Source organism: Haliotis rufescens, unplaced genomic scaffold (genome assembly GCF_023055435.1).
Source record: "Haliotis rufescens isolate VD_foot unplaced genomic scaffold, xgHalRufe1.0.p SCAF_11, whole genome shotgun sequence".
NCBI classification, from domain to species: Eukaryota; Metazoa; Mollusca; class Gastropoda; order Lepetellida; family Haliotidae; genus Haliotis; species Haliotis rufescens.
In genome coordinates this window covers 5,179,956-5,311,252 of record NW_025963791.1, presented here as the reverse complement: position 1 = coordinate 5,311,252, position 131,297 = coordinate 5,179,956, and the positions used below count along the sequence as shown (strand labels likewise).

The 131,297-nt window shown below is 40.3% G+C and overlaps 3 protein-coding genes across 8 annotated transcripts; 2 read left to right on the top strand and 1 right to left on the bottom strand.

Moving 5' to 3' along the window:
* Nucleotides 1-35,599: 35,599 nt before the first annotated feature.
* On the top strand, nt 35,600-82,920 carry LOC124134303 (filamin-A-like). Of its 5 annotated transcripts, none has more exons than XM_046499046.2 (17): nt 35,600-35,893; nt 42,569-42,701; nt 56,787-56,915; nt 59,953-60,126; nt 61,869-62,027; nt 67,309-67,512; nt 67,832-67,987; nt 69,103-69,231; nt 70,372-70,536; nt 70,756-70,857; nt 71,837-71,974; nt 73,228-73,358; nt 73,820-74,108; nt 75,014-75,229; nt 77,659-77,703; nt 80,576-80,767; nt 82,090-82,920. In XM_046499046.2, exons 2-17 carry the CDS (start codon nt 42,575-42,577, stop codon nt 82,275-82,277), a joined length of 2,544 nt encoding a protein of 847 aa, XP_046355002.1. In that variant the 5' UTR covers nt 35,600-35,893; nt 42,569-42,574; the 3' UTR covers nt 82,278-82,920. The 5 variants fall into 5 exon arrangements, with proteins under 5 accessions (XP_046355002.1, XP_046355001.1, XP_046355004.1 ...); XM_046499045.2 differs by having other exon boundaries at nt 35,600-35,897; XM_046499048.2 differs by having other exon boundaries at nt 35,601-35,897; nt 77,659-77,676.
* Nucleotides 82,921-89,786: 6,866 nt separating this feature from the next.
* LOC124134305 (voltage-dependent anion-selective channel protein 2-like) lies at nt 89,787-98,830 on the bottom strand. The gene is made up of 9 exons (XM_046499052.2): nt 98,697-98,830; nt 94,812-94,884; nt 94,429-94,563; nt 94,148-94,268; nt 92,817-92,927; nt 92,074-92,190; nt 91,544-91,694; nt 90,935-90,992; nt 89,787-90,288 (listed from the first exon to the last, which is right to left on the bottom strand). The coding sequence occupies exons 2-9, from the start codon at nt 94,873-94,875 to the stop codon at nt 90,197-90,199; spliced, it is 849 nt and encodes a 282-aa protein (XP_046355008.1). The 5' UTR covers nt 94,876-94,884; nt 98,697-98,830; the 3' UTR covers nt 89,787-90,196.
* A 99-nt stretch (nt 98,831-98,929) lies between these two features.
* On the top strand, nt 98,930-123,521 carry LOC124134306 (sphingomyelin synthase-related protein 1-like). Of its 2 annotated transcripts, none has more exons than XM_046499054.2 (5): nt 98,930-99,026; nt 111,697-112,326; nt 112,907-113,024; nt 114,200-114,350; nt 120,567-123,521. In XM_046499054.2, the coding sequence occupies exons 2-5, from the start codon at nt 111,701-111,703 to the stop codon at nt 120,896-120,898; spliced, it is 1,227 nt and encodes a 408-aa protein (XP_046355010.2). In that variant the 5' UTR covers nt 98,930-99,026; nt 111,697-111,700; the 3' UTR covers nt 120,899-123,521. The 2 variants fall into 2 exon arrangements, with proteins under 2 accessions (XP_046355010.2, XP_046355009.2); XM_046499053.2 differs by having other exon boundaries at nt 98,936-99,014.
* The last annotated feature ends 7,776 nt before the right edge of the window (nt 123,522-131,297 follow it).

The window sequence follows — 131,297 nt, the reverse complement described above, 5'->3', positions numbered from 1 at the left end:
AAACACATGTCTCCAACTAGGCGTTTAAACCGTGTCGCGGAAATATTTATGTTGCGGAACTATGCAATCTGAACGATACTGTATATTTTTATTCAATATCGGTGATATATAATTTAAAGGGAAATACTTTGAAACACTGTTAATCCGGACGGTTAAGTTATCAGTGAAATCACCCGTATAAACAGAATATAACATGGTCGGCCCTCAAACGAAAAGACACAAAACACATTTGATTGAGAACAAGGTACTGTCATATTTTGATTTAAATCGATACTTTAAGGGCACAAGGGACCGGTCATTTGACCCCAACCCCACTGATTATCAAATGGTCGGTCCCTTAGCATCCGGATACCTACTGTTAACAAGCAATTCCGTCGTCTGATGTTCTCGGAAAGTGAAACTCAAATAGTAACACTATAAGTTTAAGTTTCACTTGGTGATGAGCGTGGCGTATCTTATCGAGGCCTTTGCTCTCGTGCGCAGATACCTTCGAGATTAAACATATCACATTGTTGGCCGAGGTGTTACGTATTCTTTCCAAAGAAACATAACATCTATATCACAGCGACCTGTAAGTAATGTATTCTGGATCAGTCAAGCAAGCGGATTATGACACAAGCAATACTTCGGGTACATTGACGCACACTCAGCCAGGGCGGACATCTTAGTCCCTGCATGTGATAGGCACTGGGTGCTTGCAACGTACCTGTAACTGGAGTCCTTGGAGGTCCAATTACTTAAACAAAACAAAACCTTCTGTGTAGAACATGAGCATGACATGTTTTGGTCGCGTGGGCACCAATATGCATAACTTGGACTCTGTGCCGGTTCAATTTGTCATCTTATTTTAACATAAACATTGTGCCTTTGTTTCGTTGACACATTCCTTTTCGATACGGGGGTGGTGTGGTAGCCTAGTGGTCTATTCGCTACATGGGTACAATGTGTGAAGCCCACTTCTGGTGGCCCCGCCGTGATATTGCTGGTATATTGCTAAAAGCGGTGTAAAACCATACTCACTCATTTTTTCAATAAGACATCACGCACGTTGAGACGCCCAACGCTAACATCGTATTCGTGCGTGCGTGATTCCCGCGCCCCCTTTCGAGTTGAGTTGATTGGCTCAACTGTGTCATATGGCCCTGTGACGCAGGGATAGGTAGCATTATGCAGATGGCTGTTTCAATGAATGCTCGTTCCACCCGTGACGAACAGGTCTGGTTGTTGATGAAATATAGTGATAGCTAAATAGACAGATTTTTTTATTCATGCACCGATTGTCTTTAAATGTAATATCCAGTTATGTATGACTGTTTAATAATCTCATACCAACTTTGTCTGGAGTAGGTCCGATAGTTTTTCAGATACTGTAATCAACGTCGGTACCTTAAATAAACTTCCAGACTATAGTCACCTGGCCACTGACTAACCATATGCTCCAAGGTATTCGTCGCTGATGACGTCACTGCCAGGAATCTATTCCACAGATACAGAGTAAGCAAGTACCAGTCCTTTTAGTGGGTTGGTTGGTTGGTTTGTTGTTTTACGCCGCACTCAGCAATATTCCAGCTATATGACGGCGGTCTGTAAATAATCGAGCCTGGACCAGACAATCCAGTGATTAATATCATGAGCATCAATCCACGCAATTGGGATTGATAACATGCATCAACCAAGTCAGCGAGCCTGACCACCCGATCCCGTTAGTCGCCTTTTAGGACAAGCATAGTCACGTTTTACGGCAAGCATGGGTTGCTGAAGACCTATTCTACCCCGGATCACGTCCTTTTAGAATAATTCTATACTGTTCACAAATATAAACATGATCGACGTACATATCTCTACTTGGCATCGATGTCAAGAAAAATCCCTCCTGTAGATTCTTTCTCAGATGAAAGACCGCATGAAAAATATTATTTTCTCTCTTCAGATGATTCCTAGAATCATCCAAGCGTGTGGCTCTCACATTGTGGTTCATTACATAATGATGCAGTCATCTTTCTTTCCAACAGGACAGTCCCATGGTAGGGCTCTTTGGCGACTTGTGGAGCGGCCTCTGAAACTCTCCAGCTTCATCATCACTTTCGTCATCCATTAATGAACCAGCTCCCCTGTATGAGTGTGGGTCCCTGTGGTACACATGGCGTTGGTTGTTCGTGGAACCGTCTGTCCGGATGTACGGTAGTCAACTACTGATGCAATCCAATCGGCTTTTGATTTTTTGGCTGTTTGCAGAACTGTCATCTATGTTTGCTGTTGTTCTCCAATGGAAGGGTTAGCAGAATGAATAAAGACGGCAAACGCTGAAACAAAGATATCCTGAAAGGGATTTTGGAATGTTCCTCTTCTTTGATGATCAGAAGACAGTCCACACATGGGTCTGTGGTGAGTAGGATAGTTTCTTGGGGCAATCCTCCAGGGAGGGCAACAATCATGGTTACTCAGAGAGGTGATCCTACTGTAGTATCCTGAACCTTGGTGGGCAATACATTACTTGCTTTGACAACAACCTTTGTGTTTGCATAAGGCGAGGCAGTAGTTTGGGGCTGCTGAAGGAATTTGACTGGTTGCCTGATCTGGTGTCACCTGGGGAACTAATCTGATTGTGCTTCCCACTGACACAACCAAGTAAATTTTGACAGGTCGCTTTCACGTTCGTTCACTGCTCATATATTTCAACCCTTTCGTGTCATCCAAGTTCACACTAACATTAAAAGTTGACGAAATGCAACAATAAGCCATTCTAAGTTTATTCAATTACTCGGGATGGGGTTACGATGCTGCAGTGCGATGCCAGTGTACAGACACGGGAAAGTGATGCTACAATTGATGAAGCCATAGCAGATAAATTGACTGATGCAAGTGTAGATTTAACCCGTGAAGTAAATTCGTCAGAGGAACCCCCTAATTTTATTGATGTTGAGGATGGAGTGCACGTTTTAGATTGTGATCTGAATGTCAGTATCGACGATCGTTTCCAGGAAATTCAGGAATGTGCATTTTGTTTTTGCCGCCCGTGTGTGACAACATTCCCTCAAAGATGGCTTGGACGAGGCTCCGCCCTTCACGACAGAAATAGTGGAGTTCGCAGAACAATTTACAAGAATTATTGGTCGATGTATGACAGATGAAATGTAAGGAGGAATCTTAGGTATCTTTCCAAGAAGACAAGACCGTTTGGACGAAACTGTTGTTAGTATGCGCCAGGAAATTATGCCCGATTGCGTTTTGAACCATGATCGTGGATTATTTCCAAAAAGTTCTAATCGAGATTATATGGGACATAAGTGGTGGTAGTTCAAAAACTATATACAAGACCTATTGGACGATGTTAAACAGAAGGAAAGCTTTAAAGAATACTCTAAGTATCTTTCCAGGACTGTTGACTCGTGACTGTTTGGACGAAACTGTTATTTGTGTGCGCTGTGACATTATGTCCGATTGTGTTTCAATCTCATTAAAATCAGACCTTAGTTCTCGCTACCGCTAAACAAAGATCTGAAGACATCCCATTAGGGGTCACGTCAGAACGACCTTTCATCCGACTTATCAGAGCTTCGCTTACCAGATTATGAAAGTGACAGTCGGAATGTGATTTCTAATCATGCAACCTCGAAAACTTTAACACGGGGTATTCTGAACGATAGTTACGGGTTAAACGACAGAATCCATACAGTCTAGACTATCTATTAGCCATTCCAGAAAGTTCTTTTGTTCAGGTTTCAAATTTGTAATCGATAATTTGTCAAAATATGTTTCGAAGCGTAGTCGCCAATTTGCAATTAGTGTCGTAAATCACGAGAAAGCTCCCTTCTGATTGGTCAATCCACTGGCCGGTCAAAGTTCGCGCAAGGCCGGTCACAGTTCGCGCAAGGTCGGTCTGACGTGACCCGTAATGGGATGTCCTCCGATCTTTGTTTAGCGGAAGCGAGAACTAAGATTTGATTTTAATGAGATTGATTGTGTTTTGGACCATGCATGTGTTCGTAGATTCAAACGTTCCGGACATGGATTATATTGAACATACGAGGTGATCAATATGCTTAATAAGTTAAAAGGTAAGACTCCTCCTCAAGTGTACATCCATTATTCATAACATGCATGTTTCTATAAACAATTACTGTCTATATATTTCAAATTGATAAGTTTATATGTAGAAATCGAACATAGAATTGATTTATTTTTGGCAGAGATTTCTTTTGAATATGGAAAGGGTTTTGTCGCTTTTACTAACACTGCAGTTATCATGACCTGAGACACAATGATTAGGCATCATACACTTACATTGTACACGTGGGAAATAAACTGACGGCCAAAAGAAACGTTACCAACGATATTTCTAGGATAAAATATGACCAACACAATTTGAAGCAGCAATAACAATTGTATTGTAGAAATTCATCATTCAGAACAGTAAAATGCGAATTTACTAATTCAACAACAAAGTCCTTGACCTCCAACAGGGACATTTCTTGACAAGGGGTCATTCGTCCAGTATTCGATCAACAACATTGGTTACAACTTTAAGGTGACGACGGCCCAGACCGTTCAATACGGGATATGACCTCCATGAGCGGCAATGCATCTTCGAATGCGGCGTCGAACTGAGTAGACAAGCGTCCTCACATCGACTGCAGGTATCCGATTCCATTCCTCACGGAGGGCAACGATCAACGCTTGTCTCGTGAAGGGAGGATGTTGACGTTTCCGAAGACAACGCCCCAGCTGGTCCCAGAGATCTATGGGTGACATATGTTCTATGGTGATCGAGCTGGCCACGACAGGACAGTCACGTTGTCGGCGTGGAGGAAGTCTCTAGTAATACGGGCTTTTGGGGTGTGGCGTTATGTTGTTGGAACACCGTCCGTTGTTGACGCTGGATGAAAGGAAAAACCACTGGCCGTAAGATATTGTCAATGTAGCGTTGTGCTGTCAGATTGCCTTCGATGATGACAAGTTCCATCTTCTCGTCCCCGCAAATGCCGCCCCAGACCATCACACTTCCGCCCCCGTAAGGTTCCACTTCCTGGACACAACAAGGAGCCGTACGTTCACCACGTCGTCCATAAACTTGAGTTTGCCTGCACCACGTCAATCTGGCACGTCGATGGTGACGGGTCATGGTCATGCCCTTGAAAGGGCGATAAGCCCGGAGACCATAATGCCGTAGTCGTCTGGTCACTGTTTGTCTGTTGACCGGATGTCTTAAGCTGTTGGCAGCTGATGACGTCACAGTACGAATCCTTTTCCTCAGATAAAGTACCCGTAAAAAGCGGTCATCCTGCGGGGTCGTGACCTGGTCTGCCACCTTGTAGTCTGTCTGCGGTTCTGCCAGTCTGTCGGAGACGTGCGACCAGTCTGGTAATGGTCATCATGGAGCAGTTCATGTTAATGGCAACCGCTCTCTGTGTCGCTCCCACCTGCAGCATACCCATGGCTCTCTCCCTCTGGACAGCGGTCAGTCTTGGCATGTTCGTTGCTGTTAATCATCGCAACCAATGATAGGGAACAGATCCGTGCGTAATTTATACCCGGAAATTGCACGATAATTTGAGAAAGAATGTTTTAAAAAATTGCTGACAAACACCAATATCTCCCAAAATCCGCAAAGCACGTGCAAAGAAAGACAGAGAACATGAAGGCTGTATTTGTGAGATGTGTTCTTTACTGTTTTTGAACAGGTTGGCATCTTTGTTTCAAAGTGGCAAATCAGTTAATGTTGGTAACGTTTCTTTTGGCCCTCAGTTTAGGACACGGTTCTTCCACGTTATGAAAGAATACTCTTTAATAACACGGCTAGACATGACATATCGATGCAGTAGCGTCATATTAATTACAGGCCGCCTTGATATGGTCACTGACCTGCTGTCTTCACTCATATGTGAATTATACCAGGAGCCACTTCATAACTAAGGGCTATTCGCGACAAGAGAATAAAGACGTAAAATAGCCGCCTGGGCGTCAGGAAAAGGCTTCTTTCAGGAATAGGCTTCAGTCAGGAATAGGATTCAGTCAGGAATAGGATTCTTTCAGGAATAGTCTTCAGTCAGAAACAGGCTTCAGTCAGGAATAGGATTCAGACAGGAATAGGATTCAGTTAGGAAACCTCTTCATTCAGGAATAGGTTTCATTCGGGAATAGGATTCTTTCAGGAATAGTCTTCAGTCAGAAACAGGCTTCAGTCAGGAATAGGATTCAGACAGGAATAGGATTCAGACAGGAACAGGATTCAGTTAGGAAACCTCTTCATTCAGGAATAGGTTTCATTCGGGAATAGGATTCAGTGATCAGGAACAGGATTCAGTCAGAAATAATCTTCATTCAGGAATAGGCTTTATTTAGGAATAAGGTTCATTCAGGAATAGGCTGATGTTTCTGAGTGACGTTGTAGAATATATTTTCAAAACATCACTTTGATTAAAAGTCGTACAGATCGTCGTGGGGGATTCGGTATCACTTCGGACTTTCCGATTCGTCGTAAAAGGCGACTTACGGGATCGGGTGGTCAGACTCGCAGACTTGGTTGATGCATGTCATCGATCCCAATTTCGTGGATCGTAGCTCATGATATTAATCACTGGATTGTCGTGTCCAGACTCGATTATTTACTGACCGCCGTCAAATAGCTGGAATATTGCTGAGTGCGGCGTTAAACAACAAACCATCCAACGATTCGTCAAGCATATTGTCTGATCGACAGCCGAGAGCTTATAATTTCCGATACGATACCTCTTATTTATACATTTGAAACCGCGCGCTAAAGCGCTCGAATCCAAATCAAAGTAAGAGGTATTAACAGTGGGACTACATCAAATTTCAAAACACAGTAGGTTTATCTCCTAAAAATCCTCCAATAAGGCCAGCGACCGTTCTTCATGGAGAAGGTGTTGCATGTAACATGTATGATTATTAACATGACAATATCCATGTATCAAACCATGTATCAATGTTTAGACTCACATGAATCACTTACCCTTCTCGTGAAACGCCCTTGATTACGCAACGAAAGAAGGTTCAGCGAAAAGAACATCACGTGATCTGCTATCTACCCCCCCCCCCCCCCCCCCCCCCTTTTTATTTCGAAAAAAAACTTTATTTCTGTATGAATTACCACCAAAGACAATAAAAAGATCTTGATTGTGCACCCACCCACCCCTTTTCAAAAAAGCTGTATCCGCCCATGAGATCGATACCATGTGAAAAAGGGCATTATCAAAAATTGGCATTATAACTTGTAGCAGGATCACTCGGGATACCTTGGGTTTTATGCGTCCTGCGTAAGGTGTTATACCACGAGCCCGAGTGGTATAAAACCTAACGAGGGACGCATAAAACCCCACATGTTTTACCGACATGTTTTAATGTGACATTGTAAAATAATCTTTAAAAAATCCAAGTTGATAGAAAACAGTTGTTCGATTGAGCTAGACACCATATACCGATACATACATGGTGTATACGGTGTATGGTCTCTGATTGAGCTGAGGTGAGGTTAGCTTGCGCTATGTCACGTGACATCAATTGGCTCGGAAAAAGCGTGCGGCTTTTTGCTTTAAAGCAGGGTATAAGGGATTTATTCTGTCCCTGAGAAATGCACGAGCAGCCTGTATTGCTCGTGACGGTGTATAAAAGATTTATTCCCCCGCAGTATTTTATCAAGATCACGTGTACCAATCAGATCTCATCATTCTGACATGGAGGTATGATAATGTCTGTTGTGTACACTGCAGAATGAAAAAGAAAGTCAATAAACAGTATTACGTACAGTTATATCACGGCGTACCAGCTTAATGTGGGAGGAAAGCCCGAAATGATGCAGGTCTCAGACGTTGACCACTTCGGTGAAACCCACGAGCACGGGTATGGTGCTGAAGAATCTAGAAACTTTATCACTGCCAACCGATATTGGAACCCGCGATCACAGTTTCCTGTACGCCTAAGGGACGCAACTCTGCACAGCAAGACGGTCCCAAGTCGACAGGGCGTATGGTGTCTATTGCTTTAAAACACTGGTTGGTCCGGTTCTGATTCGAATGCTTATAGGCGGCAGCGATTAAGCTGATTTATATTGCAAACTGCGGCATCAAACAACATTTACTCTTTGTTTGCGCAACACAGTCGTGTTTTCAGCCGTGGTGGGTTGTAACAGTTCTAAAAGCGTCATAAAATCCTCTCATGTTATTCCTCAAACGATCAACACAATTTAAATAACCCAAGACTGTGGGTTTCGCGACGACACATCAATGTAGTAGTGTCATATTAATTACACGACGTCGAAATATGTTCGCTGACCTGTTGTCACACATATGTGAATAACACGAGAAGTCTCGTCGCAAGTGAGCGGTGGGCGGACGTAAAATGGCCGCTTCGGTGTAAGACCGTCTTGATGGATCAAATCGTGTCAGAGCACTTTTCTTTGGGTGAAATAATTAAGGTTCCCTTGTGACATGGATTTGTAGTGTTTTACATTGTTATGCAGTGCCTGACAAGAATGTGATGTGGATTTGTCGTGCGTGAAATTAACATGTATTTGCAAATGTTTGAAAGAAGTGTGCAGTGTTTAAGATAAATATCTTGTATGAATGTGTTTGATATGGATGTTTGCATTATTATTATCCCCCGCCAAACGAAGTTGGCGGGGGATATAAAAACGGGCTCCGTCCGTCCGTCCGTCCGTCCGTCCGTCCGTCCGTCACGTTTCGTTTCCGGAGCATAACTCATAAACCGTTCAATATTTTTTCATCAAACTTTACAGGTCTGTCAGGTACATGCTGAACTGGTGCCTTTTGCTATTGAGAAATTTTAGAAAAAATTTTTTTTACGTATCCATGGCAACAAGTTGGACTTAGGTTCTGTGAGGGTAGGGTTCGTTTCCGGAGCATAACTCATAAACCGTTCAATATTTTTTCATCAAACTTTGCAGGTCTGTCAGGTACATGCTGAACTGGTGCCTTTTGCTATTGAGATATTTTAGAAATTTTTATTTTTTACGTTTCCATGGCAACAAGATGGACTTAGGTTCCAAACTCATCTTTTTTTACAATTTCCATGACAAGTTCAACCTCGGTTAAAAAATGTTAGGGTTTGTTTAGATTTAATAATGTCATAAATTCTGCAACAGGGCCGGGGGATATAGCCACGTTAGTGGCAAACTCTTGTTATTATAATTATGAAGAAATGCATGCCATACAAATTAAACATCACCAAGTTGGATGAATCTACATCTACATATACGACAGAGTGCTCGGACCACCAAGAGATGATTTATTATATGCTTCTCCTTCGCGGATCTCCAGACGAGCGCGTAGGTGTTGCTGGCGTGCTGACATCTTTATGGACATGAAGACTTCATTGTGCGAAGAGTCCCTGAAAATAGCTTCTACACGCCGTAACAGCAATAAAAGCAGTTACTACTTCTCGTAAGTAAGTGAGTATGGTTTTACGCCGCTTTTAGTTCTATTCTAGAAATATCACGGCGGGGGACGCCGGAAAATGGGCTTCACACATTGTGTCCATGTGGGGAATCGAACCCGGGTCTTCGGTAACAAGCCAACGCTTTACCCACTAGGCTACCCCATCGCCCCAAATAATACTAGTAGTGAGGATATGATCAGTTGTTGTGGTAGGCTTAGTAACAGATGTAGTAGCCGTAGTAGTAGTAAAAGTTGCAGTAGCAACTGTATCCGTTACTGTAGGGGTAGGGGTAGAGTTGCTGGTAGTGTGGTGGTGGTAGATGCAGCTGCAGCCGTAGTGGGCGGACTAGCAGCTGTAATAACCAATGTCGTTCCTGAATATGCAATAGCGTCTACACGCAGTTCCTTGCAGTTACCAACAGCAGTTACTAGTAGTGGTGGATCGTGTAGCAGATGAAGTTGCCGCAGTCGCGGAAGTAGTATTTGTTTGTTTGTATATTTGTTGTTTAACGCCGCACACAGCAATATTCCAGCTATGTGACGGCGGTCTGTAAATACTAGAGTCTGGACCAGACAATCCAGTGATTGACACCATGCGCATCGATCCACGCAATTGGGATACGAAGACATGCATCAACCAAGTCAGCGAGCCTGACCACCCGCGCTGTAGTAGTAATTATTATATAGTATAGCCACATCTCAATTTGTAGTAACAGTTCCTGAAAATGCAATAGTCTCAACACGTAGTAATTAGCAGTCATTAACAGCAGTTACCAGTTTGATGGTGGTACCAGGTCAGGTGAATGGAGTTTTACCTCTCGTCCAAGATTATTGTGTGTGTGTGTGTGTGTGTGTGTGTGTGTGTGTGTGTGTGTGTGTGTGTGTGTGTGTGTGTGTGTGTGTGTGTGTGTGTGCGTGCTTGTACTAGTCCGTACTAATGCCGATTACATAATACGAGTCCACTGAGATACCATGCCGCAATTTAACATGAATACCCCACTCAGACGCAGTATACTGACTCCGAGCCGACCAGTCCTTGTTTAGCTCCTTAATGCCGAGCGCCGGACAGGGTAGCAACAAGTACATCTTTTAACGTCTTTTGGTATGACGCGGCCGGGGATCGAACCCCGGACCTTCCGTTCTCCGGGCTGACGCTCTACTCCTACCACGGAGGCGGTATTAGCAGCTGGAACAGCAGTAGATGGCGTAGGCGTAGTAGCAGATGTTATAACCGTTGTTGCAGTAACAGCAACAGCAAGTGGAAACATAAGTTGTAGTCGTAGCACCGGTAGTATGTGTAGCCTAAGTAGAAATAATAGTCAACCTTATCAGGATGGGTGGACGCAAGAACAGGCCTCCACACATTGTACCCATGTTGGGAATCGAACTCATAAATGCATCATGACACGCTGACGCTTTAACTACGAAGCTACCATAACGTCCCTTGAGTTAGGAACTTAAACCCGCTCAAGCGTAGAAAATAGAAACACAGTCAGTACTCCCATCCGTACTGTCTAGCTCAACATTTGCCGAGGTTTGTCTAACATCGTTTCGCTCATATTGCCCTTGATAACAAATACTGATGGCAAACCATCATAGAGGAAAAACAGACATGTTTTGCCAAAAGTGAAAATACATGTTAACAATTGCTTTAAAAAACGAAAGTGTAACGTGGTAGATGATTTCAACAAGCGTCAATCTTACCTCGAAGAACACTTGCTAAGATAAGGTTTTTTATCTGGCTGTGCATGCTTATGAGAGAAAAGTGCTTCGTGAATTTTAAAAGGTATACCAAGGGGAACAAGATGGCAGGTGTGAATCCCTCAGCTGTTGTTACCGTGGCTCGTCGCTGGGATCCGTATACGCGTTCTGCTCATAAACAGGTGCTTGAATCATCAGTCGTCCATCAATCTGATATAGAGAACGTTGTAGGTATAGAGCATCAGACTGAGAATCCGGGGTCTACGCCGTGACCTTGCCATTCGTTGAAGTAGTAATGTTTGAGTATTGAAATGGGGCTTTAGTGTCATTTTATACCAGAAATGTTAGTATATTTAGATATAATGGACTGGTGTGTTTATTCTGAAACCGTTCGCCAACTTAGACAGATTGGAATTGGTAGATGGTATATAGTATACATGCCTATACTGTCATCGGCAGTGTGGTACTGACGGACATGTACCTTCAGGTATATCGATTGACGTGTACCCTAACAGTCCATTCCTGTGACACTGATGAGTATATTGATAGGCATAGTAGGGCCCAAGGGTAGGGGTAGTGAAGCACTATAAGAAGGGTAGGGGAGCACAAACATAGGAATAGTAGGGCACAAGGATAGGGGTAGTGAATCATGATCAGAGAGGTAGTGGAGCATAAATATAGGAATAGTAGGGCACAAGAATAGGGGTCGTGAAGCATGATCAGGGGGACAGTAGAGCATAAATGTAGGAATAGTAGGGCACAAGGATAGGGGTAGTGAAGCATGATCAGAAGGGTAGTGAAGCATAAACATAGGAATAATAGGGCACATAGATAGGGGTAGTGAATCATGATCAGAGAGGTAGTGGAGCATAAATATAGGAATAGTAGGGCACAAGAATAGGGGTCGTGAAGCATGATCAGGGGGACAGTAGAGCATAAATATAGGAATAGTAGGGCACAAGGATAGGGGTCGTGAAGCATGATCAGAAGGGTAGTGAAGCATAAACATAGGAATAATAGGGCACATAGATAGGGGTAGTGAATCATGATCAGAGGGGTAGTGGAGCATAAATATAGGAATAGTAGGGCACAAGGATAGGGGTCGTGAAGCATGATCAGGGGGACAGTAGAGCATAAATATAGGAATAGTAGGGCACAAGGAAAGGGGTCGTGAAGCATGATTAGAGGGACAGTAGAGCATGATCAGAGGGGTAGTGGAGCATAAATATAGGAATAGTAGGGCACAAGGATAGGGGTCGTGAAGCATGATCAGAAGGGTAGTGGAGCATACATATAGGAATAGTAGGGCACAAGGATAGGGGTCGTGAAGCATGATTAGAGGGACAGTAGAGCATGATCAGAGGGGTAGTGGAGCATAAATGTAGGAATAGTAGGGCACAGGGATAGGGGTCGTGAAGCATGATTAGAGGGACAGTAGAGCATGATCAGAGGGGTAGTGGAGCATAAATATAGGAATAGTAGGGCACAAGGATAGGGGTCGTGAAGCATGATCAGAAGGGTAGTGGAGCATACATATAGGAATAGTAGGGCACAAGGATAGGGGTCGTGAAGCATGATTAGAGGGACAGTAGAGCATGATCAGAGGGGTAGTGGAGCATAAATGTAGGAATAGTAGGGCACAAGGATAGGAGTCGTGAAGTATGATCAGGGGGACAGTAGAGCATAAATATAGGAATAGTAGGGCACAATGATAGGGGTAGTGAAGCATGATCAGAAGGGTAGTGGAGCATGATGAGAGGGGTAGTGGATCAAGAGGATAAGAGGATAGGAGTAGTGGTGCTTGAAGATGAAACACACATGTGATGGATCAACATCAAAACTTTCATTTCCCCCTTAAACTCTGTTGTCCGTCTCTTAAAAGTGACAAACGAAAGCCCAACACCCACAAATGTTGACACCATGTCCTTTTAGATGGTTGTTGCAGCAGCAATTTCAGTTGGAGATACTGGATGACAGCGTAGTAGCTATTTTTGTCCTTTTCATTAACAGAAAATATCTACTAGTAGTCACATTGGTGCCTGCAGCAATATGCCTGGTTGTGCATTTGGTTCCAATGCTGTCTGAGCGCGTGGAAAGTATTGTGTTGTTAAGGGTGTGGTATACAAACCTCGTAGGGTCAGAATATTTCAGCCACCCCTCGTAAGGGACGGGGAGAATGAGTTGTGTACAATTTTGAAAACGGTAGTTGGGTTATGACGATAGGGGTAAGCATCCCTGCGGAAACGGGATGTAGGGCATAACGATAGGACTTGGGGCACTTCGGGAAGGGAGTTGAAGGGGAATGAGTATAAAAGACACACTGGAGCTATGTATATCCTTGAAACCGGATCAAGATGGCAACGATACGCGAGGAACCATTGCTGGCATGACGATTCCTTCATCAGATCCCTGTACAAGACATCTCTCTGAAAACACATTCTCGGCAAAGACAACTGCTGTTGCCAAATGGAAAGGCTATATGGCTGACGTGTCCATACTAATCTCATCGCCAGCGGAGAACGTTCAGCGTCCCGAAACATGCGTATGGCATAACAACTTGTGTAGGCAGTTGCTGATCCATGACATGAGGAAACCTTTGATCAGATATCATGTTCTGGTAGTTGACATGGTTATCAGATTTACTTCGAGCCTGGTGTTTCTTTTTCTTTCACGTTGCAAGAACATAAAGAATGGGAAACTGTAATCATCTGTAAAGAATTCATGGCGCACGTGACGAATGTACCCATGCCTTAAGTGACGTGTCTCACGTTTCTGGCCCACAGCAAGTCGCTATGCATTAGCCGAGTTTTGCCTATTGATGAATACGTGTGGAATAAACAGCAGCTTCGGTTATATAACGGCGTACTTGCAGCTTACGTCTAAATCAAAACTCATCGTGATGCAGAATGTTCATTTTTTACCACTTTGGTGAAACCAACGAGTGCTGGTAAGGTGCTGAGGGATCAGGTACCAAGGATAGATTTTAGAACCCAACATCAACGGATCCGGATCCTGTCACAGCTAAGGGTGGCAAATCTGCACTTCGAATTGCGGCGCCTAAGACTGTTTGGCTAATTATGCTATATCTTCGCGTTATTAACAAACATTTTTCGATCTAAATTTTTACTTTATTGGCGCTGATACAATTATTTGTTTCGTATCTTAAATGTGTTTACGGTCAATGCTTTTCCGTAAGTAGGACCATATGTGTCAGACCTGCTTGCTGTGCCTCTTCCTCAGACTTGATAATTTACAGGTCATCGTTATATAATTGCAATAAATTTGTCTTTCCACACAATTTTTATTTTTTTACATGAACTTTTAACATGAAAGCAGTAAGGAAATGGTATAATTTCGAGACAACCGGTTAGTCCAGACAACGCGATAGAAACGATTTGAATGTTAGTTTTATTTCGACAACCGCAGTTTCGACATAATAGGAGTCATGTGCAAATATAGAAGAAAAGGAACCTCCGAGTTCACTTCGAGACAAGGGTACTCTCGCGACTCAGGGAGGCGTATAGACGGATATATAGTCCCCGAAATACGGTTATGTGTAAGGTCACGTAAACATCATTCTATCCATGAACCCACGAGTATTAAAGGAACGCCACAGTCTCGAATTAGAATTAAATAGGGATGAGCATAAACTGTCGGGTTAACGGAAACAAACACCCATGTTTGGTGGTGACTAAAAAGTTAAACAAACAAGAAATGTTTATTTGATGGTGATGTATTTAATACGGGTATCACAGTTGTGTTTTGGACCTCAAGTTTCCAGTGGCTGTTTCCAGCCCAATGTTTGGTCAAATCCAATTTTCAAGTGCCTGCTTTCTTTTGCTCGGCAGTTCAGACTGACAAATGAACGGATGTGGTTGTTTTTAACAGTATTCCGTGATATCACGGTGTGTCAGCTTAATGTGGGAGGAAAGCCCGAAGTGATGCAGGTCTCTGACGTTTACCACTTCGGTGAAACCCACGAGCACGGGTATGGTGCTGACAAATCTAGAAACATAATCGGGGCGAACCGGGATTCGAACCCACAATCATAGTTTCTGGCGTGCTCAAGGGACGCAACTCTGCACAGCGAATCGCGGCGTCTTAGACGACTGGGCCACCCCCGACCCATATTTTGTGAAATACGTGTAACAAGACGTCGGGGTCACCTTTAGATCAATGGAGTAGCATCGTCATGGGTGAGGTTGGGTTCTCATCGATAAAGCCGGGTACGTGAGTCGAGTATTAATAAACTTAACTCCACCAGATAATACGGTGATCAGTAGCCTTGCTTGTCCGTGTTCAAATGGGTCTGTGTAACTACAGTCTCGTTCAATTATTGTTCCGTGTGTTATGTTCCTGCATATGTAAAGAATACGACGTTTCCTGGACATATGTTATACAGCTTTGTGCATATTATTACTGGCATCTTCTGACAGTACAATACGTAAGCCGTCAGAACTACCCGTATGTTTAGGAGAACATCGTGTCATGCTGGATGCAAACAATACCTCTTTAACGAGGTGTTTAACCCTCGCCTAACTCACACAGCGTGTGGCTACACACCGGCACTGCCCCATCAGGGACACGTAGATCCTAGCGACGGAATTCTCAACACTAACAGCACCAATAACAACAATCACAGAAATAACAAAAACAATTATAGTTTATTTCTTTTCTGGTAGAGCTTTTACGGATAAACACATTGTTTATTTGACAAACGGAAAGTTTTGATGTAGGCTGTACAACATAAAGTAAAACCTCTCTATCTCGAACTCTATTATCTCGAAATGTTTCGGTGAGTGTCTTAGTGTGGTTTTACGTCACATTTAGTGCTATGCTTAGGGTAATTATTTTTTTTAATATATATCATAAAAACTGCAACTAAAACAACAAGATATTGGAATATTTAAAACCTGGTATAATAATAATTTCAGTACAACCATTTCATCAACATTCGTTCACGTTATAATTTTGGGAAATTTTAAATGAATCACCGGTAGATCTTGGAGAATTTGTATGTACAGCTGATTGCCATTTCCAGCTTTGTTAACGAGAAAATTTACACGGTACTCTTAATCTCTGCGTATAAAACAATGCCTAGCATAACAAGAAATACAATTTGGTAAATCGTAATGTCTATTGATGTTTTGTCGCAAATTTCACATTTGTTTTAAACAAATCTGTTATCACGTGTTCGTTCTTCTTCTCCAGTGTTTAAGATTATAAGAAACGATCTACGCCGCCGGGGTGCAATGACATACAATCAACCAAGTCAACAAGCCTGACTGCCCGATTCTCCTCCGACCAGCATGAGTTGCTGGGGATCGATTCTAATCCGGAGTCCCCACAGGGTGCAAAAATCTTAAGCATTTCGATGCTAAATAACAATTGTTTTGAAACAAACTCGAAAACTTTTGGTGCCTGTTTCGTAGTGTTAATCGGTACACTAGGTTGGAATGTCTATGTTTTGATCATATTTACCCCTGTTATCAGCGAGGCATTCCTTTTGCTACCCTCCGACGGCGCCTGACGCAACTCCTGCCTATGGTGAAACTGGCCGCTCTCTCCACGCACAGTTTGAAGATGCTCGATGCTCTCCTAGTGTTCCTCAACTTTGTCATAATCATGTTTAGGAAGTACACAAGTCAACAGTAACAGTATACTGATTGATAACTGATAGAACATGATGATCAAGATGGTGTATGTTTGTTGTATAACGCTGCACTCAGCAATAGTCCAGCTACACGACGGCGGCCTGTAAATAATCAAGTCTCGACCATAATCCAATGACTGACATCATGAGCATGGATCTAAGCATTTAGGTTACGATGATATGCATCAACCAATTCAGTGAGCCTGGCCATCCGATCCCGTTAGTCGCCTCTTACTATACAAATAAGTTGCTGTAGGACGAGTTCGAACCCGGAGGATGATATGGACGAAAAGAATTCATAAAATAATCAATCTTCCAAATTTCCACTCAACAAACCAGTCGTTCAAGGCAGCTAGAAGCCGCTTTATGATAGTCGTCCCTCGCGTTTCTCCCTCTATCAATCGTATAATCGGAGAAGGGAAGTAATTTCCTTTTCGCTTGTACCATATCTCTGAATACCGGTGCAGGAAGTTTAGCATTATGGACATAGCACAATACGGATGTCGTGAATGTATTATCACGAGATTAAGAATCAAAATGATAAACCATACTTGGACATGTCTAAATATGTAACAGACAACCAAAGGCTGCAGTCATTTTTTTTAATGTTTGTTATTAAGAGGCCTGCTCCCCCTGGAGCAGAGAATTGAGGTGAGAGGTCAGGTGTGTGAAATGTGAAGAGGCGACTAACGGGATCGGGTTGTCAGTCATGATACATCGTATCCCAATTGCGTGGATCGATGCTCATGATATCAATCACTGGATGGTCTGCTCCAGACTCAATTATGTACAGACCGTCGTCATATAGCTAGAATATTGCTTAGTGTGGCGTTAAACAACAAACAAACCAAAAAACATTAATGTCTGATCTTCGTTCTCGCTAACTCTAAACAAAGATCTGAGGATCATTACGGGTCACGTTAGAACGACCAATCAAAATGTCGCTTACCAGATCGTGGAGTGACTGTCGGAATGAGTGTTCTAATCATGCAACCTCGAAACTGTTAAAGCGGGGTATTCCAAACGACAGTTACGGGCCGTACGAAGTGACGCAGGTTTCAGATGTATAACACATGGGTGAAATCCACGAACACAGGTATGGTGCTGATAAACCCAGAAACATAATTAGGGCGAACCGGAACTTGAACCAACACTCATACTTTAGGTTTCTGGCACAAGGGACGTAACTCTACACAGCTAATTGCGGCGCCTTAGACGACTTGGCCACCTGCGTCTTCAACAAATATAAATTAAATCGACAAAAACCTTTCCATAGTCTAAAAAAATCCATTGTTCGATTCCGACATCTCGCGTTGTCACGATCTCGCATTCTCGTGTTTTGGGCATATTTACCTCGTTTCCAAAGGTCGAGATCGCGAGAATGCGAGATCGCGAGAATGTCCCTTACTGTATTCCATACATAAGAGACTACATATATTTCCTATTTAAAGTCTTACAAAGGAAGTGGACCACCGTGTTCAATCTTATAAACATTCGAATGTACTCATTACCTTAAACACTGATCAGTAAATCAGTAATTGCGGATCAAATTATTCGCTTCGAAACTAGAGTAAAATAATTAAGGAAACCAAAGGCTTCAGGCGGGTTGAGATTTTTTCAGTGAAGATCGGGCACTAGTGCTGCTTATTGCAGCAAATAATAAAAATACTATTACAGACATGGGTGAGGGACTTGATTTTAACGACCCTTTCATTCCAGTTTTATCACGGCGTGTCAGCTTCATGTGGGAGGAAAGCCCGAAGTAATGCAGGTCACAGACGTATACGTTTGTTTATTGAAACCCACGAGCATGGGTATGGTGCTGACAAACCTTGAAACATAATCAGCGCGAACCGTGCAGATTCGACAGAACAGGACACAACGGAACACCAAATTCTTCGATCTTATATGAATTGCTGTTGCTTCATAAAGCGAGGCTTTGTTCACTTTACTATTGATGGAATGTAACTGTTCATTCAACTACCGCACACCCGCGCCGGGCCATCAGAGACCATGGTGGTATTGGATCGGTTTTGGGTGCTGAAGCCGCTTGAGATTCCCATCCACTGTGACCGGAATATGGTCACATCCTTTGCCATCATTTCATGGCCTTTTACAGATGAAACGACGCATGTGTATTTTATTGCCTTGTTTGACCAAACTATTTATTGGACTTCCGGTAGTGGTGAACGGGACCACAACGAGGCTATGACCTGTTTTAGCTTTGGTGAAGCTCCAGCATCGGACCTGTTGCCAAGACGTTTTATTTTGTTTGTAAACATTACCTTTCCGTGATAGCAATGTAAATTGATCAAACATTTGAATTACCTTTATTTTAGCAGATTGAGCCAATGAAATGAAGCTGAGCTTACCTATTTGACTTTACGATAGTTTTATTGTCTGACAGTTGCGGAGTTGTTCAAGATGGGATTATTTAGTGCTATTTGGTTGGTGAGAAGGCTTTCGTTTGTGAGTTGGTGATACATTTGCGTTATCACATACAGAACAAACCACATGTAGTGATTATCACGATCTACCATGAACATGTCGCGCGTGTGACAGGCAGATAAATAGGAATTAATTGAGTCAGGATACAGCGTCATATCAACATTGCCAGACAGCTTGAAGTAAACATTAAGTGCACGTTATACGTCAAACCGATTACTGGCATATTTGTATTGACCGCAATCTGAAGGTGAAGGAAATAATACTGAATATGTTAAGTCAATGTGTAAGATGTTATTCACTTATTCAATTTTCAAACGCTTAAATATTTCAGCCATTTTATAAATTTAACTGAAAAATCTGTCCATTCATTTGACAGATTGACTAAACATTATGGAGAAGATCAAAGGGACTTAAAGGGATTATTATGCTAGGATTGGAAGCGAAAGAATATATAAAATAAACATCGAATATTGTATTCTGTTAATCTTATCACTTTACTAGGTGATGAAATTACACATAAACATGTTTTGGAATTCGTCAGCATAAAAAAATAAATGGGCAGGATTTTCAGTCAATTTGTAACATTACTGAAATATATAAGCGTTATGAAAATTGCCTTAGTGCAAATATCAATCATTTTACACATTGACTGTAACATAAATAAGCTGAACACAATCGAGGGGGGGGGGGCCGCGGGGGGGGGGGGGGGGGGGGGGGGGAGATGTGAGGGATGGCTGATGTGGCGGGTGGAGGGGATGTGTGTCACGATAGTCGGATTCTGTTATGTCATGTCACATGACGAGCTCATTCAGTTTGTGTCGTGCTCATGTTTCGGTCAAACAGTAATCAGAAGTAGGAATCAGACAGTGGTCCTGGTCCTCAGGGAGAAGAATTGGGTATGCGAGTCGAGGTATACATATAGTCTATGAAATAAAGGGATGTATAAGGTAATGTAAAAACCATTCCACAAAGGAACCCATGAGTATAAACGGGTCCCTCACGACTCATCATTTCAGTGGATGAGTATAGGATGCTGGAGCTAATAAAGGGGTGGGTGTGGAATGGGGTTGATGTTTTATTGAATACATGCTCTGGAGCTGTAAGAGAGACGAGGTATGGGAGGTAACAGGGGCAACCAAGAGCTCGTGGAGGGGGCTCAGCTTGTATTAAAGTAAATATAATATTGTGAATTCATATCGACACCGCCAGTCTGGTGAATACCGCACGTGCCTCTACTTCCAACACGGCCATTAAACAGTAGATTGGAAATTGCGACCGATAAAGAAATATGCGTACCATGGAGTATGAATACAGGATCGTTAGATGAGCATAAAAAATACATCTGGCACAATGTACAGATTTTACAGATTCCTAAATACTTGTATGCTCACTTTTAATCTTAAACCGTGCCAAGGTGTTATAGTGGATATACAGAAGGTGAGATGTAGATGTACAGAAGGTAAGATGTAGATGTACAGATCGTGAGATGGTATATATACAGAAGGTGAGATGTAGATGTACAGAAGGCGAGATGTAGATGTACAAAAGGTGATATGGTACATATACAGAAGGTGAGATGTAGATGTACAGAAGGTGAGGTGTAGATGTACGGAAGGTGAGATGTAGATGTACGGAAGGTGAGGTGTAGATGTACGGAAGGTGAGATGTAGATGTACAGAAGGTGAGATGTAGATGTACAGAAGGTGAGATGGTACATATACAGAAGGTGAGATGTAGATGTAGAGAAGTTGAGATGTAGATGTACAGAAGGTGAGATGTAGATGTACAGAAGGCGAGATGTAGATGTACAAAAGGTGATATGGTACATATACAGAAGGTGAGATGTAGATGTACAGAAGGTGAGGTGTAGATGTACGGAAGGTGAGATGTAGATGTACGGAAGGTGAGGTGTAGATGTACGGAAGGTGAGATGTAGATGTACAGAAGGTGAGATGTAGATGTACAGAAGGTGAGATGGTACATATACAGAAGGTGAGATGTAGATGTAGAGAAGTTGAGATGTAGATGTACAGAAGGTGAGATGTAGATGTACAGAAGGTGAGGTGTAGATGTACGGAAGGTGAGATGTAGATGTACAGAAGGTGAGATGTAGATGTATAGAAGGTGATATGGTACACATACAGAAGGTGAGATGTAGATGTACGGAAGGTGAGATGTAGATGTACAAAAGGTGAGATGTAGATGTATAGAAGGTGATATGGTACACATACAGAAGGTGAGATGTAGATGTACGGAAGGTGAGATGTAGATGTACAAAAGGTGAGATGGTACATATACAGAAGGTGAGATGTAGATGTACAGAAGGTGAGATGTAGATGTACAGATCGTGAGATGGTACATATACAGAAGGTGAGATGTAGATGTACAGAAGGTAAGATGTAGATGTACAGATCGTGAGATGGTATATATACAGAAGGTGAGATGTAGATGTACAGAAGGCGAGATGTAGATGTACAAAAGGTGATATGGTACATATACAGAAGGTGAGATGTAGATGTACAGAAGGTGAGGTGTAGATGTACGGAAGGTGAGATGTAGATGTACGGAAGGTGAGGTGTAGATGTACGGAAGGTGAGATGTAGATGTACAGAAGGTGAGATGTAGATGTACAGAAGGTGAGATGGTACATATACAGAAGGTGAGATGTAGATGTACAGAAGTTGAGATGTAGATGTACAGAAGGTGAGATGTAGATGTACAGAAGGTGAGGTGTAGATGTACGGAAGGTGAGATGTAGATGTACAGAAGGTGAGATGTAGATGTATAGAAGGTGAGATGTAGATTTACAGAAGGTGAGGTGTAGATGTACGGAAGGTGAGATGTAGATGTACAGAAGGTGAGATGTAGATGTATAGAAGGTGATATGGTACACATACAGAAGGTGAGATGTAGATGTACGGAAGGTGAGATGTAGATGTACGGAAGGTGAGATGTAGATGTACAGAAGGTGAGATGTAGATGTATAGAAGGTGATATGGTACACATACAGAATGTGAGATTGTTCATATACAGAAGGTGAGATGTAGATGTACAGAAGGTGAGATGTAGATGTACAAAAAGGTGAGATGGTACATATACAGAAGGTGAGATGTAGATGTACAGAAGGTGAGACGTAGATGTACAGAAGGTGAGATGTAGATGTACAGAATGTGAGATTGTTCATATACAGAAGGTGAGATGTAGATGTACAGAAGGTGAGATGTAGATGTACAAAAAGGTGAGATGGTACATATACAGAAGGTGAGATGTAGATGTACAGAAGGCGAGATGTAGATGTGCAGAAGGTGAGATGTAGATGTACAGAAGGTGAGATGTAGATGTACAAAAGGTGAGATGGTACATATACAGAAGGTGAGATGTAGATGTACAGAAGGTGAGATGTAGATGTACAGAAGGTGAGATTGTTCATATACAGAAGGTGAGATGTAGATGTACAAAAGGTGAGATGTAGATGTACAAAAGGTGAGATGTAGATGTACAGAAGGTGAGATGTAGATGTACAAAAAGGTGAGATGGTACATATACAGAAGGTGAGATGTAGATGTACAGAAGGTGAGATGTAGATGTACAGAATGTGAGATTGTTCATATACAGAAGGTGAGATGTAGATGTACAGAAGGTGAGATGTAGATGTACAGAAGGTGAGATGTAGATGTACATATCGTGAGATGGTACATATACAGAAGGTGAGATGTAGATGTACAGAATGTGAGATGATTCATATACAGAAGGTGAGATGTAGATGTACAGAATGTGAGATTGTTCATATACAGAAGGTGAGATTTAGGTGTACAAAAGGTGAGATGGTACATATACAGAAGGTGAGATGTAGATGTACAGAAGGTGAGATGTAGATGTACAGAATGTGAGATTGTTCATATACAGAAGGTGAGATGTAGGTGTACAAAAGGTGAGATGGTACATATACAGAAGGTGAGATGGTACATATACAGAAGGTGAGATGTAGATGTACAGAAGGTGAGATGTAGATGTACAGAATGTGAGATGATTCATATACAGAAGGTGAGATGTAGATGTACAGAATGTGAGATGATTCATATACAGAAGGTGAGATGTAGATGTACAGAATGTGAGATGATTCATATACAGAAGGTGAGATGTAGGTGTACAGAAGTTGAGATGTAGATGTACAGAAGGTGAGATGTAGGTGTACAGAAGGTGAGATGGTACACATACAGAAGGTGACATGTAGATGTATAGAAGGTGACATGTAGATGTCTAGAAGGTGACATGGTAGATGTACAAAAGGTGAAATGGTACACATACAGAAGGTGAGATGTAGATGTACAGAAGGTGAGATGTAGATGTACAAAAGGTGAGATGGTAAATGTACCAAAGGTGAGATGGTACATATACAGAAGGTGAGATGTAGATGTACAGAAGGTGAGATGTAGATGTACAGAAGGTGAGATGTAGATGTATAGAAGGTGAGATGCAGGTGTACAAAAAGGTGAGATGTAGATGTACAGAAGGTGAGATGTAGATGTACAAAAGGTGAGATGGTAGATGTACCAAAGGTGAGATGGTACATATACAGAATGTGAGATGTAGATGTACTGAAGGCGAGATGTAGATGTACAGAAGCTGAGATGTAGATGTACAGAAGTACAGAAGGTGAGATGTGGATGTACAGAAGGTGAGATAGTAGCAATGTACATGTACACACACACCTCTTGAGCTCGAGCACAAGGATGAGGGAGAGACATCAGCATGTAAGATGAGACAACAGTTTCTACCATTGTTGTAAGTGAGGTCATTATGACATGGTGGAGCTCACTGAACTATGTTTTGTCAATGATGAACTGTTTTGCAGGTTATGGGCGCCTTTTACAGCTGCACCCTTCACAGCTGCAGGCTTGGAATGCACACTATTCGCGTTCATTGTACCTTTCTATTGTTATTGGCGACTACATGGAACAGCTGATCCCAGATAGATGTATAATGGTTACACAATACAGGGGAATACAGAAATATATAGGGTTGTCTTGAAAGTTAAATGCAGCAGTACGATGAGTAAAATGTACCTATGATTTCATGCCACTATATATACACTTCTCCGTGGGCTAAAACCCGCTCCCAACACAAACATTCTTTGTCTCAGCAACAGCAGATACAATCGCTTGTTAAAAACTTATATTTACAGGAAACAAAGCTGTTGTTGTCGAGATGTGCTTAAACTGAACTCGGGTTTGTGTCGTGTAGTGTGCTTCGAGGGCGCGTGGGATGCTGAGGGGTGTGCTATGCCAGTGTACACAAGAGCATCGTTACCTGTCTCCTTCATCATACAAAAGTGCATTGTGCAGTAGTGCAATGTCTACATGAGTCAGAGAGGGTTGGTGTAAGTGCATTCCTCCAGATGGGCTGTCAGATGGTACTCTGCTTTAGTGAGTAAGTGAGTTGGGTTTAACGCCGCTTTTAACACTATTCCAGTTATATAACGGCATGTCAGCTTAATGTTGGAGGAAAGCCCGAAGTGATGCGGGTCTCAGACGTTTACCACTTCGGTGAAACCCACGAGCACGGGTATGGTGCTGACAAACCTAGGGACGCAGCTCTGCACAGCGAATCGCGGCGCCTTAGACGACTGGGCCACCCGTGCCCCCACTCTGCTTAAGTACAAGGATGACAACTGTTCTTATTATCGGTAATTCTAGTCCGTCTTTTATAATGTTAGGGAGGGTGGGAGGGTGTTCATGAGGTCCGTCTATACTGTAGGGCAATACTGATGAGGTGAACACGCAACCCATCTTCCACCGAAGGTTAAAATTCAAAATGCGACAACCCACCATCACTACCTACACAAACACCAACATCAGCAGCACCGCCACACACACTGAAGGTTAAAACCAGATGTGAAACAGCGTCACCCAACTCTCCCAAAGTCAAAATTCAAAATTTGCCCCCACTCGCCTCATTCTTTCACGTGGCACACCCACACCTTTACACCATAACAACATTGGCACCAACGAATACTATCGTATGATAATCTTCCATTTTCTTTATGCTTAGGCGTTGCGTTGACATCAATATCAGCGACTGAGGGATGGTTTTGTTAATGTTGGTATTTGGCAATCGCAGTGACTTTCTATGGAATTTTGTCACGAGAGAACAACTGCATAAACAAATAGCCCTGTATGCTTAGTAATTCAAATAATATGTTTGCGTGTTCACTATTACTGGACAGAACCCCAAGGTCACGCCAGAAACATATGACTGTGGCTTCAAATCCCGGTTCGCTTCGATTTGTGATAGGTTTGTCAGCACCAGACCTGTGCGCATAGGTTTTACCAATTGTTACAAACACTATCGGATTTGAGAGCGGTCTGTGGCGGAATACGTGCACAGCCGCAATGGTAAACTCGGTCAATGCTGCGGAATAACTTCGGCTGTATCCGTCATAAGCCGATCTTAGTTAATTGACAACACCTTACAGTGTTTTATTCGGAAAAACAGTGTGTGAGAAATGGCGGCGATGAAGAAATAAGCGACAAACATGACAAGTGATTTCTTTTGGGTAGTTTGACTCGAAGTCTTGACTGTATAAAGCATAACATCTATATTCATATGCATCAGAATTTGTTAAATGGGAGATGTGTTTTCTAGTATCAGTTATCGCAGAAGCATGGGCTAGTTGTGGTCTCCGAGCACGCTGAAGATGTTTGACATGCCGCCAAACAGATCCCAGCAATCTTTGCAACTGTGTGGTAGCCAAAACACACGCACCTTGATCTGGTAATTAAATACATAAAATAAATATTATAGCTTTTTTATTAGCACTGTTTACATTAACAGTTATTGGGCAGGTACTAAATCTAACTCTAAGACGTAAAGAGTGAATGAAATTGTGGGTGAAGTCATGTATTTGGCTCTCTGACTGATAAGCTTTTCATTCGACTCCCATCAAAATACATCGATAATGCACACAAAAAACATTGTTGCTGAAAATGAATAATCTGTATCAAGGGGAACTATAATTTACGTCCAATGGGCAGAATTACATTTTCTGGAAACAAGTTTTGATTGAAACTGAGACAAAATCTATTTCATGGCGTCTGATTAAAACACTTCCACGGCTCTCTTCTCCGCTACTTTCAGCCATGTTTCGCGCACTGTAAAGACAGCAAGTGTTGTTTTTCGGCGAAATGCGGAATTTAACGGATGTGACCTAATGTGTTCGGTTGCCGATGCTTTCGGTTCCGATAGCGGCTGTGTGGTGATTCCAATGCGAACCGTTGTTACGACGATAGTTATTGCATTCATGTCACATTTGAAACTGTTCCTTTGCACTTAGTAGCTGTACACACTGCTTACATAAATTCCGATAATTCTTATTTTTATTCAAATAGATATGAGGGCATGAAGTGGTAAACGCCTGAGGCCAGCGGGGGCACGGATGGCCCAGTCGTCTAAGGCGCCGCGATTCGCTGTGCAGAGTTGCGTCCCTTGAACACGCCAGAAACCTATGATTGTGGGTTCGAATCCTGGTTCGCCCGATTATGTTTCTAGGTTTGTCAGCACCATACCCGTGCTCGTGGGTTTCACCGAAGTGGTATACGTCTGAGACCTGCATCACTTCGGGCTTTCCTCCCACATTAAGCTGACACGCAGCGATATAACTGGAATAATGTTAAAAGCGGCGTTAAACCCAACTCACTCACTCACTCACTCTGAGGCCAGCATCACTTCGGGCTTTCCTCGCACATTAAGCTCAGAAGCCCTGATCCTGATATAACTGGAATACTGTCAAAAACTCACTCACTGGACCAATTATGTCTCCGTGTACAACATGATATGTCATCTCCATTCACCATGTCTACCATGTCCAGTCCGAGAGGACCGTATCAAATTGAGCAGGAAAATATGTTTAAATTGATCAATTTCAACCTTATCTGTTGGAGAATGCCTTCTATAAATAATAGACTGCAATCAACACGTGTATCGACCTTCACCTTGACCTGTGTACCACGTGCCACCTTATCCCTTTCATGTAGCCCCAGTAAGAGGCACGTTAAGTCCCAATTCTTCGTACTAATAAACATACTGAAACGGCTGACGTGGGGGACAAATCAAGGAACATGCTAATTAATCCATGACAGTGAAAGCTGCCTACTTACACGGGGCTCCTTCTGAGTTTCAGAGGAGTATTAACCCTTTATGTGCCATTACCAATATTTGAAAGTTCAGAATGCTAATAAATTCAACGGTTGTGCCACAGAACTATGCCGATTGTCAGGACTACGAGACAGTACAGAGTCCAACAGGAAGAAAAGTTACAAGTAAATTGCCACACTAATGGTACAGATGTTCACTAAGTATTGCTGTCAAGGACGACATTAGTGAGCAATTGTTCACTACTTTATTGAGATCAGAACACACGTGTCAGCTCTCCGTGCATGTCACTAAGACAGTTATGGATGACAAATCATTTTGTGCTTCTGCACATGCTGTACGGAACAGTCTCTCTAGCCATAGTGAACTCAAATCAGTAGCCTGAGGTATCCGAAAGAAATTTAAAAAAAAAAAATTCTGGAGATTTTATTTAATTAAAAGTAGTAGTAGTTGTTGTTGTTGTATTATTATTATCATCATCATCATCATCATCATCATCATCATCATCATCATCATCAGACCATATACCGATATATGTGTACATGGTCCCTGTCATCATTATCATCATCATCAATGTTATAATTAACGTTATCTTAAGTACATAGCCTATTGCCCAAGCAGTACTGTTTAGTCTAGGCGTTACATAAGATAGCATCTTGCAAGGATGCAGGGCATTCTTCGTTATTCATGGACAAAGCGATGAAGTCAGCAATTAATCATTGGCCAGACATTAGCCAAAGCTCCATGTGGTGGATCCAACCGAACAGATTCCGTAATCCAATTCCAGGGATTTGCTATTCTCATGCTGGCATCTCAGTAACAGTGCTGGCACTCGTATCACACACACACAGCGAACTGCTGATATGAGCACAAGAAGATGAGAGCAAGAATGTCCATCATGCATATCTGTTATGGCTGATCATCAATCACATACAATGAGACCCATCGGTCAAGGCCGGGGTGGATACCATATGTAACTTTCCTTACAGTCCGATGTTTCATGTGTCTTTGGTCTCTGATTTCAGCAGTAGTTTTCATATAATTAGGGCGGTCGGGTAGCCTAGTGGTTAAAGCGTTCGCTCGTCACGCCGAAGACCCGGGTTCGATTCCCGACACGGGTACAATGTGTGAAGCCCATTTCTGGTGTCCCCCGCCGTGATATTGCTGGAATGTTGCTAAAAGCGGTGTAAAACCATACCTACTCCACTCACTCATATAATTACAGACGGGGTTTTGTCGCTTTCATTCATCACGTGGAATATGTATGCATCCCAATTTCACAGCGATTACTGCTAACATTCTTACAGATATGAATGCATTATGTGAGAGTATGTGTGCCAAAATGCATCTTTTTGTGTTGGTATGTCAAGTTTTTGTTTCGGTGCTCTGTTTCAATGCATAGATGATGCCGTGACAACGAAGTGCAAGGCTTCAGAGTCAGTTCTGCTGACGGAATCATTTATCGGTTCCTCTTCTCAGTTACTGGTAAAGCACGACCTGCTTACCCATTTCGCAAACAACTGTTATCAGTGATTTCAGTGATTCGGTCATCTTCATAACTATTTTGACTTTTACTCCCAATGGAATCTGTTTCGGCCTATAATTGAGACTGGTTATTATCTGGCATTGTCGTTGATTTTTCATGGTAATGTTATAGATGTCAGGTTAATGATATATGTTATAGGGTCTGTATGTACAAGAAACGTTGTAATGCTCATTCCCTTAAAAGGCTGTTACAAGCCTGTATTTTTTTAATCGCGTCCTAAAATACTTGTTGGATTACTTTATTATTCAAACTGTATCATATTCATTTCTATCATTTGCTTTTGTAAAGCAAGACATATATAAGATATGTCTGTCACAATCTGCAAATGTTATAACAAGGGATGTCGCATTTCGACAATGCAATACGTTAAACCAAAGTACGTGCCCCGTTGCTTGTGAGGTGAGGTGAGGTGAGGTGAAATTGGGTTTAACGTCGCGTCCAAGATTATTGCACTTATGTAGCGACGTGCATGCACGTGTGTGTGTGTGTGTGGCTACATGTACTAGTCCGGACTGATGCCGATTTATAGTGCTAGCACACTTAGATACCATGCCGCAGTTTAACATGAATATCCCACTCAGACACAGTATACTGACTCCGAGCCGACCAAACCTTGTTTTAGCCCCTTAATGCCGAGCGCCAGGCAGGGTAACAACAAGTACCATCTTTTAACGTCTTTTGGTATGACGCGGCCGGGGATCTAACCCCGGACCCTCCGCTCTCCGGGCGGACGCTCTACCACTAGACCACGGAGGCGGTACCCCGTTGCTTGTGTCAGCATTACACAGGATTCGCTTCAGGCCTTATTACCACAAGTACCATTTTGCCGTGTGCACATTGTTTTCTGAAATTACTTGAAGGATGATTTATAGAAAGGCAAATGTAATCTAATTACATTCTTCTAGTTTGTTGTTGTTGTTGCAAAGAAAATAATTAGTTTGAGGTAAACATGCATCTTGTGCAATCCCCAAAAACAATAATCTCATTTGGGTATATATTTTACAATATCACGAAATAAACGTCTTCTATACTTTTGGAAAAAATGTACATGCAATGCATACAGACCCTGGAATATAAATATCCGAAATCAACAAAATAGGTCTTCAATGCTTTGGCAAGTCGAGATTTAAGATTGTATGAGATTCTCTCGGACAATTTTTATCATTTATGAACAGTCATTTGAACGAAAATAAAATCTTTAATTATTTTCAAATCAAAGTTATACAGCGAGTTCATGAACTTGTGGTGCCTCCATGGTGACGAACGCCAACGATCTGTGTCACTGAAGACTTTCTCCAACAGTATGGGGACCGAGGTATAGCCTAGAGGTTAAAGCGTTGGCTCGTCACGCCAAAGACCCGGGTTCGATTCCTGACACGGGTACAATGTGTGAAGCCCATTTCTGGTGTCCGCCAGTGTGATATTGCTGGAATACTAATAGAAACGGCGTAAAACTATACTCACTCACTCACTCACCAACATTAGGCTGTCAAGCCAGTTAACCCTGTCACGCGTGGTATAAGTGGAATAATCATGAATGTTAAAAGCGGCGTTGAAACCAATTCACTTACTCACAGTGTTACTGTGGCATATCAAATCGTTGAAATTCAACGTATTTTACCAACTTTTATCCGGTAATGTCAAACTGATGCTATCATTGTCTGTACGGTTATTTGAATACATTCTTTCTTACGTTTTTGTTGAAATATTAATAAACAAGGCAAGTCGCACATACAAATTCAAATATCGTGACAACGATTTATATTATATCGATAAGATATATGGCATTCGTGCACACTCGCAATCATTGAAACATCGACATACACAGGCAATAAGGAGACACTGGTGAAACTAATAATCGTGGGTTCAATTCAAAGATTCTACCTGAGTATGGTGCCAGCACTGTCAGCACCATTCCCGTGCTGGTGGGTTCCGATTAAGTTGGTAAAGGTCTAAGACCTGCATCACTTGGTGCTCTCCTCCTACATCAAGCTGATACGCCGTGATACAACTGAAATACGGTTCAAACTAGGGATAAACCATGCTCACTCACTCACTCACTCTATTTTTATTATTATTTTTTTGTAATAAACAATACCTGTGCCCGATTGCACAATAATCTTCACTGTAGCAATCTCATCCCACCTGAAGCCGTTGGTTTCATAAAACAAATTCACTCACGAACTCACTCACGTACTCACGACACGAAAATCTTCAGGAGCACATGCGCGTACGTAGTCACACATATACACATCGTGCATTGCGCATACTGTTGTAAGTTTGCAGGTGACAAAATATTAAGATATTAAAATTAAATTTTACTGACATATGTTATGGGTCTGCATTTACTGTATGCCTTTTTACTTAGATACATCCCGTGAAGATTCCGGGTTAGAATTGGTCTTCAGCAAACCTTATTATCGCAAGAGGCGACTAACGGGATCGGGTGATCAGGCTCGCGGAACTGGTTGATGCAAGTCATCGTTTCCCAATTGTGTAGATCGATGCGCGTGATGTCAATCACTAGATTGTCCGGTCCAGACTCGATTTTTTACAGATCGCCGTCATATAGCTGGCATATTTCCGAGTGCAAACAAACACACTTAGATACTTAGCTATGTTTCATATATTGTAAGTTTGCAGGCGACAAAATATTTTGATTTCATCGAGGCAAGGTAAGATAGAGCCGGAATACAGAGATTCACCTTCCTTGTCTCCCACACCTGTTACAAATAGCACTTTTTAACTCGGAAATCTCATGGGATCTTCCAGCAACTGCATCCATCAAACAACACATCAGCCCACTTCCTGCTTTTACCGTTACTCTTTCTCCGTATTGGACATTCCTATCACATTCACGCCTAAAGCGTGCAGCCCGCCCACTCCATTAAGTATGAGGGACCGATCCGGCGTGGCTGATCGTTCATAATGTTTATTTAGATGTATGAACAATTTCGAAAATGTTGATAGTATAAGCATAACATCATGCATGATGTTGAAGGACACTGTGACTGATGCAACACTGTGTGTTGGTTGCAATATATGTTCCCATGAAACCCCTCTGGTATACTGTGGTATCAGTAGTACCAGCTTGTCGTTACGCTTCATCTGTGCTGGGTCGTTAACATTATAAGCTGTTACTCATAGAATAGAACTGATAAATGAACGTTTATGTCAATTGGGTTGCGTTGCGTTGCGTTGCGTCGCGTCGCGTCGCGTTGTTTTGCGTTGCGTTGTGTTGCACTGTTTAATAAACATCGGGTATTCACTCAAATAGATTATAGATATGTATGTTCACTGAGAGGATGTCATGATTCCTGATTCATAATCCTACACTTTGAAAATATGTTTATATCCAAAACACAAACCTTAACGCGTTCCTCCATCACCGCTACCCAGCACGCCACGAACACCATATCAACTCTGGTCTTCATGCACACGGGGGCGGTCGGGTGGCCTAGTGGTTAAAGCGTTCGCTCGTCACGCCGAAAACCCGGGTTCGATTCCCGAAATGTGTACAGTGTGTGAAGCCCATTTCTGGTGTTCCCCGCCGTGATGTTGCTGGAATATTGCTAAATGCGGCGTAAAACCACACTCACTCACCAACTAACTTCATGCACACGAGATGCCAGGATGTAACTGTAGGGTAGAGTTTACATTATGATTAATCTTAGTTTTCGCAAAAGATATATTATAATGAGATCAGACTATTTGAACCAAATTGCTTGAAGTCCAATGCTGTGTCCCCTGTCATGATATTGCTGGAATAGTGTTAAAAGCGGCGTAAAACCATACTCATTCACCTACTCATTGCCAACAAAATGGCCACAGTTGAAGCAGAGACCATACATCAATATCGGTACACAAAATACAAGATTTTTATTGCGCAAATGTTCATTGTAGAAACAGGGACAATATTCTATTAACTATATAAATAGATACAAAGTTAAGTTAGTCAGGTTAACAATACAATGTACCAATACAACATATTGTATGACCTAAGATTATCTATGATAAATATTCAGATTTATTTGAAGCTGTATACATGATAGCAGATCAATTCTATGTTATCTCGTTCATTATTTGAAGAAAGTAAACCAAATATTTCTGTATTAGTGAGTGAGTTGGGTTTAACGCCGCTTTTAACAGTATTCCAGTTATATCACGGCGTATCAGCTTAATGTGGGAGGAAAGCCCGAAGTGATGCAGGTCTTAGACGTTATTTCTGTATTATTAAGGCTTTCAAAATAATTACTTTTGAAGAAAAGATTATCAAACGGGGATTGCCTTACATCTAAATATTTTCTACAAAACACCAGATAGTGTTCTTCATTTTCAAGAACTGAGCAGTGATCACAGAAACGTTCTGGTCTTAATTACCATTCCTGACGTTTCTCTTGAAATGTCTCGATTCTTAAGAAAGCATGTTTACACACAGACAATCTGGGTGGTAAATCATACTCTACTGCCAACAAAATTGGCCACATTATCTGCCGTGCTCACGTGCAATTTGGAATAAGTGGGAGAATGAGGACACTAACTGGATCCATCAAGTAGCTTGCATCAGTCAATCAGGAGCCACTCTGTTGGAAGCGCGATGGTGGGGGTTGAAGTCAGGGGTGGGGGTTGGATGCCTTTCAGAACCAGAACAGCCCCCTACCGTCACAGGCAACACTAGGCCGCTTCTTTTGCGTCATGAGGGGTCAGGAGCCACTCATTGGAAGAGCGATGGTGGGGGTGGAAGTCAGGGGTGGGGGTTGGGTGCTTATTCATCCGTGGCGGCCTTGCAGAACCAGATCAGCCCCCTACCGTCATAGGCAACACCAGGCCGCTTCTAGTGCGTCATGAGGGGTGCCATAGCGTGCCCATGGGGCCGCAGAATCAACCACGGGTGGAGGCTCCAGCCGCCCCGATGGCGTCTTGGGATTGCCAGAGCCCTTTAAGTAAATAGCCTAGACATCGGCTGGGTGGCTGCAAGAACACACGATCAGACAGTCTGAAATTGGAGATCCGTCGATTACGACAATCGGACCTGACAATGCAGTACTCAAGTTTCATACCCAAAGTTCCAAATCTTCTCAAACATAGGTTCAAGACAACAATGTATGACATCCAGTACAGTGGGGAATTATCAATTTCGGTTCATAGAATTCTTCACAGTCTCTCATCTTTGAGATCAAACGACGTTAGGAAGAAATCGGTGTCTTTTTATAATGATTGAAAGACATAGAGGAATATAGAGAAATACGACCGACTCACGCCTTTAAAGCCGATTTCAATAAAATCCTAGAGGTAATGAGTGAAACATTAGTGTTTACTATTGTCCAAAACTCACAGGTTAACGTAGGTTCACAAAACATTACCCTAAACACATGGATTCTTTAAGATCCGTTCCCTAATATCTTTTCATCAGAAGAAACCTGGAGTTGATATAGTATTCCTTTGCCATTATCTGGCGAGAGTTTTGGTGTCAAATAAATGCCAGCCATACATTTATAACGCTGTAACGTTTATAACACAGATTTTTATAATCGAATAAACGCCAGTGGTGAAGCTGGTTTTCAGAACCTTAAGCTAAGTTACCTGAAGTACAATCTTTTAACACATACTATCAAACGATTAACCCAAGGTGTTTTCAACCTCCATTTACAGTAAAACACATGCACAGATATAATAGCCATTTAACTGAAACGCGAGTTATTATTCTCATTTGAATGGCATTAAAAGCTACGATAACGTAATGACCCACCACATGAATGAAATATACTCTTTCATAACTCACACTCTATCTATCATATAGTATATATCATTTTCTGTTTGTGTATATTTAAACCGAAATCTTTATAACGCAGCTATATATAAATCTTATTTTTAATGTATATAACAATAACGAAAATATGTTTCACTGGTCAACTGCAATATTTCTCATGTATTTCTAAACCAGAAATGAATAAACGAAAATGTTAATTATGTCTAAACTTATTTCATGTCTTAATATTAAACCGTTGTTTGTATTGGGTTAGGCAATAGTTTTCAAACACATGTTGTATATAACTGTACATATTGGTCTAATGCTGGTCCGTACATAAAGGTCTTATTGAAACATATTTTATTGACAAAATATAAAGGACTTACCAAAAGAGAATCGTTTACTGGATCCGTTTCAACCATATACAAGTAAACAAGTAGTTCCATGGTAATGTTATAGATGTCATATATGTTACATATGGGTCTGTATGTAAAATAAAATTGAAATGAAACAACCCCTTCTTCTTTTAATCGTGTTCTATAGGACTTATTAGCGTTACGTTATTATCCAAATTTTATCATAATCATTGCTATCTCTTTTTTTTATATTGTAAAGCATGAAATCGTGTAGATATTATGTCGCAATCATCAGTTGTTATTACATTACATGTGGCATTTTCTATTTACAATACATTAAACCAAAGCACGTGCACGGCGCTCGTGTCAGCATCACGTGGGAATCGTATCTTGCCTTATTTGTAAAGGGCAGTTACTCAATAGTTGACCCATCGCCCCCCGCGGTGCTCAATATCGCGTGCATTATCAACCAGACCCATCTTCACTATAAATACCAAGTGTCTAGCTTGACTAGTCCGCAAATGCTTCATCATCAGTTCAGTGATAACAAACTTGTTTCCATGGAAACAGATTTCGTTTAAAGACATTAAACTTTCAAAAACGAAGAGTCGTGCCGTTCTCGTCGCGTACGCCTAACGGTCACCAGGAAGGTTATTGTATTGCATCAGATGAGATAGTAGTAATTGTTTTCATTACTTTCTGCTTCGTGTTGAGGGAGACTTGCGGTGTTGCACATCCACAGAAACACCGGCCCTATTTATAAACCCGCTGGAATACGGCGCGTCTGTGTGCTGTGTCGACAAGACAGAAGATACTCCTTCTCAAAGCATCGTGCAGGACACACGCTCAGTAGGATTCTATACAATACCCTACCTTGTAGGTAAGACCTCCGACTTTCTTAATCCATTAATGCCTAACGAATTTAATACGCGTAACGTACTTAGAGATTTCAATATTTGAAATGATTTTAATTTATCTATTTTATTTTATTTAATTAGATAGTCGCGTCCAATGCCTTTGAAAACATGAAATGTTAATCGACATGGCGAATCTTGTTGATGGAGACTTTGATGTGCTTTTCTTCATAATGTGCTTAATGAAAAACAAAAGTGCATGTGGATGTTTTGTAGCCTACTTTTAAGGTATATGCAGGTGCTTAAGTCTCACCCTCCCTATCGTAACGTTTCTTTGCTTTTAATATGATGTTTTCCTTGGTTGGGAATATTCTACACATCATACAATCTCTTACTTGCTGCTTTACTACACATACAAGGTAGGTTTGTGACGCGATATTTAACCTTGAACTTAGCACCTCGTGTGGCCTTCTAGGGGTGACCTTGTCTCAAGGTTGCGTCACGAGAACGACAGTTGACACATCTGGACACTTTTGTTTAAATTTGGACGAATTCTCCGCTCTGTATCCAAGGGTACTCGAAATGTAGGTTTGGCCTGTTTAAAAACTGCCTCACTATAACCAATCTCTATGGTTTCGTTTCTCACAAAAATATCTACTAAAATGAGGAACTGACTCGTAAATTATGTTTATTAGATATGTTTATAGTGCAGACTAGACAGTAATAAACCAACCTATAACATGGGATGAGGAATTCTGTTAGTTTACATCGACGTTTTACGCTTTAAGTATGTGTTGATGAATGTTTTCAAAGAAATGGTTATCATGTATTTAGCCATAAGGTTATATTGACCAAGTGTTGGTGGTTGGAACTCGTGTTTAGATGTAATGAAGCAATTAGTATCGTATTCCCTTCAGGTTGTCGTCTTAACTTATTTCCTGGTATCCCTCCGCCAAACGTGAAAAACTAATAACTGGCGTATTCTCACATCTCTCCGCGACTGCATATAGTTCGTTTCCATTCGATGCAGGTTACTCAGTTACAAATGCCACCCAAATGAGCTTGGAAAATAATAAGTTTATACATGATATGCTCTATGATGCTGTCTTGTATCAAGAACTTTCTTCCGCGGAAGTTGATAAGAGTGAGAGATGGATGACCATATATGGATCCAGGCTGCTCGACACTGTCTCCCGAATGCATTAATACCCATGTGTGCTCCCACTCCCCTGCTCATAAAGCAACAAGCTAAATCCTGTCAACATATAGCATATCCACTCATAACTCGTTTCAGGGACGAGAAATAGCCACCGCATATGGTCTGGTGATTAGTGGTTGATAATTCATCAACGTTTTGTTTTCGAGTTGTGTCTGGTATACCGTTTAAATGGAACCCGACCCGAGCATGGCGTCATTTGGGCAACCTGCATCGCAACACGCGAACAGTTTAGGTTCATCAGAGACACGTGTGTCGCTCCCCTTTTTTATTAAAGATGAAGCTTAGCAAGGTGTTCATTATCAACATGATAAACTTAAACATTTGGCGTTTTCCCAGATCTCGATGGAATTATGAATCAAAATATGTGTATGATTAACAGTTGCATACAGTTTATATAAACGAGTTTGGAACATGGCCCACCGCATCCCATCTGTGATATCAGAGACCATATAATATGGTCTCTGGTGATATCAATAATTTCTGGGGCATGATTAACACTTATATTCGTGATACCTGGGAGATGGTCTGCATAGTTAGGTTAACCAATACCAATTCCTTAAAGGTGGATAATTGTATTGTGCCAATGAGAATGCTAGTACGAGAAAACTGTGTATTGATATGTCACAGAAGACCAAAAGTGGGGGAAATAAATGAATAAATAATAATAAATAAATACATAAATAATAAATAAATATATAATAAAACGTCGTTGTGTCATATTGTAAACTATGACCTAATCTCTATTTTATTATCGTTCAACATCACATTTGAGTTAGCAGATAAAGTAGATTTTTAATGACTTGAATCGAACTTGTTGGAAATGCCACCAATTGAGATAGGCCTTCCATTAACCAAAATTAATATATAAACGATAAATGCTTCAAACATGTCATACACTGAAGCCTAATTAGTCCGAACCCCGTTAATCCGGAAACCTGTCCTTCCAGACCACAAACGATCCAAATGTTACAAAGACGGTTACCGTCCGGATTAACCTGTGTACATCGAATCTATGTACATGTGTTCTTGACGACGTAAACATGACGGCATTTTATATTTGTTGACGGTAAAAACACATGACATAATAATTGTGAATCATTGAGGAATTTATATGTCCTGGAAAATAGATATACATTAATTCCACCTAAACTGCCTTGCAAAGAAAGTACACATTCATGTTATCGTCTAGCAATGTCATATCTCATATTTTACTTCGTCCTTAATCAGTGCACTTGGAAGGTCAGGGTCGTGTATATACTTGTGGTGTGGGCAAACGTGACTTGCTATATGAATTTGCAGCTTGACGTGGCACATATGGAGCCACAAACCACAGCAGTAACAGACAAGCGTGCTCGTTAGGTGCACACCACGATGCAGACACGTCTTAGGGTTAATTACTCACTATCTGATTACACTGGCAACTGGTGCCGCTACTCTTGTGCATTGCGTCACTTCCCTGTGTGGAGCCAATCGGGTCGGACATTCGGAGTTTATCGAGCGTCTCCGGTAAAAGTTGATGAAAGGTGTTATTGTATAACATAAAGGCAATCGGAATGTTATCAGCTGGCAAAGAGTTTATCTCCTGCTGTGGGGTATATAATTACGTTGAATACTCCGAGTAACATGAGAGATTTTTATCTCTCAGCCGCGATATTGGTCGACTGATTCTACGGTAATGTCAGAGATTTACTTTATAATGTGAAGGGATTTATTTCCGCCTCACAGTTTTTCCAGTGGCAAATCCTTCTAAAGAGACAAATTCCAATCATCAAAAATTATCGCTGGTAACACAGCATGTAAAATAGAGGAAATTTCATTAATTTAGTTTTATAAAATCATTAAAGCTCAAACTGATAAGACGTTCATGACGACTTGTGCGTTGAAATATCTTATATGAATGACGGTGATATGAACGCTAGTCCTCCTGTCTCTCATTTTCCCGAAGCAAGGGCGTTAACTGACTATAAAAGTCCAGTTTCCACCCTTGCCGAAATAGACTGGACTTCCGGAGTTACATTTTGGCTGAACTAACGAGTCTATGCATAGTCCAATAAAAATCGCATCACGAGGTATTGACATCCAGTTCGTAAACAACATGGATTTCAACGTGCAGATTTCGGTAGACTACAGGATTTGCAAAGCATATGTACCGTCAACTGAGCGTCGACAAATATTTTGCAAAGTTTACATGTTTTAATCAAGGTGCCCAAGTGATTTGATGCACTTCGCTTGGACATTGTAATATAGATCTTGATTATTGATCAGATCGTTTTGACAGGGCGCCGCCATTTTGTTTGAAGCAAATGCAAGTGATAAGAGAATCTGATTGGTCAATAGGAGGGACATAGAAGGGACATAACTCGTAATAGACACTTGTGGCACAACGATCGAGCCTGGAAATTCCAGTCTGGTTCGGCAAGGGTGGAAACTGGACTTTTATAATCAGTTAACGTCCTTGCCTAGGGAAGATGTCCTACCACTGTGGAATGTTATATGCATGTTTATCAAATCTTTTCCTTCACCCTCTCTAACTTCAAACCAAAACACCATATACCATTAAATCGTATGACAACACATCGTCCCTTCACACACCACACCGCTTCACAACCCATTCAGCACAGACATCAGAACAACCCACCAGCTATACATAATCTAGCCACGCCACAATCACCCAGGAAACTATCTGACAGCATCTCACAACCATACCCGTGAATCAACAACCATCTCAGTGAACAGCCTACCAACAACCTTTCAGTTATCCAGCAAACTACTCCACACCCAACTCACAACCAACCAACAGAAAACCTCACATCCAATCATCTCACAACCGCCCCATAAATCATCTGACACAGTCTCACAACCATACCCGTTAATCCATCCACAAGCATCCCAGTGAACAGCCTACGAACTAGCTCATACCTATCCAGGAAATTACCCCAACACCACGTCACAACCAACTAACAGACTACCTCACATCCAATCATCTCACAACCACCCCATGATCATCTGACACAATCTCCCAACTATGCACGTAAATCTACAAGCATCCCAGTGAACAGCCTACCAACCAGCTCATACCTATCCCGTAAATTACCCAAACACCACGTCACACCCACCAGTAGACTACATCACATCCAATCATGCTACAACCGCCTTACAATCATCCCTCAGCACATCACATTTCCCTTCACAACCACCCCTTGATCCATCTCAGAACTATCCTACCACACGCCGAAGACCCGGGTTCAATTCCCCAATTCGCCGCGATATTGATGGAATATTGTTAAAAGCGGCGTAAAACTGTACCCACTCAGTCATTAATCCCTCTCATATCACAGCGCCACGTAACCTCTCAGTTGACCCCATAATCAGTTGAAACACGATTGAGCTATGTCGAAACATAACATCACAACATCAAAACCCCTCACAACAACCAACATCTCCCAACACCACATCTTCCATAACACATCTCACGTCATCAAACCCTCTACAACATCCATATAATCGAACAACACCTCAACGTCGCCCAACACAACGACTTCCATAACACATCTCACGTCATCAAACCCTCTACAACATCCATATGATCGAACCACACCTCAACGTCACCCAACACCACGACTTCCATATCACAACATGCCACCATCACCCTCTCTCACAACAACACAGTGCACCATCAAACGCCTCACCATTAAGCACAGCCATATCACAGCACATTACATAACACAATATCATCAAATCAGTCCACACCGTCAAACCACTTCGCAACATGACGCCTCACCATTAAACAAACTCACATCACAGAACATCACATAACACAACATCATCAACTCAGTTCACACCATCAAACCACTTCACAACAACACGCCTTTACCAACACAACCACATCACAACGTCATTTCCCTCAATTCCCTGAAACCATTCCCATTCCTCATCCATATTCACCCAATCCTATTCCTTGCCACCAAACATTCCAGTGGTTATTATTGACGTCCAGCCAACTACCAGCTGTGCAAGACTGACCATCTATCAGCCGAGACCATGCATCTTTCCTTGACAGACATATTCAAACAACTGCTCCAGCCACCGGCACGCCAAAGTGCAGCTGATATCTGACACCCTGTTTGCCTACAAATCTGAGCATCCACAAAATGTGATAACATTCAAAACCCGTACATTAAAAAACATAGCAAGTTTAGTGCGTGCGCTTGTGTAAACTTATACTTACTCCAGAAATAGACTTGATATTTTCGTGTTGCACCTCCTCGCCAGACTAATTTCTCTGACACATTATTGATAGTTACGTTATGCCCACAACCTGCTTTTTAATGGCTTAACCTTATTGGCCAACCTAAAAGTCCACTTATGGATGATCTAAATGCATGGAATCTTCCCTGTCATCCATACCAGAAACTATTTTTCACGAAGCCATGGTAACATGTTCATGACGAATGAAATGGTTATTTTACCTTTCACATTTTGAAAGCTTGAGCACACACTGATATATGTCACTGTAACATTTTCAGCTTTGACAAGGTCATTGAGCAGATAGTAGGTGAGTGAGTTGGGTTTAACGCCGCTTTTAACAGTATTCCAATTATATCATGGCGTGTCAGCTTAATGTTGGAGGAAAGCCCGAAGTGATGCAGGTCTCAGACGTCTGTCACTTCGGTGGAACCCACGAGCACAGGTATGGTGCTGACAAACCTAGAAACATAATAGGGGCGAACCGAGATTCGAACCAATCATAGGTTTCTGGCTTGCCCAAGGGACGCAACTCTGCACAGCATATCGCGGCGCCTTAGACGACTGGGCGACCAGTGCCCCCCATTGAGCAGTTGTCATACAGTTTATTGTCCTTGACATTAGGTTTGATTTTTAATCTATTTTATAGAAGAAAAATTCTGTTTATGGGAGAGCGATTTCATTTACGTGTTTAATAGTGCATTTGAAACCAGTCCGATTCTGCGGACCAATGTCTCCTTTCTTTCCTTCTCATTTGACCGCCTCATTTGAGGCGAATGCGTTTGGTTCTATGCCCAGTGCGGACCTACAAAAGACGTTAACAGATTGTACTTGTTGTTATCCTGCCTGGCGCTCAGCGTTAAGGTGATAAAACAAGGACTGGTCGGATCGGAGTCAGTATACTGTGTCTGAGTGGGGTATCCATGTTAAACAGTGGGGTAGCACTTTAAAATCGGAATTGGTCCTGACTAGTACAAGCACACTCAGACAAACACTCGCGCGCACACACACACACACACACACACACACACACACACACACACACACACACACACACACACACACACACACACACACACACACACACACACACACACACACACACACACACACACACCTTGCCCCCTCTACACGCAGCCCAGAACCCACCGATGTCTTCTTCTTATTATTATTATTATTAATTTTTTTTATATTATTATTGTTGTTGTTATTATTATTAACGCTGGGTTTCAGCTAGCCATGCCGGAGCAGACACAAGGACCCGTTGTCCAGGACAACAATGATGGGACCATCTGTGTACAGTACAAACCCCAGGCCGAGGGCAAACACGAGGTCCAGATGACCTGCAATGGCGACACCGTGAAAGGTAAGTACTGTTTCAGCTAAAGTGTACAACCTTTCAACTTGGATTCCAGTGATTCTTGATGTGAAATGTGCTGACACGTGCGCTATTGGGTTCCGTTAATTGCTACTGAGACATGTGGTCATTGCTGCCAACAGAGACCACAGCTCTGTATATGGACCCTGCTGTTAATATCCAATTCCAGAACACACTATACGTGAAGGCACGAACAGAATGTCTTAACCATGTATCAATATCAGAATTGTTAACAACGTGTCAGGTCAGGTTGAAGGGTACTCGCTGGACCAATATGGCTCTATAAAGACTTAAATCTGCATCGGTGTAGGTATAAGTGTCATTATGGTTAGCATGTGTAAATTCTTGTCAAAGACATGGGAGGAATATATCTCTTGGCGACGCACGCACTCTCTGAGCGAACCTTACAATAAATAAAAAGGCCGATTTTGTACAGAAAAGGACTATGGTAGCATGATTTGTGAAGAATTTTCAGTTCGTCACATGAAATTGATTTTGAAGCATGGTTCCTGTTAATGGTCCGTGAGATTCCCAGATAGAATTATATGTCCCAGTAGCCGATATTTGTCACAAGACCCGACAAATAAGGATCGAGTGATTACAATTAGTCTGTCGCACATTCCCTGAACCATGTTATTTTCCTTTCCACTCAGATCTTACTGTAATGCTATAACCCTAAATGAATCTCCTATCTCACTGGGGCTCCTTTCAGTATAAATTTTGCTTCTTGTTTCTATCAAAATTATAGATTTTCAGAGCCTAAGCATCAGTCTAGGTTATAATGTGTGCCTTGCTTGATCGTTTGAACAAGAGGAACATTGTGGAGAGGGTAAAACTGATATTACTCTGTGAAATATGAATTACCAGAACACGCTGCTTGTTATCATGGAAAATAGAGCCGAAGCCGGGTGCTAGATAGAACTACAAACAAGTTATTTGAACTACAAGATATATAATCTCATCAAATGGCACGATGTGAGAAACTATAAATGTTATCGTTAATGCTTGTTGTTCCAACCAGAGGCACGTTTGCTTTGTACATTGTATCCATCAACGATACAATCACCAAATGCGCACTTCGTGTATGGCAATTGGCACCACAGAGGATGCCAAACATCGTTCAGTACACTATGACATAACACAAATATTTACTTTAAGCATACATCGTGGGTACATAAGAAACAGAGGTATTGTAAATGCAGATTCCTTTTACTGCGAGGCTTATGGTGCGTTTCTCGGTAATTATGTAATAACCCTTCACCCAACCTGTGAAGCGTTTTGGAAAATAATGAACGAACCATATTGTGTCTTCTGGAAAAAAACAGGATAGAAGGTCCACCTTTGAACTTGATACATCTGGAGGATGGCGAATTGTGGTATAATTGAGGGGACGGTTTTCCATCTGTGTATAGCAATAGACGAGAGCAACAAGAAGGTGATAGGTGTGTCCCTCCTGTATATTGGCCTTGGCTTTGGAATCTTCAGAGAAATCTTGACTGGAGCGATGCCAACAATGAAATGTATCTGCCAGTCTGTTGCAGAGATAACGTGAAGTGTTGGTGCTTGGTGCTGCCTAAGATACACCTCATCCCGTATATGAGTATTGCAACAGTTGCACATTTGTGTTCACGTTACCTATGTCACTCAATGGGTCTCATAAACCAGCATCATTGCTCGTTATTGTGCACTGTATGGTAATATTGAGATTGAGATACACATAATTTGGAAAGAACAATCGTTGGAAGCATGAGCACTATTATAAAAGAAAACCATTTTGATCTGTATGGTTAATTCAGCCACCTTCTCTGACGTAGTTGGTGATAGAAATAATGTGGTATAATATTTATTAAAGCTAAGCTTGTTTGTGTCAACATCATTGACAACTGCCTTCCGCAGCAGCTCCTGATGCTGTAAGTTTAGAAAAATACATAAATACAGGCTTCCTGACTGCTTGACATTCTTGAAAACATCTTTGGTAAGTGCCTAACTGTTGCTCCATCACCAGACAGTTTCTGTGTTGTCTCTGAACACAGCTCGATAGGTCGCTCTGCAAACAGACGCCCAACGTTACTGGGGATCTATCGACACACCATACTCTAGGTATAGGATAACTCCTTCTCAAGTAGTCTTATCACCTCCACAGATTCCACAGACGTAGCTACTGGAACCGGGAACCGTCAGGTGGCCAAAGTGGAACACGTGCCATGTGCTTTAGCACAATGAATCCCGAACGCCATCAGTTCCATATATATCGTTTAAGATTATGTTAATATGTGAATCAATTAATTTTAATGCATATTGGCTCGTTGTTCGAATATCAGCACTCCGTTTTATCTCGAACCACTGATAACACGACACGTGTTCGAAATTCGAGTTAAAAAGGTTTCACTGAACAGATTTGCGTATTGCGTTTCGTTGCAACGATCCAATTTATGCTGACTGTAGCGTTAAACAATAGTCAGTCGCTCACACGCTCACTTGTATGGCTTACGTCAAAGAGTGAAAAGCTCCGTGGGGCAACCTTTGACATATTGTTTGATGCTGTCATATCAGTCATCAGTGTCACGGGTTATACCATCCGCTTCAGCATTGCGTGAAGAGTAATAATAATAAGTATATTAATAATGTGCTAGGTCCACACACTAGTATGCTCAGAACTCAATGCCAATGGATCAGTGTTGTCTCCAATGTCATACAACCCAAGTTGTCTATGAGGCGCTAGTCACTTGTAGACTTACATCTAGTCTCTGAAATGAAAATATTGACAGAAAAGTTATTAATTTATAGTTATAAAATATTATGAAAAGGAGCCAAGAGATATACTTCAATTCAGAGCCTGATACTGCAGTAATCTAGACTTGCCAAATATGATTATGACTGGATGGGCTGTATTGGATATATTTGCTTCAGGGTCTGTATGACAAACTAGTCACTTGTCTAAAGAGACACAGCATGTAACATGCGGCTCAGTGTGGCGCGGGGGCACGGGTGGCCCAGTCATCTAGGGCGCCGCAATCCGCCGTTCAGAGTTGCGTCCCTTGGGCACGCCAGAAACCTATAATTGTGGGTTCGAATCCCGGTTCGCCCCGATTATGTTTCTAGGTTTGTCAGCACCATACCCGTGCTCGTGGGTTTCACTCAAGTGGTAAACGTCTGCGACCTCACACATTAAGCTGACACGACGCGATATAACTGGAATACTGTTAAAAGCGGCGTTAAGCCCAACTCACAACTCTCACTCAGTGTGGCGCAGGACCGAATCCTTATTAACTCTCCAAAGTCAAACTTGCGCCCTACTCCCCGCAACCAACGTTACTTTAAATCATCTGATTAATGATGAGCTGTACACAGGACCACGTCACATCACGCAGTATGAGGCGGTGCTCCTCCCTAGTGACATGCTACTTAGCTCTGTGGGCATAGCCCGATCCCGAGTGAGTGAGTAGGGTTTTACGCCACTTTTAGCGAAGTGACACTTGTATAAACGACGACTGTGTCTTGAAGGATGAACCGACAAAAGTAATTGTAATAGGGCTTTCACAAACTGTTGAACCTCTATCCTTACCTTTGAACGCAGCCTTGATGATAATGTAAACCATACCAAACCCCCTCGCTTACTCGCCGTGGATCTCTTTTATGGCAAGTTTATTTTGTGAACAACGTCTGCTTCAGTCCGAAACTAAATATTTGAACTGGCTTAATTAATACTCATTAATCTCTATTGAGATTAACTTGCAAGACCCTTGACAAACCTCAAGTATAAATAACATTCATCCCATAAAGTAGTGTGTCTCAAAGATGAGAGAGAGTTTTACCACACGTGGAGCCAGCAACCAGATGTTCCTTGGAGAAGCTGATTGTTTACGTGAGGAACTTTCACAGATAAAGTAATGAAAGTACAGAAGTAGTAAGTTAGGTTGCCCGGTATAGAGACAGGTTACAGAGATCTCCGATTAAGTAAGTGGACGGTTGTGTTTGAAGAAACGGAATTCAATGTAGAACTAATAGGTGGTTGCCATCACACAACGGGATACACTCTTCAGCTTGTAAGAGAATCGGTGAACGTTCTGTTACGTCTGAGCCAGCAAAACCATTCGTTAATATCATATATACCAAATGCCTGGGGGGCACAGTGATGTTACACACTGTAAACACGAAATGCTTGTTTTAGTAAAGGTATTTATTCTGCCTTGGAATTAACGGGGTTAAAGTTCTGCAAGCAGGAGGTGGACAATGGTTCCTATGGTACAGAACGAAAAGACCATTTTGATGTTCCCCGCCTGATATTGCTTTCATTTTGGTTAACGCGGCGTAAAACCATATACATTCGCTCACTCTATCCATTCGGATACATCTACAGCGCTGTGTAGGGTAGCCTAGACCAATGAATATTGCTTAGTGCGGCGTAAGTAAGAATGTGGGGAGATCTATCCTGCTTTACAGACTGCATGCTTGAGTTACTGTGTGAGAGCACAGCCCGGTGTCAATGGAAATGCCTATACACAATTGAGATGATATGGAATCTTGGCGTTACATCGCTGTTGGTTCAAAAGAAAGAAAGGCTTCGTCAGGTATCAGAATGACACCAGCTTTGTGATTGTCTAAGCTATTTGTTGTTTATTGTCCATGTTTTGGCATGTTTACGTAATACTATAAATATTTATAACTCGACCCCAATGTAATATTGTGATGTACCTGCATCACTCATATGTATATATATATATTGATATTCGCGGCCAGGTCTGTTACCATTCAGTATAGAATAAAGCTTTTGATTACTCTCCTATAATCCAACCACTAGCGCCAGGCACATATAAAAAACACGCAGTGTTGAAGGTGTTTCCATAGCTGTAAGCAAATCACGACGTATTGAAACACTCACTATCTATACCTTCTCGGTTTGCAAATGATGGGGAATAGAACTTGAAGATTTATTACAGTTTGATCAATGTATGGGCAGAGCTAGAGGACACATGTGTGCACTTTACTGCATGCTCAAGGCGAACATATCCGCCGAAGACGATAGTACCTTGACACAAAGCACCTGTTGCATTGCATCGCGTTCTTTCTCGCGAGATCTTTGCGAGATAGGGTTGAACGTTGTATTGCTCCGCAGCGTCATGTTCTAAGACTCTATCGTCACGGCATTTCCCAGTGCGCAATGATACACAGGCTTCTGCTTCTTTGTCAACATCTTTTGGCTTACGGGTTTTAGTGTTTGGTGTACCAATGCAAATATAGAGACAGTGAAATTCGAACTTAGTGTGTTTTGTTTTCGCGGAAACACGAATGGCGCTAATCATGTGCCAGGACTACTAGGCTTACATTGAAAACACCTTTCAAAGGTGACTATGATCTCAACCACCCTTGAGGTGTGTGTTTATTGATGAGACGAAGTCCAGCCGAGTTAGAAACCTTTAGGTTTACACAAATAACTCAAACTTAATTACTCCAAGGTACAACAGCTGAACATATACGCAAGAACCCGACAGGTCTCCCCGCGTATATAGATAAGTAAAATGTTATTAGTTATTCGTCTGGAACTTTGGTACAACAACGTCTGTTTTCACTACCAAACGAGTTTATTCATCTTGGTGGTCTCAACGGGGACCTGAATCACGGCATATTATCAGGTTCTGTTTCTCGTTAAAAGCATGGATTTTGTTCGCTCTGTGATGTGCAGCTTCCCTATCATCCCACTGTACCAATTTAACCTATAGTGTTGTTTTTGGATACTGAAGGCAGTTTTATCATGTTTACGTTTCCATGACTCGTAGTAGGAAACGTGATATCGAGCAAATTACCACGTTTCCGGGATAGCTCAACCCCGTACTCCAGCTGGGCGCCACATGAAAAGTCCAGTGCCCTTATGCTTGGCTTGTGTACATTCGGTTCACGTTCAGCAACAACTTGTAGGGAGAAAAATGTACACGTATAGACACAGGCGGGTTCAATTACGAAAACGGCTGCTTATGCTTATACTCACTGAAATTTTATACACACTTTCAAGCTGTCTTCTTCGTAACACTCGAGTAGTAATTACGGGTAAACGAAGGTAAGGTGCAATCAATCTTGGTTTTCCATATCGAACGATTTAATAATTAAAACAAACTGACGAAATTAATTTTGAATATTTGTTGTGTATGTTTTACCAACCTTTTGTTAATAAATATTATGTATTCTCACAGAACAATCTCCTATTTCGTTTCATTTAATAAAACAGCGACTTGATAACGAAAGTGCGATGTATAGTCTGTCTCTCAGACCCTAGAGAATAAATTAAAATAGGAGTCCAACTCAAGTCTAGAATGATTTTTCAAGTCTTGATTACTTCGTATGGTCTGGAAATTAATATAAAATATTAGTAATGATAGAACTAACATTTCGGGTCTCCAGTGCACAGCTATGTCACATCTGGCCTTAGGTCGCACAGGGAGAATGTTCGAGTCTCCTGACTCTACAACGAAGCATCCAGTTGCATCAGAAACCAACGGAGCAGTTATTTACAAGAATTCCCGGCTCTGAAGCGCATCAACATGTTTACGTGGAACATGAAGATTATGCAATCCACGAACGTTAGATTGTGTACCATGTGTGCAAACTGACGCTGGGCTACGTGATGATCCCGGCCTGAGTCGTGGGTGGCAGGGTAAGGTTGGGTAGGGGTTTGGGGAGGGGGTTGGGGGGTAATTATCTGTGACCTATCACGTATACATCATGTGTAGACTATAACGCTTGGTCTCTGAAAATATAATCTGGAGAGCAACAAGCAGAGCTTAAATTGCAAAAGGAGCCCCAGTGAAATCTCGACTTCATTTGGGGATATAGCAATACAGCAAAAGCTTGGCAGAAGGGAAAATGATAGTCTGTCTTACAGACCCTGATACAAATATATATCAAATACAGCCCATGCAAGTCTATAATGTTTGGCAAGTCTAGATTACTGCAGTATCAGGCTGAAAATGAAGAGAGTCACTGGGCTCCATTTTATTATATTTTTATAAAGATAACTGAACAACTGTTTTTTTCTGTACGATATGTTCATTTCAGAGACTAGATGTTAGTCTAGGAAAATGATATCGTCCATGGATGTGAGACAGGCTACAGCTACAGTAAGGACTGGGCGGAAGGGCAAATGGTTAAGGGACAGACAGACTAGTCCACGTGTTGCTTCGATGGATTATAGCAGTAAATATTGAAGGAGTTAACAGAGTATTGCTTTGTGAAGGTAGATTTCTTCAGTTGCCGAAACATTAAAAGATTTTCTGATCTCCTTTCTCTCTCCTTGTCAATTTATCAAACAAAATCTCAAAATAGATTAATTTCAGACACTATATGTCAGTTAGTTCGCGGAGTTTCAACTTGCTGTCAAAGACCGATGTAGTCCTGGTCTTAGATTTTTTACCACTTTTTGAAACCAATGGGCACAGGTGAAATCATAGGAGCCCGGTGCGATTAAGGGACGCAACTCTGCATAGAGTGGACACGCCGTAGACACTGTTATACGACCAGACCACCCATGCCCACGCTACTTGTATATGTATATAAATATTATTTCTGTACATATGTTCCGAGTGCTACTTCAATATAATGGTATAATAATCAGCACATAGATATTATATTTTAACGGCATATGTGCATACATGCGTATACATACATATGCGTAGAAAGCATACATATTATATCATGGTATTTGTATACACATTAATATGATATGAATTACCTTATAGTAAGGTTAGATTAATCTTTTAAACATCAGTCCTGTACTGCCACAGCTGAACGCCTATGTCCGCTCCCGATTACAGTGATATGATTACTTATCACAGGTTATAGGCAATGGGTTCTTCCAAGGTTGCTGCGGATTGGTTCGGACCGTGGCATACGGCATATCCATTCAAACAAAGTACCATTGCATAATTATGATTGTCTTGTTACATAATCAGCAGTCTGTAATTCGCCATGTCTTCAACACATCAACGGGAGAGAGTATTTCCAGCTTTTGCGATGTCGGAAAATGTACAGAATAGCTTTTTAATATAGAAAAAAAATCAAACATTCCTTGACACGTGGATACACATGTGTTTCTTGATATGCCAGTGACGTTAGTTGGATGTTGGTAGTGACAGTTGGCAGTACAGATATTCCTTCGTTCAGGCGAGTCTCTCTTACAGAATCTAGTGCACATGTTTTATAAAAACAATATCTCTTTCTCACTAAATCCTATTCCCACTCCCTTCCCATCTCTAGCTGAGCGGTGGGATAGCACAGTGGTTAAAGCGTTCGCTCGTCACGCCGAAGCCCCGGGGTCGATTCCCCCACAATGTGTTAATTAAGCCCATTTCTGGTGTCTCCGGACCGCCTCCGGGGTCTTATGGTAGAGCGTCCGCCCGGAGAGCGGAAGGTCCGGGGTTCGATCCCCGGCCGCGTCATACCGAAAGACGTTAAAAGATGGTACTTGTTGTTTCCCTGTATGGCGCTCGGCATTAAGGGGCTAAAACAAGGACTATTTGGCTACACTGTGTCTGAGTGGGTTATTCACGTTAAACTGCGGCATGGTATTTCAGTGGGCTAGCACTATAAATCGGCATCGGTCCGGACTATTACAAGCAGCCGCACCCACACACGTGTATGCGCATCGCTATATAAGTGCACTAATCTTGGACGCGACGTTAAACCCCATTTCACCTCACCTCCTGCCTGATATTGCTGGGATATTGCTAAAAGCTGCATAAAACCATACTCACTCTCTCTCAGCTCAAGCGTCCCACTCATATTCCGTTTTCGCCTCCTCTAAGAGACATGTTCCTTAGCGTAATTATTTTATTAAAATCTTTATTTCGGGGACAGTTTTTAAAGTTTGAATATAAATCACTCCGATTTACCACTGACACCGACTTGTTCATATCCAATGTTTAGATATAAGCGAAAGCCCGTATAATCAGCCCGGTGATTCCCAGAATGATTAAGAAGGATTTATGTCATTTGTATACGCGTCGACGTTCATGACAGCTGGTGTTGTAAGATGCGACTAACGGGATCGGGTGGTCAGACTTGCCGACTTGGTTGAGACGATGATGTTAGTGTTTTGTGTCCAGATTTAAACCTTGTCCAATGTGATAAAGCTGGTTTCTGAAAGGTGTCTATGCTTGACGTAAGAGGTGACTAACGGGATCGGGTGGTCAGACTTGCCGACTTGGTTGATGCATGTCATCAGATCCCATTTGCGAAGATCGATGTTCATTGTGTCAATCACTGGATTGTCTGGTCCAGACTCGATTATTTACAGACCGCCGTCATACAACTGGAATATTACTGAGTGCGGCTTTAAACAAAACTAAAAAACATGACAGTGACGTGAGTAAGGGTGTTGCAGTTTACAAGAACGACTTTAGCCACAGCAGATCGGGATGTTTCTTGTGTTGCTACGTGCAAGCAGTCCATGTGTTATTTCTAATATCCTCTGCACCTACAATCTGGAGTCTGACATTAAACAAGCAAAGCATCATCACGAATGAATATACCTCCTTGGTACATGTTAGTAAACGCCATTATGTAGTTACAGTAAGTTACAGAAACCCCTTGGCATTAATCAATCAGCCATAAGTGTATCCGAGGTCAGGTCAGAGGTCAGCTCGTGCCATTTCCCGACGATATACGGCATATGTCGAAACGTCCTCGTTTGACATAGACCATAGGTATGGTGTAACGGAGAAAGGATCGCTTTACTTTGATGTGCACACGGCGGTCGGAGATGGGGTATTGTAACGTGGATATTATCTTTGGATACGTGGGTTGGTCTTGGCGATTTGTTGGCAGTAGCTATATAATAAAGTGAAGCTGATAATGGGAGATGGGAGGTAGACTTCCGCCGGGTTATTGCCAGCAGGGTGTGTTGATGTCCAGCTGCGAGTCTGCTCTTTGTCAGTGAAGAGTTCAACTTGGAAGACACACAAAGCCACCAACCCCACTACATCAGAGGCTATGTTCAATCATTGATAACGAAAAACATTACTTACTTCACTGTATTAAACACACTCGAGAAAGAAATATACTATTTGAAAAACTATCCAGACAAAATGTAAATGTAAATGTCCACAGTCATGAAGACAAATTATTTCAATACATCCTGTCAAATAATGAAGCAGTCAATATCAACTGCATTTGTTTCCACATCTATAATTTCAAACAATAAATACCCCCTCATAATCAACCGTTGACATTTTATGTATAAAAATATGTAATATTGATTATTTTGTTTTTGTATGTGTCTACAGGAATGTAAATTATGTTTGTCTGTATATATGTATATATAAATCATAATGTCTTGTCTTTTAAAATTGCATCTGTCCCGTAATGGAACGTTTCTGCAATAAATATTATCTTATCTTATCTTATCTATGGGGGATTGCGGAGTGAAAGCAAATCCCAGATACGATAAGGTGTAGGGTGCTTTAAAGAATGTGAACCATACATGATATACCCATTGTAGACTAACATCTAGTCTCTGAAATGAGCATAATTTACAGAAAAAAACAGTTGTTAAATTATAGTTATAAAATATAATAAATAGGAGCCAAGAGACTTTCTTCATTCTCAGATACTGATACCTGATACTGCAGTAATCTAGACTTGCCAATCATTATAGACTTGCATGGGCTGTACTGGATATATTTGTTTCATGGTCTGTATAACAGACTATACCCATTGATATGTGAATCCCTATCCTATGATGTAGTAAATAACACAAATAAGCCAGATAACCGTTTACTTAATTAAGTTGACATTAATAAAGACTCATTCTATGCCACCTCAAATACCACCTGTACCTTAATTTTTTACATCTTTTAATTTCGAATGAAATCAATACCTCTTTTCCAAAAGCGAAATATTTGCAAATTTAAATGATAAAATAACTATTATATAGAAGGATCTTGTTTAAATGTTTATGGAAAAGGCGTTGTAAGTTGGACAACGTTTGACTAATCCATTTAACATTTTAATGTCAATAAAATATGTGTAAAAACAAAACAAAAAACAACTTATGAACAATAGTGTGGAGTGGGTGAATGGGGGGATTTCGTTTTACGCCGTTTTCGGCAGAATTCCAGTAATGTAACGTGTGAGGACACAAATTGTACCCAAGTGGGGAAACGAGACCGGACCTCTAGTGTTACACTCTGAGTGGGCGTTGCGACCATTAGGCTGCGCTACCTCTCCTAAACACGTCTGGAGACGGAGGTTTGAAGACGTGCAAACCTACATACTTGGGTGAGAGTTTGTCTGAGAGTAATCCCGCAGACAGCACATGTGTTCTCATCATTAATATAGCGTTCGTTCTTCCTTCGGGACTCTGCCATATGTTCGCAAACTTTGGAGAAGTCACAACAATTCTAGTGCACGGCTATAGCGAATAAATCGTTGTTCACCTGGAATGTCACAGCCTGACATGTTGATGTTATATATTAGTGTAAAAAAAACATGACATCGCATCCGTAAACTTTAACTAGAAACTCCTATGTTGAACTGATTACAGAAAACCACTCGAGTTATAAGACATATCTGAGGTGTTAAGGAGCTATCTCGTTTACGCATTCTTGACCTTTGGTGACTTAAGAGTTGTCTACCGTTTGTTGAAGGATTGCTGATAAGGGTTCAAGGCCATCTGTGCGTCGTCGACTAACTGGCTGATGGTTTGCTTTTGCTATGCTTGTGATCCTGGAAAGGATAAGATGGAAAATTGTTACCTGACGTGCATCGTTCAGATTGGATTGCGATAAAGTATTATTTATTTACCTCCATTGGGTAAATACATTTACTTAAAGCTAAGGGGTAGGCAATGAGGTGTTTGATGTTGACTGTTCCATTTATAAACCACCAAAGCTTAAACGAATCAGTTTTTAAGCAATACCTTCTGGTCTGGATTAGTGTTCCATTGCCACTAAAAGTCCCACTGGCATATGGTTGTGTTTTGTTTGTTTTTTGTTTAACGCCGCACTCAGCTAACGGTTTGTCAGGTGCGTCACGGTATGTCAGGTGCGTCTAGGTATGTCAGGTGTGTCACGGTGTGTCACGGTGCGTCACGGTGTCAGGTGTGTCACGGTGTGTCAGTTGCGACACGGTATGTCACGTGTGTCACGGTGTGTCAGGTGCGTCACGGTATGTCAGGTGCGTCCCGGTGTGTCAGGTGAGTCACGGTGTGTCACGGTGTGTAAGTTGAGTCAGGGTGTGTCAGGTGCGTCACGTTTTTTTAGGTGTGTCACGTTTTTTTAGGTGTGTCACGGTGTGTCATGTGCGTCACGGTGTGTCAGTTGCGTCACGGTATGTCAGGTGTGGCACGGTGTGCCAGGTGCGTCACGGTGTGTCAGGTGAGTCACGGTGTGTCTCACACGAGCATCGATCCAAGCCATCGGGATAAGATGTGACTGATGACTCGAGTCACGGACTAGTCTGTCGACTCTAGTGACAATTTACTCTAAAATGGAGTGAGTGAGTTTGGTTTAACGCCGCGTTTAACAATATCCCAGTTATATCACGGTGTGTCAGCTTAATGTGGGAGGAAATCCCTAAGTCTTAGACCTTTACCACCTTGGTGAAACCCACGAGCACGGGTATGGTGCTGACAAACCTAGAAACATAATCGGGGCGAATCGAAATTCGAACCCACGATCAAAGGTTTCTTGCGTGTCCAAGGGACGCAATAATATACAGCGAATCGCGGCGCCACAGACGACTGGGCCACCCTGAATCACTGGGCCACCTGACTGGGCCACACGGAATCACTGGGCCACCCGACTGGGCCACCCTGAATAACTGGGCCAGCCGACTGGGCCACACAGAATCCCAACGCGGTACCAAACCAGTCCATACCGAATATGGAGACATCTTATCTGCTTTCCTGTTTGTAAAAGATGTTACAGTGATGTTACTTTCATAAAAATGCAAGAGCTGATTAAAGCGAAATAAATGGTGGTTGGTACTTACACTGGTGTATTCACTTAGAGTTGAACCAATTGCAATAACGTCTTAATACGTCAGTATAGTTTTACGCCGCAATCATCAACATTCAAAAAATGCCACAGCGGCCTAAATAAATCGAGTCTACGCCAGGCAAACCAATGGTTGACAGCATGAGCAACAACCCAGACGATGGCACACCAATAGCCAGGTCATACATTACCTATTTACCTGATGTTAACTTTAAGTTGGCGATTACCACATGCATTGAGTGCTTGGAATCTAATCAGTCCCGGAGTCCTCCCGAGATTCTGACATTACTCAGCACGCCATCTTAGTGATTGGTATGCGTCTTTGTCGTATTTCTCTTTACAAATTCTCGGCTCTTGGTACGCGGCACTCAATCTTGTCTAAAAGAGGCATACACACAGTCGGGGTGTCAGTTACGTTCACTTCAGTGGCACGTCACTTCTTTGCCAAACGGGTTGTTTTGCAACAGTTGTTTAAAGTTTGGGTACATTGGACCAGGTATAACTTAGCCATTAGTTATCTAATAAGGTTTGATAAAAATAATGATTGTTTAATTCGGGTGATGTATCTACTTCCGATCGTTTAAGCTTCAGAGTGGAACAGTAGTAGACATTGGTAGATTCCTGTGGTGAGAGATCAAACATATTGTTAACAGTGATTTAAAACATCCTGTAGATTTTCAGCTTAACGTCCCTTATCTGACTTATTTTATTTTATTTATGGTTTATGTGCATTTTAAGCTCACCATCGTCGTGATATTTTTGAATAAACATTGTTTCAAAGAAAGAACATTATGGCCGCATTGGTCTGTGTAACTAACACCTATACTACACAATGCGGTCATAAAATAACAAGTCGAAGGGTGCGGGTTGTCCAGTTGTCTGTGGCGTAAAACAAAACTCACTCACTCACTCACTCTCTCAATCATTCAAATCAGGCGAGGAGAGATGGTTCACAGAGAGGCATATGCGGAAGTGAAGCAAATGACATTGTTGTTGTTATTTGATTAAAAAATAAAGATCCAGCACATTTTTTCTGATATTTTTTGCTAACCCAATAATCACTCACTCACTCATTCATTCATTCCAGGAAGTCCATTCTCCTGCATCGTTGACAGCATTGGAGGCGGCTTCGTGACAGCGTTCGGCGTCGGACTCGTCGGTGGAAACTGTGGCACGAATGAGGAATTCACAGTCGTTGCAGCGAAAGGCACAGCAAGTACGTATTATACGTCGTATACATCTTCCCAACACAGATTCCGACTCACCAATGTAAAAGACATACTAGCCGTGCGTTACATATGATCGCCATTAATAGGTACATTATAGGTACATTAATAGGTTCATTAATAGGTACATAAATAGGTACAAGAGAAATGCTGCCTGACATCAATAGTGTAATTTACAGCACCTTCCTGAAACTGTGCAACAATAGATCACTTCGCGGCCATGCTTCAAAGGGAGGTAACCATATTCTCCGGGAAAACAAATCATTTCTGTGGTCACGTTACTATTTCAAGTGACTGATATGCATATCAAGCGAGCAAGCTATTTCAGCTAACCACATTTATAGGCAGGGCATTTATGACTCATGGAATAGACAACATACGCACGTCCTACAGATTGTTGCGTTTAGCTATCTTTTTTACATCCTGTTTACTTAAAGTTAGTCATCGAGCTCCCATTCCAAGCGCTGCTTTATTCTTAATGAGGTTTCCTTTCCCTGCTGCTTTTGGCTCACATTTAGTTTCTACACATAACAATGGTTCAATGGCAGAAAGGGAATTTCATTGTGACGTATATATGTCACGTGTTACTTTAGGCCTTCCAGTCTTTTCGTATTGGTCGATGGCTTCCTTTAACTGCTGAGGCAGAATAGAGGGGTGGGTTATCGAGCATCCATATATTCTACAAGAATATGGAGAAGTGACTATACTGGATATATGTTACATATTTTAACGTACCCCTACTAAAGAGAGGCTTCACTAACTCAGAATTCCTTTAAGGTAACCGCCGAACTCCCCTTTCACGAACGACTTTGATTTAGTCTGGTGTAGCATAACTACAAAATATTATAATAGTATACAAATTAGGGAGCTACCATTTCATTTTCGGTTGGAGGTGGGGTGGGGGAGGGATTTGGTTTGTTTAGGAACCCAAATATTGTTTTTTACATTAATAGGTTCTCAATTTGCATGAAAAGATTAAAGTAACGAACTGCATGCTTTTTATACGTTTGTACAGTCTGCAAGAAATAAACACATTACAATGTGGAAAATGTCCTAAACTTTGTCCCATTAGTTCGGATCTAAACATGTTAAGGATATTGTGCTCAGTAGGTAAACGTGCTTGGGGTCTAGATGTGGGACAGACCCGTACCATTATTATGTTAATATTGTACCAAGTACCTTGTTATTCCTGGTGGTATATGTGTCATGAAATTGCCTGTGGATCTTATTTGCACATTAATTTACTTAGTATATATATCTTATCCATATTTGACTTAATACCCAATGATGTGCACTTTATTTAAACATGTTTAATTGTATACGTGTTCAGATTATTTGGATAATACACACTAATATGCATTTTTCGTAAAATATCTAAATATTACATGTCTAGATATTACGTGGATGTTGTATTGACATGTAGGTGGTGTTTAGGCTGTGAGACGATAGCTCATTTCATGTGTTTAGACCCTAAACCTGTTTAGATAGAACTCACCAAATGTGTTTTTCGTTTAGCGTTTAAACACATTCCTAAACATGTCTTGTGTGTATTTACATTTTAAACACATGAAAATAAAATGGTTGCTATTGGTTTGTTTTGCGAGATAAGTTCAATCATGAAGCTGTACTGCTGACGTGTGCTGGAAGGGAATTCAGTTGTGACATATTTGACCACGTGTTACTTTGTGTCTTCCAGTTTCTTGCAATGACTTGATGTTTCTCTTGACTAAATTTGGACGAAATCCTTTAACTGTGCACCATTATCTACGGAATAGCGAAACACCCTTTAACTACGCGAGTTTCGCGATAACTCCATTTTAACTTGCTTTTAATAAGTGAATACTTCACGAACACTCGGAACTATTTACCTTTAACTACGCTATTAACGAGGCCTCCTTTGTCTAGGGCTTTACGAACTCCTTTGACTGAGAATTAACGAGAGTTGCTTTAGCATTAAATGATGCTCCTGTAACTCCCGAGACAGCTCTAACTACGAGTTAACTAACAAGCGTTGCTCATACAGCACGTTCTTACGAAACATGTATGAGAGCTGCCCTAACTTTAAGTGATGCTCTTGTAAATACATTCTACTGAAATATCTTTAACTAAGAGTTTCAGAGATATTTTAACTATGTTAATGAGAGCTGCCCTAACTTTAAGAGATGCTCTTGTAAATACATTATACTGAAATATCTTTAACTAAGAGTTTCAGAGATATTTTAACTATGTTAATGAGAGGTACCGTTACAGGAAGAGATGCTCCTGTAACTACACTATACTGCCAGATCTTTAACTAAGAGTTTCAGAGATATTTTAACTATGTTAATGAGAGGTACCGTTACAGGAAGAGATGCTCCTGTAACTACACTATACTGCCAGATCTTTAACTAAGAGTTTCAGAGATATTTTAACTATGTTAATGAGAGGTGCCGTAACAGTAAGAGATGCTCCTGTAACTACACTATACTGCCAGCTCTTTAACTAAGAGTTTTAGAGATTTTTAACTATGTTAATGAGAGGTACCGTTACAGTAAGAGATGCTCCTGTAACTACACTATACTGCCAGATCTTTAACTAAGAGTTTCAGAGGGTATTTAACTATGTTAATGAGAGGTACCGTTACAGTAAGAGATGCTCCTGTAACTACACTTTACTGCCAGATCTTTAACTAAGAGTTTCAGAGATATTTTAACTATGTTAATGAGAGCCGTCGAACAAGTAAGAGACGCTCCTGTAACTAAACTATACTGCCAGATCTTTAACTAAAAATTTTAGAGATTTGTATCTAAGACTTATAGAGATATTTTAACTGTGTGAGAGACAATAACTAAGGATTAACGAGAGCTGCTTAAACAACAAGTAATGCTCCAGTAACTACGCCATACCGAAGTCCTAAAACAAGGAAATAAACGAATGCTGGCTGTGCAGTAGAAGACATATCTATGTTTACTTTCTCAACAGCGCCTGTAAGCAAGTTCAGATATCCTGCGGTAAATCTCTCTAAATAACAATGTTTTCTTCTCACAGAGGACATCGACATCAAGATCGATGGTCCCAGCAAAGTCGACATGAAACGTAAAGATAACCCTGACGGCTCGACCAACGTGAGTTACATGCCCATGACACCCGGTGCCTACGCCATCGCCATCAAATACAAGGGAAAGCACATCAAGGGATCCCCCTTCAACTCTAAAGTCTCAGGTAAACGCATTTCCAGATACAACAAAAACGCTCACGCCCACTCACGCGTTGAGTGAGCTGAAGGCTTATGGTCTCAACTCCAAATTAAGATTTCGCTGGCAAGAAATCCCTTCTTTGCAAAACTGCGAATAGGTCAACTTCCTACAGCATCGTTTAGGTATGCATTTGTGGCGGTTTTCTCATAAATAATTTTTTTTCTATCCTTGCCTGCGACATGTTTTTGGCTGACTGAGTTGGATATTTAGATACAGCTTCTCTGTGACGGAGCCACCGGTGAGGCAGGATACTCTTGCCTATTCGCGAACACCTGGTATCATCACTATTTCATAGTGATTCACAAACATATGTTCATGACAAGTTCGGAATCAACAATGGACTCTGCATTAAGCAGAGATATCTTAGGATTATGAAATGTTTTTTTGTCGCTTGTATTTTGTAATATCAGATCTGAATAATGCCAGTGTAAGAAGCTTACCAAACATGGAGTGTCCCTTTCCATGAACTAAGCACCACAGTTTGGTTATGTCACGATTAAATTTAATTTGATTCAAACATCAACAACACATCATGAACTCGTGTATATAGTTCAGTGGAGGGTTGTTGGGTAGCCCAGTGGGTAAAGCGTTCGCTAGTCACGCTGAAGAGCCGGGTTCGATTCCCATTATGGATACAAAACGTTAAGGTCATTGTTGCTACGTACACGTTAAAGTCAACTCACCCATACTGAGAGAATGGTGTCACCAAGCGATGGTCATTTTCAGAAAAGTCAATACAGATCAGCAAAGTTTATAACGAGGACCGTCATGCGCCCCTTGTACTCCATGCTCGTTGCCCCAGGCGACGTAAAACCTCCCTCGTCCTGTCGGCCACTGGTTTGGTTCATTCAGACTCAATTATCAGCAAGGAACATTGCTTACTGCGGCCCCTAAAGGATCCCAGGTCTTGGGATCGACAAGCAAACGCTTTAACCACTAGGCTACTCGTTTCATGCTTACCTACACGCACGTAAACAATATACAGTATGTTGATACCTTTGAAGCCTTCTGTTATAGTTTAGGTATTTTCATGACCAAGTGCCTTGTTCACTGAAGTAGGTAAATGGCTGTGGGACCGTTAATGACCCGAAAAACATGGCTAATATATAACATATTTTCCACATGCTACACACGTCTGCATATATTATTACAATTTATGTTGTTGACGTTGAGGTTTTTGGGTTCTTTAATGCGCAAGAATTGTTAAAAGAAAATGAATTTTTAAATATATTAACGATTTTTCTTGCTTTATAAAAGAAAATTCATAATTCTGATTGGTTTAGCTCTAATAAAAGCCGGTAGGGTAGACCCGGATCGATTCCCTAATTAGGTGCAATGTGTGAACCCATTTCTGGTGATCCGTCGTGATTTTACTGCTGGAATATTGCCAAAAGCGGCGAATACACGATACTCTGCAGATAGTTCAATAACATACGTATACTGACACCGGTAGCTTTTTTTAAGAACTTGGACATGAATGATATTTTGAAATACTTCTAAAGAAGTGCAGTCGGCACTAAAAAGGGAAAGCCTTTATATTTGTATATCTCGAAGGTGTGTATATCTCGAATACGACCCTCGGTCTAATGCTCCTGTGTATATTTATATAGATCCATCTAAACACTCCTCTCAATACTGCCATCAATTGGAATATGTGTAAAATAAATGCAAGTTGAACAGACAAGGTATTGTCTCCCTTTTGTACAGGTGAAGGCCGCAAAAGGTCACAGTTGTCGCTTGGCAACAGCAGCGTCTACTCCCTCAAGGTCATCGAGCCCGACATCGTCAATCTCACCGGCACCATCAAGACTCCCTCAGGCAACGTCGAACCCTGCATCCTTAAGAGGCTCGGCGATGGAGAATTGGGTAGGTAGCATCTGTGTTAACCCTATCTGTCGTGGATGACAGGGTTCATGGAGTAATAAAGAGGTTAGCTATACGTACACCACTTAAACACTTGTAATCTAGCTTGCATAAGCGGACACAAAGTCTATTCCCAAAGGAGATAGCACTTATGTTACATGTCAATGCAACCTTGACCCGTTTACCAATTACTTATTTTGTGTCAGAAACTTATTACATAATTGTCAAAAAAGTAACTACCTCGCACTAAACCTTTTATCGCGTGCACGCGTGGGATATCGTCTTAAGTGATTTGGTTGGTTAGATGAAAAGTCCCCGAAAATGCAAGGTGGTGCTGTTCAGGGCGTGAATTGTGTACTTTTCCTCCTGACTGCTTCCATCAGAGCCAGAAGGATCGGGTTTTCGTTATGTAAACAGGGGCGTTAATCTGGTGCGAGTGTTTAACACTGTCTGACTTACGCTGAGGTTCATGATGATGGAGAATCTTCTCCCACGATTTTGTGAATGTGTTGTTGTCAGGATGGTAATCGAAGGGAAACATTCTTACCATTCATGCTACAATAAAGCCTCTGATTCAAACCTAGCGTTGTGTTTAGCAATACCCCTCTCGTCTAATTAGCGTCACAACTGACATGACGTGTCCCAACACTGTCTTACAGCATGCTCAGAGTAACGCTTATTTGGATGGAGATATTTACAGAATCCTTTACATATACCACGATTATTTTCAACGTAATTTATTCAAACCTGGTGTTGGTGTTAGGAAATACTATCTCCTTAATAATAATAATAATTAATAATAATAATAATAACAATAACGAAGAATATAATAATGCGCAAAATTACAACCTCAAAGTCCTATATAGAACGCCAAGACCTTGTTGCTATTCTTATTCATGTATTTGTCAAATTCTAAAATACACATTAAATGTTATATGCACTAAATGCGCTATTGTGACCTCGGTCAATGGATCAGTGTCATTCTCAACTCCTTGAGGAGTATACAACGCAGGCTGCCTATGAGGTGCTAGAAGGTTATCATTCATCCCACCGGATTCCCATTCTATGCTGGGTGAACACAGACATATTTCGAACAAGGCCACTTGCCAAGGGCGACACCACGTGCTTCAGCGTCCAGTGCTCCCCTGACTTGTGACCCGATCACTAAACACAGGGCCACCACAGTATATTTGAATCCAAGAACACCATGCTTACGGGGCCATGTTTCAATGGCATCGCGTGCCAAGCTGACTCGAGCACCGAATTAGGTAGACATAAATAGCTGCAAGATTAGTCCTCCTAAGAACAAGCTTTGTAAATAATCGTTTCTATTTCCTCATGGTAATTGGTATGGTTTAGTATCGCGAACCGAACATGTAATGCTCCAAGATTAACTCTTATGATATACTAATACTCATTTAATGACACATCTCAAAAGCGGCAGGTTAAAAACTCAGTTATGGAATACCGTTAATTGACTCGGCTCAGGTAAGAATGAAGTGGTTCCTGTGTTATGGGTCTATTATTAAATAGAAAAGCCGCACTTACATAGTTCCTGGGAGTAATTTCAGTTATTGCCTTGTTTTTTGTATCAGTTCAGCACACTTATTTTAGAAGTATTACGACTGAGAAGCAACTTGAAATATTGCTGAACTAAACCATTTAACAACGTGGAAGATATTTCATTCTCAGATTATATTAAAAAGGGCACACGAGGATATTAGTGTCTTCTTATATGACGTCCAAATCGCCTACCTGACATATTATATTTTCGTAGACAGGTCCTTCCCATCATCCTGTTTATATTCTCATGTGGTATTGATAGAAACAGTAAACGTCAAAGTTCTCTACTAAAAAATGCAGATAAATGAAATTCTGTATTAAACAAATATTAGAAACCTCGCTAAAATGTCAGTTTTCTAAATTCAAATACTGTGTTATACCGTTTTTAAAGTCTTGTCACTGGACAAACACAGTCTCAAACGTTGATAGATGAAAGTACATTTATAGTCTCCCGCAGGAGGATAGGGTACAATATACAGGAGGAGGATTAAAATGTAGGAGGCTTTAAAAAACCAAATGCTAGTAATCTTCAGCCCCCCAAAATGTATACACCTTCAATTGCCTGGTGGTGACCAAAAAAGGACCAAAACAAGATATGATTTTTCGATGGTGATGTATTTGATACGGGCCTCACAGTTGTGTTTTTTACCTGAAGTTTGCAGTGTTTCGCCGACTGTTTTCAACCTAGTAACGTTTCAATAACGTTTGTAATGTTTTGGTGAAATCAAATTTTCAAATGTAAGTTTTTTTTTGCCCAGGTATATGTAATGAAAGATGAAATGAAAAAATAAACCCCATCCCAACCCCTTTCGTATAAGGTATTTACTTCTTTTAATAATTTGAGAATATACCATTTCCATTATCTTCAAACTGATAAGGTTTATTTCCCACTTGCACGTGTGCACACTTCTGTCTGTGTGAACTGATTGAAGTTGCAGCAGCTCTGCTGTAGTGCCTCGATCGCTTTGTGCAAGTTGGCCCTGAAGTGTGTTACATGGATCAGTGTCTACTATTGCACGGTGTGCTCGGGGTTATCAGAATGGGAATATAACAAGGAAAGGTGAGATGGCACTGACTGGAACCTCTTACCGCCATCCATGCCACTCAGGGGAAACTTGCATCTGGTTACATGCTACTTGTTACCTACTGCAGACGAAGTGCTTAGCATCTGATATCTTATCTACTGACAAGTTCTTATATGGAAACATAATTGACGTATGGAATTTAACTTCTTTTCAATGCGACGTTTTGGGGCAGGTGCTAGTACAATGTACTTTATGAAGCAATTGTTCACTTGAAATCCATAAGGCAATCCTGTCGTCACTAATAGCTTCTAAACGTCACTGTAGCATATAATGCAGATTATTATAGTTTGCACGTGCTCCTTCAGAAACAAACATACGGTCCTCTATGTGTTGTTGGCCATCATGCGTGTTATATTGGTGTTGACTCATCCATGCCCTCACTTAAAGAACACCATAGACTACATCCTCGAACGTCTATCACACCCCGACATTGACATTAGCATAGCTGCTGATACTGACCGTGTTTAGTTGTCAACCCTATGCAATTCATAACCCTGACTCGTGTGTAGTGCACATGCACATTCAGACATTTTATGGTTGAAAAAATAATTTGTTCACGATAATCACGAATAACGATATTCCACATCAGATTTGACAAAACAATAAAAAAACAATTCCAAAGCAAAATGTTTAATGGGTTCCAACTATTTGTTTGACGACCTCTTTCAAAGAAAAATGTGCATATCAGAAGGTTAAATGGTCGATACCTTATTTATTGAGCCCGAACACTGAATTTACTCCTGGCCTTGTGAATATACCTATACTGAGAATACGGCAGGAAGAAGATTCTGTTCCCGTTAACGGTTCCCTTTCTCCGTTGTGCCTATCCTCCATTGCGGCGGCACGTCGTTTGGAACTAATGCCAGTTCTTTTTAAAAAAAACGTTAATTTCCTCTGACAGATGCGCTGTAGATATACCATAATCCCTCCTCAGAATGTAATTAAAACCTTACACCTACAACAACGGTTCCACCTAACTGCCACAGCACAGGGCGTCGTCTATTAAAGCTTAAATTAAACCCATGTAGCTGATGTTGACTTTCACTGGCAGGCGGTGGGGAGACGTCCTTGGAGATAACAAAAACAGAGAAGGTGAGCATCATATCTCGCGTGTAATTATCCTCCACCGTGAAACTCTCGCGAGACCTTTCTGGACTCACGTGTATCCTCGAGAACATTCACCGAGAATCCAGCACATCCGCACCGCTACTTGAAGTGGTGCGTTTCTTTGGCTTTTTGTCTGTGACTATTGAGATGGTTTGGACCAATTTCATTGTTAGTCCTAGAGCCCTCTCATTTTTTAAGAAGACTTTGTAAATATTTTCTTTTCAACAAAGGGCGTATGTATGTATTAAGACAGGTATTTGTTGCTGTCTTTCTCTCCCACGTGTTGCTGGTGGAGCGATAAAACTGGCACTCCGTAGTAAGTGGAATACCGTTTATGACTTGATGGATGCAAGACAGGTGTCCCTATTTGTGAACAATTAGTTAAAGACTAGGACGCACACTTATGTATGTTGTCTATGATACCACTGAGGTTCAAGAACACACTTGAAAGGGGTTACTGAATAATGACGGTCTGTGAGAAGGGTTTACGTATTCGTCATAGAAATTTCTCATTTGTTCCCCAGTACACTTTACTGTCGAATCGATATGCTGGTCTGTCCTCAGTGCCTTAGCGCGGGTCGTTGCTTGGTTCGTTCCGCAAGCTTTCAGTCACTAGTTACCAGGTCAAGACACGATTACATACCATCTTTCCGGGGCTATAGAAGTCGAATTTCCATCTGTGCCGAACTAGGTTGGAATTTTTTAGTTATATGTTTGCCGGACAAACGAGTCTTTATAACTAAACTGCCATGCAAAAGAAGGTAAACACTTGATCGTAGGATTTAACCAAAAATTTGCAGACGTTATCATAGCGTTACCGGCTGAAGACAGTCGCCGGAACTTCGCAAACTTAAGGTCCAAAACACAACTATGATACCCGTCTCAAACACATTACCATCGATTAACCAGTTCTTGTTTGTTTCATTTATAGCCACCATCAAACATGGAGGTATCTTTTCTTTAACTCTTTTACATGCATAACGTTGTTAAAAGAGCCTTAAAATTGCCACATATTTAAACGAGCAAGAGTTGAAAAGCATATGAGTGAGTGAGTTGAGTTTAGCGCCGCATTTAACAGTATTCCAGTTATATCACGGCGTGTCAGCTTAATGTGGGAGGAAACCCTGAAGTGATGCAGGTCTCAGAAGTTTACCACTTTGGTGAAACCCACGACACACCTAGAAACATAATCGAGGCGACCATGGATTCGAACCCACAATCATAGGTTTCTGGCGTGAACAAGGGACGCAACTCTGCACAGCGAATCGCGGCACCTTAGACGACTGGGCTACCCGTGCCCTCTGAAAATCATATGCTAAGTACATACAAGTCTCGCTGTTTCAGCTTCATGCAGCCAAATATGGGCGTATACTTTCTTTGCCCAGTAGTTTATGCCAGAACTTTCCCTTGCGATGCGACCTTACATATGTTTCCAAACAAACAATATATGGACACTCCATATTTTGGCTGCGCGGTAAATTATTGATTGTTGTTTAATTGTAGTTCACACATTACTTGTCTGGTTCCAGGTGTGGCTTCCTTCAACCCCCGGGAAAAGGGTGCATACACCGTGTACGTGTGTAGCAACGAGAAAAACATCAAGGGATCCCCCTTCACTATTAATGTTGGGGACAAAGAACTGGCTCATGCTGCAAAGGTCAAGGTCTCCGGTGCAACAAGTGAAGCCACTGCTAATAACGGAAACGAAATCATCGTTGACACAACGGACTCCGGTGTGTATGATGTGTAATGTTGATATTGCCGTCAAGGGAATGAATACATGAATAAGCGAGTGGGTTCAGTGCCGCTGACATGTATTGCCGTTATGTCAGGGTGTCAGTTGGAAAACTAGGGACTAGTTTTTACCACACACACGCACACGCACACACGCATACAAAAACAAGCGTTAGTTGGACATGCTGAATATAACGTATTGTGTAAAAGCCTTTCACAGTTAATGACAAAAAGATTTTTGTGTTTTTTAAGCAGTGACCAGATAATATTAAACAATGGTAAATGGTTGATGCCTTACTAAAAATCTATTCCTCCTAGGATACGGCGGGCTTAGTATCAACCTCGAGGGCCCTCACCGCTCCGATGTCAGCCTGATAGAGAAGAGGACCGACAGACAATACGTTATCCACTACAGCCCTCACGAACCCGGCATCTACATCCTCAACATCAGGTTCGCCGACGATCACGTAACAGGTACGGGTAACAGAGACGGGTCCAGGAAAAAGCATGGGTGTTCAAACTACCTAAGTCATGAGTGATAGAAAGAAATCCGCATGATTGAGGGACGGACGCAGTTTGATAAGTAAGGTGTCTGAAATGACTACGTGTGCGCTGAAGCACGCAGGCAATACTCTCGGGCATATAGACAGTGCACTGAAGCACGTAGGCAATACTCTGGGGCATATAGGCAGTGTGCTGAAGCACGCAGGCAATACTCTCGGGCATATAGACAGTGCACTGAAGCACTTAGGCAATACTCTGGGGCATATAGGCAGTGCGCTGAAGCACGCAGGCAATACTCTCGGGCATATAGACAGTGCACTGAAGCACGCAGGCAATACTCTCGGGCATATAGGCAGTGCGCTGAAGCACGTAGGCAATACTCTGGGGCATATAGGCAGTGCGCTGAAGCACGCAGGCAATACTCTCGGGCATATAGGCAGTGCACTGAAGTACGTAGACAATACTGTGAGGCATATAGGCAGTACACTGAAGCACGTAGACAATACTGTGGGGCATATAGGCAGTATTCTGTGGCATATAGACAATACTGTGAGTCATATAGGCAGTATGCTGAAGCACGTAGACAATACTCTGTGGCATATAGGCAGTACACTGAAGCACGTAGACAATACTGTGAGGCATATAGGCAGTACACTGAAGCACGTAGACAAAAACTGTGAGGCATATTGGCAGTACACCGAAGCACGTAGACAAAAACTGTGAGGCATATAGGCAGTACACTGAAGCACGTAGACAAAAACTGTGAGGCATATCGGCAGTACGCTGAAGCACGTAGGCAATACTCTATGGCATATAGACAGTATACTGTGGCATGTAGACAATACTCTGAGGCAGATAGGCAGTATATGCTAAGGCATATAGGCGGTACGCTAAATGAAGTTCGTGTGAAGGACAAGTTCACATTCCACCCTGATTTATCAAACGTCGCATGCTAATGGTGCTACAACACATAAATCATGCTGTTATCAGCAACGTAACGATGGCAGTTAGAGAATAACACACACAGTATGTATGCATGCATAAAACGTTCATTTATTTTTTTCCTTTTCATTTTCGTGATATAGGTAGCCCCTTTCTTCTTAATGTCGGCGGCAACCCTTCCGGTCGTGTGCGCGAGACGATCACCAAGCAAATGGAAGCAGCCTCTGCCAGCGAGCCCGGCAACATGAGTACATTTATTCTCCAGATTCCAGGTGAGTCCCTCTGCTATAGCAGTCAGTTAACATGATGTGTTGATAACCCTATCAAAGCGCAGTGCAACCATTAAGAGGAGACCTTAGGGGCCCAGTGGTACAAGAACAGAGTTACTTCCCTTGGTTATCACGTCATCAAGCTCCTCACAGCGATAGCCCGCTCACGGAAGTCTATATACTATCGCTGCCACCGTCAAAGCTCCCCGCTGTGATAGGTGGCCACAACCATGCTTGGAGTTGAACTCGCAACAGACTGACCGTTATGTTTACAAACAAGTGATGACTGCCGTGACGCCGAATACTCTTACCCCTGCTTAATTATTTTCTTTGTCCGTCAATTTGAATTTCTATTTCATTACGTCTATCATTTAAAAATATAGGGGGAAGTTGGTTTATTTTCCGTTCGTCTGCAATCTCGAACCAATCTGATCTAACAAAAAGGTATATTCATCTGGGAAATATGGTCAGTCGTAGGCCTTTTCAAAATCCACTATGATGGCATTCCCAAAGAAATAAACAAAAGTATAACCATTACTATGTTTTGGGTCATCCATAGATGCCTTTGCTCTATCTGCGCATGCGCCACTTTTGGATATCCATCCCCAAATGGTGTAAATGAAACACTGTTCAACAGGTGGTTCAACTCCTAAAAATAAACACGCATTACATACCTTATATGTCATATAAGCATTTTGAATGGAATGCTCTAGCTGCTTGTGTTCATCGTTGTTACAAAATGGCAATTTCATGTCATTCAATACATTCAACTATAAAACCCTATTTTCTATAGTATTTCACTTCAAGGTATGGTTGATATGGTTAAAATAAAGAAATGAGAGAGACCCGGTGTTTTGAGGGTCTTGAAAATGTTAAAAGCCATGTCAAAGTGTGACTTTATATCGATTGTAATAATTGAAAATGGCGCAAAGAATACAAGAATGCTCTTTCCTCTATAATCGTTGATTATACCAATGGCATCCAAGGGATGCCCTGCATGAAGCTGGTGGTAAATCCGCTGTTTAAAATTGCAAGTTTGACTTTTTCAACTTGTTTTAATCAAGGACTCGGGCTTATGTTTTATAAATGGTTGTGAAATGTTCCTTGAAATGGTTTCTATATGTTGCTACATATCCCTCACAGGAACAAACCCCTTCGATATGGAGGCTTCGGTGACTGACCCCGACGGCACCACTGAACTGTGTGACGTGATGGATCTTGAAGACTTCCACTACAAGATACAGTTCACGCCCAAGATTAAGGGATCCCACATTCTCAGTGTCAAACACAAGTCCATGCATATCTCCGGTAGGATTATATAGACAACGAAGATACTCTAGATTTGCACTAGATTTACACTTAATATAAAATTGTATGTCGATTACGTAATCTGATATTTTTTCAAAGATTTTTACGACCGTTAAGTACGCCCACTGACAAGTTCGTGCACACACTGACTTCTACTGACTACCCTGAAGACGGACTAGTCCTGATTAGGTTTCATATTAATGTGTCTTGTGTTTTCAGGAAGCCCGTTCACGTACTCTATTGGTCAGCTGAATATGGGCGGACCCCATAAGGTTCAGGTCGGCGGACCTGGGTTGGAGAGGGGAGAGGTCGGACTGCCAAGTACGTATATGTAGTATGAACTTGCTCTGTAAACAGGAGTCGCCCATGCGTACTGAAGGCGTACTCCGAGCGTCATACGTGTTCCAAACACGCTATACTATGTGCCTTTTTTACTTTCTTTAAGTGTCGTTCGGGCTTTCTACTGGCGTTATACGATGGGTCTTGTTTGACTTTATGTTCGCGTCCTCTGTGCCTTCTACGGGCATTATGCAACCTGCCTTTTTCACGCTCTATAAGCGTCCTCCGGACGTTATATTGGCGTTCTATGGACGTCCTTTTGCGTCATATATCTTGGCATTCTATTCATACATCGCGCGTTCTAATGGGTGTTATACATTCATATTTGCAGAGAGTCTGAAATATGCCATCAATTATGACCATACACATATATGAACTAGTATATTTACTAATATAATGAAAACATTGCGATATTGTAGGTGGAAGTTTGTTGCGTAATCAATGAATTACATGAATTATGTATACTCGTAATTGGGTTTTTTTCGAACTACTTAGAACAGATGTGGAAGATTTTGCAACATAGGTCATTTACGAACGCTTCATGTACTGCCGTTCATTACCATGACAGTAATTTGGGTTGTCTATGTCATTTCCGCCAGCCATTTTGTGGACTCCAAATGGAAGTTTCGTTCACGTGACTATCCCATGACACATTACACCCTGGAAACAAAAGTGACAATTATTAACATTATAAGTGTTAAAAGTCTTTCAGTCTTGCTTTTTGTCTTCTCCAAATCAAAGTTATATATATATTTGTTGTAAAGCAGACAAGAACATTTTCTTGCTGCCCAAATTATCATGTAGGTAGAGGAATTTGCCGAGTCGATTCGAGGTAGCAGAATTAGCCGAAACGACCCGAATGGACCCAAATGCACCAGGGAGAGAAAATTACTTTCAATATGCAATGGTTTGCTACACAGACAAGCATAGCATGAAGTCACATGGATGTTTTTGTTTGTAGATGTGTTCAATATCTACACAAGAGAAGCAGGCCCTGGGTCATTGAACATATCCATTGAAGGCAATTCTAAAGCAAATATCAAGCTGGAGCCCAGAGATAACGGTTTCATCGGATGCGGTTTCACAGTTGACAAACCAGGTGCGTGTTATTCAGTGATTAGGTGTTATAGAGCTGTTGTGGGCGATATTACGGACTTGTCCTGGCGACCTGTAAATAATAGAGCCTGGGCCAGACAAACCTGTGACTGGAAACACAGCAACGGTCAACGCTATTGCGGCACGGTGACACGAAATCGACCAGGTCACTGCCTGACCACCCCATCCAATTCAGTCACGGCAATCAATAGGTGGGGGTCAAGAACGACCTGCAGATGATTCCATGAGTACCGATCTGAAAAAATGTTACACAATCAGCCACGTCTTACAGTTTAACCATCCGATGCTCATTCATCGGATTGTGAAATAAGTACTGGATTCATTGGTGCAGGTTTCAACAGCACTACCCAGCCGGGCTATCTGAATCAATTTTTACAAGCCAATTTCAGATTGAAGTAGCCAATTGTGTTACCCTACCAAATACAAGTAGACATGGTAGCAGAGAAAGAAATTTATTTCACGTTTCAACAAGGTTGAATCTGAGGAGATATAAATTAATTCAGCAGAAAGATTGACAATGGAAAAAAACAAAATGATTCGGATACCGCTCGAGAAGCAAGTTGTGACATGTGAATAACAAGGGATATTGCCGTTTTAAAGAAATCGGTCTAATATTTCAAGTGAACATTTTCTCTTTGGGATTGGGGAGGAAGATTCATATACTGTAGCTCACTCGGCAGAAAATTAAGCTAGGCAGACGGGCTACGTTTTGTTTGTTTGTTTGTCCTTTAACGACACACTCAGCAATATTCCAGTTATATGACAGCGGTCTGTAAATAATCGAGTCTGGACCAGACAATCCATTATTTGACATCATGATCATCGATACACGCAATTGGGGATACGATGACATGCATCAACCAAGTCAGCGAACCTGACCACCCGATCCCGTTGGTCACCTCTTACGACAAGCATACGTAGTTCTTATTTTCAGTAGCCAGAAAGAAAAGGAAGTAGCCACGGGCTACAGGACAGGCGCTTGGCAGGTATATTTAGTGACCTTGATACCCATGATTACCGAGCATTCTTAGGGAATACACGCACAGTTTACCCAACTCATAATAACTTAGGCAATGTAATGTATTTAAGTCATAGTTTAACACATTGTGAATTATTAAGAATTTCCGTCTATCATGCATCATATGTGGTATTGGTTTAGGATGTTACTGTTTCCATCGTATCTACTAATGCAGTCGCTGTTGTTGTGGCAACTCACTTAATTATGGTTCTATTTAGGCATGTACGGTGTCCACATCAAGTACGACGAAAAACACATCCCCAACTCGCCCTTCATGGTGAACATCGCCCCCGACAGCGGAGCCACGAGACAGGTCACTGTTCAGGCTCTGAAGGATAGAGGCCTACAGGTACGGACCACATGTACATTAGCTGCAGGGCAGAATGAAATGTTGTGTTTTTATTACAAAGATTGTTTCATCTGTCACAAAGACATGTACATGCACATTTATTCATATACCAACTGCCGCTGTGGTGTAGTGGATAGAGCGTCAGCCCGGATTGCTGAAAGTCGGTGGTTCGATCCCCTGGCCATAATTAACCGAATAATGGAGGATGTTTCCAAAGCACAGTTTCACAAAGTGATCTTAGTGCTGCGAGATGAAATTTGTAGGTCCTACGTGCAAGCTACATTTATTGTGTCTTTATTCAATATACACCATGGTAGTATGAAAATGGCTTGGCTCAAGGAAGCCCTGCAAAGTTGCCTGATGCTAATTAATGGTTTTATGACATTTTGCCTGTCACAGCTAAGATACACCTTTTCTAAAGAAGTCCCATTTTATCTCACCTGATCTACTTTTCATTTCAGGTGGACCGCGCGTCGACCTTCCAAGTGAACTTCAATGGCGCTAAGGGTTCCCTGCATGCAACAGTCAGAACGCCATCTGGTGGACACGATGACTGCTTCATCCAGGAGATGGACACTGGACTGTACGCCGTCCGCTTCATCCCAAGGGAGAATGGCGTCCACTACATCGATGTTAAACTGAATGACGCCCACATTCCTGATAGCCCCTTCGCGGTCATGGTGGGGTCAACTGCGGCTGACCCAGCTATGGTCACCGGATCTGGAGATGGACTTGAAGTCTGCAAGTGCAGTACGTATCACTAGACCGCTTGTTTTGTCTGAAAATATATTATTTTGATAGAAACAAGCAACTACATTTAAATTGAATATGAGCCCCAACGAGATGAGAATTCTCTTATCCTGGGCAATGGCATCACAGCATAGGTTGGACGGAAGTCAAATAATATGGTTCAGGGACTGTGTTTGTTTGTTTGTTTGTTTGTGTGTTGTTTAACTCCGCGCTCAGCAATATTCAGCTATATAGCGGCGATCTGTAAATAATCGAGTCTGGACCAGACAATCCAGTATTGACATCATGAGTATCGATCCATGCAATTGGGATACGATGACATGCATCAACCAAGTCAGCGAGCCTGACGACCCGATCCCGTTAGTCGCCTCTTACGAGAAGCATTGTCGCCTCTTACGACAAGCATAGTCGTCTGTGCGACAGACCATACGTATCAAGTGAATCAATATATTTTTGTGAGAGAATGTTCAACCTCCGGAATGAGGAGCAGGATTCTTTTTTCACCAAGAAAACTACATTTTCTTTGGGGTTAAACATGAGGCCAAACTACCTTTCCCAGTGTTTTCAGGAAACAAATATATTTTTACAAAAAAATATCCCAGATGAGATCAGTCGATATCGCTGGAATATTGCTAAAGCGGGGCACTCCATTTAGACGTTAAAGGAGGCAACAAGTCTCTATCTAAATGCTGGCTGACCTGAAATAACGCGTAACCTAAAAACGTCACAATGGAATTCCCTTTCTGAAAACAAAACCAGTTGTTATAACGACCAGTCAGGACATAAATATATCATGATAATGTAAGCCTCGTTTGGGAAATAAGCCGCCCTTGGAATGCACGCTCCATTGCTACTGTTTATCTGAAACTACAAGAGACACACACATACTGATTGCGATGTTTCAGGTCAGAAGGCCAAGTTCATTGTGAGGACCGCAGGTGCCGGCTCCGGCCTCTTGGCCGTCTTCATTGACGGACCATCCAAGGTATCCCTCAGTTGCAAGGAGGTGGACGAAGGATACGAGTTCATATACACTCCCTTCTGCGCTGGGGACTATCTCATCACCATCAAGTACGGCAACATCCCCATCGCTGGCAGTCCCTGGAAGGCTGTGGCTACAGGTAAACACTGACCTTTGATGATACAGTACGTAGAGTTGGTGCAGGGGCTATTGAATACAATTGTCGAGGAATCTGCAGCCAATTCAATGTTAATGTTGGGTGAAAGTAGTACTCTTTTTTTACAAAACAGCTGAACTGATAGCACATTTAATTAATACCATTGGTTAGATAAAAGATAAGAAGTGAAATACATTTACTGTAAGCTGGTGTACTAGAATGTTCACTTTATCGAAATTATAGTGTCATCTTTTTAAGTAAGAGGGTGTTTAAAATTTATTAGGATCATAATTATAATACTAAATTTTAAATGTATTTTTATACACCGTATGCTGCAAGGAACGTGGGTTGGTTATCGTCGTCTTTGTAAACATTATCGTCATGCGTCTTATGTCTGTGTTGTCTATTAATGTGTGTGATATCCCACAATGGTACCAGTGGTGTTTAGCATGACCTGTACGTATCGTCTTGTCCCGTTGCTGTATTAATGTAAGGCCGTCTATATTCTTTGGCGCGTTTTTCATCTCCCTTCGATCCAAAATTACCGTCACGCTCAAATATAAATATTATGATATCCACCCATTCGCCCAACTCAATAAACACCTTTTCTAGAAATTAATGAACGGAATTTCCATTGAATAATAAGATCCTAGCTGTATTTTATCGTAAGGATATTCAAAAAGGAAAATTCTGCCATTATTGAATCTTGACGTTCACCGGTTTTTCCGTTTATAAGCACATGCACTTTTGAAAATGTTAAAAATTCATTAGCATAAAATAAGACGTACAATTGCTGTCTCTGAAATGATATATTGGTTGGGTACCGCGACACATTATTATTAAAGTCCAGTGAACACTTTAATGTTTATTTTTTTAAATCTGATGCCAGATTTTTTTTCTTTATCTTTTTTGGAAACCAAATAGTCATCCCCGGTTATTTGTAATCAAAGACGAAGTAGGGTTGTATTTTTTGTTTTATAGTTCTTTCGCTCTCTGAAGCTGTGTGTGGAGATTAAACATGCAAAATAATACAGACGGTCTTAGCTCAACCACCCTTCCTGTTTCGCCGAATTCATAACGAATCATTCACCATCAGTCAAAACTCCTAACATGTTAATCTCTAATGGCTTAAATCACGTGTCTACTCTATACATTAAAAACTGTAATTAGGTTTAGGGCCATCACAATATATGTATTCAATCCCGGTGACAATCCACCACAAATCAAATGAGATGAGCATCCAAATATACAACGTTAGACCAATCTATTGTAATATGTAGCGAATTAATCCATATATTGTTTGACGAACCTCTTTTTCAGACAACAAGAAAGGGGTTGTGAGTTAGTACCATTCTGTATATGTCAATATTCTTCAGTAGCGGTTGCAGGGACAACTGCTCGGTCCTGACAGTCTATAAATATCTTTCTTGTCACTGCATGGTTACCTCTCTTGGTTCAAGGTCATCCAAAATGTCTTCACGGTGACCTTGCCTTTCTCTTGCAAGCTAGACTCAAAGGAAATCTGCCACATATACACACACATATAGATGATATATCGCTTTTGCTTCTCTTCTGTATCTGTCCTTTTGGCTTAAGGGAACATAGTTATATTTTATTATCACCGCTTCTTCGATGCAGGTATGGATACAGACACATGCATGGTTAGATACGGCTTCCTATTAATCCTCCTGTCTCTTCTATGCCTGAAATCTAACACTATATTTCTTTCTAAGATATGACATAGATAGATATCACATCTGCATAATATTTGCATTATATTTGCCTCGGTGCTACACGGCAGCATGGCTTTCGTCATACACATTTTAAAATAAAAACTAATGTAGATAGGTTTTAACGTTTAAAAACAAGAAATGATTGCTTATGTATCTCATTTATGGGAAAATATAATTGTCGTATATACTAATATACTATCTAACTATTAGTAGGTGTGGTAAGTATCGTATGTATGAAGTGACGATCATACTTGTCCTGTTTTCGATCATATCACACTGCAGGCAGCCTCTGTATGTTTACCAGAAGATGACTCGATAGAAAGTTACCAGTTACAGATGCTGTTTTAAGCATCATTCTCATTTTGAACTAGCTCACAACCTGAACAAATAAAATACTGCCTACAAAATATGTCTTTGAAATTTTCCCCTATGGTTTAAGATGATTACAGGCAATGGTATATGGTTTCAAATTTCATCTTTCATTTAAAAAATGTCGAGAAATTGAACAAACAGAACAAACATTCAGTCGTTTAAAACGGCAATATTCAGCGCAACCACACCAATTCAAAATGGCGGTGGCTTGATAGCACGCCTGCAGCATACAGACGCCCTGTTCTGTGATTTAAGGGGACTATTCACTTTTCCTTTCTCCCAACCCACACTGAACCTCTGTACACCCCAATTTATCTGGTTTTCCAGATGGATCTTTCAGCAAAGGTAACATCAAGAGCCGATCCAAACCAGGTGGACGTCGGTTGCTAACCCGTGTTGAACACAGCATGTTCTCTCTGTAATCCCGTATGAGGCATGACTGTACAACAAGTATATTAATACGTATTTGTAGTTGTTGTAGTACGTAAATAACTGCTCATTTTACGTAATCTGTATTACAAATAAGGTGCACCCTGCCTTTAAGTGATACATTTTATGAACGTGAACAGAAATAAATGAACATGTCCCTTTAATGAAAATGTTACTAGATTTCCCGACTCCTCTTTGAACGCTGAAGTCTTGGAAATATTTTTGTTGAACCATTTTTTCATCTTTTAAGTAGTTTTTAGGCAAGGAAGTGACTTGAAGTTGGTATGTTCGAAATTCCCCTAGATTAGTGAGTGTCAATATAATAATGTTGAGATTTAGTGTTTCGTCATCAACAAACCCGTGCATCCCGACCGGTTATTAATAAAAACATTCCATGGATTTTGGAATGTAATTTTTGTACAGTCCTGTACTATTTTGACCTCCTTTCGATTCCCCATCCGAATGTATAACCAAATGAACGATCTTTATTACCAGTTGTTTAAACACCCAGATAGAAGCTGATAACATTCTTGTGCATGATATTAAAACGTGTGCCTCTCAGTAATCTGTAATTCACGTAATAACGAATCCCATGCGAAGGGTTTGCACTTAACTGCCCAGCTACAATACAAACTAGGTAAATATCATTTTAATATGCAGTCGTCTCTTGTTAAGTTTACTCAATTCAGGGGCGTTGGGGTAGCCTAGTGGTTAAAGCGTTCGCTCGTCACGCCGAAGGCCCGGGTTCGATTCCCCACATGGGTACACTGTGTGAGGCCCATTTCTGGTGTCCCCCGCCGTGATATTGCTGGAATATTGCTAAAAGCGGCGTAAAACCATACTCTCTCAGATCATGTCTTTGGTCCCGGGGAGACAATTATATAGTGGAAACTCGTTTATCCGGATAGTATAATGGGTGCGGAGTCATTGTCTTCTTATTAGTTATAGTCCTACCTACCATCACACAGCATCACGCTATCACACATCACGCAACACCACACATCACACAGCACATTTTCACACATCACTTCATCACACATCACGTCATCACACAATGTCAAACCTAACGCAACTCAACCCATTACCTGTCTTCGCAAAACAACTGGGTGCACTTTAAACCCAACTCACTCACACAACATCACGCACCTCAACCCATTATCTACCATCACACAACAGCAATACCTCCAACCCATGTTTTCAAAGCAGTAATCGCCCATACGGATAAACACGTGTATTTCATTTGTGTGTAAAAATGGAAAATTTGACATCAGCTTGTTGATTAGTTGACTCGGATTTATTTGCTGCTCGTCATCATGGTAAGGTCATATAGATAAGTTGGTCGGGCCAGGTTCCCAGCCAAGGTTTTTTAATTATTATTAACGATATCATTATTTGTAAACTATTTATCTAAGGTCAGTTTACCTTTGTTTCTATGATAAGTCTGCTCTCTGAAACCTAACAACTGAAACAGTTCGATTTCCAGTCTAGCTATTAAAACGTATCATAGGACAAATAAACAAGGTTTTGGGGGGGCAAAAGCCGTTGACGTAACCTAAAGGTTGGGCGTTGCGCGCCATGTCAAAGAATCAGTAAACAAGGATTTTATGTATGGATTTCGTGTTGCAAATCGAGAGATTGGAGTCAATGGATGGTAAAAACACTTGCTTGACGGTACGTACTTGCTCGTACGGTAAAATGTGTGAAGCATATTTGATGACCCTCGCCGTGATATGACGAGAATATTGCTTTATTCACACATTTATGGCAAAGACAGGGAGATAAATTCTTTCAAAACAATACTGTAACAACAAGGTGATCATCGTCAGCTCTCAGATCATGACGCAAAAGCGGAATGTTTTCATTGGCTGTTTTACATTTTGAAAACTGATTAACTCATTCAAGCTCGCATTCAGTGCTGCTTCCAGCTTTTCATTAACATGTTCAATGCTTGTAGTTTTAAACTACACAGTGTAATCACAGGACATCACCAAATACATACGTCTTCCTTCGAGGGTATAACAGAGCTTCGCAACCTGAGGCAAAAGAGACGTTTTTCTGAACAGTTTTGAAATTACCAAAACTTTTTACATAATTGATTATTTAAAACATGTTGATAATTCATTAAATATAATACTATGTGTTTCCTCCATCCTTACGTTTTAGTGTTGAATAAATGTTTTTTGTACAAATACACTTCTTTTAACACCGCTTCTTTCCCACTCGTGATTAGAGTTACCTCCCTTTTTAGTACAGCACACAGGTGTCCAAAAGGGAAAACACGCATTGGTAATCTTGCCTTATCTTCAAGAGGACAAAGTGGCATAGACATGGTGAACTGACCCATGCAACCTTAACCTTCTCTGCAGTTTATGGATAAATTAATTGAGAACTCGCCGTCTTTTCACTTGTTCCTCTGTTAAATCCATTCCTAGGACTTACAGTTGGATGAAAACGCAGTCATTATTATTGCTAAACTGGACCAGGGTCTTAGCTTAAAAACATTCACCGAATCCTTTGGGAGCAAAGAAACGTGTTCGTCTAAAGTTTAAAGTTTCAATAAAATTGGACAAGTACACAAAACTGTGACATGTTCGTGGGGTTAGACAAATCTCATATGCGTTAATGTTGGTCCGAGTTAGGATTCATTTATGAATCTAGAATCAAAATTAATATCACGGGTGACAAAATTATCATTGTAGTTAGGGATACTGTCTTCGTGCCACTTTGTAAAGCCCTCAAGGTAAAGCAAGGTGATAGACCACAAGGCGAACAAGGAGTCAATACGCCAGTGTCTAACCACTTTAGCATGTCGCAGGTACTGGCCGCAAAGCTGCTCCCGGAAACGAACAGTCCTGCATGGTGGTGGAGACGGTCGAGAAGAAGCCCGGGGCCTCTGTGAGCAAGAAGTTCCGGGGGGACGCAAGCAAGGTCACCTGCAAGGGGAACGGTCTGAAGAAATGCTTCACCAACAGACTTCTCAACATCTCTGTAGACGTCAGGGATGCCGGTATGTATTTGTTTGTTGTTTATAATGCGGAAAAATCGCCGCCTGTAAAAAAAATCTGGATTGCACTCAGCAATATTACAGCTATATGACGGCGGTCTGTAAATAATCGAGTCTGGACCAGAAAATCCAGTGATTGATATCATGAGCATCGATCCACGCAATTAGGATACGATGACATGAATCAACCAAGTCAGAGAGCCTGACCACCCGATCCCGTTAGTCGCCTCTTACGACAAGCGTAGTCGCCTTTTTACGGCAAGCATGGGTTGCTGAAGACCTACTCTACTCTGAATCTTCACGGGTCTCACCATATCTGTGCCTGTGGGTTTTACCAGAGTGGTAAACATTAACACGTGCATCCCTTCAGTTATAACTGAAATACTGTTCAAAGCGCATTTGGAACCAAACTAGCTCAATTGCTATATCTTGATAAACGTAGATTGCTGGTACATACTTTGTTTTTTCTTTACATTTAACAAATGTGCAATTAAATCAACATTTAAACACATCTTTTTGTCTCCCTTGCGAGTCTATTGTGAGATGTCAGTAATTAAACATTCTCGGTAGACTTTCGGCAAAGGTGGATAATTTTTGTCTTTTCATAAACTCCTCAATCTGCGAAACACTCCAAGTTCCTTTCTATCGTTTTTTTACCATGAATCCCATGAGTCCGTTTAAATAGATTTCAGATGAAAACATCCATTTCTTTGTTTGAAATGGCTACAGTAGTGATATCATTTGTAAATGCTTTTTAAGTACTCGTGGTCTTGTTTTAATAAAATAATAACCAAAAATATGGATACCTACTACATCATATCTTCACTGCAAGTTATAGTCGACAGTCTGAGGCGCACCTGCATCCTGCTTGATATCCAGGCGGCAAGATCTATGACAACACCCCGGCTTCAGCGTCTGGGGGCAAAGTAGCCAGTACTTGAACATGCAATTTTTATTAAAAGAATAACTTGCTGTCAAGGACTCAAGACTTACCATTTCTTTCACTGAAAGGGGAGCCCTATTTCTTTACAACATAAATTTTGCAGGGCCTCCAACATGTCCAGGCATGAATTGGTATTATAAAATCTGAGGCAAGAAACTTTTCTCAGTACTTTCGGGAATAATTATTTTTGTGAAAAACGTGAGCGGGGTGGGGGGAGGGAGGGACTTTGTTTGAGAGAGAGTATTGTTTATGGTCCGCGTTTCAAGAAGAATTTTTTTTGAATGAGAATATGTTTTTTAATGTACCAGCAGCCCCACACAACCCACCCTCCCAAAATATCAAATGGTTAGTCTCTTAACGCAATGCGTTTTGTGTATTCCAGGCCAGGCCATGCTTAGCGTCGGCATGATTGGACCCAACGGGTTGTGCGAGCCCGAGCTGGCTGTAAAGAAGATGACAAACACCACCTACCAGGTGAGCTACAAGGTGATCGAGATCGGCGAGCACACACTGCAGATCAAGTGGGGCGATGACGATATTCCCGGCAGCCCCTTCTGCCTCAGCACATGAGCAGATCCTGATTCTTCTGCTGGTGGAACACGTCGCCCACGTCCTTGACCTTTAGCAGCCATGACCTACCACGAAACGACCCCTGACCCTTATAGTTTCCTTCCGTTTCCCTACCCACAGCCCTGCACAGTCTTCCAGCAGAAATGTTACTGTTTCGTCATTCAGCTTCATATTTGAACGTGCCAATTTCCATATCTCATTTCAAACTTCCATCATCTTTCTCAAAGAATTATCTGTGATGTGTCGCATATATGCATGTTGTTACTCGGACGAGATCGGCCTATTAATATAATGTAATACGATTATCGGCATGTACATAAAGATAAGCAGTTTGCTGTGTATTTTGCATGAAATATGTTCCTATTTACCACTTAAGTTGTTCCATAGCTTATGTTAATGTCTTAATTATTGTAATGAATCCAATAGATTAGTATACAGGTAATAAACAGGGTTTTATTCTTCATAGCCTTGTGCCAATTGTACAAAGCATGCCAGCGAACTGTTGAAGTGTTCTCAGTCTGTCCTTGGTGTATTCATTCTATAACCTGAAGTGAAGGCTCATTCATGTGTGTATGTACGTACTTCCCTTCAGTGTGGATTGTTGTGTAAGAAGACATTTAAATAATAAAATAGTTGACTTTTAGCAGTGTCTGTCTCTTATATACAACCATCCTTATTGTAAGAGTCGGCAGTGCTTAAGTGTTGGATTACTGCAGATTGGTAACCTGTCTATACGGCATGCTATACGTTTCAAGGGCCAGGAACTAGTCTGGCTGATCGAAGTGGGCATAGTCGAAAATATGGAATATACAACGGAACAAAAGTTTTAAATATTGTGAGTGATATCACTATTCCAGTTATATCACGGCGTGGGAGGAAAGCCCGAAGTGATGCAGGTCTCAGACGTTTACCACTTCGGTGAAATCCACGAGCACGGGTATGGTGCTGACAATGTAGAAACATAATCGGGGCGAACCGGGATTCGAACCCACAACCATAGGTTTCTGGCGTGCCCAAGGGACGCAACTCTGCACAGCGAATCGCGGCGCCTTAGACGACAGGGCCACCCGTGGCCCCTTAAATATTGTAAATGTGTTATAGTCATCTAAGCTGGACATCGTTTTATCCCATGATACTATTAACATAAAAATCACACGTATCATTCTTATTCTACACTGTGTCTGTATAAATATCGGGTAGAAGAGTGTACGCTGTCGTGTTAAGAAATACATGATATGGTATATTACACCATAAAGAATTGGGAAAGCACCCCAACCAACCACCCACCCACCACCACCACCACCAAAAACACAACAACAAAAACAAAACCTTCAAAGGTGTTGACTCTGTTCCATTCACAATCTCATCAAAATCTGATCTAAGCGATCGCTACCGCTTAACTAAGATCTCAGGACGTCCCAGTAGAGGTCACGTCAGAACGACCTTTCACGAGCTTTGCCTGACCAATGACATGACTCACAAGAAGTCGTCATCAGCCAATCAGTAAGCATGCAGCTCTCTCAAGCCATCTGGTACAAGTTTCAAACTAGCGACTTCCATTCCAGGCTACACTTTGAAAATCATCGATTCAAAATTTGAAAACTGAACAAAAGAACATTCTGGAATGTCCAACAGATTGCCGAAATTGTATGGCAGTGCAGATCAACACTAAGTTCATAAACAACCATCTTCCCGAGGCAAGGGCGTTAACTGACTATAAAAGTCCAGTTTTCACCCTTGTCGAACAAGGGTGGAGTTTCATTTGGACTGCACTAACGAGTCTATGCACATAGTCCATTCAAAATCGCGTAACGAGGTACATCGATTTCGGGCGATTGCAGGATTTACCGCATTTGTACCGTCAACTGGGCGTCGACAGACATTTTGCAAAAAAATTCAAGTTTTAATCAAGGTGCTCAAGTGATTTGATGCACTTTGCGGGGTTGGACCCGTTTTATTACAATATTAATCTTGATCATCGAACAGATCGCCATTTTGTTTGAAGCAAATGCAAGTGAGAGATGGAATTGGTCAGTAGGAGGGACATAGAAGAGACATAACTCGTAATAGCCTCTGGTGGCGATACGGTTGACCCTGGAAATTCAAGCCTAGTCTCAGACATTTTCAGTCAATTGACGCCCTTGCCTCGGGAAGATGGTAAACAACATGGCGAATGCCGTGCAGATTTCGGTCGACGGCAGGATTCGCAAAGCAGGCGTACCGTCAACCACGGCGGCGACATATTTTCCAAATATTTTCCTGTGTTTAATCAAGATACTCAAGTGATTTGACGGGCGGTCGGGTAGCCTAGTGGTTAAAGCGTTCGCTCGTCACGCCGAAGACCCGGGTTCGATTCCCGACGTGGGTACAATGTGTGAAGCCCATTTCTAGAGTCCCCCGCCGTGATATTGCTGGAATATTGCTAAAAGCCGCGTAACACCATACTCGATACTTGATTCATTTCGCGAGGTAACATCCGTTTTCTTACAATGCAGACCTTGATTGGCCGCCATTTATTTTGAAGCAAATGCAAATGATATGAGAAGTTGATTCTGATTGGTCAATATGACGGGCATAACTCGTAATAGCTTCTGACCACGACAAAGCCACGAAATTCCAGCCCAGTTCAGCAAGAGTGGTAACTCGACTTTTATCATGAGTTAATTCCCTTGCCTCGGGAAGATGTTAGAGGACGGGTGCATTTGTGCTTTTTATGGCTGAAATGTCGCAGCTTTTCTAGACGTTTTCGACGAGAATATTGGAGGATATTGGTATGAATATAAGATGTTTTGTCACCGACGATTCTGTGATAAATTATTGTAAGATGGCATTGTCCAAAATCCTACAGATTAGTACACGTTAATGTAACAAGAGTAACAGTATTCGCGTGGTTGAAACATTTCATGAGATTACCAATCGGAGAGGTTGCACGGATAGCCCAGTCGTCTGAGGCGACGCAATTCGCTGTGCAGAGTTGCATCCCTTTGGCACGCCAGAAATCTATGATTGTGGGTTCGAATCCCGGTTCGCCGCTATTATGTTTCTAGGTTTGTCATCACCATACCCGTACTTGTGGGTTTCACCGAAGTGGTAAACGTCTGAGACCTGCATCACTTCGAGCTTTCCCGTGTTATAACTGGAATACTGTTAAAAGCGGCGTTAAACCCAACTCACTCACTCGTCTCCAGTTTGAGGAGAATAAGAGGTATGACAAGTCGACGAACGCCTATCGTCTATAATGCAGTGTATTATTATATCTGTTATAATAAATACCCTCGAGCGCCAGACAGGGCAACAACAAATACCATATTTTAACGTCTTTTGGTATGACGCGGTCGGGGGTAGAACCCGGACCTTCCGCTCTCCGGGCGGAGGCTCTACCACTAGACCACGGAGGCGGTCGATTGTGACAGGCGCTCATCACACCAGGGCATTGTTCATACAGAAATAAACAGGCCTCAACCAGAGTGTGGGGAGTGATTGTTCCTCTGTTTGCCCTAAACACATAGCCAACATTTACAACAGGTGAGTGTGATGTCATTTTCAAGAAACAAGTCAAAACCCGGGGTATTGCTCAGGACAGAATCGGTAAGCTTGGTGCAGCGACGTTCCTGAAGAGATTGTAAGTATACTTCAGTGACTATTGAAGGTTAATAGGTAGAGTTATCTTTCCTGAAATGAATACCCGCTTCCTATTTATGTAAACCTCTTTAATATTATTTCATATCATCTTGGCTGTTCAGAAAGTTATTTTAAACATAATAATTTACGCTTTCTTTCCAAGGCAACACGTCGGACAAAATTTATGTTCAAACGAATTAAGGGTTCATTTCCCACGGTTTAATTCGTAAGCTGCTAAATATTAATTGTGAAACTGTGCATAAAATAAAATTAAGTCAAGTGCTGAACTGGTGCATTTTGCAATTCAGTTTTAGATTTCATGTTTGCAAGGAAACATTTAGGAATTAAACATTTTCAGATTTTGCTCTTCCCTGACAAAATGTTTTCAATGTTCCCAACGTTTGTAAAAAATACAGGTGCCCGTTGATGGCTAGATTGTGTTGCTCTGCACAACAGTACTGTTTACTTGTGGGAACAATTTATTTGCATTATTAAGGCCTTTTATACCTGTAATCTGAGGACGAAATATATATAGTCATGTAATTAAACTCTTCAATTGTTATGAAAGTATGGGGTGGGTAAAAGAGAGAGAGAAAACATTGTCTATCTTCCGGGTGGCACTTTTTGTGAAATGCGACAGAAAGGTTGCCATTTTATAGACTTTACATGGGAACAACGTCGCACACCGTTTGGAGTACTGGTGAATGTATTGGTAAACTTTCGCAGTAAGACAAGGAAACAGTATACATCTATGAAGAATCTTGCAATTCCATTGGTTAATCCGTACCACGATCGGGAAATACAAGAATTCTGACACTCGTTTCGTAAAATCAATATGACAACACGATCGTATAATAATCTCAATCTAGATTACATCGTATTTATCCGTCCTGAGAAAAAATTCCAAGAGTGCCTTCCCTTTTGATTGAACAATTCCTGACGTTTGTCAGGGCATATATTCTTTGAGGAACACAAGGCGGGTTGTGAAAACTGAGTTGCTTCCCTTGTACCATTCTGCACACAGTTACTGTCACTGTCCATCTCGATAGTTCCTTCCCTTGGCTTGATTGATATCAGTCTTGACAGCTGGAACCGAGTCATATGCAACACTATATTTATGTCGCCTCTTCCTTTGGGATCCTGATCTTTGTTCCCAGTGATACCAAACTGTTTAGTTTTATATATGATGCTGTTATGCTTCATGTGACATTCGCCTTTGTTTAAGTCACCTGTCACAATTTGGCACACTTCAGACCAGTGTCTTGCTCTGACGTACCACGTTTACACTAGAGTGAGTGATTGAGTTGGGTTTAACGCCGCTTTTAACAGTATTCCAGTTATATCACGGCGTGTCAGCTTAATGTGGGAGGAAAGCCCGAAGTGATGCAGGTCTCGGACGCTTACCACTTCGGTGAAACCCACGAACACGGGTAGGGTGCTGACCGGGGCGAACCGGGATTCGAAACCACCATTATAGGTTTATGGCGTGCCCAAGGGACGCACCTCTGCACAGCGAATCGCGGCGCCCAACCCACGAGCACGGGTATGGTGCTGACCGGGGCGAATCGGGATTCGAACCCACCATTATAGGTTTCTGGCGTGCCCAAGGGACGCACCTCTGCACAGCGAATCGCGGCGCCTTAGACGACTAGGTCACCCGTGCCCCGTTTACAGAATATTAATGAACGGTTGCATGCTGTGTGTAGGCGGTTGCTCCATCATGCGCTACAACTGAACATTGGATGAAGGAATTTAAGTGTCGGGGGAGAGAGTTCGGAAGATAACCCAGCCCACCACTTATAGAGCGTGTGTGGCTGCTTGTAAAAGTCGACTAAATACCGTTTATTAGTGCTAGCTCACTGAAATACCTTGCCGCAGTTTACCATGATAACGTGGATTGTGGATACGAGTGTAAATAAAATTGTTTGTTTGCTGTTCAACGCCGCACTCAGCAATATTCCACCTCGCCTATGACCTTTAGCGATATACATATCGAAATCAGAGAGCTGAAGTATGGCCATTTATTTGTCAATGAAAGTTTCGACTAGGCATGTTGTTTCGTTTTTATATATTCCATAAATTCAGAATCACTGATTTTATCGCAAAACCTTCAATATTACGAGATAAATGTTTGAAGTCGGAAAGGAAACTGGAATGTTTCCAAGCTACTATCCGTCGCATCACAGAAGCCAGGGTCCACAGATGGGGTGGTAGCAGGTCTAGTCTGGGGCACAAGGACGCTGGGGGTAGTTGCCGGAGGTATCTTCGGCTCCTATCTCTGCCTGTGTTGTTTTCTGGGGTTCCCGGCCTTGTTCTCAGCTAACGGTTCTTGAAGTAAGCAGCCAGGCCCTTGTTTGTCAACTCGGCAAGTGTCGCCCTCGTTAAAATGTGCAAGTTAAACCGGCTTGGTGTTATCCTACACTGACAGTGTGGATAGTTCCTCATACCACCAACCACTGGTTTGATTGGTCACTTCATTTATTTTTTCACAGGATTTCGTGATACAATTTCAACATGCCTTGCATCTTAAACTCAATCCACTCACTGCTTACTATACACATTCACTGTGTGAAATACAGCTTTGTTTGTTTGTTGCTTAACGCCGCACTCAAGCAATATTCCAGCTACATCACGGCGATCTGTAAATAATCGAGTCAGACAATCCAGTCATTGACATCATGAGCATCGATCTACGCAATTTGAATATGATGAAATGCATCAACCAAGTCAGCAAGCCTGGCCACCCGATGCTTTTAGTCGCCTCTTACAACAAGAATAGTGCCTTTTACAGCAAGCATGGGTTGTTGAAGACCTATTCTACCCGCATCTTCACTGAAATTACAGCAATCAACTGAAAGTGTACATCCAAATCGTCAGTTCTCATACTGTGAATAGAGCAGCAAACACAATTTTCATTTGTTTGCTTCACTTCTCAAAGCACTTTAATCACACATGGCACAATGATGAAAATGAAACATGCAATATAATCATTATGTGCCACTGATCTCCCGAACAACAGTAACAGCACAGGGCTCACACAAGCCTGACTTTCACATTTGACATTTTGAATTTGACAGAATTTCCTTTGATGTACAAAGTATTACAGATAATAGTTTGGGAATGGAAACTATTTGGTACAACCACCTGTATCAGTACATCCTCATATATAATTTTATACCTCCATGTCAGAATGATGAGATCTGATTGGTTCACGTCATCTTGATAAAATACTGTGTAACCTTTGAGGGTAATACATTTCACAGTTTGGGAATAAATCTCTTATACCCGCTTCAAATCCAATACCCACACTTTCCCCTTGCCCCCCTCCTCACTTGTGTCAAAGAAGGGTTTAGGTGTTTCTGCATGGGAATTCTGGGTCACAATTATTCTCACACAACCTATGCTTGTCACAAGAGTCAACTAAAAATTGTCTAGTCTGGATATGCAACTTGGATGATAACCTGCTCAGGCTGCAAAGGATCAAGCTCATTATCACTGGTTTTTTACCATCATTTAGCTTGAATATTGGCTAGTGACGTATTAACCAAAACAAAGATGCATATTCAGTGATAATCCTCATTAGAGCAAGGGGAAACCTTAAATACTGTCTTCTGCTTACTGTAGCGAGTGAGAATGGATTTATGCCGCATTTAGCAATATTTCAGCAATATCATGGCAGGGGACACCAGAAATGGGATTCACACATTGTACCCATGTGGGGAATCGAACCCAAGCCTTCGGTGTGACAAGTGAACGCTTTAACCACTAGGCTATCCCACTGCCCTTTGCTTACTGTAGCCAGCCCCAATTTATGGTCCACAGATTCTTATTCCCAGTTATATGTCAGATGTCTGCTTTTTGTGTTCAAGCAATATAACAAGAGCATTGGAGTGTATATAATAAATCTTTTATTCTTGTATACATGAATTTTCACAATATATCCCAGGTTGTTTTCTATGGACACAGCATTTAAGGGAAATAAAGTCTGGTAGTGGGAGTAGTTCGAGATTCGAGACTTACTGCATGTTTTATTCATGATATATAATATTCACAAACATCAACTAACTACAGACCAAGTGTACTGACTATTCGCACTTCGTTCAGTCTCACACGAACAATCTTTCTGACAGAAAACTGGGAGATTCAAAACAAGTTTTCTGGTCAAGATCCATAATCCTAGAAATACTTGGAAAAGCTGATGGCGACGGAACATGCTCCACAAACGAATTAGCTCAATTGTCTCTGGTGTAAGGTGCAAGAAGAGCTTTCTTCTATACAAGGCAGTCTGGGTGGAGATGCTATGCCTCGAGGTCAAGGCCAAGACCGAGTTTGTGGCCTCCAGCATTGAAGTTCTTGCCTTCTATTAAAGAGGAAACGGTCAGCTTCACACCTGGAAAAAAAAGAGAGGTCAAATAGTGAATGACTTAGCCTTGAGTAACACGTAACCAAAAACAGAAGGCAAAACAACTTCATGATTTCAAATGAAATGATATTCATTTTGAGGGCTCCTCAAACCTTTCTTCACATGAACAATATCCCTTGGGTCCAGTTTATGTAGCATTATTTAACCAATCACTGGACCTTTTTTCAAAACAACTCTGGTTCAAACGCTTTCTAAATGTATTTGTTCATGTGTACCACATGTCCCACAATCTCACAACAGCATTAAACATGTCTAAGACAAAGCGCTTTTGTGTTCACTCCAGTATAAAGCATGTATGTCAGCATTCGATCAGTAAACATAGATGCATATATCTTGAATATATAGAAATACAACCACCCAAGCTAAAAAAGGCTACATTGGGTATATTATGTTGTCTCACTCTCTTGAGTGTCTGAAATTCTTCATGCACATTTCTATGCAATGAACTCAAGTGGTGTAATGGCGATTTAGTTTGCCTATTTTATGCAAATACAGTTTATCTGGAGCCCTGTTTCACATTAGATCCTTTCAGATTTTATTTCTATGACACTATATCAAAACCTTACATGTTAAAAAATATTTCAGACTGATATAACAAAAAACAACAACTCACCATCCCTAAGTTTCTGAGAGTAGCCTAGACCAATCTGACTGGAATTATTTACTTTAGCCTGAAACAAATAACATTCATGAATCATTCAAGTTAGCAGCAAATGATCATATGGGAATTATTCATAAATTATTCAAGGAAAATGCAAATCTTAAACAGTGGTCAAGCACAGACTTCTTGCAATGAGATGTTAGTCATCAAATGCCTGGCATAATGTGTAGTGCGGCATTCAACAAACAAACAAACAAAAAAACAAAAAATCTGAAGTTGACCGAAGCATGGGAGTATGTAAATACAGTTTTTATGCACAATCAGCAGTACTACGTCACAGCATGGTAACAAGGAACTTTACACTTTGTACACTTATAAGTGACAGCCTTGTAGAGAATCAAAGCAAACTGAGTACACACTCTAACCAAAAAACTGCCCCATTAAGCCAAGGAATCAAATGACCAATCATCAATTGTTAATGACTTTATATAAATAAACAAGGTTAACTATAGTACAAATTGATGACCAGTCAGAAACAAGCATCTAGACAAAACTGACAGTAACTCTTGAGCAATACACCCTGATATACAAGAACCTCAATACACTTTTGAAAATGCTTACATTAAGAGATGAGTTCTTGTCAAGAGTATATTTAGCTCCAAGAGCAAATCTTGTGGCATTGGTTCCCGATGTCCAGGACAGATTTACACCAGTTTCGAGGTCATCATTCACACGCTGGTATATGGACCCGGCAAATTCCTGGCCATCATTGCTAAAAGGGAGAAAAATATACATAATTCCACAGATATACATGCAAGTGAACCAATATTTTAATATATATAGCATTTGCAGCAATAAGCATGTTAAACATCTGTTCCTGTTTAAGTCAGCCTGGTTAGCTGGTTGACAACACAAACTGGAGTAGTTGAATGAATTAACTAACTTTAGCAATTAAACAAGAAACTTAAGTGATTGAACTAAGGAACTGGATCATATTTTTGGGGAATTTGATGTTCTCAAACATGTCAAAGATATACTTGGGAGAGAATGAATGTAATCATGGTAATAGTGTGTTACTCGTGACAACGTCACAATAAGATACATCATAATCATGCGAATAACATTTTGACCATAACTAAAACAAGACCTACATGTTTGTATGAAGGGTGAAGTCTCCAGCTGAGTAGCCAACAGCAAAGTTGCTCTTAGTCAGTTTAGACTTGGCAGTGTCAAAGGACATTTGGTATCCAGCAAGCCATCCTTGGTAGCTAAAGTTCAAAACAACACCATGTTAACAGAATAATGCACATTGACATTAATGCAAATAGCTTCAAAATCAAACAGTGTCTTTTACACAATTAAAATGAAACCCATATATCATGAATATATTAGTCAATCTTAGTACAGTGAGTAAAAAATTTGCATCTTCCCAAGACAAGGGCTTTAACCGACTATAAAAAAACAATTTCCACCCTTGCTGAATTAGGCTGGAATTCCGGAGTCTATGCATAGTCCAATTAAAATTGTGTAATGAAATAGACATACAGTTCGTAAACACAGCTTTCAATGTGCAGATTTCAGACGACTGCATGATTTGCATAATGGTTTTGTATTGTTTTATGCCGCAATCAGCAGTATTCCAGCCAGGGCAACCTGATAATAATTAAGTCTGGTCCAGACTAACCAGTGGCTAATATTATGAGCAACATCCCACGCCACAGGGGTATGATGACATGCAGTCAACCAAGTGACCCAAGTCCGATCACCAGACCAAATAAAGTCGTCCCTCATGAAACAGTGTGAAAAGCAATGAAGTGCTGGGGCCAATTATAACCCATCTGATGGACAGTGGTCATTCCAGACGGTGAAGGTATCAACAGGATTCACAACATACCCTAGCACAGCAGCTCCATGAATGGCAGGACCAGCAAAGTCAAAGTCTACATCACAGTTTAAATTCAGGTAGTCCATCTTGTAGCCAGTCTTTATTTTACCACTCTTCTTCCTGAAACAGCATACAAAAATTCTTAAAAATCAAACATCACAATCATACAGGAACATTTGAGTCAAAGACCTTGGACCATGAACTTATTGCCAAAACACTGTTTATAGGAATGACTTAAAATAGCCAGAATTCAGAGAAAGCTATATAACTAACAAACTTACTCAAAGGTAGCTATTTAACTGTATTCCAGTATTTGACTCATCAAGGAATACATTTATGTAGGGAGGCCCTTTCCCTTTCACATAGTAAATTTGGTTACACAACTGTTTATTTGGTTACATGCCAGTATTAACAACCAAAAACAAAAACAAAAAGACTCCACCTGCTCGCACTATATTTTCAAAAACCATTGCCTTACATTTTTTAAGCCTTGCAGATATTTCTCTCTCAAAAAACTTGTTGGCTGGTGGTAGGTAGTTGAAGTGAATAAATAAATTGATTCAAAACTCTTTTTTTTTGTGTGTAAAAATTCAACCGGTGGAAGGACCCCCCCCCCCCCCCCACCCCCCTTCTCAAATTCTCTGTTTTTAATTTGTAAAATGTGACAGGAATGTTAAATATTTTATAGTGCTACAAGTCAGACACTCAATGCTTGATGGTCCTGTTAACATGGTAAACCTACAAACAGTATTTGTTGAGGCAACATCTCAAGATCTGAGTCAACATTCATGGGTTCCACTTGTCTGGGTCAAGCAGGTAACAAACTGTGATTATCAGAAGCTTTAACTTTGTATTTCTTTTTCCCTGCAGCATTCCTTGGCCAGCAAATATATTACTATTTTTAACATGAAAATAATATTAAAAACAAAGACTAGTTTTTCCCAAATTTCAGTCTTGTATGTGAATTGTCTATATTCCACAAGGCCAAAGGTAAGATGTCCTGCAGCAGTGCCATTTGTCACTGTCAGAAGTGTTACCTGCCAGACCTTGCATTGAATTAAATGAAAACATGTCAAAGGACACAAACAATACATAATCCTTATTTGTCCATACAGCTAATTGTCACCAGCTTGTGATCAATCGTAGTGTGCCAATCTGGTGACCACAGCATGAATGGGTTCACTGGTAACTAACAAACCACACTTCAGTTTGTCGTGTTACAAGACACCAATATTTTAGTTGGCTTACGAAAAGCAAGATGCAGTGGAGACCTTTGGAAGCCTGGAAAGTACATGGGGCAGTCCAAGGCACAAAGATATGACAAAGGCTGAAATTCTTACCCTGTTTGTGGAGCAAAGGATGTGTCAAACGCAAGCTTCAAACCCTGAGCTATCTGGTCTTCTATCGTAATCTCAGTCTTCAGTACATTGTCTGTGTCCCATTTCTCAGTGAATGTCAGACCTGAAAGAACATTTGTCTTGAAATATTTCCACTAATGTTTTTCACAATAGTTTACAAATAAACTGTAATGTCACATGAATCATGACACAGAATAAACATCTATGCAATCAAACACTTCTTTGAAACACAAAGATATTAGGATTGCTGAACACAAACTCACCATACTCATTCCACTTGTATTTGGTCTCTAAACTGCCACTAACTTTGCCTGTGTCACTACTGGAGCTGCCACTGGTTGTGAACTGGACACCACTGTCGGTCTTGGTCTTGGCCTCCAGCTTCCAGAACCCATAGTCTGAACAGACATGCATACAATAAGTACCATATCCACAAACATACAAATAACATTAACAACTACCAATGAAATACTATTATAAACTAGCTTAAAAGATTACAGAACTCTATGCAGAATTCATAGAAATTGGTTGCAAAATGTCAAAACTAAAAGTCGATGCTGATTTCAGGTTTAGTTTCTTAAGTGACAATAAGATACACAATTGCTGCCTCACATCAAGATATCATATACCTTACTAAAGTACTTACTAAAGCCTTTAGAGAAGAGATCCCTTGCTGATTTTCCAAGGTCAGAATATCCTGGAGGAGCCATTACTGTAATCTGCAATAGATCACAAATATATTGTCAGCTATTTTTATTTCAAATACAAATGATGTATTTTTCTCATTCTAGTTTGCAACTTGTAAGCATTACAACTGCAGGGGTTGATCCAGGATTCCAAACTAAGTACCCTTAGTTAAGAGCAGACAAACATTAAAAAAAGAAAAATTTGTTTAAAACTGGAATTATTCTGAAAAAGTCTGTGAAATGCAAGTCACCTCTGCAAAACAATAACATTTGTTACTACTGTAGTAGCATGACCTGGCAAATTATTAATTCCACTTTGGGACTTTTTCAGACTTGAGGCTGAAGATAATGGCCTTCGAGCAGGTCGGAACAAATCCCTGAATTACGCAATAAATGAATTGAATTAATACTTAAAGTCTTTGTCAAGGATTAAAACAGGATGTTCACCTGTCAATGACATCAAAACAACTGCTTCTTCTCATTCCCAGAAGAAAGATTTTTGCGGAAAGTGAATCAAATTCGAACAAGCCAACATTCATCATGTTCACAGAGCTCCAGATATCTTTTTGAGCAATTGAGTTTTTACTCTAGGGTTTCTATTTTAATTGGGTTATTAGTAATAACATTTTTATTATTACATTTTTCATTTGGTTAGTAATACATTTTCACTCTTCTATTCATCACTCTATTGAGTTTTTCCCAAAATGAGTAAGCATTTTGAGATTTAAAAAAAAATGAAATAATGTTTTAGATGTATATAACTGTCCTAAGTAAAGGCTTGACCTGGAAAGTAAAATAGCTAGTAATTGTGTTTCCGAAATTAACTCCGTTGTACGCATGCTGAAAAAACTTTATTGGGTATTTACGCATGCTGTTTTCAAACAATTGCGTTTGCCATTTAATGCATACTTTTCTGACCTCAAGATAATTGAAAGTAATTGGGTTTTGAATAGTTTTGGGGGGTATTTTACACAAATATGCAGCTTATCTGTAACTCTGTGTTAATGACATTAGCATTGTTTGTTTTTCATGCCACATTCCACAATATTCCAGCCATTTGACCATGATGACGGAGGTCTACAAAACTGTATTCTTGATCAAACACTCCAATTATTCACAAAACGTATTGTTTGTTTGTTGTTTAACTCCGCACTAAGCAATATTCCAACTATAGGACGGTGGTCTGTAAATAATCGAGTCTGGACCAGACAATCTAGTGATTACCATCATGAGCATTGATCTATGCAATTGGGATACGATGACATGCATCAACCATTTCAGCAAACCTGACCACCAGATCCTGTTAGTCACCTCTTACAGAAAAGCATGGGTTGCTGAGGACCTATTATTTACACCCATCTTTACAGTCTATTCACAACATGAGCATTGGAATATCATTACATGCAATGAACCGAGTCATCAAGCCTGACCACCCCTATTTATTTAGTTGCCTCTTACAAGCACCAATTTTCTTACCAGGAATGCCCATTGACATCAGCACTATGAACATAGTGAATGCAACCCATCATTATACGGCACTTCAAACATTGAAAACTCAAAATACGGGCCAATAGAACTTATGGTTACAAACGTTTATTTATACCATAGTAGATTTCAGCACTTGTGTCATAGTAGAATTCAGCACTAGCGATATTTACTGTAATGGTCACAGTTCAAAACTTTACAAAACCATGAATTTGACGCACCAAACCAAGACAAACTCATACATCAAGATCACGGTATCCAGACCTCAATGTTTAAATGTTTACCAAGTTTAGCCATTTTTCTACGTGAATATATTATGCTATACACGCGATCATCCAGTTCCTGTGTGTCCCTGTTGGCCTAGGCCTACAGCTGACATTGCTCGACCGGTTTGCGCGTGTCAATAGATATTTAACGTTGACTTCTAAAATGATGAGGCTCCATTTTCTTCCAGGTAGCCAGTAACAAAATCAAGAAGTCAAGCCAATATTGTAGGTACCGTAGCCAAAAGAATTTGAAATGATCTTCTATCAAATAACTGTTATAATATGTACAAGTCATAGCACTAGTCTTGGAATTATATATTAGTGGAAACTGTACCGGACTTTTGTTACTTGTGACAATTTTGTTTCACAATGATGCAATTTGTGTTACTAGATTATATAGGACTATCCTTATTTATACAAAGAGCATTGTCAACTAAAATAAAATACTAAATGCCAGTGATGGAAACTAACACTTTTTGTCTACTGGTCCTTATAATGATAACATATGGCAAAACCCTTAAAAATGACAAATTTCTAGAGGTGAGGTGAAATCGGGTTTAACGTCGCGTCCAAGATTATTGCACAAATTTCTAGAAGTCCTTATGATACCTTAACTATTGGGCAGTTTGGCAAGGAATATAGGACTAGTGACAATTTCTAATGCTGATAATGCATTAATATTTACGTATTTCCGATCATTGTAGACTTTAGGAAGAATTATTTGTGAGACGTGTTTTCCAAGAACAACTGTTATTTATGTTTGTGTCTACATATGTGAAGCAATAGAACTTAGTTGTAGTTATTTGGCTACCTCTAAATTTTAGACAGTAGACAAATTGAAATTTAGGTCGCATTGGCCACCATTTTAGTCACAAATTTGAGGCCTGATAGTATCATAACTGGACTATCTTGATAACATTTCTGAGTTTGCTAAGCATATTAACTTGAAATAAAAGGATAAAATGAATAAATTTATATCCTAAGCATGTTAAGACTTCAAAGAAGGGTCATTTTTTTATTTCAATGTTCACAGCAGTGAAAAAGATAATTGGCTTCAAAACTAACAATATGTAGAAAATTGTAGTCTCTCTTCTAATTTTGCACATTTTCAGAAAGTAGAAATTATGTTTGATAATAAGGTTAGCAACGTTTGTTGGAATAGCTATTTGGTTAATGAATCCACGTTGAACACTTTTTAAAAAGTGACCTTACAAACGTACAGGCATATGTATAAACAGACTTAAGACTTACTAAAAATAACATAATTTACAATCGGGAATCATTGAGATCCCCAGTTTCACACGTCTGAATGGGTAGGCTGGAGTGACCTCCCTTTGAAAGCATGTCGGCTTTCCCAATGTCATTTTTGAGGACAAGCAACTTTCTCATATTACAATAAATGTATTTTTATGAGAATCAGCGTATCCTATTATCAGAAACATCCCACGGACACACAAAAAAATCATTTTAGAAGTCAACCTTAAATATCTATTGACACGCGCAAACCGGTCGAGCAATGTCAGCTGTAGGCCTAGGCCAACATGGACACACAGGCACTGGATGATCGCGTGTATAGCATAATATATTCATGTAGAAAAATAAATCACACCCCTCCATCGTCTATATGTATAAAGAGGGGTGTACAAAAAAATTAATATATATTATATGAATCTATTCTGCTATAGGCTACACGCTCTCATCGAGTTCCTGTGGATGGACACTGATCAAACATGGAACAGCAGGATTCGGATGATCATTTCACCAGGAAGGACAAATCATAACGTAAAAATGACACGAGCAGTAACAGCTCATTCTACTGTAAGTCACCTGAACATCCCAATATCCTTTATAGGCAAAAATGTCACGAATGCAGGAACATGCCTATTGGTTATCAGCCTATCCAACAACGCAATGCTTGCTTTTTTCTCGCCATTGCCATGTTCCCGACATGACAATTTACCGTCTCCGAATATCTGGGCACAATCATTGTTTTCCACGAGTTTAGAGTTGATGAAAAACTGATGCACAAACAGTACATTAAAAAAAAACCTAAATGAATTCGCATTAACATCCCATATATTTAATGTTCCATACCTGATCTTGCAAGCTTCCAACAAGGTCACCACTGCAAAAGGACTGGGGGTGTCTCTTACGTCATCAGGGTGTTCTTATTTAGAAAATAAATTGTTGTACCTATATAAGTACGTTTTTTAATTAATATTCAATCTGACACTAAAAGGTTTATTTATTTTTGAAAAATGAATTAAAAATGAAAAAAAAGTATGTATATCACTACCCATGATACATGCAATAAACTTCCGCTTCCGGTTAACACGAGCAATGAAAACAACATGACAGTGAAGATAGACTCGTGTAGCACATGCATACAGCATTTTGGAGTGTGAACATTAGGTAGACAACTCGGTTGGTATATTGACACATGTTATGTTTTATTTCGACAATGTGTACATTCAATTTCAGTAAACTCCCTTCATAATTACTTAAATTAAATCCCACTCTCAATGTGACTTTACAACCTACAGCAGTCATGTGCCCACGTAAGTTATGCTGGTATTCAACGTATGGACTAACTTCCTTAAGACGGTGAAAGGATTTTTTTATGATGAACATACCAAATAAACATTTATCTACGAACTATGATCATACTTGGATATATATTCATTGATAAATCTGGAGTACGATGACTATGATAAGAAGTAGCATTAACCCCAAACTTTGGGCCAAAGCCCATCCCAAATTGGCCAATGTTGATGCGGCTGCTGGTGAATTCGTAACTAAACTAATTTATAAATATGGAGAATTCGTAGACACTCCCAACTCCTAGACAAAATTCAAATTTGTCTACAAGTTCACTGTTAATAGTGTTTACGAGTTGGCGGTGTATTCGAATTCACCTCATCCCATGTATGTATTCAGCTGATGGTTGCCTTAGAGTAGTTTACCCCCAAATCTGTCTTTAAAGGGACAGTACATTGACTGCTCTGAAGTATTGTTTGTAAACAATAGCCGATAAGCCCCGAGCTTACTCATCTCTGCTCAGCTTATTGTATTCCGTGAGAGAAGTTTCTGCACCAGTGACCACACCGTGGATGACCAGACTTTTCTCTTGTTTGTAAACAAACACACTTATTCTGAAATAAGAACAGACAGACATCATGCAAGCCTTTCGCTGCACTTTACATATTATATGGCATAATGATATAGATAAAACTACTACAACCATGACAACTGCGACAGTGAGGTGCATCACAATATGGCTTTAGACATCAAAGTTACTAGGGTTTATACAGGCTTGTAATGGCCTTGAAATTTAAGGTTCCTCTTGAAAAGCCTTGAATTAGTACAAAATGATATAATTGTTAATCAAAGTACACAAAAAAATGTACCAAGGATGTTAAAGTGAGATTTATCTCAGTGACAGTGATTTATGACAATATGTGCCAAAGTCCTTAAAGAACTCCTGACAGATTTAAATTTGGGGGGGGGGGGGGGGGGGGTAAGAAGCAAATCTTGTTGGAAAATGTGTGCTTGTCATACTGCTTTTATGTCTTATGACAAATATATAGTATGCTGGATTCAAGATAAAATTGACAGACTAAGACTAATAACCCAACTGGAAGAGCTTTGAAAATGATAGTTGGCAGCCTTGAATTTTTCGTTTTTTATTTTTTTATATTTTCATTTACACTATTTTGACTTGAAACACAAAGTAAATATTTCACCTGAGCATTGCTTTTTGTGTGTATATTTTTTTACTGTCAAAATGTGTAACATTTTCAAATTTTTTAAACGCCTAAATATTCAGTTATTTTACAAATTGACTGAAAAACATTTCCATCTATATTATTATGATAACGAACATTTTGATGTTTAATGTCATCACCAAGAGACTGAAAATGTTACGTTGAAAAGTACATTTCTATGTTGTTTGGCTTCTAATACTACATAATAATCTGTTGTGATGTTTTTAGGCCCTTTTGATCGTCTTAATCAATTTTAGTCAATCTGGACAGATTTTTCAGTCAAAATGACTGAAATATTTACACATTTTATAAATTGCCTGAGAGAATCACATTTTACAAATTGACGGTAATATATACACGCTTACAAAGGAAAAGACTTGTGAAAACAACGTCTATCGCGCATTGAAGAATTTCCAAACCTAGACGTAGAGGAACAAGAACGAATCGGTTCAATGCTACAGCAAATGAATGAAAACAAAATGCAAATACCATAATTACAACCTACCAAATTTATGTGCATAATTTTAGGCAGCTTCCTTGTTCGAGGAATGTATCCGTGAATATCCACACAAAAGAACAATATCCCTCTCGTCTGCAGCTGTGCAAGGAAACTTATTCAATGTCACATGTCTCTGTAACAATCAAATATTTTAAAAGATATATATCGTTTCGGGATATTATAATCCGTGTTTGTTTTTCAACTGATCACTCAGGTTGTTTCAGGTGTTTCACATAGGTGTCATGTCTCAAGGGTCGGCTGAGAAAGCCAGACGTGACAACTATTTTCATAACGTCCACAGTTACTAAAAAATCCATTGAGTGATAGATAACAATGCGCAATCAATCAACGTATTATCAGTTAACCCTTTGAACAAAGTATGGCACTTCACGCCATGATCATGATGATATGAGTGTAATCCCTTTGTTTTAGTAAACCTAGACATGTAAACACTCACTTTTGACATATCTGCTGGGCAAGATAACAGTGATTAATCAATCAACGTATTTTCTGTTAATCCTTTGATGACTAGGAACGATCCGTTAATTTACAAAAAATGTAAATCAACAGATCATTCATCTCTTGCTGGGTTGCCACGTGTATATTACATAACACACATTTCACCTAACTTCAAACCTGGATTTAGATTGAATAATTACCCCAGACACAATAAATGCCAAATGGGAACCTTTGTCAGGTAATCTAAGTGGTGCTACCACTAATAATTATACCTGTAATAAATTCATTGACTGAGCATCAAGTTAATGACGACAAATACACAAGTGTAGGTTATACCAGAAAACATGGATGACAACAAGGGAGTAGTAATCGTAGTATCGACGCAATCCAATATCCGAAAATGCTTTCACTGCATGGATCCTTTTTTTATTATTAAACTATAACCATCTGGGGTATTTCCAAATGACGACATCCAATGAGCTCCGCCGTTCTTTTTGTCTGTTTGTTTAGGGTGAAGAAATTAATTAACATGCGTCCTTTGTCGAAATCTTTATAGATCACAGTTAACCAGTCAGTGTTCAAAAATGCCTAAAACAAATCATGCCTCCAAGTTTATTTAGCTGACCTTGCAGACAGCGTCTCATGACCGAGACATATTTATTTTGTTATTTAAGCTTTTATAATATTGGCTTCCGATCTAATCAAGCTGGCTTTAGTGTTTTGTTATTTAAAAGCACACAGAACCATCGAGGTACTGTCTCTAAAAGCCTTGGATCCCCTTTCTGATTAAGCACCCTTCGTCATTTCTAGGGTTGGGCACCCCATGTTGGTCAGACATCCGTTTTACAATTAATAGGATCAGCAGGCTAGGTGTCCCCCTCAGATCCTCAGGGTCCGTTGTTAGTTAGGTTTCACTAGCTGTGAAATCATAGCTATAAGGTGCTCTGCTTTTACATTCCGACATCAAATGTTCGCAAATACATACAATACAATAGTAAGAGTGACTGAGGCAGTAAGCTCCACTCCCGTTTGTGTTTTTAGACTCACGAGTCTCATTAAATACAGTGGAATTCAGATTTTTGTGAAAGCTCAGTTCCTTAATTAATTATTTTTACTCAAACTTAATCTGCAAAGCACTGTCAAAATGGACTTTTTACACTGGATTAAAATTAGGGTCCCAACAACCAATTTACTATTTAAAAGTAGCTGTCTAAATCAGACCGGATGTTCTCTCACTACTTTGAAGTAAGCTCAACCAGTGTCAGCTAAGACAACGATGCTGATCCTGCCTGTAATCCTGCACACATCTATTGCCATGATGTAAAGGAAGAAAGATTTGTCTGTATTCAGCGGTAGATGGTTTGGAGCCATGGGGGAAAATACATATCCATATTACTTAATTTGCACCCTGATCACATGCTGATGCAGATGTATGCATATTTAAGACCTTTGTAGTCATAGACATCGTGTAAGACTTATTTATTGTCAGCATTGCTGCCTATGCTAGTTGATTTTGATAATACACTAAAATCGCTCATAGTTTTACTTTGTTCTTAAATGCGTATGAATAAAGAACAATCTCATTAAAATCAGATCTTAGTTCTCGCTACTGCTAAACAAAGATCTGAGGACATCCCATTACGGGTCACGTCAGCACGACCTTTCATCCAACCAATCAGAGCGTCGCTTACCAGATCCTGACAGTGACAGTCGGAATGTGTTTTCTAGTCATGCAGCCTCGAAATATTTAACAGAGGGTATTCCGAATGACAGTTACAGGTTTTATGATAATATCCATACAATTTATGCCATCTATAAGCCATTCCAGAATGTTGTTTTGGTCAGTTTTAAGAATATGTTTCTAAGCGTAGTCGCCGTAAAGCTCGAGATAGCTGCCTTCTGATTGGCAAATGTCGATTTCTTGTCAGTCATTTCATTGGTTTGTCAATGTTCACAAAAGGTCGTTCTGACGTGACCCGTAATGCGATGTCCTCAGATCTTTGGTTAGCGGTAGCGAAAACTAAGATCTGATTTTAATGAGATTGGAATAAAGAATGATTATCAAACAGGGTGGACATGTTGTATGCGAAGCTGTTGATCATTAGTGAAGCTAAAGCTAAGTCCTATTTGAAGGTGCTTCATGTTAGGGGTGTCATGATTAATTGAAATAACCATATATTGCTATTGGTAAGCACTAAAACACTTAAAGTCAATAAATCAATTGTTAAATCAGTTTCCGATCAATAGTATTGATTTCAGTTAGGAATATTGATAGTTTCGATTGTTTTTACCATATCAATAAAATAAATGCAATGCTGTTCAAATTTTTTTTGGTTTTAATCAAAAGTGGTAGTAATTAACACATGGTAATATGGAAGTTTCTTTTTCTTAAATTATAAGGGTAAAGAAAAAAACAAATCGGTCATATCTCAAACTTTACTTATTATTTGTTGTTATGGTTATCAAGTTCAAAGGAAACTTCAGTTCCAAGGTTTAATTCAACTCTAAAATCCATCTAAAACATACACTGTAAACTCTCAATATTTATCGCAATAGTTGCTTGCAATATCAATAGTTATTGCAATAGTTTCTTTCAATATCAATAGTTATAGCAACAGTGATTTCCAGACCAATAGTCACCCCTACTTCATGGTAGGCAAGTAAATCAGAAGAAGTAGTAAACAATACATGTCCGTCAGTTGAATTGATAATATTCACAATGGTTAAACTTTTTCAAAGCTAAATTTAGTACTTGTTAATGGTATCAAAATTGACCCAAGGTCTATAGCGTTCCATGATTGTCTGCGACAACTGAAGCTGATGATGTTTTTGTCTGGGCAAGTCGGACATTGATTTTCCACACCCCTAGTGGTGTAGTGGATTGAGCAGTGTCTGCCCGGATTGTGGAAGGTCAGTGGTTTGTTCCGTTATACCAAAAGATATAAGATGGCACTTGATGCTACCCTATCTGCCCGTCCCTTGGACACGCCAGAAACCTATGGTTCGGATCGCCCCAATTATGTTTCTATGTTTGTCAGCACCATACCCGTGTGGGTTTCACCGAAGTGGTAAACGTCTGAGACCTGCATCACTTCGGGCTTTTCTCCCACATTAAGCTGACATGCCATGATATAACTGGATTAATGTTAAAAGCGGCGTAAAACCCAACTCACTCACTCACTCACTCACTCACTCACTCACTCACTCACTCTAATTTTAATCAACATTTTCATTAGTGGTGGCAGGTAAAGGTCTTCCTGATCTTGGATCATCTTCTAGGCTCTCTTCCCCTCTTGAACTCTGCAGCCCCTTTTCATAACAGTGGCAAAGGAAGATGAATGAATGGCTGTTGGAGTAAGCTCTTTCAGTTGGAGATACTTGACCTTGTCACTTTGGTGCCTGCAGAAACATGCTGCCTGGTTGTGTATTTGGTTTAATACAGTCCGTAAGCATGTAAAGTATTAGGAATGTCATGAACGCCAATATATCAATGTATCAGCAGCGTTAGAAATTGGCAATGGTCCTACAGTCCTTTCCAAACTGCCCAATAGTTAGGTATCATAAGCATGATAAGGACAAGTAGAAATTTGCCATTTTTAAGGGTTTTACTTTATGTTATCATTATAAGGACTTCTGGAACAAAAATGTTAGTTTCTACAGCTGATCAGTGATGTTCTCAGACGATACGATACATGATACTCACTTATCTGTATCGATTCATGTTTTACTCCTGTATTGTTCACACGTGGAAGCAGCAATGGAATGATTTTGTTAGCAAAATGGTTCCTACCTACATTTTATTAAACAATTTTATCATTATTAGTTTATGCTATATCTTCACTGTGCATTTACATAGTTTTAAGACTTAAATTCTGTTCTATTTTTTTTTCTTACTGGTGTTGACACTCAATTTACATATTCAAGTATTGTTTGAAATGAGACACTTTTTATCTTCAAATATGAGACCAGATATTCGGGAAGTTTTAAGCCTTTTTGATGGTGTTTGTGAAATATAGAAATTCAAGCAAAATTGCCCCAAATTAAATATCGTGATATCTATCATATCTTGAACAAAGTATTGGGATACATATTACATCAGGGGATTGTCATATCATGACATCTCCATGAAGTATTGTACGTAATACATGCAAGCTGTTATGGATGTACTATACGTCCTACAAAGATAGGCTTAATACTTTTCAGATACTTTGACATCCCGAACCAGAAGTATTAATCTTTGGATAATCGCTGACTCATATATAGGCATTTGATTGTTTCAGACAGCTGCAATGATTACTCTTACTGACATTGTTTGCATGTGCATTGATACACACACACAATCTCATTACCGCAAAACAAAGAGCTGAGGACATCCCATGATGGGTCACCCAGAACTGTTGTAATCATGCAATCTTGAAAAGAACGATCCAAGCGACAGTTGTGGGCTGTACAACTACTGCTGTCAAAACCACTGCTTCAATACAATAAACATTTCAAACGGAATAGACTTTCCATCAGCCTCTGTGAAGTACTGCCATCTCATCTCGGCCATGTGTTAGACATCCTAGAATTTGTTTTGTTCAGTTTTCAAATCTTGAATTTATATTTTTTCATGCATAGTCTGAAATGGAAGTCGACAGTTTGAAACTGGTGCCATAAGACTCTATGCTTTGTGACTGGCTGATGTCGAATTCTTGGTAGTTATTTCATTGGTCAGTCAATATTGTTGGGGTGTAGGCACTTTTAGGGACATGTGGGTCTTAATAACAAAGGAATTTATTTAGATAAATACATTGCAAGCGATTCCATGACATTTGGTTAGCTGATCAAGCAATTGTCTTTGCGTTTGATACAAGTGCCTGCCCGATAACCTGTGGCTACTTTTTCTTTGTGGCCATTGAAAATAAAATCTAGGTAGCTTGGTTGGCTTGCTTAATTTTCTGTCTTGTGAGCTGCAACATATAAACCTTTCTTCCCCATATCAAAAAGAAACTGGTCACTTGCAAGATAGAAACAATTTCTGAAAACAGTAATTTTGCCTGTAAGTCGGCTGTCACAGCTTACTACAGACAGATGACTTTCCTCAAGGGGTATCCAAATGCATCATATTGTCTTATGTATCTCATGTTTTCATACATTTTTAATCTTTCTGTTGATTAAATTTCTAGTAACTCAGATTAAATATATTTTCTGTCTCTAATAACCGATTTCTCCTTGCGTCTGGTAGGGTAAAACAATTGGCTACTTAACTCTGAAGTTACCTGGAAAAAATTAGCTAGCTAGTCTGGCTGGCTAGCACTGTTGAAACATTTCACACAGGGTTAATGTATAATATATTCTTCAGTTTTAAATCTTAACTTTAGGGACAAGGACTTCTTATCAGTTTGTGACAAATTCATCATGCGAATGGGGGCATGGATAAGCATTGCATTTGCCATTGGCAAGAATGCTTGCTTTATCACAAGCTCTGCAAACCGGTTGTAATTCTTCTGTGAAACTAGGATGTTTCAGCAGCAGATGTTGGTTGCCACAGTAACTCTCCATCTCTTTATACAATTACTGTTGAAGCTCTTGGTCACACGTTTTCTATCTTAGCCTTCCTCGGCTAACTTCCTCGGGATTGACTTTCATTTTGTGTCTGGGACAGAAATAAAGTCATGATCATGTCATTCAAGGTGATTGTAGGCTTGTCCATGACAATAAGATTTAGTGTTGCAAGCTACTGTTTTGGTACTGTTTAATCAGTGTTAGTGCATTTAGTGTGTTTGAGTCTTTACTTGTGTTTATGGCACATCAAAGTGTATTTTAACATGATGATTTGCAGACCCTGTGGGGATTCTGGGTTAAAATACATGTACCTATGCTTGTTGTAAAAGTTGGTTGGTTTGTTTGTTGTTTTACGCGGCACTCAACAATATTCCAGCTATATGACGGCTGTCTGTAAATAATTGAGTCTGGACCAGACAATCCAGTGATTGACATGATCATCGATCCATGCAATTGGGATCGATGACCTGCTTCAACCAAGTCAGCGAGCCTGATCCTGTTAGTCGCCTCTTACCACAAGCAGAGTTGCCTTTCACAGCAAGCATGGGTTGCTGAAGACCTATTCTACCCCGGATCTTCACGGGTCTGGTTGTAAGAGGCTGTAATTGGTTGGGTGGTCAGACTCAGTGACTTGGTTGATAGCATGTCATTGTACCCAGATGGCGTTAAATGTTGCTCATAATATCATACACTGGTTTGTTTGGTCCTGACTTGATTATGTACAGGCTACCGGCCTAAAGCTGGAATACTGCTGAGTGCGGCAATAAACAACAAGCACGATAATATGCTGTAGTTTGAGTGTTTGCACATCATGCACAGGGCTTGACATTCATAGAAAATAGACACTAGCAAATAAGTCTAGAACATTAGATAGAATCTACTAGCCAAGTTTGAAAGCAAAGCCTGACAGTTGTCAGATATATGATATGCTCTCATTTACAGTATATAATGTGGGGATATTATTAACAGAATACAATTTCTAAATAAATGAAAAGAAGTAACAAGTCAATAATATTTAATTAACGGCAACAGTTGGCACTCAAAACCAATAACCGACTGGCAGACTAGTTACTTCAGTTGTAATTTTAACCAATACATTTGCCAAAGTAATTTTTTGGTAGGTGCATAATCTCTAGATATTGCACCATTCAACTACATGTAGCAGATATTTAAGTTGGTGGCAGGGATCAAATTTCACAAGTATTGATCAAATTTGTCAGTGTTTTTGTGAATATATGTGAGCATGCAAAAAAGATTCGTGCACAGAAAGTTATCCGATATTGGCAGTTTCCATCACTTGGGTTGTAGGCTGGTAGGTCATCCTGGTAATGTAGAGACTGTGGCTCTTTTCCACTGATGGCTCCACCCACCACTGAGACAAAAGCACATGGCCTCTCAGCCCAACACAATCAATTACCTAGCATGGACCGAGCACTATCAATATCTGTGTATTAATCATCACAGTAGTGTTTTCTAGGAAGCTTGTGTTCAATGCAGCGGCCAGGCCTCTGTAAGTGAGAAAATCCTTCATGTTTATGACTAAGTAATGGGATTATATCTGATGCATGCATCACTGTTGGGCTTACTGTACCAATTGGGCTCTGTTCCACAAAGTTAGCTAATATCTAATTTTCAGCTTCAAAAATATATTTAACTATTTATTTTGACTGACTCAAGGTAATTGATAAGCAAAAATCTGTAAGCCATTTAAAAAACTATGTATTGCGTCTGTCAGTTTTCTATCCATCAGGGGGGCGGTCGGGTAGCCTAGTGGTTAAAGCGTTCGCTCGTCATGCTGAAGACCCAGGTTCCATCCCCGACATGGGTACAATGTGCGAAGCCCATTTCTGGTGTCCCCCGCCGTGATATTGCTGGAATATTGCTAAAAGCGGCGTAAAACCATACTCACTCACTCACTCACTCACTCACTCACTCTAACCATCAGGTATTTTTCTAGTAAAAAATAGCCCATATTTACTTGTTCAATATTCCGAGATATCGAAAAATAAGAGAAAGTAATATTTTGTCTGGTTTGAATTTAGAAAACTCTACTGACTATAAACATGATCAATTTAAGTTGTATAACAAACAAACAAAACACAAAGTTGTATATATTCATATTTACACACCAACTTCTGGAATGACAATCAAACAGTTAAACAAGACAATGTAAAAGGTACATTTTTATTCAAACACAAATTCCACATTGTTTTCTATTTAACTTTTGTAAACTTTTGGACAAACCTAACCATGTTAATTGTTAAACTAGTAAACAGATCAGTCTGCCTGGATAGGGTTTAAGATAAAATCCCAAAGTATTATTATATAAAGTATCCATTTACGCCTGATGAAATCTTATCTACCTAGTATAACAATATTAAGGCTTGGAAGTCCAACTCTATCAGTATCACAAACCTACATGTATAAGTGCAATAGCACTCTTGTTGTCCACCTGCCGAGTGTATACAGGAGACAAAGGTCAGTAAGGTCAAAGGTTGTGTGAACCATAGTTTTGTAGGCTAGTCCAAAGTTCAGGAAATGTCTCTTTATATTCATCAGCATGTTGAATGTTTGACTAAGCTATTTGTTTGATTCACAAATCTTTCTGGAATTTCCCCCAATATTTTAGTTGTCAAGGCTGAGAATCACTGGTAGGTTGCATACTGTGTTATAACCTTATCATGCTTATATATATATGTTATAACACTTGCTGGAAAAATATTTATTTAAATGATTTATGTATTCAGGTATGATTTATGAAAAAGAAAATTTTCAAACATGCTAAGACCATGTGACATGCACAATACCGTATTCGGCATAATAAGTGCCTCGCTCTAATAAGCACCCACAGCGATATTTGCTAATACATTAGCTAGTGAACAATCCAAATTAGCACCCCTTCTGAATGATCAATGTACACAAGACTTTTTACGCACTTGTGTGCTATATGAACCCTTAATTATGGCCAATTAAATTCTGGACAAATATATCTGTCGTATATAAACATTTCAGGCTGTCAGCATAAACCACAAAATTTATCTTTCAGCTGTTTGTTTTTTCCACCAAAAATAATATTCTAATAAGAGCCCCCTATTCCTAATTTTGAGAGCGCCCTGGGCGCTTATTACATCAAATACGGTATATTGTTTTACAAAACTATTAAAGAAACATTGTACCAAAAACATTGTATTGGTCAATATGGTCAAATTAAAACTTATACAAAACAACCTTTGCTACAATTAGTAAATCATTCAATTTAACCCAAATTTAAAAAAAATGTGAAGGATTAACACTGTTTAGAATTATTATTTTTTAACAAGCTTGTCAAGGCACCATATGTATACATTAAGTTTGATGGATGTGATTCCCACGAAGTATCATCTTCCCAAGGCAAGTGAGTTAACTGACAATCGAAGCCCAGTTTCCACCCTTGCCAAGCTAGGCTGGAATTATGGAGTTATATTTTGGTTGGACTAACGAGTCTATGCATAGTCCAATCAAAATGACATAATGAAATCGACATTCAGTGTGTAAACTGCCGTGCAGATTTCGGTTGATTGCAGGATTTGCAAAGCATGTATACCATTAACTGAGCATCAACAAATATTTTTCGAATCTTTTCATGTTTGTATTCAAGGTGCTTACATGATTTGATGCATTTCGCGAATCATTGATCAGATAGTCTTGACTGGGTGCTGCTGTTTTGTTTGCAAAAGAAGTGATATGAGAGGTGGAATCTGATTGGTCAATAGGAGGGACATAGAAGAGACATAACTTGTAATAGCCACTGGAATTTATAGTTCTCTACCATGTCTACTGCATGTACAGTTCGTAAAGATAGGTGCCTACAAAGTATGTCATGTACACTCTACCCATTTTGTCAAATTGATATGATCACCTGACAAAACAACTGGATTATATCATAATATATTATAAGACCCGTGAAGATCCAGAATAGAATAGGTCTTCAGCAACCCATGCTTGCCCGTAAAAGGCAACTATGCTTGTCATAAGAGGCGACTAACGGGATCGGGTGGTCAGGCTCGCTGACTTGGTTGATGCTTGTTATCGTATACCAATGTTGTGGATCGATGCTCATGATGTCAATCACTGGATTGTCCGGTCCAGACTCGATTTTTACAGACCGCCGTCATATAGCTGGAATATTGCTGAGTGCGGCATTAAACAACAAAAAAACAAAACAAAACATAATAATTCAGAAAATATTTCTGGGCAAGAACAAATTCCAGAAAATCAAAAGATAGTCATTTTTTTAATTCAGTTTTTATTCAAGGTACAAAGTCATGTTTACGACATTGAAAAAGTGCACTGATCACATTGTTAATCTGAACCCTTTCAATATATATATTATTATTAACCCTGCTTTCTGGTCTTTTGTTCAATTGCAATGCTTACATAATATATACATAGGAACATTACTCTGGAATAATGATTAGTTGGTCCGTTGGCCCACAATCCACTGTCCCTTTGGTGTGCCATAATCCTATGATCATGGGTTCTAATCCCTCATTTGCCCTGATTATGGAGATTGGTTTGTTGGCACCATGCCCATTCTTGTTGGTTCCACCAAAGCAGTAAATGTCCAAGACATGTGCTCACTTCAGGCTTTCCTCTCACATTAAAACGACATATCGTGAACTGAAATACTTTTGAAATTGGCATGAAAGCGCAACTAACATTTTAATATGGAAAATTCTTTATCTAGGCAGTTTCACATGTTTAGCTATGATTGGGAATAAATGATTTAGATGTGGTCGTTATGCATTATACACTTATAAAGTATTGAATGGTTGTCCTATTGCAGTGTGATGACGGACGTAGTCAACTGGTCCTGTGAGGACGTGGAACAATGGCTGGAGGCAAACAACTTCACACGCTACAGACAACTGTTGTGCGAAGAGCACAAGATCGATGGATTGGCCCTGTTGTCTCTCACAGAAGACGACCTGAGACGGCCTCCCCTCAACATCCCAGTACTTGGTGATGTCAAACGACTCGTCATCAAGATCAACATTCTACATCAGGAAAATCAGGCCGAGCTCCGCAGCTTTGCACATCTTAATGGCTCAGTTGGTGATAACCGTACCAACATCTACAGTCCTCCTCGTCTCAACATCAGCAACAGCAGTGACTGGGAATATGCCCAGAGTGCCATGGGGAGCCCCAGCCTTCGAGGGAGGTGCTCCCAGAGTCTTGATCCCGAGATTTGGAAGACTGTCCTGAGTTTTGTGTATGTGTTCGCGGTGACCCTATTGACAGCACTTGTGATGGTGGTTGTCCATGACAGAGTCCCCGACATGCAGAAGTTTCCACCATTACCAGACTTCTTCTTGGATAATATGCCCTATGTGTCATGGGCGTTTGAAGCCTGCGAGTTGGTTGGGTTAACTCTTTCTTTGATGTGGTGCGCAATCCTGTTCTTCCACAAACATAGGTAGGTTTTATACAAGGAAGAATACATTATCTGTCTTTGAGTCTTGTTTATGAGACATTTAAGTCAAGAACTTGTGTGCTTCAGATTGCAAGGGGATCTTTGTCATTGAATATTTTGACTTCTCTGAAAAATACCAAATGACCCTCCATTTCTAAACAGTATGCTCCCAGACATGATTTCTGGGTTAAATGTGAAGTACGCAACAACTTATGCAGGTTGTACGAGGCAACTAGAGGATTGGATGGTCAGTTTCAGGGAATTACTTGATTGAATGTCATCACACCCTAACAATATTGGGACAATGGTCCTAATGTCAATCACTGGTCATCTTCCTGAGGCAAGGGAGTTAACTGACTATAAAAGTCCAGTTTCCACCTTTGCCGAACTAGGTTGGAGTTAAAGTTTGCTGGAAATACATCAGTGAATGGTGTTAAGCAGCAATCAAATCTAAACAATTTGTATGCGAGTCCTTTGACCTATTGTCCGAAACCATTTTTAAACATGAGTCACTTGTCAAGATCTGTCTGAAGGTTGATGATGGAGTAGTCAATTGATGTTGTTATTTCTCTGTTTCTACAAGGTTCATCTTGATGAGGAGGATGTTTTCATTGGCGGGCACTATCTTCCTGCTGCGATGTATAACAATGTTCATCACCTCGCTGTCTGTACCCGGAGCACACCTTCAGTGTAGTGGCAAGGTAGGCTCATGACGTTCATGCAGGGATTTACATTATATAAATAATTACTCATGACGTGGTCAATATGCCCAAACAAGGACCCAATGACCCGACCCCTGAGGTGGTCTGACCAGACCGAGGCTGTAGCCCGGTCAGAGAACCAAAGGGGTAGGATCCTTGGGTCCTTGTTTTTGCTTTTTTTATCTCATCAAGAGTAATCATTTGTTTTGTTGTACTGAAGTTCACTTTAAAGTTTATGAATCCTCAAACTGTTTCATAACACAGTAATTAAGCTGCGAACTGTAAAATGTTTGTACCAGACGCCATTTTGTTTTCTAGCAGACGTGTCAACATGGTCAATATTCATCACGTGACAGGTCAACACTGATCATGTGATGAGTCAATATTCGATGTCAGTGTCAGTCACATGATGTTGGGGTCTACATGGAAATATATTGTTTCGTCACGTGGTACAGGTTAACCAATGGAATTGCAAGATTCTTAATAGAGGTATAACAATATGGGTTGTTGACCTATCTCAAGGGGTGTATAAGGGATGAAGGTAACACAGAGAGGCTTCTGTCAGAGTATAAGATCTGAGTTTAATGAGACTGATCTATCCTGTCAACCAGCAGTATTAAGATTAATACTTGATATAATAATTGGGATCCGTGGGAAACCACTTTGAAGTACTTGACATCTACCTGACCCGAACAGATCCTGGGTATAACAGGTCTTTAGCAACCAATGCTTGCCATCAAAGGCGACTATGCTTGTCGTATGAGGCGACTAACAGGATCGGGTGGTCAGGCTTGCTTTGGTTGATGCTTATCGTCGTATTCCAATTGGGTGTATTGGTGCTCATGATGTCAATCACTGTGTCTGGTCCAGACTCGATTATTTGCAGAACGCCGTCTTATAGATGGGATATTGCTGAGTGCTGCGTTAAACAACAAACCAACAAATTATATCTACCATGACCGTGATGACTACAGGCTGGCAATACATCACTTGTCTTTGAATGATGTCACAGCAGTGTGATATCACTCGTATCATTCACTGGTTTATCTGTCAAATTACAGGCTGCTATGATATATGGAATATTGATGACTGCGTCATATGTATAAACAAACAAACAAGAACAGCTCTAAAAAGTTGGGTTCTCCCTCTACCACCAGTTTGTTTCTTACTCTCAGACTTACGGCAGCTTTTGGACGAAGTTGGAGAGAGCTTTTGAGATCTGGAAAGGATGTGGTATGACCCTGCAGGGAGTCCGGACCTGCGGAGACTATATGTTCAGTGGACACACGGCAATCATCACTCTCCTTAACTTTTTCATCACGGAATGTGAGTGTGTACTTAGAGCCATATTAATTATCTTAAGCAGTTGACCATTTGCAAGGTTATTCAAGTCCTTCTTAGCAGCCAAACTAACCTGGCCTCCATATCAGAGTCCCCTGATCTATAGGGGGCAAAGAATGTCAATAATGTATGTAGTGAAATGCTTCACTTCGTGTGTACCAGCGGCTCTTATTTGACTTTTCTTCTGTCATTATTCCTGTCTTCTTTATCAAATAAGGTTCAAGTTGAAAAAAAAGGATTGTGAAAATAATTTTGGACGCAAACAAAACATATAAGAACCAGAATACACAACGGAATACAAGAGTTTTAAGCGATATTGTTTACATGTCACTATATGACCTTGCTCTTGAGACCTAATTTAGAAGTATGGTTGCGGTCACTGTGAGTTATTTGTGCTTACTGCTGACATTATTGAGATGGAATTGGAAGTTAATGTGCTTTCCCAAAATAGTAGCATTGTTTAGCACATGTAGCCCCTATAATGGAGTGTAGTATAGCCTACCATGGAACATTTAGTTACTGCTACTGGTTGAGACTGGTTCTAACCTGAGTTAGGCAGATCAACGGCCACTGCTGACTTGTGCTTTGCACTTTACTGGGGTTGTTTGAAAGGCACTGGCCTTAAAAAATGTTCTGCGGCCATCAACAGATATATAGATACTGAGTCCGTGGTGCCTTGTGTACCAATGAAATAACTCTGTCTCTGTGTTTGCTCTTACTGACGGGGATGGTCATCTTCCCGAGGCAAGGGAGTTAACTGACTCAAAGTTTCCACCCTTGCCGAACAGTGGCTATTACCAGTTATGTCCCTTCTATGACCCCCCCTATTGATCAATCAGATTCCACCTCTCATATCACTTGCATTTGTTTCAAACAAAATGGTGGTGCCCAGTCAAGACAATCTGATCGATGATCAAGATATATGTTGTTATAAAATGTGTCTTACTTCACAAAGTGCAGAAAAGTTATGTGAGCACCTTGATTATAAAAACTGAAAAGATTTGCAAAATATCCGTTGACACCATTTGACAGTACAAGTCTTTTGCAAATCCTGCAGCTGAATGAAATCTGCCTGTTGAAATCCATGTTCTTTACAAACCGGTTGTTGACTTCATTGTGCGATTTTGATTAGACTATGCATAGACTTGTTAGTCCAGCCAAGATGTAACTCCATAATTGCAGGCTAGTTTGGCAAGGGTGGAAACGGGACTATACAGTAAGTTAACTCCCTTGCCTCGGGAAGATGGGGTTGGTTCACAAGACAAAAAATTGCTGATTTGCAGCACCTTTGATCTCACCTCCACACCTTGATAATATTCTCATTAAAATGCAAATCGCTGATATTATATTTCCATCTGAAATGAAAATTCAGTATTCATTGAACATGGTTGGATATGCATCTCATCCCAAAAGTGCACTTCTCAGTGCAGATATTTGTACAAATCCATTGTTTAATTACTTGGTTCCCAAATTTTTCCAAACCTAAAGGCTTGGTTGGTGTTGAAATAGAAATATAAATTTTATTTTTTTTAAATGTGAATACCAAAAGCAATTTTCAGGTGAAAAGAAAGAAAAAGAGAGTTCTTTCCCCAAAGTCAACATGATTGAGATATAATTTCGCATTCAAAATTGTCCTATGTTGAAGTTTATTTCATTATTGAAGTAACAAATTCAGCAAGGAAATTTAATTATGTTTGATCCATAAAGCAACTTGTTAAAAAAACTGAATGTTAGCATGGTTAGTTTGGCTGCAGTATAGTATGACTGACATGTATTCAAGAGTATCTCTATGTCGACATAAGGGGCGGTCGGGTAGCCTGGTGGTTAAAGCGTTCGCTCGTCACGCCGAAGACCCGGGTTCGATTCCCGACATGGGTACAATGTGTGAAGCCCATTTCTGGTGTCCCTCGCCGTGATATTGCTTGAATATTGCGAAAAGCGGCGTAAAACCATACTCACTCACTCACTCACTATGTCGACATGTTTTGTGCAGGTATGTAAACAGGTTAATGTGAGCAAACAAGCAGCAAATAACGTATGCTGAGCCATCACCATGCCATTGAATGTGAGAGCTTTACAAATGGTGAACACATGTTGGCAGAAGGTAATGCTGGAGGAGTGCACTCCCTTTGCCCTTTATGATCCCATGGCAACAGCTGTGGAGGATGATTCATTGAATTTCAGACTATAGTTCATATGTCACTCCCTGTGTGTTGTGGTAGTCAGAGGAAATAGAAACAGGTGCACGATGGCTTGTGTTGCCCGAAGTCTTTGTCATCTGTTTTCATTAATTTCATTCAATTGAAAATAAAATCTTTCAGTAGAGCATTTGGAGTAGGTTGAGTGTCTCTGTATGTGAAATGTATTGCATAAGGGATCAGAATGATTATTAGTACTTGCACTTATGAATTTGAAGGCCCAATGTATGTTCTCTGCAGATGATAGATCTATACAATGTGTACATTGACATGAAGCAATTTGTTCTAATTTTCTAATGTTCCAGTGATTACATAATTCGCTGGAAGTAGGCTCCTGTAGGCACCTATCAGAGCATATTATATACTTCTTAAAAGAAGTTAAGGACTAATTTATTTCATATTACTATAGTTAATCTGCCTTCCAGATGTTTTTTACAAATATCAAACTACCCGTGAAGATCCGGGGTAGAATACATCTTCAGCAACCCATGCTTGCCGTATAAGCCAAATATGCTTGTTTTAGAGGTGACTAACGGGATCAGATTGTCAGGCTCGCTGACTTGGTTGATGCATGTCATCGTATCCCAATTGCATGGATCGATGCTCATGATGTTGTCTGGTCCAGACTCAATTATTAACAAACCGCCGTCATATAGCTGGAATATTGCTGAGTGTGGCATTAAACAAACAAACGTGAAAAAAACAATCTAGCACAAATGTTAAAGATTCAAATATTTCAAAAATCTGAATGAAACCCTTACCAACAGAACCACCTTCAATACTCCACAGTCTTGTACTGATGCTGTTCCTCCACACTTGCTAATGTAGACTTGCTACCTGTAATCATTTTCAGGTAATACATATGCAATGACTCCAGGAGAAAATTATTTGCAAAGTAATTATTCACTGGTCGTGAAATTATAGGTTAGAGATGTTAGAGATGGATCATTATTATTTTACAGATATGTAGACTTGCTACCTGTAATCATTTTCAGGTAATACATATGCAATGACTCCAGGAGAAAATTATTTGCAAAGTAATTATTCACTGGTCGTGAAATTATAGGTTAGAGATGTTAGAGATGGATCATTATTATTTTACAGATATGTAGACTTGCTACCTGTAATCATTTTCAGGTAATACATATGCAATGACTCCAGGAGAAAATTATTTGCAAAGTAATTATTCACTGGTCGTGAAATTATAGGTTAGAGATGTTAGAGATGGATCATTATTATTTTACAGATGTGGGCAGAATCAGAAAGTTATCAAAATAAATATTTTGGCCTGAGGTCTATTTGAACATGATTAAGGTTGTCAGATATATATACAACATATCAGGAAGAGTCTTTTTACTGTTGATGTGTTTAACATGGTAAAAAAGTTGTCATATTTTGAGTAATTGTCATGATATTATTGTATTGTATTTGTGTAATCAATTTTATTTTAATATTATCGACTTCTGTCCCTTTGCACTAGATCACCCTCATCATTTTTATTGTGGTCTTTAGTTTGGTTTACATATTAGTGTCATAATGACTCATAACACAAGTAGACCCATGAAGATTCAGATTAGAATTGGTCTTCAGCAACCCATGATTGCCGTAAGAGGCAACTATGCATGTCGTAAGAGACGACTAGCGGGATCGGGTGGTCAGGCTTGCTGATTTGGTTGATGCATGTTATCGTATCCCAATTGCATGGATCGATGCTCATGATGTCAGTCACTGGATTGTCTGGTCCAGATAGCTGGAATATTGCTGAGTGCAGGGTTAAACAACAAACTAATAAAAAAACATACAACAAGTAAGGGGCAATTATGGAAGAGTCAGTTTTAACATACATTTTGTGATCTTCAAGGTCACAAATAGGATTTGAAAAAGTTTGCTAGAAAAGGACATTTGTGTTTTGAGAGGTTACCTTTTTAGATTAACTGCCTGAGGGTTCGTGTTAATTTATGATATTGGGGCATGTCCTATAGAAGTGTTTGACTCTCCACCAAATGTATCCTTCTTTGCGTCGCGTCCGGCGGATTTTTACAAAAACTGGTTTCTTTTCTTTGAGACACATGACCTACTGTAGAGATCGGTGACCTACTGGAGCAATGTGTAGAGATCGTCCTAACAAGCAGTTATGGTACTGTATTCTAAATATGCTCTTTGTTTCCATATTTTAATAACACTTTTTTAATTTTAAAGAAAATGAAATAAGGAAGTCATGTCCAGAAGAAGTTTCAAGTTTCTCGGAACTATGTAGACATGTTGGATAAGCTTGATGGCTGGAAATAGGCCTGCAACTCTTCCAACTTACTGTTAGTGTGTGAACATGGATGTGTCACTGTGAATGAAGAACGCCCTAACCAACAGTAGACATCTGAATTTAGTAGGGAGTTTGTGCTGAAATCTGATTGGTTAAGAAAATTTAAATGGGATTAAAACCCTTTGAAATTCGGGGCTATGAACTGCATTCGAATTCTTTTCCTGACTGTCCTGTTGTCATGGAAGCATATGACATCTTCCATTGTAACATGGTGTCATATTGCAGACAGAGTATTTCTCGCAGCTTTTTGAGAACGCTTAGGTAAGGGGCGCAATTGAAAATGTGACTTTTAACGAGTCACAGTATGGCATTTATGATATATGTATCCATTCTCTGGCAACTAAGGCTTGTTTCAAGGTGTCAATAGCGATAATCTGACTGTGGTTGCTGTAAATCCCTCACACGCGATTTCACCAAAATTAATTTAAACAATATTGAATGAAATTTTGAATTAAATAAATATATCACAAAAATACGTCCAGATATACATTGAACACGATTTTATGACCAGGTAGTATAATAATGGGATTAAATTACGAATTTCAGTTCGGGTTTGTTGACTGGTATTTCTGGTGTTACGTGCTTGCGGTGATCAGCTGAAGAAATTTTTTGAGATTAGGGAAAAACATTTAGTCAGTGTTAAACTTGAGTTTATTAATAATGTAAGTAAATTTTGGGAGCCATGCGTTACCGCACACTATAACCAAGTTTGTGCTATATTGAAGGGCGCAATAGCGAGGAAACACCGTATTTACTATGTTTATCTCCTGATCGTCATCAGAACAGTCTGCAACTTAGCCACCTGTAATATGCCGAGTTAGCATATCTAGTAAATGTCTTTTGGTCTCGTCATGTCATTAAGATAATGGTGCATACATTAGGACAAACAATCTGCTGTAAAAGTCCCTGAGACAGATTGGGCAGTCTCATACAAAGGTTTTGGGCACATATATTAATTAGTTTATTGATATGTTGACAGCATGTCCATCTGTGGCGAGTTTTGAAGTGGAACTATTTTTCAGTAATCTGTTGCCATGGTAATCTGCTTCAGATACACCAAACTTGTTTTTGTGTGATTTTATGTTCTTTTCTTCATGTGAATTAAGAATATGTGAAATTCTAAGCAATTAGTTGAATAAGCCACTTGGAACTGTTTCAGACATTACTAAAGGCCTGTCTTGCACACATTGTGTTATGGCCTCATCTAGATCAGTAGATGCAGGTGATTAAAATGCATGTTTTTTGTGCTGTTTTATGAGAAGACGATTAATTCAGAAATAGAAAAAATACTGTATTTGCCGCAATACTGTCGTATTTACTGTAATAAGCACCATCACAATTTGACATGGTCTAAAATACTATTAATAGTTAATAGGCAATTACATACCTCTTCTATGAAGAAAGAAAACTTGCAATAGACACAAGAAAGTACTGAGTGTCATATAAATGTTTGGTTTTATGAGGGAGCGCTTACAAAGATTACTTACATATTGGTCTAGAAGCTGGTCATGGTGCACTCATTAAAGCAGAGCTCTTATTAGGGCAAATACGGTAATTGTAATGTGGGGTTGTCAAGAGAATGTAGTCATTTTAACTCTCAATTTAAGGAGATGCTCTTGTAGCCTCATCTTGAAACTATGGAGCTAAATACATGTAATCTTAATATGAACCTGTTTGTTTCAGATACACCCCAACAGAAGGCCTACCTTCTTCACATGATGTCATGGGTGCTGAATGTCTTCGGCATATTCTTCATCTTGGCCGCCCACGAGCACTACTCCATTGACGTGTTCATCTCCTTCTACCTCAGCTCCCGGCTGTTCATGTACTACCACACCCTCGCCAACAACCGTTCACTCATGCAGCAGGACGCAGAGCGCACCCGAGTTTGGTTCCCCATGTTTTCATTCTTCGAGTCCAAGTGCGACGGGGTGGTGCCCAACCAGTTCGAGTGGCCATTACCTAGCCCCTACACGATCTTTCAATATTTTCAGAACAAACTGAAAGTGTCCTGATACTTTTCTCAAACATTGCTAGATGTTTACAAGATTGTTCCTTGTATCAAACAAGAGGACGACATGCATAGTATATGAAGATACATGATTTCATATATATATGTTTTCAGGTTTTGTTGGAAATGATAAGATTTAAAAACTTTGTCCAACAAAAGAATACTGTGACATTATGTAGATAACATTAGGTTGGATTTCAGGAGAGTTTTTTATTTATATTTAAGTTTAACGCACAACATGTACAAGAAGACATATTCAGATAGTCTGAACAATTTTTTATGGGAATTTGTACATATTTTTCCAAGCCATGACATGTTAAACTTGTTGAAGAAATACCAATTTCAAGACAGTTTCATGCTAAGTTCATTCCATGTCACAATTTGACAGTGCTAAGTACTTCTAATAAGTTAACAACAGTTGGTCGATTGCTTTATATATTCCTTCAGTTATAAAACAATATCAAAATGGCTTGAAAAATCATTCCCACGGAATAAGATGGTTTGCAATAACATGTACGATATTAAATGTAATGATACACGGACCATACCATGACACAGGCATGGCAACACGCCTGTCATGCTACAATGCACCATCTTTGATAAATGCACCAATGTACTTAGTATTAAAACCTCGGTCTCTAAATGATCATTGAACTCAGATGGTTCTTCAAACCCAAATGTTGTCAGAGATTGTCCTGCAGTGGGACATAGTTCAAATGAACATTTCTGGAGGTTGAAGAACAGACCCTTGTACATGTTGTACAGACTGTACAGGGAAATCATGTCAACTCAAACACCACTAACTTGACATTGAATTTAAGATTATATATCTTCATGATCCCAGTGGAATCGTCATCTGCTGCTCTAATGTGGGCAGTGAGGTCTGATATGGACACCATTGTCTAATATTGGTACTTTGGTGTGATATGGACACTATGGTCTAATATGGATACTGTGGACACTATGGTCTAATATGGGTACTATGGTGTGATATGGACACTGGTCTAATATCGACACTATGGTCTAATATGGACACGATGGTCTAATATGGGTACTATGGTGTGTGATATGGAGACATGTCTAATATGGACACTATGGTTTAATATGGACACTATGGTCTGATATGGACTTTATGGTCTAATATGGGTACTATGGTCTAATATGGACACTATGGTCTAATATGGCCATGATGGTCTGATATGAGTACTATTGTGTAATATGGACACTATGGTCCGATATGGACACTATTGTCTAATATGGACACTATGGTCTGATATGAGTATTATGGTGTGATACTGACACTATGGTCTGATATGGAGACTTATGTCTAATATGGACACTATGGTCTAATATGGACACTATGGTCTGATAGGAGTATTATGGTGTGATACTGACACTATGGTCTGATATGGAGACTTATGTCTAATATGGACACTATGGTCTAATATGGACACTATGGTCTAATATGGACACTATGGTCTGATAGGAGTATTAAGGTGTGATATGGACACTATGGTCTGATATGGACACTACATTCTTGTGTGAGTACTTTGGTCTAATAGTGTCTCTACAGTCGAATATGGACACACTGGTTTGATGTAAATACCATGGTTTAATGTGGACATTGTGGTCTAATTTGAGTACTCAAACTACAGATAACATGACATTCATGTTACAATCCCAAGGTATTTGAGTCAACAATGTTCCAGAGCTGTTGTTAAATAATATGAGGCTTGTAGCTTTCTTTCATTCATAACTTCCAATGCTGATCATGCTGATGTGTATGGGTGTACCTGTATGCATTTTGAAAATTGATAGGTGAAACTGAGAATTTAAGCAAGGCCATATCATGGAATGCTTTGTCACCCAAAATATTGTTTTATTGCATTTAGGACAAATAGCAATCTCTACACACACTGCCAGAAGTTATTGCTAATAAATGGGGCCAAATCTGGCACAATGTCATGGCAAAGTGAAGTTGTCTTCTACCTTGGAATGACATTAACCTTGTGAGTGGTAGTGCTTGCATACTTAATAATCCAGGGTATTCTGTTTCCATTCAGTTACCGTATTTAACGTAATATGCGCCCCACTCTTTAAGCGCCCATGGCATTATTTGCTAATATATTGGCTAGTGAACAATCCCAATTAGCACCCCATCCTATTGATCAATATACACAAGACTTATTTATTTGTGTATAATACGCACTCGTGTGTTATATGCATCCTTAATTATGCGCAATTAAATTCTCGAAAAATATATCTGTCGTGTATAATACGCACAGACTTTTCTTTTGTATCATTTCAAGCTGTCAGCATTAACCATGAAATTTTCGATCTTTCAACTCTGTTGGGTTTTTTTCACCAACAGTTTATTCTAATAAGTACCCCCTAGTTCTAATTTTGAGAGCGCCCTGGGTACTTATTACGTTGAATACGGGAGGACAAATATCTGACCCCAGTCACCACCATAGGTTCATTTACAGCCTATTTACCATCCAATCAAATTACATGCCTGAGCGAAGTAAGTGATGAGAGAGATTCCGAAACGAACCGGGGGCACGGGTGGCCCAGTCGTCTAAGGCGCCGCGATTCGCTGTGCAGAGTTGCGTCCCTTGGGCATGCCAGAAACCTTTGATTGTGGGTTCGAATCCCAGTTCGCCCCGATTATGTTTCCAGGTTTGTCAGCACCATAGCCGTGCTCGTGGGTTTCACCGAAGTGGTAAACGCCTAAGACCTGCATCACTTCAGGCTTTCCTCCCACATTAAGCTGACACGCCGTGATATAACTGGAATACTGTTAAAAGCGGCGTTAAACCCAGCTCACTCACTCACTCACTCCAAAACAAACCTTTGGTGACATTGGGATCAGACTATTATAACAGTTGAGAAAAAGGACATATTCTAGGGCATGGGTTGTTTAAATCATCATTTCTATTGCCAAAACAAAATCATATGAAGCAGACATTGTATTAAGATATGAGTTCAGTGTGTGCCCAGTTGTATTTGAAAAAAGTTATTAGTTCTCCTCATCACTTTTGTTTTCAGTGAATTTTCTTTGAAAAAGTCGAACCTCTTTCCTCACTTTTGAGAAAAAGGTTCCTGAAAAACGTTTTAATGCAGCCTAATGGACTGGATAATGGAAATTGTAGTCTGTGTTACTGCTGGATATGTGATATCATTGCTTTGTTTCATCATGCTTGCCTTCCTTGTACAGATTTCTATTTTGTATACTTGTCATTGTATTTATGCACTTTGCCTTTATGAACAAAAGTTGGAATGGTTTTTCTGAACGTGTATGCATTATTTGTCATGTGTTTTGTCCATAAACATGATGGATGTTAATTAGTTTGACATATAAATGTTGTACATATAAGAACTGTGTAACATTATAAGCTTATCGTGATTGAAGAATATCCCCAGAGTCAAAGCCATGTTGGATTATGAAATGCAGGTTTGGGGCTGGTGCAAGACAGAGGAACGTTTCTTCAAGTATTATTCATATCCATATGCACTACTCAAAAGAAGTTGAAGAACACATTATTTTTTCATGTTACTGTAGTTAGTCTGTCATGACATGACAGATTAACCTTATTCATATGAAAATATTGAGTGTTCTTTAACTTTTTTTTGATTAATATATATACTACTGTCAGTAAATAAGGGAATGGCTCACTATTGTAACTGTAATTCAGATGATGGTCTGTTATGAGTGTGTTCATTATGTTTATTGAAACAAGCTTGACATTTGTATGCAGTGAAGAAATAATGAATTGTTTCTGTAGGAGTGAGTAAGTTTGGTGTAACGCCGCTTTTAACAGTATTCCAGCTATATTGCGGTGTGTCTGCTTAATGTAGGAGGAAAACCCGAAGTGATGCAGGTCTCAGACGTTTACCATTTTGGTGAAACCATTGAGCACGGGTATGGTGCTGACAAACCTAGAAACATAACCTGGACGAACCGTGATTTGAACCCACAATCATAGGTTTCTGGCGTGCCCAAGGGACGCAACTCTGCACAGCGAATCGCAGTGAAGTGGTGATGTTGTTCTATTAACATACTTTTATGCAAAATACTGTTCAAACTGGCAGTGTGCCAAACTCATTGTATGACCATAAGTATCGTGGTGTACCGATATTTCGGCGAATTATTACAGTTTGGAGGTAGCTTGTATGTGTTATATTGAAATTTAAGGAATGTAATTAATACTTAACCCATGAAGATCGGGATAGAATAGGTCTTCAGGAACCCATTACGCCATAAGAGGTGACTAACAGGATTGGGTGGTCAGACTCCCTGACTTGGTTGATGCATGTCATCATATCCCAATTGCGTAGATTGATGCTCATGATGTCAATCACTGGATTGTCTGGTCCAGACTCCATTATTTACAGTCCGCCGTCATATAGCTGGAATATTGCTGAGTGTGGTGTTAAACAACAAACAAACAAACATTAAAACTTCACTAGAACTATGTGGGTACTACAACGGATGGTCTGTTGGTAGTTTGTATCACATCAAGTGTTTCCATCGCAGATAAAATGGATGTGTAAAAGCTGTTATGTTTCTGGTGCTAAGTTTGTGGAATTGTAACAGAGCTTCTAGTTCAAAGTATCTGGGATATAAATGGGCAGTGGCCTAGTGGTTAAATCATTTCTTGTCATGCCAAAGGTCCTGGTTCAATTCCCCACTTGGGTACCATGTGTAAAACCCATCTCTGATGTTCCATGCTGTGATAGTGCTGGAAGATTGATAAAAGTGACATAAAACCCATCTCACTCACTCCCTCCCTCAGATATACATGTTATCTCGATCTCCATTACAGTGCAATCCCTTAAAGGAAGCCAGTGACTGATGCCAAAAGGCAGGCAGACCTACAGTTACACATGACCTAAGTATGTCACAGTGCAAATCCTTTTTTTCACCCAAGGCCAGTGTTAAGACGACCAGTACAAAGTCTTGATTGGATATATCCCCCCTAAATAAGCCAAGTAATTTGAATAAACACTCAATTAATGTTTTTCATAGTATCTCATCTTGGGATTAGAACAACCTGTTCGTCTCAAGAGGCAAGTCAGACTCGTTGACCTGGTGGATAGCATGGCAACATACCTCTGACACCTAGGCATGCTACTCATTATATCAATCACTGGTGAAGATCCAGGGTAGAATAGGTCTTCAGCAACCCATGCTTGCCGTAAAAGGCGACTATGCTTGTCGCAAGAGGCGACTAACGGGATCGGGTGGTCAGGCTCGCTGACTTGGTTGATGCATGTCATCGATCCCAATTGCATGGATCGATGCTTATGATTTTAATCACTGGATTGTCTGGTCCAGACTCGATTATTTACAGACCGCCATCATATAGCTTGAATATTGCTGAGTGCGGCGTAAAACAACCAACCAACCAACCAATGAATCACTTGTTCGTCTAGTCCAGATTTGATTATATTTACAAGATGCCATCTTAATTGGAATAGTGCTGAGTGAGCAATAAATAACAAACAAACAAATTTATATTTGTATCAATTAGGCAGGTAATTGAATTATAGCTATTGGTAAGAATAATTCAGCATCACTGTGGTTCATGTATATTGGCTTTGTGTAATAATGAACAATAACAGCTGATGTATATCACTAAGAAACAGCTCCTCTTTGTACAGACTACTCCCTGATATCCAAATATATACTAAGATTTACATCATATATATATATTTTATATGTGCATGTCACTTGACCTATAATATTGACTCCCACTGGACAGATTCCTGTACAACGCTGTATAAAACATGGGCGACGTTTAATGTATTGGTTAGCCACCTAACTCACCTTTTTGTATTTACCTACTTTTTCATATATATTATTAGCTGTAAATTATAACTGATTCTTCTCAGTGGAAAGATATAAATATATTAATTATATGCTGCCTGTATAAAATTAAGAAACTTTGTCACCAACCTTTTTGTTCTATTCACGTTTATGGAACGCAAACGGCAAAAGAAACGTCGCCGTGGATAGATATATGAGAAACCTTATTTGTCCAAACACTGTAAACATACTTTGAGACATATTAAAAAGATGAAACTGATCATCAAGGTTGAAATTAAGTGTCAAATGTTCTTAAAGTGAAACACAACACTAGTCTCTGAGAAAATAGCATCACAAGTTATTATCTCGAGTGACGGCCATGTGTATTGATGACTGCCGTGCAACGTCGATACATGGAATGGATGAGGCGGTTGATGAAGGCCATAGCCACTTGAGCCCACAACGCCTGACGCAGTACAGCTGCAGTTGTCGGCCTTGGTCAGACGTCATTCAGCCATCTTTGAATCTTCTCCCACAGGTGCTCAATGGGATTTAAATCAGGACTGAGGGCAGGCCACTGCATGGTTCTGATGCCAGTCTGCTGGAGGAAGTCTCTTGTTGCTCTCACAGTGTGGGCACGGGCGTTATCATGCTAAAACTCGTTGCTGCGGCGGCGCGCCAAATTAGGTATGGCTTCTTGTCTCAACTGCCCACACCATTGCCTTTCCTTGGACCGATGTTCTGGAAGACCACAGGGCCGACCCTCTGTGCAAGACCAATTCCACCCCCCACCATGATGCTCGGACCACCCCATGAGTCTCCCTCAACAACACAAGCACCCGAATACCGTTCCCCACAGACTCTCTGCCATCTGCTGTTGAGATACAGTTACGGCTCTCGACTGAGAAGAGGACTCTTCTCCACTGCTGGTGGGGCCAATGCTGGTGCTGTGTTGCCCACTGAAGACAGTCCCGGCAATGACATGGTGTCAGAATGATTCCCTGGTGTGGCCTGTGACAGTGGAGGTGTCTGTCATCAATCGTCGACTCACGGTGTTCGCATTAATGAGTCACTGGTGTGTCCCCATGGTCTGTCGAGCAGTTTCTGCGGCAGTAACAAAGTGATCTTGAAGATGCTGTCACACAAACTGACGATCCTTACGTCGGGTGGTGACCCTGGGTCTACCACTATGTGGTCGGTCATCTGTAGTGTTTGTGGTCTGGTACCATTTCTGGAGCCTGTGTATGGTCCTTACGTGGACTTGATATGCATGGGCTACTTGCCAGGCGGTTTATCCAGCTTGCAATCGTCCAAGGGCTTGGTGTAGCTGATTTCTTCTCAATCTTGGCATGTGGTAGTAATTCAATAACGAATAAATTTTATCCGATCTGGGTGGATTTTTATAGGGCAAGAAACGGGGGAACTCATGTGCATTTCAATTTGCACGGAAATCACGTTACCATGGCTGTTGCCTTGATGCGTTTGGGCGATCAGTTTTATTGTCCTATGCTTTGTTTCATCAAATTTCATTTTTCCGGACAAGGTTATGTTAAATTTAAGAAACTTTGACAAAAATTACCCAGATATTTAAATGACAACTTTTCATTCAATGTTACTTGGGGTGACGTTTCTTTTGCAGTTCAGTATATTATCAAACATGGGGGAAAGTTCTGATTAAAATAATGGATTTGTATCCCTTCTGCTTTTATTACCCCTCTCTCTATGTATGTCCGTGTATATTGAGAGGCGTGTAAAGTGTCACAAACTTGACAAAAAAATAAGTTTTGAATTTGTTTCTTTTTTTATATATTTTGTACATGATTTGTTTTGTTTCTGTTTCCATTTCTGTATTTTATCTGTTAACAGATGCGTTTATATGGTTCTATATGAGTGGTTTTGCAGTGTAGAGTGTTGGAAGGCTTTGGTATGCGGGTCAGTCTGTTGAATGTGTCAGAATGTTTTTTACTTTTTATGAGTTAGCGTTTGCTGATATCATTTGATACTTATATCAGGTCTTTTTTTGTAGATGTAGATAGTTGTTTGTGATTCTTTCATAATTATTACCTTTGTTTATTTGTGTAAATACAGTTTATTATATTTCTTTCAACAAAACTGATGTTGTTAGTGGTTGAGTTTTGAAAAGTAATTTTGTTTTTTAGGATTTTGACGAGTCAACGTTGTTTATAATGACAGCTACTGGCCCTGGTACTGACCCTTGTTAGATTCCGGGTTACAATGGGTCCACAGTTGACATAATAGATCAGCTGATTGGGATTGGTGACTTGGCATCATTCCTAGTCAGGTGGTCCAGACATTATTTCCAAGCATCCGTCATTTTGCTGGAATCTTGCCAGTCCAGCTTTCAGCAACAAATATTCATATATTAGTTAAGTTCTTAACTACCACTTGATCACTAACAACAAGTTTGACTTGTTGTGTATGGTGTTATTAACCGCCCCCATTTGTCAATTTTCTGAGCCCCCCAAGTTGCTTATTATGGTGTGTACGGTACATGATATATAAGAAGTTGACTGAGGGGCAAGATAACAGTTTTAGGGGAGCCAAATTGCTCAGAAAAAGAGGCCTTTTTTTCAGGCATGACTGATCCTGTGCCTCTGACAATCTGAAATACCGTTAAAAAGTGTTTATTATTTTCCTTGTTGAGATGTTCCTTATACTATAAGTTGAGAAATATTGTTAAAAGATGTTTATTATTTTACCAGTTGAAAAATATCGTTAAAAGGTGTTTATTATGTTACTTGTTCAGGTTCTGTGGAGACGGCATATAATTTTCAACACACAAATGACATGTCTACCAAGACTGAAAATGGTCATCCTTAACGTACATCTATTAACAAGGACAACACCCCCAATGCAAGACATGCTGTGATGTATGGTATTACACTCATTTTGTCACAACACAAGGACAGAGAATCTCATGACGATGTACATGTACAACTATTTGCTCGCCAAGTGATACTCATGATCCCTTTGACGGTACATATCATTTAGGGCATGAATTTATTATTTTGTGGGTGGGGCATTCATTGGTCACAATATACATATTTAGTTTGGAACTTTTAGGCCATAATAAAATAAGTATTATATTTTCATCCCCACCCATCACATGACCGAACACCCCTGTCTCACACCATTTACCATGTAAATAGCCACTGGTGGCGCTACGATCGAGCCCAGGAATTCCAGTCTAGTTCGGCAAGGGTGGAAACTGGACTTTTAAAGTCAGTTAACTCTCGTGCCTCGGGAAGATGATCATTTGCTTGTTCCCAATTCTTTAATTGATAAAATACACTGTTCACATGTTCACATGTTCTTCTCTACATTCATGCTTTGTGAGAGTCACATTCTTTGGGCTAAAAAAAATAATAGTCCTGGTTCTCAGGCACTGCCCACATCATCATAAAGTTCATTGCACGTTTCATTTTTGTTTCATTTTCAATTTTGTGCATTGTGTTTAAGTATTAGGATTTTTATCATTTTTTTTTAAATGAAAAAAAATAACAACGTACGGCAAACTTTATGATGATGCGGGTGGTGCCTGAGAACCAAGACTATTTCTTTTTATAGCCTTGACTGTAGATGCCTAGTATGGTTTGTCCCAAAAATATTCAATTAAAAATATCATGCTTCCAGGGTCACATTTTATAGAAAAAATGATGAAAATTTAATATTCAATGAACAATTGCTTTAGTATCTGTATGTTTTCCAATGTCGGTAACCATGACATTATCAGTCATGTGACATCACAAGATTTTGATCACATTTTGATTTTTTGAAGAATTTGGAAATGGGTTTAGCAAGAACAAATGCAAATAGTTGTATTCTTGAAGCAACAAAAGGTTGCAATTGGAGTTCCAGGAAATAATATTTAAAAAGTGAAAAGTACTGTTATAAAAGAGTTAATGTGAACCTCTTTTTGCTATTTTACCCTCATGTATAATTCATTAGTTATTTATCAGCTGTACCTCTAGTCACAAGTGCATTTTAATTTAATATTAATGAATGTCGCATGTCCTTTCTCAATGCAAAGGGAAAATACAATAAGTAAATTATTCATCCATAATACATCAATTACATCACTGTATGGGTTAAGATTCTTGTTCCAGTCATGTTTGTCATGAATGCCAGTATATTGACAGAAGTGTGAGAATCAATCTCATTAAAATCAGATCTTTTACTTTGATCAGATACTTCTCTTAATCAAGGTAAGTGAACCTTGATTAAATTTGGACAGCCTTTGATTTTTTTTTATGAGTGGGCTCAATTATCAAACTGATAGCCTTAGACATTTTGGAAAATGGAACCACAACTACAAGAAATTCATTTTATATTGGATGAATGAATGAAACATATTCACAACATAGCATAGCAGTCATTGTTATCCTCATTCCGAACTGCCCATATACATTAGTTTTGGTGATATAGGAGTCAGATTTCTGCTCTGAATTTAGACTGAATGAGTGATTATTGGTTTATGCCGCGTTTAGCAATATTCTAGCAATATCACGGCGGGGAACACCAGAAATGGGCTTCACTCATTGTACCCATGTGGGGAATCACACCCGGGTGTTCG

Coding starts and splice junctions, on each gene's coding strand:
- LOC124134303 (XM_046499046.2), top strand. CDS start 42,575: ATGCCGGAGCAGACACAAGGACCCGTTGTCCAGGACAACAATGATGGG. Junction 67,513..67,831: donor CGTTGACACAACGGACTCCG/GTGTGTATGATG, acceptor TATTCCTCCTAG/GATACGGCGGGCTTAGTATC. Junction 67,988..69,102: donor CGCCGACGATCACGTAACAG/GTACGGGTAACA, acceptor TTCGTGATATAG/GTAGCCCCTTTCTTCTTAAT.
- LOC124134305 (XM_046499052.2), bottom strand. CDS start 94,875: ATGGCTCCTCCAGGATATTCTGACCTTGGAAAATCAGCAAGGGATCTC. Junction 92,928..94,147: donor TCCTTTGCTCCACAAACAGG/GTAAGAATTTCA, acceptor ATGCTGTTTCAG/GAAGAAGAGTGGTAAAATAA. Junction 91,695..92,073: donor TTCACCCTTCATACAAACAT/GTAGGTCTTGTT, acceptor TCTCCCTTTTAG/CAATGATGGCCAGGAATTTG.
- LOC124134306 (XM_046499053.2), top strand. CDS start 98,983: ATGCATACAGCATTTTGGAGTGTGAACATTAG. Junction 99,015..111,696: donor TTTTGGAGTGTGAACATTAG/GTAGACAACTCG, acceptor GTCCTATTGCAG/TGTGATGACGGACGTAGTCA. Junction 113,025..114,199: donor ACCTTCAGTGTAGTGGCAAG/GTAGGCTCATGA, acceptor TCTTACTCTCAG/ACTTACGGCAGCTTTTGGAC.